A 144,179-nucleotide genomic window follows, 5' to 3' on the forward strand; every position below is an offset into this window, starting at 1 on the left:
ACTACCATAATGATACTTTTTTTTCTTTCATGAGCCACGTCTGCGTGTAAAATACCCTTTAGCATTTCAGTGCTTCTAAAGATAGCTCTCATAAACTTCACACTCCTGCAAAATGAGGTTGCTTTAGAAAGCAGCTGAGAGTCTGTGTCTCACAGGCCTCTATCCACAGGGCCTGATGCATTTTCTATGTCCATAAAAAGAGACCACAGAGTAATGACTGATTTTACTTGCAAACAGTTTTGCCTGTCAAAAATACTTTTAAAGGTTTGTATAATCAATGTGCCTGATTTTGAAAACATTGACAAAATAGTATGTATCAAATTTATTAGTCAGTTCCATCACACATGAGCCTCTGGGCTTACAAGATCCTAGGGCTGCAGGAAAAAGAGACAATCATTCACTGAGTTTTACCACGATAAGTGTCATGAAAGCAAGAGATATGCTCTTATCTCAGAGCCAGGAGCTGCTTGTAGAGCTAGAATTTTAAAATAAAGAACTGGGCATCACCGAAAAGAGGCAATGCTTTTGGAGGCCCGGGAGAGAAGGACCAGGCACCCCTCAAACATCACCACCTGATGGTTAAGGCCCCACGAGGACCCTCCAATCCTTGCCTGTCTCCCCTCCTATCCCCCTCTTTTTCTATGGGATCAATGAATTCATATCCCACTTGTTTTTTTAACCTTTTGCCAGTTTTTCCATTTTGAATATTTCTACTTGCCCTCTCTCCCAAAACATGACTCTACAGCTAAACACAGTCTGATTATTTTTCTTTGAGCCTTGTCTGATTTTAAAATACTTGTTAGCTTTTCAGTCATTTGATCTGGAGGCAAGTACAGTATGCATCCTAATTTAAGGCCAATTTGCCAATATCACTACAATGAAACCAATAAGGAATGATACATGAGCATATACACATTTAACAGTTGAGACAGACCCCACTCTGAAAGTTTCCATGACTTTTTCTCAAGGATTCTGGGAAGTATCTCCTTCCACCTGGAAAATATCCAGAAGGTGGAACAATGAGGCATTTCTTTAAAATCCACACCTTCTTCTTCCTCCAGCTAGTGGAAAAATTGTTGTAGAGTGTGAACTATAAAGCAATGTGAAATTGCTAATCTTTAGAAAATTTAATGTCCATGGAGGCTGACTATGCTAAAGAAGCAGATTTATCTACACCAATGTCATTGTCCTTATTTTTCCTCATGACCCAAAGGCAGAGGGTTTTTATTTACATGATCATGAGGCTACAAATGCTTTCCCTGTGTGGTGCTTAATAAAAGTGATATTCTTGGCATCAAGCAGCTGTGCTTCTAGACTTATAAAATGTAGATTAGATCATTCTAAGGCCTTTTCCAGCTGTAACATTTTATGTTGTATATCAATATACCTGTGCCCTTTTGGAAGAATTTCTCTTGTTCGTTTCATTTTTGAAGGGAAAAGCCTTATTTTGTGGAAAGACCTTTGTGAAGCCCCCATTTTATAGAATATGATAAGTCCCTCCCCTTCAAACCCTCCATTATACCTCTCTCCTTCTAGAGATAGTGAGAAGGTTAAGTTGACTAAACCCTATAGTTCTAAGTTTTCTTGGCTCAATATTTTTATATAGGGTTAAGAACTCTGAACAGCTACATGGACACTCTCTCATCTTGTTTTTCCAAAAGGATTTTATTCTTGACCTTCAAGAGTTGAAATAACTTCACAATAAAATGTTGAGGATTTTGTAGCAACTATTTCTCTATACCACAGATGGTTTTCCACAGCACAGAGCTTTCATCAAAAGAACTTCCAATGTAACCATGAACATCCTCACAGACAAACATTTTGACTTTCACTGTGGGATGGTGTATGGGGCGACATGAGCTGGATTTATGCTTTAATATTATTAGATAAGTTCCTGCCAGACTTTTTTTTTCTTGAGGTCAAAACCATTCCAACACAGGCACTTGAGATTTATTCATCTCTGAAATCGCTCTCATAACCAGATTATTGAGAAGAGAGCATAAACATGACCGGATGTGTTTTTCTTCCAATCACTACTTTCAGCCATGTGCCATCATATCTCCCTTTCCCAGCAAATAGCGAATCACTTAATGAATATCTTGAAAGATTCCATTACCTTCTGGTGGCTTTCAGTTACTTCAAGACCAACCCAGGTTAAAACTTCAATCTCAGTCTTGATTTATAGGTCATCTCCTCCATTGCCCCAACACAAGCTTAAGGTGGGACAATGATTGCAACTAATGGGCCGAAGTTTAATCACTCTGAGACATGGTTTTCCCCACTCCACTTCCAGAGCTAACTATAAAGAGAGGCAGGGAGGAGAGACAAGGAAAGAAACATGTGCCTATTGATTTAAAGTGGCTGTTGTCATCGTCTTTGGCTATCACAGTGTTACCAGCTACTAGTGTCTGATCATTGATACCCCTGCAGCAGACATTCAAAAGAGCTAAATACTGGCTCCCTGGTGGAGTGGGGGTTTGAGGGTATAAGCTCTTAGGGATGGAGGACTTCAGAGTGTCTCTCTGTTGCCCAGAACTCTAAAGAGACTGAGAGGTTCAGCTTTGGCTCCTTTCGACCTCTCCTCAGCTCCTGTAGCTTCTTGTTCCTGATGTTATTTCATGGTGAGGACAGCCATCTTGAATGGCATATCAACAGGGTGGAAAAAATCTAATTACTGTCTTAGTATGGGTCTCCAGAAGCATATTCTTAAACAAGAAATGCAGAAAAAGAGGAGGAAGTGAGACAGAGAAGGGAAGACAGCCAGTAATGAGTGTATTAGTAGCAAGTGAACCCTTAGGGAAGCTGGAACTCAGTTCTCTGGGAAACTCCAGGAGTCAGTACAGAATGTGAACGTTAGAGTTATCCTGCCTGAGGGGGAAAGGAGATAAGAGCTATGTAGCGATCCCTGTCAGTCATTGGTTGAGGGTTACTCTTAGGGATGTAAACTTCCCAGCATTTCTGGCCTGTGTAAGCATGGGCAGGGTGGACCCCAGTGGCCAGAGAAAGCTCTTGGGCAAAGAGACAGAGATGTTGGAGGTTAGCAGTCTTCTACATGGAGCCATGTCCAATGTCACACCCTCAATTCTACGACTGGTCAGGGCTGCACTGCTGCAGGATGCAGATCTGTGGTGTGGCTGGCACAACTCTATAAGACATGCCCCACTCCCTGACTTAGGCGAGAGGGGCAGCAGCTATATGAATACATTCTCTTCAAGGCAGGAGTTGCAGATTCCCAGAGGGGTGGGAGAAAGTACTCAAGACCTCTTAAGGCCTAGCATTTGAACTCACTCCCTGTCACTTCTGCCCTACTCTGTAGTGGTCAAGTCCAACAACCATAGGGGATGGGAAGCATACTATTTCTCCCATGGAAATAGAGCAGGGAGCAGGGGAGGTGAATATTTAGTAAGCAATAATGCCTTCTACCACACATGGTCTCCAAGCATAGGAACCATTGTAAGAATCCCAAAATGGACACTAACAAATGTCCAGAGAGAACAGAGAAGTGGCTATTGTACTTCGTAGTTAAAGATGCCATTGATTGCCTTCAAGTATTTATTTTCACCAGAACAGAGAAGACCAAAGTAAGATTTTAGGTAGTTATTAGGAAATTTTAAATAGTGTGAATTTAATAATAGTTAATAAATAATAAATACTTATAATATTACATGTATTATAATAATTAATTTATTAGTTGTAGTAAGACTCATTTCAGACTTCTGAGCTCCAGAGCTGTAAGATAATACATTTCTGTTGTGTTAAGCCACTAAGTTCGTGGTCATTTCTTCAAAGCAGCCCTAGGAAACTAATATAATAAGCAACATTTATTGGATGCTCCCTGTGTGCCAAGCATGATGCTAAGGGCTATGAAGTGCCCTGTCTTTTTATCCTATGTTACAATGAGGGAACTTGCTCCTAGCTACGCAGCTGCTATATGCTAGGAGTCAGGACTCAGATCTGGACCTCAGGCCACGTTGTTTCTATCATGTTAAGAGTCAGGGTTTTCACTAAAAGGCATCAGAGTTTCTAAGAAAAATTGCTGATTCTTGAATGGTAGCCAGGAAGACAAGGTAACACCAGATGAGCCTAGAGAATCTTGTAGTGCCACAAGGCAAGACAGGGGAATGTCCAAAAGGAACAGGAGCCAACCTGATATGCTCCCAATGGTCAAAGCTGGAACAATTTGAGCGACAATATATAATATTTGAATATAACCTAAAGTATAAAATACATAGCCCTTGCATCCATACTAATATGAATAAATAATTGAATAAATAAATAAATGGGGGAGAAAGGATATATCTTCCTTACAGAAGACTTCCAAATAATATATTTAGCTACCCATCCCCTCCAGGAGGTGGAGTTTAATCCCCCACCCCAGTGACGACTAGGTTTAGTGACTCATTCTAACGAATAGAGAATGGGGAGGAAACCTAGCAGACAGCACCTTATCCAAATGCTCAAGATTAATATCACCAGAGATAAGTCACGTGGACATCATGTATTCCCTGGTGTGAGATGAAGAGAGCTTTTCCACTCTGTGATTCTTTCCTTCAAAAATCTCTATCTTCAGTCCAAATCTTGAGAAAAGATCAGACAAACGCAAAATGAGGGAAATTCTACATAATTTCTGACCAGTGGTATTCAAAACTGTTAAGATCAAGGAAAGTCTGAGAAATTGTCACAGACCAGAGAGCCTAGGGAGACATGACAACTCAATGCAATGTGATATATTGCATGGAATCGTGGAACTCAAAAAGGACATTAGTGGAAAATCTGTGAAATCCAAATAAAGTAAAAAAGAGAGGGGGAATCTGAAGAAAAATGAACTGCAGATATAGAACACTGTGTTGTTGTGTGTTATTCTTCATTACAACAGCAACAACAATTTGATGGAGTATAGTACCCTTTCTCATATGTTACAGCACCCCAAGAAGTAAAGTAAGGCAGATTTTATTGTCCTCTATTTTACCATATCATTCAATGCTCGCAGTTTATTGGGTACAGTCCTAAACAGATTAGATAGCATATCATGTAATTCATTTAATTCTTACAACATCCCTAAATTTAGTAACTAAGAAACCTTAGGGTAGTTACTATTTATCTCCATATTCCAGAGGAGGATACTGACACACAGAGAAGTTAATTGACTTGCTCAAATTAACACAGCTAGTAAGTGGAGGAGTGTGACTATGAGCAGAGCTGGTTGGCTCCACCTCTTACTCGTCATCATCACTAATTACAGTGCCTTAGGTCTTTGGGCTCAGAAAGATGAAGGGATTAGCTCAAAGTCACAAGACCAGTTGGTTCAGGACTGAGACTAGAACTGAGGTCTGCTCTTTCTCAGTGCAGTGCTTTGCCTGCATTTCCAGGCACCACCACCCATACTTGTTTTTCTTTTTCCAAAGCACATTGAAATTCTTGGAATTTCAGAAGCCAATCTGAACGTGCTCTCAATGGCCAAAACAAGAACAATTTGAGCAATAAAATAAAGTAATATTGGATTTTAACTCAATGTATGAGATAAACAGGTATGCATCCACACTGGTATAAGTAAATGATTAAATAAATAAGTGGGGGAGAAAAGAATTCTTTGACTTTCATTCTTCCTAAACAACTCAAAAATACTTAAGAAGTCTCAATTACACGTATTTGTGGTCCCAGGCTGGAAGTTGTACAGAGAGAAACACTTTGTCACTGGTTTAGTTTTCTGACAGGATTCTGATATTTTCTCAGAGCTGATGACAATTTAAAATTTCTTAGACGTTTTGTATATTGTCTTGACAGTGTGTGACCTTTTTTAATCCTTGAGGGTTAACTTTGTTTACACTGACTTTATACTTAATATCTTTTGTCCCCCTTTGGAGTTTTACTTTAGCATATGTTCTCTGTAGTTGGAAAATAGTGTTGATTGTCACCAGTTGTCTTCAAAATACTTAATTCTAAAAGAGGAAAATTACTTTCAAGATTTATAGGCTTTGGGGGATGCTTTTGTGATTTTTTTTCAAATCTTGAAACTCTCTTTCCTGGTTTAGTATTCAGGCTGAATCTGAAGGAGAATGGTGAGTACTGTGATCATATTTTCTTTAAAATCATGTCAATATCTCAAGGTTTCTTTGGTTTCGATAGAAAGTGGGTTGAAAACTCTTTAATTAAAAAAAATCACCAGTTGGATTCGTGATTCAATTGTACTATGGTTTGAAAATAATAAAACCGAGGAAAAGCATTTCCAAATTTAGTAGCAATTGTGATAACACATAAAACTTGTAATGGGCATTTCCATTTCCAAAGTGCTCTTTCCCTAGAGTCTCACAAAACCCAGCAAGGTTGGTATTATTACCTATCTTTTATAAGTGAAGAAATTGAGGTTAGACCCAAGTTCACGCAGCTAGTTGTAGGAGAAGCTGAGATACCATCATTTCATAACTTGAGTCCTTAAAAATAAAGCATTATAGTAGGGCAAAATCTTGCCACTATGTCAATAATCATTACTTTGATAAATACTACATATTATCAATTCTTCTTAGATATACCACTTCCATCAAAATGACGACAAATAGAAGATGGTAATAGAAGATGAAACAAGATCAAGACCAGTAGTGGCTATTTATTATTATTTTATCCACATTTAGGAAGCAGGAAGTAAAAAAAAAATCATTGTGAGGGAAATGTCTACCATAACATAGTGAGATAATAGATCAAATCTCTCAAGGATAAGTTTTCAAAGGAAAAGATTGCAGTGCCTTAAAAGCACCTAACATAAAAATTGCTATTCAGTAATTATTTTTTAAAAGCAGGGCAGTAAGTAGTGCATGAGGGGTGAAGCTGGTCTTGACTCCAGACTCTGGCACTCATTAGTTGGAATGTTTAATGGGGATGATAAAATCTTCTTTGCAAGCTTGATATAAGTATTACAAATTAGAAAATTTGTGTCCCTTGCATAATATACTATCTGACACTCAATAATCATTATATTTTTGTTTATATTTTTATTAAACAAATGTCCAGCTGCCTGCTTTTAGGGAATCTATGGATAAAAGCCTTCTTTTCTCTGGTGTAGACAATATCAACCTTGAGAATTGTTCTTTCTTCACACTTCCTATCATCCAATGCTTTCAAAATTAATGTACCAAAGAACTACTTGTTTAATGCTCATAAAAACACTTCGTAGGCTATTTACTTGGAAATGAATTCCATGGAGGGGAAAACACCAGGCAATTGGACAGGAGGACAATTTCTTCTAAATATGATATCATGGAAGTGTTACAAGTATTAAACCAGCAGGTACTTCAGATGAAGAAGTACGTGCCTTTCAAATAATAACGAAAGCCATTTGAAGCAGAACAGTGGCGACAAGTCCAATTTGTTAAACAAGCTTAAGATGTAGAGTATGTGGAACACTTCAAACATATTCAGCCTCTGCCTTCACATATGAAGCAATTTTATTCCGGTAACCATGGTTACCGTATGTACTACTCAGGTACTCATAAACTGAAAGAGATGAGTGAAGAGTAAAGTTAAACCCTACTGAGATATACAAAGCAGAGACTCGTAATTTAATGGATTTTCCTTTTGCTTTGAAGATTTAGATCTGTATGGACACTGATCTAGTTGTTTCTGTATGTGCATTTTACCTGTATCTGGACTATACTTTGAGTAGGTATATAATGATGTTTTATAATCTAAAATAGCAAAACTTATCATAGAAAAAAGTATACTAACTGTGGTGGGATAACGGGAATAATTTGGAGGAGTAGGGATGTGAGAGTAAGGGGGGGAATCAATGAAGCACAGCATATAAATCTTAAAAAGCAATATAAATCACAGTCTTATGAGGACACTCGATTACAGTTAAGGATAAAAACAAAGACAGGAACTCCTCCCCAACAGAAAGTAATAAGTGAGTCCAAAGAACTCAATTGTATTACTGCATGGCTAATGAATCATTTGGTGCAAGCCTGTGTAGCTAGCAGATGGGGGGGAGGGGTTCCAGGAGTCTGGCTGTGGGAAACGAACATATTCTTGTCCTTGCTATGGTTTACATAACCTGTTGACCGTTATGTGCTTTGGCTTGCATATTGATGGGGATGATTGTGGGTTCTGTGGATGATTCTGAGAATTGTTCTGTTAATGGTGTGCATTTTGTTAACCCAATGTAGGAATGTTGATCCAAGAGAACACTCACGTCATGAGGTCATACCTTCCATCTCTGCTTCCTAAGGGGAGGTTCTCTCCCATTTTTCTTCTAGAAGACCAGAATTTTAGAAAGGCCCTTAATGTTGGCTGAAAGTTTCATTAATATTTCTTAGTCAGTTAACTCCCACTTTCTACAATGTTTAGTTTTCATTTAAAAAATGATTAATTAAAGCATCTGCATAGTAAAAAGGCAAAAAGTACAGGAAAGCTCAGGAAGAAAAAGAATGTACTCTTGCCTCACCCTGTAATACCATCCAGTGATACTCCCTGGTGAGACTCTAATTTTTTCTACTTTTAGTTCTTCTAGTGATGATTTCTATAATTCTAAATAAGATTCTTGACTTACCAAATTAAGACAATTTTTATTGACACTTTTTATGAAAGATGAGAATTAGTTCATTATACGCTATCCTCAACATGTTTCTCATATCCTACATCTAATGTTTGATAGTTATGTTGTTATTCTAAATTTTACTCTTGATTAGTGTTGTAATTTCAGATAATGTATTTAAATCTCTATTCTTATTCCATCAGAAATAAGAGACCCTTTAGTTAATATTTCAAACTTTATATAAGGTAGCACTATTGTGCTCCTTAAAAGGGGGAAAATAGCAACAGAAAACAAATGAAACAAATATAAAAATACAAAGATGATAAATTTAACCCCAAACATGAAAATAATCACATTAAATGTAAATGGTCTAAACACTCCAATTAAAAGACAGAATTTGTCAGATTAAATAAATAATTAAGACCCAACTATATACTGCCTGTAAGATACTTTAAGTATAAAAATACAAATAGGTTAAAATAGAAGGATGGAAAAAGATATATCATGATAACACTAATGAAAAGAAATCTGGAGTGGCTATATTAATATCAAACAGAGTTCAATTGACCCTTGAACCACACAGGTTTGAACTGTGTGGGTCCACCTATATGTGATATTTTTCAATAAATACTATAAATGTGTTTTCTCTTTCTTATGATTTTCTTAGTAAAATTTTCTTTTCTCTGGTTTACTTTATTGTAAGAATATAGTATATACTACATATAACCTACAAAATATGTGTTAATTGACTGTTTATGTTATCAGTAAGGCTTCTAGTCAAAAGCAGACTATTAGTAGTTAAGTTTTGGGGGAGTGAAAAGTTATACACAGATTTTCAACTGCACCAGAGGGTCGGTGGCCCTAACTCTGACATTGTTCAAGGGTCAACTGTATATTTCAAGACAAAGCATATTATCAACAATAAAGAGGCCAGTTTTGTAATGGTAAAGGGATAAATTAATCAAGAGGACATCACAGTTTTAAATGACCTTAGGCCTAAAACAGAGCTTCAAAATACATGAAGCAAAAATTGGTAGAACTCCATGGAGACATAAATACCCACAGTAATAGTCAGGGATTTCAACATATCTCTCCCAACAACTGGTAGAACAATCAGATAGGAAATCCGCAAGGATATGGCAGACACAGACATCATGATCGACCAACTTGACCTAACTGACAGTTATAGAACAACAAGTGAGCATGAAACATTTACCAAACTAGATTACATTTTGGGTCATAAAGCAACCGTCAATAAGTTTAAAAGGACTTCAATTGTACAAAGTGCATCATCTGGCCACAATGGAATTAAACGAGAAATAAAGATATCTTGAGAAATCTCCCAAATATTTAGAAAATAAATGCATTAGTTTACTAGGGCTGGTCTCACACAAAAAAGAAAAGAAAAGAAAAGAGAAGAGAAGAGAAGAGAAGAGAAGAGAAGAGAAAAGAAAAGAAAAGAAAAGAAAAGAAAAGAAAAGAAAAGAAAAGAAAAGAAAAGAAAAGAAAAGAAAAGAAAAGGAAACCCACAAACAACTGGGTGGGTAAAACAGGGCTGTTTCCTTCTGAGGGCTGTGAGAATCTGTTCCATGCCTCTCTTTTAGCTTCTGATAGTTTGCAAGTGGTCTTTGTCATAACTCCAGGCTTTATATGGCGTTCTCCCTGTGTGTGTATCTCTGTGTCCAAATTTCCCCTTTTTATAAGAATACCAGTCATATTGAATTAGGGCCTACCCTAGTAGCCTTAATTTGACCACCTGCAAAGACCCTATTTCCAAATAGATCACATTCACAGATACTAAGGGTTAGGAGTTGAATAGCATTGGAAAGGATAAAATTCAACCCATAACACCCATAAGTCAAAGAAGAAATCATAAGGAAAGTATTTGGAACTGAATTAAAGTGAAAACACAAAATACCCAAATTCATGGGAGTCTAATGAAGCAATATTTTGAAGGAAATTTTTAGCACTAAACACCTATATCAGGGAAAAAAATGTCTCAGCATCCACTTTAAGAAACTAGAAAATGAGGAGCAAATAAAACCCAAAGTAAACAGAAAAAAAATATGTAATAAAGATGAGCAGAAATCAGTGAAATCGATAACAACAACAAAAAAAGCTGGTTCCTTGAGAAGATCAATAAAATTGATAAACTGCTAACCAAACTAATCAGGAAAAAGAGAGAAGACATAAATATTCGTATCAGGAATGAAATTTATGCCAATAAAATCTATAACTTAAACGAAATAGACAAATCCCTTAAAAAAACACAAACTTACAAAGCCCACTCGAGAAGGAATAGGTAACCTTTATAGCCATATATTTATTAAAGAAAGTAAACTTTTAATTTTATGTCAACCTAATTTTCATTCCTTTGTAGTTATCCCATTAGTTCTCTCTCTCTCTCTCTCTCTCTCTCTCTCTCTCTCTCTCTCTCTCTCTCTCTCTCTCTCAGTAGAGATTGCCAGGGTCCTTTCTTTATTCTTTTGTAATACACATAATTTTCTTACCTTCTCACCATCTATTTTCATGCTTCACCTTCCAAACAGCCTCTATTTCCATTAAAGACCCATGGCACTTACTTTTCTCCCAGTCCCATGAGTCAAACCTATGAATTAAGACAAGTGAGTCAGCACGTTCCATCTTCTGGCCATCCAGTCACGGATGGGTTCATCACCTAGGTCTGTCCAATCTGAGAGAATATCTCTGAACACTTTTGGAAACTCTGAAACACAAATTCTCTCTCCTTATCAACTCTGAGGCAAGCAAATGTGAAGCCTGGAACTTCTGCCACCATTTTCCACCATGAGGAAAGCCTGTCTGGGCAGAATGCTGACTCCTGAAAGAAGGGAAGGGTTGAGAGGATGACAAAGAAATGGAGCCAGAGCTCTGCTGAAACCACACCTAAAGCACAACACTTAGGTGAGCTCTCTATCTCTACCACAAACTCAGCAGATAATTTTTCCTTTTTAAGAGGAAATAGAAAGTATTAGATAGCCCATCACCAAATTTGCAAACCAGATTTACAATGATAAAATGTCTTTTCCTGTCTAAACGTCAGGTCTCTCCTATCCTCTGGATCCCAGGTCTCTCTCTTTCTTTCTCTCTATTAGCATTCATACTCACTTAACCTTCTCCCAATTAAAAATCCCTCACTGTATCCAATTTTTGCATCAAATTGTTCCTGTATTTTTTCTCCCCTTTCACACCCAAACTTCTCAAAAGAATGCTTAATACTTGCCATTTCCATTTCTTCACTTTCTTCTCACACCTCACATTCTCATTTCACAACTTCCACATGGTCAAAACTGCTTTTATCAAGGGCATTGGTGACCTCCATGTTGCTAAATCCAATGTACAGTCTTCAGACTTCTGACCACATACCTTTGACACTACTGTCCCCTCTCTCTTTCTTAAAACACTCTCTTTCTTTGGTCTCGTAGACCATATTTTTCTGGTCACTCTAAGCCCCTTTCCTTCTGATCAACTCTTTTTTTTTTTTTTAAAGATTTTATTGGGGAAGGGGAACAGGACTTTATTGGGGAACAGTGTGTACTTCCAGTACTTTTTTCCAAGTCAAGATGTTGTCCTTTCAATCTTAGTTGTGGAGGGTGCCGTTCAGCTTCAAGTTGTTGTCTTTCAGTCTTAGTTGTGGAGGGCGCAGCTCAGCTCCAGGTCCAGTTGCCATTGCTAGTTGCAGGGGGCACAGCCCACCTTGCAGCAGTCAAACCGGCAACCTTGTGGTTGAAAGCACACGCTCCAACCAACTGAGCCATCTGGGAGCTCAGCGGCAGCTCAGCTCAAGGTGCCGTGTTCAATTTTAGTTGCAGGGGGTGCTGCCCACCATCCCGTGCGGGACCCAAGGAATCAAACCGGCAACCTTGTGGTTGAGAGCCCGCTGGCCCATGTGGGAATCGAACCGGCAGCCTTCGGAGTTAGGAGCACGGAGCTCCAACCACCTGAGCCACCAGGCCAGACCTGATCAGCTCTTAAGTGTTACAGTTTTTGAGAGACTGACCCTAAACCCTCTTCTTCTTAATCGTACTCTCTTCCTAGGTGATCTCGCCAATCACCATGGCACCATTATCATGTACGTGTCAATGGCTTCAAGCTGATCTTCTCTCCTGAACTCTAATACATTTGTATGAAGCGAATTGTAGCTAAACTTGAACTCATGATTTTCTCTTCCAAAATCTGCTTCTCCTTCAGTGTTTTCTATCTTAGTAGATGCTTCCCCACAACCTTCCCAAATGCTAAAGGCAGAAACCTGAGGGTCAAAATTTGATCACTGTGTCACCTTCCATCACACCCTGTCATGAGAGTAAGAGAATGAGAAGATTAGCACATCACAGAAGGTTGTGAACTGAGAGCAGTACTTCAGAGTCCAAGGTTTTAGAGGTGGAAGAGTTTTAGGGAATGTTATACTTGAAGGAGTGACTAGGAGTGCGGGAGGCTTAAATGTATGGGGAAGTGGAAGCCACTAGATTGAGAAGGTTAAGGCAGCTATGAGGGTAACATGCTGAAGGTTTCTACATCTTTCTAGAAAAAACGCTTAACTGTCTACATACATTTAATCAAAGAACAGGCCTTACCTTTTCTTAATTAACATTCCCTTGGTACAAAATGTTTTGCCAGGATTTCCAGCAACATACAAACGAATCTTGAGACAAATAGTGACATTCTATACTGTTAAACATTAAACCACATACCTCTTTTTCCCAATTAGGAGAAAATGCACTTTTCCTCCTAACATTTCCCTTTGAAGGTAGAACTAATTTAGAAGTTCTGGTCTCTTGGCAACCATAGCTGATTCGCACACTTAGTGTGGATAGTAGATGTGCTTTTCCGAAAAGATTTGAAGTTACTATCTAAGCTTCCCAGAGAATGTTTTTAAATGTGTTTCAACAGCATATAGCAGGTATTTTAACAGAGATAAGAGTACTTTCATCTCAGTAGTCATACACTATTCATAATCTTCATGACAATTAAATCTATCCCAAGTCTCTTGACTGCCCACTCTTGCCTGGCTACAGTGGTAGAACACATGCTTGCTTGCTTTAATTCAGGAATTTGCATTCAAATGCGGTCTTCTGTTCCACTCACAATATAATTTTAGTGCATTGTGATTCATTACATCACATTCTTCCAGCCACTGTACTGGCTGATGTACGAGTACGCTCTGACTCAATACCTACTTACTCCCTTGTTCAGGATTCAACTTCTTAAACCTCTTAACTCAAGAGTCGTGACCTTTGTTGAAAAATCTCTTGTCACACTCAAGGTTATAAATTACAGTAGTAGAGGAAACTGTCAAAAATGGCACGGTAAGCTGTTTGCAGGAAATTTAGTTGTGGCCAAGTGGTTTGGTTTTTTTTTTTAATTTTTTTCCAGGCCAGAAATACAAATTCATGTAATTGCTCTCAACATGCGTCAGTGAGAGGAAGGTCAGGAGTTCTCAAGTTTGATTTTTGTGTTTACCCCACAGGCTCTAACACTTAGTCAGGGGCTTTCACATGGATTGAATTTGATTTCCTGTATTTTTCTCCAAATAATGAATGTTATATGTGCTTGGTTAGTAGTTTAAGGAAATTAAAGAAAACATTCTCATAGGCAATGTGGAAAGAGCACCAAGAACTGGAGAGAGAAGTCAAGCAATTTTCAAACAAGCTTGAGGATAGAACTCAAATCTGAGAAAGAAATTCATTAGCAAATTAAGTTCCTCCCAGATATAAGAGGTTTCTGGGACCATTTAGTCTTTTGGCTCTACTCAGTCACCTACTCTTCTGTTCCTTTTATCTCTAAGTGGAGTGTTTTCCAATTATATTCCTGATGATAACTCTAAATAAAAGAAGTGAAATTCCCTTAGTCTTCCTTCTCTTTCAGCTCATCTCGTTTAAATTATGAGCTATCTCTAGCATAGGCCCAGCTACACTTAGGCATCCATTAAATATTTATGGCATAAAGAAACTAATCTTTTTGAAATACCAATGAAATAAATTCCTTTAATGTTTCATCTTGTGATACAATATACAAAATGTGCATAAAACACAAATATTTAGTTTAACAAATTACTGAAAAACAGAAATGTATCTTCCTGCAGATCCAAACATAGACAGCATCTGCCCCCTAAAAGGCCTCCACCTGTCTCTTCCTGATCAAGTAATCCCAATTTACCCCTGCCAGTGACCACTATCCTGAGTTTCATTGTATTGATGTTTTGCTTCCTTTGGAGTTGTAGTACGTGTGTGTGGTGTATTATAAATAACATATTGTTATATTGTTATCATACTGCATAATAATGGTTTAATTTGACTTTTTTTGGTGTGTGTGTGGGCGCAGCTCACAGTGGCCCATGTGGGAATCGAACTGGCAACCTTGGTGTTATTAGCACCATGCTCTAACAAACTGAGCTAACCGGCCACCCCAATTTGGCCTATTTTGGAAATATGTGTCAATGAGATCATATGGTCTGGCTTCTTTAACTCAGTCTTCTGTGCTTAAGATTTATGCATGCTGTTGTATGGAGAGGTAGTTCATGCATTTTCTTGCTATATAGTATGCTAAGATAGAGACTTACCTCCACTTGTTTTTCAGTTTTTCTATTGAATTGTTCTTGTTTGGAGTGTCGACTAATAATGCTGTGGGGAACATTCTAGGGCATGTTTTCTGATGCACGCGAGCATGCATTTCTGTGGCATTTAGACACCCAGAAATGGAATTACTATGTCACGGACATTGTGCATTTTCAGCCTTACTGTCAGACATTATTCAATAGTGATTTTACAATGTATACTCCCATCAACAGTGCATGAGAGTTCTCATTGCTCCACATCCTTGATAAGATTTGGCAATGACATATATTTTAAAATGTTTTAGCCATTCTGACACTTGTGTATTATTAGATGTTTTATTTTGCCACTCTGATGCATTTGTAGTGGCATCTCGTGGTTTCAACTCACATTTACCCAATAGTCAATGAGGTTGAACACCTTTCCATATGGTATGGACCATGTGGATTTCCTCTATCGCAATATGCCTATGCAGGTGGTTTTCCTGTGTTACTCTTGCGTTGTCTGTCTTTTACTTATTCATTTGTAAAAAAGTCTTTATATATTGATAGGAAAATTGATCTTAATCATCTAGTACACCCTCATCAAAAGCTTTAAGCTCTAATGTGTACATTTTATCCAGATGTATTTTATAGTATCAATTTCCTTGGTGGTTCATAGTGGCTACCTGTAAAATTTAAAAAGATTAGAATAATTAAGTGCAAGTCTATTTAATTTTTTAACACACCCGCTATTTTAATTTTTATGCAGTTCTATTGTCAATATTTTCCTTGTCTTTTTCATTACTTGTAATAAGTTTACTTAGCAACCATTTTATCACTTGGAAATCTCTATCATTCAGTCCATCTTATCTTTCCCAAGAACAAGGACAAATTAAAGTGTATTTTTTTCAATGGAACCATGTTTAACAATATATGTAGTATTAAATTAAAAGAGAGTATTATAAAGTGATTAGCACATAGCAAGAACTCAACACTAGTTATTAGATTATATTTAAGAATAAATAGCATTAACATTACCTTCCTGAATTCTGATTCCTTAAAAGTGGGTAATCTATGTCTTATTAAAGTTCTAGGACCAGAACGCCGATGAACCAGAATGTATTATTTCATCTAAAATATTGCATAACTGTACCCTCATTCAGAATCTAAAAGAGAAAAATCCTTAGTCTTTTACAACTGCCTTATAAAATCCCATTTTAATACACCTTCAAATATCCTTTTCCTTGCAAATACTCTCTACTGTTCCTCCTTCCCAGGTCTATCAAAAGAGGAAGCATTTCTCTGAGAACAATATCAGTGCTCTAGAGGGCTTGGTTAGATATGGAACCCTGCCTCCTGTGGTTATAAAACAAATTGCAAAAGGATATTCACATAAGTGAAAACGTAAGTCAAATTTCAATAAATTATGCATTTCTGATTATTCTGCAACTCATCAGGCTGACAACTTGGAAAACTAAATTAAAAAATTAATATTACCTGTAAAAGGCAATTTCTGGCAGATATCCCTGAGGATAAAGAATTATAATAAAGAATCATATTTCTTCTAATCCTTTCTGAAGAATTTCTGTTTGCTTTAGAACACACATCAGACTGACAGGCACAAAGGGTTCATTATTGATGTCTCAACGGGTTCATTATTGATGTCTAAAATCATTTTAAACTGTGCTGGAGAAAACCTATGAACTCCAGCACCCCCTTCTTTAGCAGTTACGCCCTTCGTTGCCCTCTTAGGTATTTTACAAAATGTAAATGCTTGGTGTTTTGATAGAAACCATCAGTCTGAGAGCAGTACAGGATCCTTTCATCATAAACGGGCTTTGAAAATCAAAGGTTCACCATCCTCCATGTGAAGACCCATAAGGCTAACGTCTGAAATGCTTTAGTAACTTTTTCTAACTTACTACTTTAGCTCTAGGGCACCAGAATTTTTATTTCTCTTTCTTTTCAGAGAACAGATTTATAATGGATTTAAATATTATGCCCTCATACAAATTTAGCATGACAGAAAATGTGTAGAGACTCTGAAAAGCTTAGAATTTGATGTGGTCCATTCATCAACCCTATGGATTCGGATATTAGCAGCATAATCTATATTTCCGCTTGAGTATTGTACTGGGCCAAACTCTAATGGGACACAGACAATCTATTAATAAATGACTGAACTGTGAGAACATATCTTTGCTGAATTTACATTACTATTCTAGATTTAGACATGATTTTTTCTTTTTTTTTTTTTTGGTCATGAAAAATAATGTAATGACTCAAATACTTTCTGCAAATAGTATCCATTAATTCCAAAATGCACATAGAAATGGAATATTAAGATTATTCATTTAAGCAGGGGTGCTTTAAAAACAAAACAAAAATGAAATATTTCTTGGTAAATTAACACACCTACATCGCTGACCATTAACAGCATGGTATACCAAGGTCTCTTTTACTAAAGAGCAGAGAAAAGCTACCTATAAAACCTGCCTAGATGAGTCCACATCTTTAAAAAGTGGGAGAGAAACTTTCCATGAGACACAAGTATAAAAGTTAACAGCACAGGCTCTAAGAGTTGAATTGCTTGGTTTGAATGTCACTTTCTCTGCTTGATAGGATATAGGTCCACAGGAAAATTATTGTCTTCTATTATTTATTTCAAAAATATGTTTGAAGGGGAAAGGTGAAGGGATTTGGAAGCAGCTGGTAACCACAAGACGGCCTCAGGGTTTTTCTTTTGAAAATTAATTTGGGGAAGGTATTCTATAATGTTGTAAAGATTTTGTTGGGTATCCGATGGACATGCGTCCTATTTGGGAGACCACCTCAGGGATACTGTGGATACCTGATCATGGCATTGTACACCAGAAGCTAAACATTAATGAATGCCAACTATAATTTTATATATATAATGTGATGGTTCAGTGTGAGGTCGGAGGGATAGTGGATGGGGGGAGGGGGGTTCACAGTATGAGGGATATAAATGATGAACGTCTAAGTATTACCTTGTTTTGTACACCTGAAACTAATAAATAAATTAATTAATTAAAAAAATATGTTTGAAATACAGTGGAGCTACCTAAAACAATATTAAAATGCCATATACTAATTTCTCAAAATAAACATATGTTAACATTTTTGCATGTTTTTTATTTAAATAAAGCTGTGGAGATAAACGTTGAAATCTCTATTCTCTTCCCCAGACCATCCTTTCCCTCCCTCTCCAGATGTAACCACTTAAATGATTTGGATGTATATTCTGTTCATGAGTCTATATTCTATAAATATATGTTTTTTGGGGGGGCTATACTTGAAACAATTGGATGTGTAAGTATTTGAGTTTGGCATCAGTGGGATTTTGAGCCAATGGGTCTCAGCTTGCTGCAAAGAAGTAAACAGTAGAAGGACTAATGAACAGGGGCCATATTTGGCTCATCTATGTAACAATGAGTCAAAATAAAAGTGTGTCCCTTTTCTTCTTTGTTCATATCTTCAAATGCTTTTTCCCAAGTGGTTATTTTCCACATGAAAACCTTTCATGGCTAAGAGCAGAGACTTTGGAGTCAATCAGCCTGATTGCAGTTCCAGCATTTCTATTGCAGCATTTTCTAGCCATGAGACCTTGAGTAAGGTATGTAAACAGTTTACATTTCAATTTCCTTATTGGGAAATGCAAATAATGAAATAATAATAGTGACCTTACAGGTTTGATGTAAAAAAAGTAAGTAAAAGAATACGTGCAAAATATTGGCCAAGAGTGTTATACGCACTCAGTTCAACCCAACCATTATTGTTTCTGCATGTGTGTGTGCGTGCATGTGTGTGTCAAATGACATGAAGCTGCCATTTTTTCTTGTCAATAATGATCAAATATCAGCACTTTCATATACTTCAACCTAAAACACACCATGAAAACCACTCTGATTTGGGGACCTGGTGGTTTACCTTCCAGGTCTTTGACTCACTGAGCTGGGAGCCAACACTTGCTTTTCTAACTCTTAGCTACATTTAGAGTTCTTTGAGCCTAAAAGCACTTACCACCTTGTACTATTTCTTCCATGATTGTGAGCAAGGCTTTTTGTGTCAAATTCTCCCTGTGAGAAATTGGGCTTTTGCTGCCCTCATCAAGGGGTGGGCAAAGTATAGCCATGGGCCAATTTGGCTGCCACCTGTTTTTGTAAATAAATTTTTATTGGAACACAGCTATGCTCATTCATTCATGTATGTATTACCTATGGCTGCTGCTGTGCTGTAACAGGAGAGTTGAGTAGTTGTAACATACAATGTGTGGTCCACAAAGCAGAAAATATTTACTCTCTGCCCCTTTACAGACAGTTTGCTGACCCCTGGTCTAGACTAGAGATCTGCAAAATAGAGTACACACCTCTCAGGGATGGACAAGATGTTCTATTGTAGTGCATGGGGAAAGGATTAAAACTCTGATTTATAGTTATTTTTCTTTTTAAAAAAGGGAGAATTAGATCTTCTAGTATGTCACATATAGGTTTACATTGGCACCCTCATTTCTTCTATCTGTCTTGTCCCTGAGACATCTGGAGAAAGCACGGCACCTCACAGTGGGGAGTAGTGGACAGTGATGCTGCTACCTTCATTTTCTAGCTTTCATTGTATACATGTAAAGTCCATTGTATCGGGAAACAAGGGACTTTACAAATGACCATTCCATGTGTCTTACAGATTGTATTGTCCAGTGGTGACTCATTCAAATACCCCAAATGGACAAGCGACTTTAAAAGATACCAGTAAACAATAATATTAATAAGATAATACTAATAATGCAAGCACCAGGGGAAAATGAGATCTGTACCACTCACGTTAGCAATGAAAACCAAGCCAATATAATAAAAAAAAAGTCAGCTAAGGGAAATTCAAAATTTTCAAGATTACTTGATATGAAAGTTCTCACACAGTGCAATTAAGAATAAAACACACCTTAAGTATCTGTTGTGTTTAAGATATTGGTAAATGAAAATAGGAAGCATCCTAATTAGCAAGATTTTTAAGATCGATTTTATTTCATCTGTATCATATTAAGTATGCATATTTGTTTTTTAATAATGTATGTACTGTACATTAGAACTATAATATATGCACATAATTTAAAAATAAATATATAGCCAAGCATATAACATTAGGTGGGTACTCAAATTTCCCTTTGTTTCCCCCTTAGAGCAGTGTACAGTAAATCAGACTGGGCACCATGAGTCCAGCCCTGGCTTCCATATGGCGGAGCTCCTTCTCTAATGCCTGTAATCATCAGCATTTCTGTGAGTGACCTTCTCTTCACTTCTCACGGCTGGGCTTGCACCTACAATCTCCCTGTTCATCTGCTAAGCTGTTGAAGTCTCCAGGCCCTGTTGGATGATTATCGGGTAACCTTTTTACATTGAATAAATTTCCTCCAGGCCCTATCAGGTGGAGCTATAACTGGTTGGGAAGCAATATGACAAGAGTACAAAAGTCATGCAAGTCCTAGGGATGTAATGTTAAAGTGAAACGGAGTTTCCCAACTAGCCCAGTTCTCCCATGTGCCAGCACACATATGCCCCTAGGCTCCAGGGTGGAGGGCAGAGTCTAGGACAGCCAGAGACCAAAGTTGGTGGCCTCTGGCCAGAAGTTGCCTCTTCCTCTGGTTATCCCAGTTACTCTTATAAATATCATTTTTTCTACTTGTGCCACAATGCAGAAAAAGGTTGAGAAGCAATTAAAAACCACAGGCAAACTCCTGACCTCATAGAATTTGTATCCTAGTAGAAAACTATACGTAAAACAATAATTTTTATAGTTATTTATAATTACTTCATTACCTTTGTAATAAATGCTAAGAAGAAGTACTAGATGATAAGAAAGCTATAATGGAGATCTAATGTATCTGGGAATCAGGGAAGGGTTTTTTTCATATATTTGAAAAATATACTTAAACTGAGAGTTACATAATGAGCAGGAAGTTGTCTACGAGGTCGGACAATTAAGTTCGCGAACTCATCCTAGAAAAAGTGCTACATACCTCATTGCTGAATATCACTATGGTCACCTTCGAAGGACTCCCCTTGGGAAGCTATGCACCAATGCCAGTGCCTAGTTCACCTTTCAAAGCAATTTTGGAACTCTCTTTCTGGAATGGCCATCAGAGCTGTCGTCGTATTACCCTTGATGTCCTGAATGTCATGAAAATGTCTTTCTTTCAATATTTCCTTTATCTTCAGGTAAAGAAAGAATCATTGGGGGCCAGATCAGGTGAGTAGGGAGGGTGTTCCAATACGGGTATTTGTTTACTGGCTAAAAACTCCCTCACAGACAGTGCCATGTGAGCTGGTGCATTGTCGTGATGCAAGAGCCATGAATTGTTGGTGAAACGTTAAGGTTGTTTTCATTTAACTTTTTCATGCAGCCTTTTCAGCACTTCCACATAGTAAACATGGTTAAGTGTTTGTCCAGTTGGTACAAATTCATAATGCATAATCTCTCTAATATCAAAAAAGGTTAGCAATATCATTGCAACAAGTTCGCGAACTTAATTGTCTGACCTCATATTCTTGTTGAGAAGACAGACTGTAATCAGATTAAAATGAATAATATATATTTTATATATTATATTCGTATATTATTTAAAATGCTATAATAATTTGTATATATTATCAAAAATAAGTAAATGTGACTTGAGGTAGGGTTAAGTGCTCTGAGGACAATAAAGTAGCGTGAAGTGTAGAAAGAAACTAAGATGACAGGGGAGGAAGAATTTGAGAAGGGGTAGTCTAGGAAGGCCTTCCTGTGAATCAATGTTTGTCAGAGACCTGAATTATAAGAAGGAAGGAGAAAGCCATGGAAAGAACTAGGAGGAGAGCATTCCAGGGAGAAGGACCATAAAACATGTCTGAGAAAAGTGAGGGAAGGCAGCAGGGTAAAACCTGGGTGGTGCCCTAAGTCATGATGTACTGTGTCAGGCATGATAAGGGGCTTTATTATACATGCTGTTGGAAGTCACTAGAAAGTTGTTGGCAGGAGAATGACATAATTTTACTTTGGTGTGAACCTTGCTCGGCTTTGCCAGTAATACCTTTCCACTCCAACTTTAATAGAGGATCATCTTTGTTCCAAGGGTCCGGATGTCTGTCCTAACAGATTTTCCATGAGATTAGAATCTTGCTTTGGTTATTTTTGGTGTACAAAGCAAGGTTATTATTGAGCGCAGCCTTGGAGAGAGGCATTATTATGTGTGATTGTATCTAGATTTCTGCCTATTTTCAATATCCACTGAAGTCAGTCAGTTGAAGGGTGACTGGAGCCACGGGGAACTGCCCACATGGCACTGTGCATCTGATCAAGGCAGCAGAAGCACACCTGATGGTGTCCAGATGTCCATCACCTTGGACATGTTAATTAACTAGATGGGGGAGTCCTTTCACAATGTATACATATATCAAGTCATCACCATGCACACTTTAAACATCTTACAATTTTATTTATCAATTATACTTCAGTAAAGCTGTAAAAAAATTAATATCTATTATCTGCTTGCTTGCTGACATGCAAAGGAAAGAAAGAAAGAGACCTCCAGGACAGGAGTTAATCACAACATTGAATTCAACTTGAGATTGTATCTAAAGACCTGTAAGGTCTCATCAACTCCAAAAGAAATCCCTCAGAATCCCAGGCCAGGTAGTAGGTGTTTCTTAAGGAGCTGATCTCTCACAGAAAGATACATAAACCAGCAGAGTAGAAATTAGACTTGTGTGCTTATGGCATTTGGAATATGTCAGAACATTTGCAATCATCCCCCCTTTCCAACCGGGTTTAGTTTTACTCACTTTGCATAAAAGTTTGCCTCTTACTTTGTATTTAAATCTATTGATGGTAAAGGATGCCTCAGAGCTGCCTTCTGGCATTATTGTGTGGCTTTTATAAGGCCAACCTCATTAGTTACTGCAGTGAAATTTCTCTAGGAAAATTACTGGACTCAGAAATTATGGAATGGCCCTAGAAATCAACAGAATGCTGAGGGGGCATGTGGTCTCAATAAGTTCAGCCTAAGTACCTTTTCTCTGATGAAAGAATGGGGTGATGGGTCTAGACATATTGATACCATAGAACTCTATATAGCAGAGGAAATGAATACACTACAGCTACATGTACCAAAGTGGGTAAACCTCAAATACATAACACTGATCAAAAAAATAGCAAGTCACAGAAGACCACATGTAGTATGATTCCACTCATATAGAGTTATATGATACCAATCATATTGGATTAAAGACTCACCCTGCTCCAGTATGACCTCATCTTAACTAATTATATCTACCATATCTCCAAATAAGGTCACCTTTGAGATATTGGGAGTTAGGAGTTCAATACATCTTTTTTTTTAAGGGAGGGTATAATTCAACTCATAACAGCATAGGACAGTACCCCACAATAAAAGATTATCTTATCCAAAATGTCAGTAGTGCTGCTGTTGAGAAACCCTGGAGTAAGAAAAAAAAAGCAAGAGAATGATTAACACATCATTCTGAACACCTTTTGGGGCTGGGAGAATAGAAAACTGTGAGACTGGCACAGATCCTGGAATGTTCTCTATCTTCAGCTTGGTTGTAGGTACACAGATGTGCATTTTATTATCCTGAAATATACTTATATATTGGAGTAGTCTTACCTGTATAATTAAATTTTTACAAGATAAAATTTAAAAATTATGAGGATACGGATAAGTTATAAGTGTAAGGAAACAGGCATAGAAGAAATCAAGCCTTTTCTGATTCATTCATTCATTCATTCAAAGTTCACAGGAGATAAATGTGTTACCTTGGCTCTTAGCCAGGTGCCGTGGTGAAAAATAGACGTCGCAGTTTGCCAGGTGTGAGCTGCCTGAGGGCTCCTTCTTAAAAACTATGCCAAATGTGTTGAGGGTTCCCAGTTGTTGGCGTTCCCTGATTCTGCCAGTCCCTGCTCTATTCAGCTGCCGTTTCATTCCTAAGAGACAGGAGAAACTACAGACACTTGCATACCTTTCAGTGGTGGTTGAGTCTCCTCTTCCAGACCCCGAAGTAGCACAGTACAACACACTGCCTGGGTTTGCAAATTGGCTCTGCCACCTGCGGACTGGTCAAGTTAATCTCTCTGGACCTCTGTTTTTGCCATTGAAAACTGAGGATATTAATAGTAGTTAATTATAAGGTTGTTCTGAAGAATAAATATTTCCTTCTTTGGTGAGGTTGTTTGGACAACGTGCGAATCTGTCTTTTCAACATTTTCATTCCTAAAACCAAGACAAGAAGCAGACGGAAGTGATTAGCTTCTTGCTCCTTCCTTGGCTCCTGCAGCTGTTCTCTAAGTGGAGGTACTCTCCCAAGCCCCATCGCAATTGTCAACAGCAGAGAGGCATAAAGAAAAGGATCCATGAAGAGGAAGAGAATCTCTGCAACTCCTCCAACAAACTCCAACAAACGCTCTCCAGGATGAGATGGGAGCCCAAGTGTGTGTCCTTAATGATTCCTGGTTCTCTCCACATATCCCCCAAGTTATGCTTCTGCATGGAGGGTGGAATCGTGATGGATGTAGGCATATTACTTAAAACATGGCTAGCTACCATCACAAATCACAAAATGGGGTATGACTCACACACAAAAGAAGTGTACTTCTCCGTAAAGTCAAAGGTGTTTCTAATTGGCAGGATGCTTCCCTTCCACCTTGTGGCTCTGCCATCTGCAACACATGGCTTCCAAGTTGCTAAGCTCATTTGTACCAAGTTGGCAGAGGGGAAAGTGCTTGAAAGACCACATGCGGAGAGATTTCTATGGGCCAGGGCCAGATCTACATGTGACACACATCAATTCTCCTTACATTCCATTGGGTAAAAGTCAATCATACGACCACACCTAACAGCTAGGAGCCTGGGATAGGAAGACTACTTAGGAAGAAGATGATCAGATTTGATGAACAGCTAGCATGGGAAGGAAGAGTGGGGATGTCATTGAATAGCACGTGCCCAATAGCAAATCACATTTTGCAGAATTTCCATGGTGGAGGCAAATGCCTGATTACTTGGAAATGATTTGCAAGGCTTAGCCCAATGCACATCATGTGGAAGACTAACCTGTCCTCTGAAAACTGGTTTCACTGAGCAATGTTAAACATAGGATTGTTGAGGGTTTATGGAATCCAACAGTCTATCCCGAGGGGCACAAGATGCTGTTCTAGGAAATCCTGGAGTATTTCATGTAGTGAGGCTAGGTATGAGAAATTGGAATTTCAGCTCATTCTGGGGCTTCCTTGCCTACTCAGCAGAGACAGGATATTAACACTCTCAATGGGACTGAATAGCAGATATGCTCCTCACATTGTCTCATACTTGCTAAGACTCTGAGCAAACAGGCGGGGCTTAGCAGTAGGAGATTTTTGCATTCTATACAGTATGGCTTTGCCAGTCATTTTAGGTGCTTTTTTTACACTTGAGATACAGGTCAACATCAGCATCATCTAGGAGCTAGTCAGAAATGCAAAATCTCAGGCCCCATTCCAGACCTACTGAGTCACAATCTGCAGTTTAGCCTGATGCTCAGGGAAATCCCATGCAATTTAAAATGTCAAAAGTGCTGCTTTTAGAGCACCGACTTAAAATTGGGATCACCTGGGAAGCTTCAGCAATGCCAATGCTTGGGTTTGTCCACCTGCAGAGATTCGGTTGTAATTGGTCTATGGCTTGAGCATCGGAAGGTATAAAGGCTCCCCAGGAGATGCTATTTTGCAGTTCAGTTTGAGAACAACGCTGTAAGTGGCCCACTCTTTCTCACCAGAGAATCCTCCTTGGTCAGTAAGGGCACTTGTTTAAAGGATTATTCCAGTATGTGTTTGATATTTAATCCAATGGTTCAGATCCATTCACCTTAAACTGAGAAAAACTAGGGGTATTGTGTGGACCTTGGTCAGCAGAGCGGCAGCTGACCATGATGTCACAGCTGGGGGCTGTGTTCTTGCAAACAGCTGGGGCTGGGAAGCAATACCTGTAACTTTTCCCTTCAAGGCCACTATAGATACCTACCACCATGACCTTCTCCCTGGTTGGCACAGGCTTGGATTGAAAAGAGTTTTGGATGAATGTTTTCTGTTCCCCTGTATCATTTTCTAAGAACACACAATTGGCATAACATTGTTTTAGAGACAACCCTATAGCTCAGTTTTGAAATCTGCACAGAAGGAGCTGATTTCACTGGCGTTTCCCCCCCCCCCATCACATGAAAGATCCTAACAATGCTGGAGGACATAATACCTTCTTTTAATTCCAAGCTCTGCCCCCATCCCATCATATGATTAATACACAGTGAGAAAGTAAACCTGAGTCGCTCATGCCTGCTTGGTAAAAATGAAAAAATGTGAAAGAAGATTGTCCTCGGTGTTTAAAACTTGGCCTTCATTTGTTCTTCCATTGTGTTGCCCTGTGTTCATTTTATTCGCTGTAAGCCAGCAAAGCCTAAAGCAGGGCTCACCTGTGCACTGAGCCAGCATCATCATTATCCCCTGAGAACTTGCTAGAAATGCAAATTGTAGGTCCCACCCCAGGTGTTTTAACAATCCCTCTGGGTGATTCTGATACACACAAGTGTGATAAATGCTGCCCTAGAGGTTAAAAGCTTCACCCAGGAAACAGACCAGTTTCTACCACCTTCTGTCTGGGTGACCTTCGGTAAGGTTTTCAACCTATGTGAGCCTCAGTTTCCTCATCTGTAAAATAACAGTAATTATAATGGTACCTAATCTGTGGAATTGCTGTGAGTTTTACATGTGATAATGCAAAGGAAAGTAATTGGTAGACATACAGCTAATGTCCTATGAATGTTAATTATCATTACTTGCTATCATTCATGTATGTACTTATGTATTGTGTATCATTATGTATTTATACACACTTTTCTATTGAGCACATCCCATATGCCCGTGGGATTGCTTAGGTAATGGAGGTTCAAAGTGGGACAAGGCCCCACACTCACCCCAAGGGGTTCTTGATCTAAAGGAAGGGTCAGACAAGAAAAGCAGAGTTCCTAACTGGAGTGAGTACTAGCTTGGATGACCTTCTCTTTTGGGGGAAAAGTATGTGCAGGGGAAGGATGGGAAGGGGAATAAAGTGTCGGGCTTTGTGGTACACATGGTGGCGAAGAACATTAAGGGGAACAGAATATGCAACCCCAAAATGCATCTCTTGGGCATAGGGATGATTGAGCAGATCTTTAGGAAACAGCAGACACAGGGGAATCTCTGAACACCAAGTAGAAGTTACCCTTTTGGAAGGGAAATACACGTTTATGAGGGAACTTTCCATTTGAGGGTGTCTCCCTCTCAGTAACAGAAAGGATGATGACTCTGAATCTATAAAAACTCTATCAATGCAGAAGGCAAGGACTTAAATCAGTATGACAACCTGACCTTTGTTCACTGCTTTTCCTGGTCACCTCTCATAATTGGCCCTCTCCCAAACTTTTTTTGTCTTTAGCTGGGGATGCTGTTTAAGGTGGTAGCTTGGGCCATTTTGAGGAGTTACTCAGTTTTTCTGGGTCTCCCCATGTATACAACAGGTTTACATGTTATAGAACTTCTGTTTGTTTTTCTCTTGCTAATCTTTTATTGACCTCTCCTTGGTTGAGGAGGTCTCAACCAAGAACCTAGAAATGTAGACGGAAAATTATTTTTCCTCTCCTACAAATACAACTTAGAGTCTGAGTCTGAAAACAGAAATTCTAATCCCAGGTCAGCCCCACCTGGCCCAAGAGCACTTATTACCTTTGGGCATTGAGTTCTTGACTACAAAATAAGGGGGTAGTCCAAGATCATTTCTGACAGTCCTCCTGCTGCAGATACCCAAGTTTTAAGACTCAAAACATAAGACCCCAGCAGATGTCATAACCGGTTAACAATCCAAAACCCAGGCATGTTTATAGATCATGAATATTAAAATGAATGTGCAAATGGGGACTGTCATAATAAAGAATTTGGCTGGCCTTCTCCCAGGAGTTCCTAGGAGAGAACTTTTAAATTCTTCTAATTGCCCAAGTGAGAGAACTGTCTGTTATTCTTGGTGGGCCCTTGGGCCACACATGGGTTTATGTTAAGGAGATGACTCAGGATGGGGCCAATGATGTGATTAGACCAACCCCTTGATTAGAAGGTTGGGGCTTTGAGCCAGGTGATACCAGCCTAAACTGTAGGGAGGGGAAGGGGCCTGGATGCTGAGTTTAATCATGTAGTCAGTGCTCCAGTCAGTCATGCTTATGTAATGAGAGCCCAGTGAAAACTCTGGGCACCAGGCTCTGGAGAGCTTCCTGGTTGGTGAACACATGTGTGTTGAGACGCTGACCTCCCCTGATTCCACAGGGAGAGAGCATGGTAGGTCTGCATTTGAAACCTTCCCAGACCCCACCCTAGGTGTTTCTTCATATGACTGGTCCTCATTTGTACCCTTTATAATAAAACTGTAATCATAAGTATAGAGGTTTCCTGAATTCTGTGATTCATTCTTGTGAATTATCGAACCTGAAGGGGTAGAGGGAATTCCTGAATTTGTAGCCAGTTTGTTACAGGAAAAGAGGGTTCTTGGCTTCACATAGGAAAGGATTCAAACGTGAGCCAAAATAGAGTTGAAAGGAAAAGTAACTTTGTTTAGCAGAGAGTGAGTAAGAAAAGAAGGGCCATTTCTCAGACAGAGTGGTCTCTAATCGCTAATAGAGACCCATCCCCTCTGGGGCTAGGGTTTATATGTGTTTTCTGCTTCCATGGAAAAGGATAGAAGAACAACAGTAAGCTTATCTTTAACTTCAGTAAGATGCAAGAATAGAGGCAGGTTGGTTTTTAACTCTTGTAAAGCACAACTTGTGTTTTATCTGCTTGGGCTCAACAGCAGGGATGGTCCTAATGGAATCTCTAGTTAGTCTGCCTGAGTTCTGTGTCTTGGAGCACAGAGGTAGCAGACTTGGAATCCAGCCTCCTAGTTCCTTCTTCTGCAAAAATAGTTCTCATGCCCCTCCCCTATATTAAGTTGATCAGAGGTGCAGGAGGCTTGAGGACCAGCAAACTTGTGGCTAGCATGGGAAGTGAGGGCAATTTTGGGGTCTCTGTCTTTAACCTGTGGAATCTATACTAACTGCAGGTGTTTAGGATCAGAATGGTATTGTAGAATCTAACATCAAACGAGCTTCTTGGGACCGGCCTGGTGGCTCAGGCGGTTGGAGCTCCATGCTCCTAACTCCGAAGGCTGCCGGTTCGAGTCCCACATGGGCCAGTGGGCTCTCAACCACAAGGTTGCCAGTTCAATTCCTCCAGACCTGCAAGGGATGGTGGGCTCCGCCCCCTGCAGCTATGATTGAACACGGCACCTTGAGCTGAGCTGCCGCTGAGCTCCCGGATGGCTCAGTTGCTTGGAGCGTGTCCTCTCAACCATAAGGTTGCTGGTTCGACTCCCACAAGGGATGGTGGGCTGCGCCTCCTGCAACTAACAACGGCAACTGGACCTGGAGCTGAGCTGCGCCCTCCACAACTAAGACTGAAAGGACAACAACTTGACTCGGAAAAAAGTCCTGGAAGTGCACATTGTTCCCCAATAAAGTCCTGTTCCCCTTTCCCAATAAAATCTTTTGGGGAAAAAAACCCCAGCTTCTTTCCTCCTCCCATGGGGGAGGGAGTTGATGGAACTGCCACATGACAGAATTTGCATGTGTGTAGGCAAGAATTGTTTTACTATCAGTTATCCACAGTTTACAGAGTTGTAAAATACCTTTCATAGACTTAGAATGAGTTTATGGGGAAGGGTGAGCTATATATAATGCATAGCTTCCCTATGAACCACCAGTTTTTCTTTACAAAGAAAAAATGGAACTTGAGATGCCATTAAATCCATTCTCCTGCACGTAGGAGCATCTACCTAAAACCAGCCCTGGCTGACCAATAAACAACGGTCCAGTCAGTCCCAAAGTGAAGTCATCAGAGAAGATGAGCCCCACCTCCACTGGCCCCCTATCCCAGCACCACAAACCTCCCAACTAGGAAATGCTTGCACAGCCCTGTGCACCCTTTGGACATTACTAATCGTGGAATTAGTAATAACCCAAACCCTCCTGCTTGGTCCCTCAAGGCGACTCTTTCCTCCATATAAAAGATGAGCTTCTCATTCACAAAATCACATTCCTTCATCTTCCCAGTCTCCCCTCCAACCCCACCCCTCCTCCCACACACGCTGCCTTCCGCTTCGAATTTTGCTGTTTCCCTTTATACTCCCAAAAGTTTCTCTACATTGTTTTTCTTCTTTTGCAGTCAGCTGCTGTTTTGTATGTGAAACCAGAAGTTCCTATTACGCAAGTCACATCATGGGCATCCAAAGTCAGCATCTGCCATGTGACTCCAAGTCCCGTGCTAACTTGACCTACTGGGGATCCAAATACCTACAAAGAAAGAGGTACTTGGCTGTAAGTCGTGAGAGTCATGTGTAAGCGATCCTTTAAGTTAAAACATTTCCAGTTACCCTCTGAACCGTGGCTCTCAGAACATGTTCCCTGACCCATCAGCATCTTTGGGAACTTGTTAGAGATGCCAGTTCTCAGACCCCACTCAACACCTGCAGAACCAGAGGGATTTTAAAACCTGGGGGTGTTTTAACATGCCCTCCAGGGGATTCTGCTACACACTGAAGTGTGAGAACCACTTTATAAATTTTTAATTTTACTGGAATTTGAAACATAATCCAGAAAGACTATTCTGCATAATGAAATGAAATTGCTTCTTGTCTCTGTTTCTGGCGGTGACCTGGATAGACAGCTTTGCAGGCAGACTCTCCGAAGCTTTTCGGCTGAACCTAACAGAGTCATTCTACTCCCTGGTTCAGTAATCTCTTCACCCCAGGACAGACCGCCCCTTGGGCAGGAAAAGGCCCATATAAACAATGGGAAGTTTAGAAATACCAATTTTCATTCTAACCTACATATAGGTTGCCTCCACATCTCCATCTGCATGTGGAAAGAGCTTCCAGTGGGCTAAGCTGGGCACAACCACCACAGTGTCTCCCAGATGTTTGCAATGTTTGCTTCCAAATCGCTGGCTCCAAGAAAACCTGGGGAAACGAGCTTTCATCCCACTTGCTTGCGTGCCTTTAGCCACAGTTCAGAGGGCCCCTGTGACACACTGGTCCCTGCTGTGAACATTCCACTGCCCTCGTTAGTGTGACTCATCTTCTGGCACTTGTCCCTTTTAACAAGAGGATGGACTTTTAATCATAGTACAGAGCATATGATTCTCTCTTATGACCTTTATTTAAACTTCTTTTCCAAATCTCCCTGAAGATTGCTGTCAAGGGTAGCAACTTCTCTCAGATGCTCATCTTGAAACTGAAAGTGCCTTCTGAGGGGGTGGAGAGCATATTTTAACTTGAGAAAATGTCTTCCACTGCCGTGGAATCTGGAAATAAATGCAGGAGGGTATCTTTAAAATGAGGCTGTGTAATTAGGAACTTCTGATGAAATGACAGTCCACAGGGGGCACACGCTTTGGAGATGTGATCACTACACCAGCCCCCTCAGGAGATAAGGTAGAGGCCTTTAGTCTTAAATTAGTTTATCTTTAATTTGCATTTGCTGTTGGGTGTAAATTTGCCCACCAGGAGGTAGAAAGTTGATGAGTTGAGAGTCACTGTTTTGCATAAGAGCTACTTTGCCTTCAGCACATCTGTAGAACTGGCATGCCCACCCATGAACTCCGCATAGTTCACATTGGGGACTGACACACTGTAGGGGTCTTAGCTGTGAGAGGGGGCGATTTGGATTGGGAATACTGGTGTTCACGGTAATTCGTCCACAAACATTCTCCCTTGCACTTGCAAACATTTCCTGGTATAGAGATTACATTTGGAGATTTTCCTTATAAATGTAACTCTTACAAAAGGGTAATTTCTACTGTTTTCAGAGCTTCTCCTGTGTCTATTGTTTTTCAATATAATCGGCTCAAAATTATCTTTATGCCAGAGAGGCACATTTTGGGGTGGCAAATTCTGTTCCCCTTCACTGTATATTAGAATCTCCTGGAGAGATTTTTAAAAATCCCAGTGGCCAGACTGTACTCCACACCAATGAAATAAGAATCTCCAGGAACTGGATCCAGGTACCAACATTTGAAAACGAGTGCCTAAAACATTGAAAGGGAAGTTAATGGGGGAAGGAGAGAGAACATAGGAAAGCATCGCAATTTCATCCACTTGGTCAATTTGCCCAAGTCCTGTTTTTGCCAGTAAATAGAAATTGCTGAATCTCTGGCTAGACATTACACTGGGACATAAAACATCCTGAGAACAAGTTGCATTCTTTCTTGGAGACTGAGTGTGAAGATAACCCTCCATCAGAAAGCCCAAAGTAAGCACCTTCTCTCACCTGCCTTCAGGCTCTATTTTATAAGTTCCTATTAAGGTATACTCTTTATCCTGGAAGAATTGTTCTTAACCTTGGGTGCTCATTAAAATCATGGGGTGGGGGGGGAGTGTAGATTTTAAACTCAACTCTCAATGCCCAGGCCACACCCCAGTCCATTTAAATCAGAATCTGGAGGAGTGGGGGAATGGGAGGGAGGGGGGTGGTGGTGGTACTTTTGTAAATTGAAATTTGTATTGAAATCATTGTGGATTCACCTGCAGTGGTTTCAATTCGCATTTCCCTAATGGTCAAGGATGTCGAACATCTTTTCATGTGCTTATTCACCATCTATATAGCTTCCTCATGAAATATCTGTTCATGTATTTTGTCCCTATTCTAGTCAGATTATTTGTATTTTTACTCTTGAGTTTGAGCATTCTCTAGATAGTCTACTTTGTTAGATATAAAGTTTGTCAATATTTTCTGCCAGTCTGTAGTTTGTCTCATCCACTTCACAAGGGCTTCCAGAAAGCAAAAGCTTTTCATTTTAATCAAGTCCAATTTACCCATTTTCCCTTTCTTGGATTGTGCTTTTTGGTAAAAAGTCTAAGAACCTGCTGCCTAGCCCTTGATCCTGAAGATTTTCCCCTATGTTTTGTTCTAAAAATTTATAGTTTCACATTTTACAGTTAAATCTATGATCCATTTGGAGTTAATTTTTGTATAAGATGTGAGATTTTAGGTCTAGGGTTTTGTTTTGTTCTTGCCTGTGAATGTCCAGGAATCAGTATTTTTAACAGCTCTCAAGGTTATTTCAATGTGCAGTCAAGGTTGAGAACCAGTGGTCTGATGATTGAAGGACACGCCTGTTAGACATCTGAACTCTAAGGTTTTTTCATGAACATTACAACAAGATTAAGAAAAGAAAGACAGAAATGTGTGCTTTTAGAATAGCACTGTCTAATAAAAATACATAATATATATAATAGTGTATATTATATATACATAATTTGAATTTTTCTAATAGCCTCATTAAACATTAGGTAAAATTGATTTTAATAATATATTTAACCAAATGTATTCAAAATATTATCATTTCAACTTGTAATCAAAATACAAATTGAGACATTTTGCTTGTTTGCTTCTGGATTAAGTCTTTAAACTCCCATGTTTATTTTACATTAATGGCACATCTTAATTGGACTCACCACATTTCAAGTACTCAGCAGCCACATGTGGTTATGGCTACCAAATTGAAATATACACTTTTAGATAAAGATAGTCTTGCCCCCCACCCCTTGTTCTTTCCATGTTTGCTGACTGAATATTAAATTCCTGTACCATTTCTACCTGGCACAAATGTAGGACTACTCATTCCAAATAATAGAGGTTGTGTTTAGAAAACCTGCTTCTGCTTACAACAGGATGAAACAATTCTTTTCTTGACAAATGCACTCATGGTGGAATATTCTATCATAAATATTTATGCTGGACTGACAGTGATGGGCCCACAGCCTCGGAGCCATGATGTCCCCCCCCGACCCCTGGCTTTGATTCTTATTTTATTTTCCCTCAACTAAAGTTATTAAATTTACATGAGTGTGCACAGTGTTCTAAACTCATGAGGGCCTTGTTTATAGATAGAACTATGCAGCAGTGAGGGTGGGTCAAGGTAAATCTTATGTGTCATCATTTAAACTGTCTATGGAACAAAGAGCTGAGCAGGACTGATTTCCATTCCACAAATGAAAGCACGCCTGTTTAAATAAATGGATCCTTAGCCATATAACATGGGCTAGAACAGAGTTTCTCATACTTAGCATTGTTGACATTCTTCCTTGGGGGTGGGGGGTGGGTTGTCCTGTGTGCTGTAGATTGTTCAGCATCATCTCTGGTCTCCAGGATCCACACATTTCACACGTGTGACAACACAAAGTGTCTCCAGACATTGCCAGATGTTCCCTAGGGGTCAAAATTGTCATACTTGAGAAGCACTGGGCTCGAATAAAATACATTTCTGATTCATGTATTTTGCGGGAGGTGGGGGGGGGTGGAGATATTGGCCTAATTTGAAATTTTACATGACTAACTGCATTTGAACTGTTAAAAGATAAACTGTGAGGCATATTACAAAGTTTTAAGAGTTTATTTGAGCAAAAATCAATTCAAATTGAGCATTACCCAATCTAGCAGAAAGGAACTCAAGGGGCTGTACGAAATGAAAGACTTTTATAGGCAGATGGGAGCAGGAATAAGTAAGTTATAATAGGCAAACAAACAAACAAAAATCCTGGTTGGTTGTGACAAGATCACTTTCTTTTAGGGAATGATGGGTTTATCAGACTGATTAGCTAGTGCTGATTGGCTGGTTTAAGATTCCATTTTTGAGGGAGCTGAAACTGTAATTAAGTCTTGGTTTGGCGCTGTGGGGCTTAGCATAAGTGACTCCATTTAGGGCCCGTTGTCTTGTTTTTTAACACTTCAATATTATGGAATATTTTACTCTCCAAATTGTTACCCTCTTTGGGAGGAAGTTGTTTCTAAAAGTGCCTGTGACAGTCTAATCATTGAGAAAATGGCATCCTTAGTTTCAGGCATGGTACTATGGACTCCTTGAAACATAGAAATAGGACACAGAAATTCTCATCTTTGATATAAGATTTGTCTTCGAAATAGACCTCTATTCTCTGCTTGATGAATTCCCACAGATCCTGTAACACTAGCTCAGATGCCTTCTTACTTGTGAAGTCTTTCCTAATTTCCCAAGAAAAACGATACCTTTGTCAGAACTCTCCTTGCTTTTTGCTGAAGCTCTGCTAAAAGTGTCTATTCATTATGTCTGTCATCCCTGCATAGTGAGTGAATGAATGATTACAAGTGACATTATAGGTAGAAGCTGGAGTTTGAGGTACAGCCAACTTTTATTAAACAGAGAAGCATGTTTCATGTATGCCCAGCCAACAGACAGACCAAAAGTAACCAGTAAATGGATACGTGCTTGGAATGTGGCCAAAAAACTCTCCAACTTTTTTTTTAAATAAACAGGATTGACAGCATTCACGAGGAGAACATTAAAGACCAGAGTAGTTATGAAAAACATTCATCAGTGCTGCTCATGCCCTTTAGTCAACTGGAACAATTGCAAACTCATCTGATCCTGTGATCAGTGGCTTTCAAGATGTATGAATCGTCATTCACAGTAAAGTCCTTTACAGTCAAGAATCTGAATAAAAAGTTATTATGTAGATGCTGAAATATTCATTTACACCAAACATGACACTACTCTCACTGGATTGAAACTTTATAGGTTTACTTTATCTCACTGCACATCGGGGAGATGTCTAAAATCTCCAAGGACCTGTCTGGCTAAGCTGGAATCTTTGGAAGAACCCTAATCACTTCATTTCTACCTGTAAAAAAGAACAGGATCCCAAACAAGTCAAATTTTGCTTCCCTAAGCACCAAAGTCAAATTCAATCTACCTTTAAGAAGAAATACTGAATTCAGTCGTTCTCAAATTTTAAGGTACTTAAGATTTTCAGATGCTAACAAGCTTCCCGATTTCCCAGAGAATTCTGATTCAGGCATCCTGAGTGGGGCTTACTAACTGCCTTTAAAAAAAAAAAGGAACCCTACAGATGATTCTAATGTGGGCTGGCCTGTAAACATTCTTGGAGAGAGAATGATGAACCAATCATGGATGATTTTGCCCCTGTCCACTCCAGATATTTGGCAATGTCTGGAGACAGTTTATGCCTATGTCTTACCCCCAGAAAGTCTAATTAGTCTAGCATGTAGCCTAGACTTTGGAACTCTTAAAACACCCAATGTGATTTTTAATATGCAATAATGGTTGAGAATCATAAATATAGGCCAGTGGTTCTCAAACTTGCATCAGAATCACCAGAAGAATTTTTTAAAACATAGATTGCAGACATGACGATGTGAGGGGTTGGATGTCAGGAGCAGATGATGTTGATGGTTGGGGACATTTAATATTTTTGGACCAGGGTTAACAATGAGTAACTGAAAAAGTGGAAAGTGAAACCGTGGATAATGGGGGACTACTGTAGTAAGGAATTATTATCTTTATATTTCTTATATTTTCAACTTTTTGTCACCTTTAAATTACATAATTTAGGTTAGATTTAGTGGTTTTGTTGGTAAGTTCTATTTAATTTTTAAAAGGAGTAAATGCCTTTGGAAAAGCATGATCATTTACAGCTGTTATCCACGCGAAAGCTGGCCATCAAGACTCCAGCTGAGATACAGCATTTGGCTTTTAGATAGTGCATCATTTCTTTGATTCACTAATTCAACATGTATTTGTTCAACAATCCACACTCTTAGAATGTCTGATTCAGTAGGTCTGGGGTGGAATCTTAGAATTTACATTTCTACAAGATCCCAGGTAATGTTCATGCTATGAGTTTAGTGACTACACTTTGAGGCTGTCTTGTGAGGCATTGAGAAGTAACTCTGACTCTGGTCTCATTCTGATCTGCCATTTTAATTTTGGGTCTGCTAGGCTACAAATAGCACTGATGGCATGAAGAAAGGAAGGAACTTTAGATACCTTTACTTGAAGGAAAAGAATGAAATGCTCAGTATGACAGAGGGGAGGCAATCCTAACCATTGTTCAGCTTTCCTCCCCTCTTCTTCCCAAAGGGGAGCCTAAGTTCTCCCATCCCAGGGCTGACCAGCAAAGCTGCTCTAGATTGTCATTTAATTACTTTGAACTTCAGCTCCCACTTTCCTTGTCAAAGATTCACTAGCAGCTAGAGACTGAGACCACGGCACAGATGTGTGAATGGCTCACGGGATATCATCAAAGGCTGCCAAAGGAGAGAATGCATGGTTTTGCAGCTATTGTTTCTGGACCAGAGTTATGAATCAGAGAGGGGTGAATGTGGGGTGATGAGTGGGAGAACAAATATGTGGGTTGGCATCTTCTAGTGTGGCATCTTCTAAATACCAAGTAACCACTGATTCTGTGAGTGCATGGTAGTGATACACTCCATGCCTGGGGAGAATCAAGGATAGGTAAGATGCAGTTCCTAAAGATACGGAACTTATTTATGTTAGTTTCCACGAAGAGTTTCTTGTGACCAACCTGATCCCTCAAGGACCATCGCCTTCTATTTCCTGGTGTACTTGCGTTTCTTGTTTACATGACTCAACTTGCAAGAGAGGGAGGATGGGTAGGATCACAGTTTCTGGATCCAGCTAGTTTGGGTTTCGATCTTAGCCCTGCTGCTCATTACTTTTATAACTTTGGCCAAGTCACATTACCTCTATGTACCTCAGTTTCCTCATCTATAAAGAGGGAACAACAACAGTACCTATTGTGTAGGTTTGTCATGAAGATTAAAGTGATTAAAACAGTCGCTGGCACTCAACGGGTATTAATTCTTATTGTATCATAACAATCACAACTTTTATTGTGAAATAAACACATTTTAGTAAACACAATAAAGACAATCATTTTCTTTATAAAAAATAATAACCAGACAACAGCAGAAGGAAGATCATTTTTAAGAATGACTTCGATAGACTGTAAAGACCTTATTTACAAGAAGTTCAGGAAATATGTTGGGTTCAGGTTCATTGTTCACATGCAGATAGTAGCCCAGTTGCCAATGAACACGTTTATCTGCAAAGAGCCAGTTGACCCTGCCAACATGAAGAAAAAGGATCAGGTCATTGAATGAAAACTAACTGAAATTAAATGATTTCTAGTAGCTATGCAAATAAGCAAAAACAATGATAGATACATCACTTCATATTTTTCTTCAGCAAAACTTATTAGAGCCTGTTTACATGGCATTGACAAGTTATTTTCAAGGAGCTTGAAAAGCAACTTCAAGTCCAATAAGGAAAGAGTTTTAATTTAGTCCTGTTAGAGGTGGTTGCCAGAAGGGTCAGCAGAGAAGGTCTTTGTAATATGAACATCTCTGCATTGCTTTCAAATTAGTGCTAGCAGGTTCTGAACACAAGATTGAGAAATCAAAGAACTAGCTGTCAGAAAAACTGGTGATAGGGGAAAAGAGTCATGAGACCCTCTCGCAGCAAAATAATCATAGCGTTACTTCTTTTTTTGTTTTACATGAAGGAAACAAGGGTTGTTAGGAGGAAGAGGGAAGAATGACCCAAAGAAGAGCAGAGTGTGCTTATCAAGTCTAACTGTGTAAGCAAGTGAGCATGTGACTTTCCTGTTTGTGGTTCTGATGAGAAAAAGCGACTCATCAGCTGAAAAGAAGCAAAAGGAAAAAAAGTCCTTGTTTCTAAAATGGCTTCACATTTTGAGTTTCAATCTTTAGATCAGGGTTTCTCAAACTCAGCACTCTTGCCGTTTGCGGCTGGATCATTCTTTGTTGTAGGGCCCCGTCCTGTGCATTGTGGGATGTTGACCAGCATCCTTGGCCTCCACCCACTAGATACCCGTAGGACCTGCCCTGAATCTCCAGTTGTGAGGATCAAACATGTCACCATTGACAAATGTCCCCTGGGGGGCAAAACCAGAGCCCGTTGAAAAACACTGTTTTAAAAGGTCTGACTGAGATTAGAAAATTTAGAGCAGTGCTTCTCAAATTATCTATAGGGAAACACAGTTTTGAAAAAACTTCCAATCCATGGTGAACAGATACATTTTGAAACACAATAAAAATGAATTACTTAAAAAAGAAAGTAACAAAAAGACATAAAATACAAACCAACTTTTATGGTTAGATTCAAATGCAATAAAATTACTCTGTAAAGTTGGCAGAAAGGTTTCTAAATGCTTACTCTCCATTTCTGTGCTTATGTGGACCAATAACGTACAGTAGGCCAGTCAAGTCCTTAGTAGCACTAATTTGGAGGAAACTGGACTTAGAAAAAAAATGCATTAAATCAAGTAATACTTGCAGCATGCAGTAGTTTCCCCTTATTCTCAGAATACATTCCAAGACCCCCAATGGATGCCAGAAAATGCAGGTAGTATGGAACTCTATATATACTGTTTTTTCTTATGCATACATACCTATGATAAAGTTGAATTTATAAATTAGGCACAGTAAGAGATTAACAACGACAGAACAATTATGTCAATATACTGTAATGAAAGTTATGTGAATGTTGCCTCAAAATATCTTATTTTACTGTCCTTACTCTCCTTTTTGTGATTTGAGATGATTCAATGCCTACGTGATAAGATGGAGTGAGGAGAATGACTTCGGCATTGTGACACAGCTTTAGGCTACTATTGACCTTCTGACCGCACATCAGGAGGATCCTCAAGTCATGACAGTGTCAGCACTGTCAGGATGTCAGGAGCAGATGATGTTGATGGTTGGGGACATTTAATATTTTTGGACCGGGGTTAACAATGAGTAACTGAAAAAGTTGAAAGTGAAACCGCGGATAATGGGGGACTACTGTAGTAAGGAATTATTTTTATATTTCTTACATTTTGTTCAACTTTTTGTCACCTTTAAATTACATAATTTAGGTTAGCTTTAATTGTTTTGTTGGTGACTTCTATTTAATTTTTAAAAGGAATTCTAAAAATGCCTTTGGAAAAGCATGATCATTTACAGCTGTTATCCATGCGAAGGCCGGCCATCAAGACTCCAGCTGAGAAACAGCATTTGGCTTTTAGATAGTGCATCATTTCTCTGATTCATTAATTCAACATGTATTTGTTCAATAATCCACACTCTACCAGGCATTGGTCTGGGTCCTGAGATCCAAAGATGAGTGAAGGAGAAATTTCACCTATGAGGGAGGGTAGTGGCATCCAGAGAACCTTCCTGGAGGAAGTGACAATCCACAGAGCAAAGTAGAGGAGGTTGAGAGTGTGTTTCTGGCAGTGGGTACTGCGTGGGAGACAGTCAGTAGTGAGTCATGACCCTTCCTAGGAACTGAAAGTAACACATAGCTGTAGCTGAGAATGGAAGTGGAGGAGGCAAAAGATGAAGCTGTGGAAATAACACAGGGGTCAAATCGTGAAACCTGGGTCAGCCCTTGCTGTGCCAGGTATGGTTCCAAGTACCAGTAGCAGTAGCAAACCTGGGAACTTTGGGGAAATGCATACTCTCAGGCTTTACTCCACATCTGCTGAATCAGATTCTGCGTTTTAACCAGAACCTCGTGGAATCCATATGCTCTGCAGAGACAGAGAAGCACTGCTCTGAGACTTATGAAGGTTAGAATTTTGGTTGGAGACTTTATCCTGAGGGATGTGGGCAGCATAAGGCTTTTAGGCACTGAAGGTTGGCTAAACCAATATCCATAGGTACTCTTGCCTGTCTTTGCCATAGGTACCAGGTAGATGAGTATGTAGCTTAATATTGACTTTCCTAGACTCCTTTGCAGCTGGGGAAACGGCAGAGTGCCTCAGTGGAAATCTACTGGGGTGAATTTTGAGAAAACTACTGCTTTCCCAGTTAAAATAACAGGTATGACTGGCAGGTCCCTTTGCCATTTCTTTCTGCCTTTAATGGGGATGTGATTCCTGGAGCTGTGGTAGCCATCTTGATTATGGGAGAAAGACCAGTGCTAGCTTTGACTTATTGGACTACAGAACCTAAGCCAGGAGACACTCCCTCCAGACACTATTTATTAGGTTGTTTGTTACTTGCAACTGAAAGCACTCATTTGACTAGCCCAGAATGACAAATCATTAATATATCAGTTAGTATTATATTATGTTTTTACATACACAGAAAACAAAGCAATATTTTTTAAAACAAGATATATATTTATGGTCCTCTCACAGAGAGAACAATTTAGTGATAATGCAGTCTAGGCAAGAATGACAGTTACAGAAAAACACCAGGAAGTCTGTTTGCTATCTCTGCCATTCTCACTGCATGACTTCTCATGATAGTTGCTGAGATTCCACCCACCACTTCTGCACTCCAGCTCCATGGGCTGTGGGGGAGAAAGAAACTTTACCTTCAAGGTTCTTTCAGCTGGTCTAATAAATCTACATGGGACAGATTAACAAGAGAAAATAACCAAATTTAAATACATATGTATGTATGGGAACCCCACATACATGAGAGAGTCAGACATCCTACATACATGAGAGGTTGAAAAAAAGGGGAAATAGGTATATATGGCATTCTGAGCTAAGGATGTAAGGTGATTTGAAGCCTCAGAGAGGAGGAAGGTCATTGAGGATGTTAAGAAGAGCAGATAAAAAAAAAAAGAATAACAGATGTTCAGTAATTAGAAGTTTGCCTTGCCCTATAGATAGGTAATAAAAAGTTATTTCTGATGATAACTTAAATTATGGGCCAGGGCCCTAGTTTAAATTCTTAGACAGGTGAAAGTTCCCCATGAAACTGCAGGGTCTCGGTTGCCTTCAGCTCAAAAGAATCCACGTGCTGCAGAGGCATATCTTGGGATGACTCATTCTGAACCCTTACAGGGCCACTCCCTAATTTTTAAGGAGCCTTCCTTGAGACCCCCATCAACACTTTTTTTAAATTAGCATTTTTTATTAGTTTCAGGTGTACAAAACAATGTACTAGTTAAACATTTATCATGTATATCCCTCACACAGTGATAACTCCCCTCCCCGCATCTACTACTGCTCTGACATCACACACAGCCATTACATTTCCACTGCTTCTATTCCTGATGCTGTACTCCACTTCTTGTAAATATATATATGACTGTAGTTGACATTCATTATAGTTCAGTTTCATCTTCAGGTGTACAGTGCAGTGATCAGGCATTTACATAATCCCTGAGGTGGTCTCCCTAATGAGACAAGTGTCCATCGGATACCCTACAAAATCTTTACAACGTTGTTGATTACATTCCCCAAATTGACTTTCGTATCCCCATGGCAATCTTGTGGTTACCGACTGTGCTTTCTAATCCTCTCACCTTCTCCCTCATCCCCACACCCCCATCTAACAACCCTCAGTTTTTCCTCTTTGTCTCCAAAACTGTTTCTGATTAGTTCATTCACTTATTCTTTTCTTTAGATTCCACATATAAGTCAGATCATATGTTGTTTGTCTTTCTCTGTCTGACTTATTTCACTTAACATAATGTTCTCTAGGTCCATCCATGTTGTTGCAAATGGTAAGATTTCCTTCTTCTTTATGGCAGTGTAATACTCCATTGTATAAATGTACCACAGCTTCTTAATCCAGTCATCTACCGATGGGCATTTCGGTTGTTTCCATGTCTTGGCTACAGTGTATAGTACTGCAATAAACACAGGGGTGCATAAATTTTTTTGAGTTAGAGTTTTGCATTTCTCTGGATAGATACCTAAGAGTGGAATTACTGGATCATAGGGCAGCATATAATCTAGCAGATAGAAAGGAGCTCCAAGGAAAAGTCTTCCTATGAAAGACTTTTATAGGCAGAAGGAAGCAGGAACAAGGAAGTTATACTAGGCAAAAAAGCAGATTGATTATTGCAAGGTCACTTTCCTTTAGGGGATGGCAGGAGTCTATCAGGCAGATGACCTAACTAGTTCCGATAAGGCCATTCCTGATTGACTGGTTTAAGATTCCATTTCTGGGAGAACCTAAAGTATAATTAGACCTCCATTTGGGGACATGGGCTTAGCCTAAGGAACTCCATTTTGGGACTATTGTCTTGTTTTTAACAGTTCAAAACCATTGTGAGGATTTATGGGAAGTGTCTAGATTTGAATAGACACCTGTGAATTTCAAAAGTTTTATATTTCCTAACCACGAGATAAATCCCTGACATAATATCCTGAACATCGTGTCATCTACCTAAAGGGCTTTTTAAACCATGAGTCCTTTCCAGTACAACTCAGCACTTTCCTCATTTTGGAAGAGGGAATCTTTGTGTTGGCAGCAAAGCCCGAGAGTTGCTGCTTTTGTTCAGTGGCTCTTTGTAGAGTCTATTTATAGGTGCAAATTTGACCTTTTACTCTTGTTTTACAAGTGTCAGGCAGGGTTGCTATTCTACACAAAATAATTCTTCTTTCCTCTTCTGCCTTTCAATGACATTTCTTTGGGCTTAATCATAATCTATAAGACCTAACTTTCTCTCCCATCCTGGGAATACTTGGTAGCTAGCCCTAGTTTTAGGGATCCTTTTTTAATAGATAGAAAATAAAATGAGACTAGTCAGTAGAGCTATGGTTTACCTAAAGGAACTGAACAAGAAACAGTGATTTCACAGATCCAGCAAAGCAAACTCCTTTTAATTAGCACCCAAATGAAGCATACTCGCTTAAAAGGAGTAAGTGCCAGGAGGGTGTTTGGGTAGTATTTTCTGCTTCCAAGGACCAGCATAGGTGGTAGAAAGTTGCAAAGGGCACCTTTTATATGTGCTCCGGAAAGCCTCAGAATGTTGAATAATTGGTCGCCAGAATAAGCTCTGTTTTGCTAATAGGTTTCCAACATTAAATGAATCCATTAATACTCAGTGGCATGTTAAACATCTGAATTCATTTTGCAAAGCTGAATGTCAAAATGATTTTTGAAATGAGAATAAACATAGAGCCATTTATTAGTAGTGATCACACTAGTGGTTCTAACCACTGGACCCTGCCAACTAGAGGTCAGGGCACACCCTGCACTTTTTTTTTTACTGTGGAAGAGGAACTCTGCACAGGGATATGCTCTCACCAGTGTGGAAGCGGGTTAATCATTAAAGTCCTTAAGACAAATGCAGGGATGTGGTGGGGTTGGTGTTCTGTTTGCCCTAAGACATTTTTGTATTTTCATCCATTCAACAAATATTTGAGGGCCTCCCCTGCTTCAGATACTACATTTTCAGGATGAGTTTCGTTAGACTAGGGTCAGCTATTTTCCACATAAGCCTCTTAGAAATTTCTCTCTCCTCTCCTCCCGCCTCTGAAAAACGCAACTCTAAACAATACACTTCATCAGCTAACTCCCAGCATGAGACATCTATGCAAGTGGGAAGGAAAGGGTTAACAGCCGATCTGCAATGCAGCTTTTCCCATCATGGAGACACACCAGGGAGAAATGACCTGAGTAAATCTTGTAGATGTGGTAGTAGCACTACTTGATGGTATTTGCTAATGGGAAGTCCTTATGGATGGAATGTGTTTGTCAGGATATACCAGGTCTGTATAGGACTACTTACGGTTGAATGCACCTGGAATCTATGCATTTCTGGGCCATGGCCAGCTGGAAAATGTCAGTGTCATCCATTTTTGTTTTTTTTTGGGGGGGGGGATCTGGAGGGCAGGCCAGTGTCATCCATTTAATTATCAGTATAAAGTAAAGAAGTTTTAAGACAAAAATATTCCTTTTTGTGAAATTGACATCGCATATGTTAAATCTGGGTCAAGGCCACCCTCCCACCCAAAGGCTATTATTCCCTGAGGATAATCCTCTCTGTAACACTGTGTCCAGCACAGTACACAGCACCCACATTACACTCAACAAACGTTTAATTCATTTTAAAGTCTATACATACATAGCATAACCCACTTATAAAGGACCACAAACTATTTAGCTAGCAAAACCCACAAAAGATCATAACGGTTTCTAACCACAACTGTTGCAGCCACGGAGATGAAAGGAGTTTGGATCAGTGATTTGCAAACTTTAACGTGCATGTGAATCAACTGGGGACCTGAGATGTTGTCGATATGCAGCTTCCGATGCAGCATGTCTGGGGTGGGCCCCAAGATGGTCTTTCTAACATTTGTAAAGCCTTGTTAGTCGAAGTATGGTCAGGTACTGCAACATCAGCACAACCTAGGTGCTTGTTAGAAATGCCGCCCCACCCCAGCTTTTCTTAATAAAATTCTGGCTCCTTTTTCGTTGATGCTTGATTCATTGAAACACACTCTGAAAAGGTCCAAGGACTCCTTATTGATTTCTCTCTAAGGTTACCAGGCCCTACTTTAGAAGTGGTATTTTCTTCGGTGCCTATATCGCCATCGTAATTGATTGATTTTTCCAAGCTTATTGCTAAGGGGCAACAAAGCAGATTTCTATCCTTCGTGCCTTTCTGAAACTATAAAACTTTGAACTTTCAATCATTTGATTCAAGTCATGTTTGTTTAGAGAGTGCCTGGAAAATGGTTTAATACTGTTATGCCTGCTGTTTACTGGAGGGTGGGAAAATACAATATTGAATAATGAGTCCTGTGGGCAAGAACAGGAATGTGGAAATTTCACCTATAATTGAGTCAAAGAATATTAGATTCAATAGGTATAGAAAGATGGGCCTGGGGTAAATAAAATGCATTTATATGTAGGTACTAGTTCAGAGTCACTTTTTTCTCCTCTCCCCTGAATCTTTAGCAAAAATGTATATTAAGTTTAAGCCATGAAATTGAAGGGCTGGTAGGTACAAGTACTCAAAAATCAGTGCCAGAGCCACTGAAATTCAAAGATGTAAGTGAAGGAGAAAATACAGATGGTCCCTGACTTTATAATGGTTCTACTTAAGAGTATTTGACTGTACAATGGCATGAAAGCAACCATTCAAACCATACTTTGAATTCTGATCTCTTCCTGGGTTAGCAACATGTGGGTGTGATAGTCTCTCACGATGCTAGGCAGTGGCAGCCGTAGCTCCTACCATGTGATCAGGAGGGTCAGCAACTGATTTCTACAGTCTACTGGGCTGCCAGTGTTTTTTTGGATATTGTCTGAGCACGTTTAAGGTAGGCTAGACTAAGCTATGATGTTCAGTAGGTTAGGTGTATTAAAAGCATTTTTGAATTAGGATATTTTCAACTTATGATGGGTTTATTGGGTAGTAATCCCATTGTAAGTAGAGCAGCATCTGTACTTTTGATATGAAGAGAAGTCTTCATCAGAAGTTCTGTCTTCAGAGAAACATCCAGATGGAAAAGAAGACTCAAAAGGAAATGCCATTAGCACACAGGCTCAGATGAAAGGATTATGTGTAGTTATATTCAAGTCTGCCAATACTTAGAAGATGCCATTAACTATAAACATGCTTGCTTTTAGTGTCTGTAATCAAGTCCTCTAGGTTAGGATTCTCGGTGCCCTTGAGGTCTACTTGGATTTGCTCTTCATGAAGGAAAACCAACAAAGGTGGGTGTGTTTCCTGGAGGTAATAACTACCTATGGACCATGAACTCAGGCCCAAACTGTGTGTGTGGGGGTTGGGGGAGCTGAAATCCTGCCCAGCACAGAGCAATAATGGCTGGCTGTCATGGTGAGCTTCCATCTCACTGAGTGGCGAACATGTTTCGCAAATTTAACCAATCCACAGAAAGTTAAGAGACAAACATTGGTCCAGAGAGGGATAAAAAGGAAGGGAGAGTCAGACATATGCAATCTGGTCATGACTAAAATTATCTAGCTGTAGTGGATAAAATAAGATGTGGAAATGCAAATCCATAGAAAAGTCTTTGAGACTGCAGGCAGCTTTTAGTTAAAATACACAATCTGCCATCTTCAATTAGTTTTACAAATGGAATTTAGAAAAGGAAAATATGGAGGTCTATATGGGCTTCATCAGTAAACCTCCCTTCCTTTACTTACAAGGGTCATGGCATTCACTTTGAAACATGACCTTTGGATCTTACTTAAATTTCCATTGCAGGCTGGGCTTGTAGGTATATAGGATTCCTTCAATGCGTGGTAAAACTCTCAACACAGTGTTTTCCAAAATGTGTTCTCAGGGTACTTAGTCTCCAAATATATTGCTTAGAAAAGGGATTCTATGGTTTTAGAAATTTGGGTATTTGTCATGCACATTAGTACACTAAAGATGCTGAGAACTTCTCTGAGGAAAATCTCTAATTTTGTTTAAGACAGTGTTTCTCAGAATTATTTGACAATGGAAACCTTTTGTCCCAGAGTGAGCTGGAATTAGTGTTGTAAGGGATCTCCTTGGGGAGATGCTTGCCTATAGATAGAGAAAACATCACTTGAGAAACCACTATGGCATGACATTCAGGAAGCCATAGTCATCTCTGCTGTAAGGTGAGTAGGGTAAGAAAAGCTGGGGAAGCTCCCTGCCCATTGGACATTTGGGTGAGGCCAAACATTATCCTCCTCTAGTGTCCATGACAAATGACAGAAGAAATGTCTTTGCGAGGCTTAGAGAAACAATAGCCCTACTGACCTGTAATCCCAGCAGGGCTGCAGACCAGGTATTCTGGGTTCTTTGAGAACAGCCACTGTCTTTTTTACTTGCTATTTTCCCTACAGCACCAAGTTATACGCTTTGCCTAAAGCTGTGCTTTGTTAATGCTAATTGATTGATGTACAGGAAAAAAAAACTGTAAGGGAGGAAGTGGAAGGCCAGCTTGGAACTTCAAAATAGTCTGTTTTTTAAATCCCAAAAATGAATTTCTTCATCAGGTAGGCTCCACCCCTTTGGCAGGTTTCATCATGCTAAGTGCTGGGGACTTGATGGTGGCCACCATCCCTTCCCTTGCGGAGTTTACAGTCTAATGAGGAGAAAGACATTAATAAAATCCACACAAATACCTCAATATAAGCTGTAATAAGTGCTATGAAGAAAACAAGGTGGCATCATGGGAACATCTAATAGCGGGACCTGACCACTTCTTGGAATGAAGGATGCCTTTTCTTTTTTTTTAAATGGAGGTATAATTGACATATAGCATTATATTAGTTTCAGGTGTACAACATAATGATTCAATATTTGTATATATTGCAAAATGATCACCACAATAAGTCAGGTTAACATCTGTCACCATACATGTAGTTACAAATTTTTTCTTATGATGAGAATTTTTAAGCTTTCCTCTCTTAGCCACTTTCAAATATGCAATACAGTATTAACTATAGTCACCACGCTGCATATTACATCCCATGACTTAAATTTTTTATAACTGGAAATTTGTATCTTTTGACCCCTTCACCAATTTGGCCTACACCCCACCCTCTGCCAACCATCAATCTGTTCTCTGTATCTATGAACTTATTTCTTTGCTGTAGATTCAACATGTGTGATCACATAGTATTTGTCTTTGTCTGAATGCTCTCAAGACCCATTCGTGTTGTCACAAATGACAAGCCATTTTTTATGACTGAATAATATTCCTGTGTGTATTATATATATATATTTTACATATTGTATATTGTATATTATACATTATATAATATGTTACATATATATTACATATATACATAAATATACAAAATACACACCACATTTTCTTTATAAATTCATCCATCACTGGACATTTAGGTTGTTTCCATGTCTTGGCTATGATAAATAAATGCTGCAATGAACATGGGGGTGCAGATACCTTTTTGAATTAGTGTTTTCATTTTCTTTGGATAAATACCCAGAAGGGGAATTGATGGATCATATAGTAGTTATACTTTTAATTTTTTGAGGAAACTCCATATTGTTTTCCATAGTGACTGCACCAATTTACATCCCCACCAACAGTGCACGAGGGTTCCCTCTTCTCCATATCCTTGCCAACGTTTGTTATCGCTTCTCTCTTTGATAATAGCCATTTTAACAGGTGATCTCATTGTGGTTTTGATTTGCATTTCCCTGATGATTAGTAACGTTGAGCATCTTTTCATGTATCTATTGGCCATTTGTATGTCAGTCTTTGGAAAACTGTCTATTCAGATCTTCTGTCCATTTTTAAATCATATTGTTTGGTTTTTTGCAATTGAGTTGTATGAGGTTTTTTATGTGTCTTGGATATCAGCACCATATCAGATATGATTTGCAAATATTTTCTCCCATTCCATAGGTTGTCTTTTCATTTTGTTGATGGTTTGCTTTGTTGTTCAGAAGCTCTTTAGTTTGATATAGTTCCACTTGTTGATTTTTACTTTTATTGCCTTTGCTTTTGGTGTCAAATTCATAAAATCATTGCCAAGGTCGATATCAAGGAGCTTACTGCCTATGTTTTCTTCTAGGAGTTTTAGGGTTTCAGGTCTTATATTTCAGTCTTTAATCCACTTTGAGTTAAGTTTTGTGTATGGTGTAAGATAGTGGTCCAGTTTTATTCTTTGCTTGTAACTGTCCAGTTTTCCAAACACCATTTATTGAAGGACTATTTTTCCCTATTGTGTAATCTTGGCTCTTTTGTTGTAAATTAATTGATGATGTATGTGTGGGTTTATTTCTGGGTTATCTATCGTTTCATTGATCTATGTGTCTGTTTTTATGCCAGTACCATACTGTTTTGATTACTGTAGCTTTGTAGTATAATTTGAAATCAGGAGCACAGTGCTTCCAGCTTTGTTCTTTGTCAAGTTTGCTTTGGCTATTCAGGGTCTTTTGTGGTTCCATATAAATTTTAGGATTTATTTTCCCTATTTCTGTGAAAAATGCCATTGGAATTTTGATAGGGATTGCATTGAACCTGTAAATTGTTTTCAATAGTGTAGACGTTTTAACAATATTAATTCTTCCAATTGATAATCTCAGAATATCTTTCCATTTATTTGCATCTTTTTCAGTTTCTTTCATGAATGTTATAATTTTCAGTGTACAGGCATTTTACCTCATTGGTTAAATTTATTCCCAGGTATTTTATTCTTTTTGATGCAATTGTAAATGGGACTGTTTTCTCAATTTCTCTTTCTGGTAGTTCATTATTAATGTATAGAAACACAACATTTTACATATTGATTTTGTATCCTGCAACTTTACTGAATATGTTGATTAGTTCCAATTGTTTTTGGAGGAGTCTTTAGGGTTTTCTATATATAATATAATGTTACCTGCAAATAGTGACACTTTTACTTCTTCCTTTACAATATAGATACCTTTTATTTCTCTTTCTTGCCTACTTACTCTGGCTAGGACTTCCAGTACTATGGTAAATAAAAATGCTGAGAGTTGGAAGAGAGTGACATTTTCTGTGCAAATGATGAGCTAAGGTCCACTGTGAGGAGGTGAAGGTAGGAGGTTGGGATGGAGGACAATTTCAGAAAAAGAGATGGGACCAAACCATAAAGAAGGAGAGAAGGGGGAGGTGAATGAGGCAGAAAAAGTAGGCAAGGGCCAGATAGTTCAGGAGCTTGTAGGCCAAGTTAGGAAATTTAATCATGGGCTAACAGCCATAGAAGCTACTTGAAGGCTTTAGTCTGAGGAGTGATGTGATTGGGTGTGCATTTTCAATGGGTCCTGAATATCCCTGAATGCAATATGTAGAAAGTACTGCAGAGAGTCAAAGGGATGTCCAGACATTTCTTGAGATTGTTGCAGAAGTCCAGGTGAGAGACGCTGTGGATTGAAGAACAAGGTGCTGGCAGTGGAGAGGGAGAGAAGTAGAGAGGGGAAGGGCCTTGTGGGGTCAAGGATAAAGGTCAGGTTTCTAGCTGGTGTAAATGGACAGAGCGTGATGCCATCCATTGAGGTGGGGACAGGAAGACCATGTCTGGGGAAAGAGTATGAGTCCGTTTTGACATTTTGTGATGGATTCCTGGAACTGCTGAGTTGATGGTAGATACATATGTCTAGACTTAGAACAGGGAGGTCTGATTAGAATATCCAAGGGTTAATGGCTTACCAATGCTAACTGTAGTCCTATACATGGAGGAGATTGCTAATGGAAGGAAAGGAAAGAGTACACATTCCCAACTTTTAACATCTTAAAGACTTGGTGGGGGAAGATGAGCCAGTAAATGATACTGAAGAATGTCAGTTGGAGAAGAAAAGCAGGAATTCATTGTCTCAGAAACTTAGTGGTTGGTATAGCCAAATGCTGCTGCAATAAATCACTTCAAAGCCAGGCTGAAACAGGTCCACTGATGAAGTGCCGAGGAGGTCATTGCTGGACCTTAGCGAGTACCGTTTTGTTAGAGTGATGGAAATAGGCATTAGGATGGATGAGACAACAGGGAGCAAGATGGAGTGGAAATGTGGTGAGGACCCTTCCTAAAGAGGTTTGTCTAAGGGAAAGACCAGATTTCAGTTCTGATTTTGGCCCTATATGAGCAACCTCACTTATATCTGGCTCTCAATGTTGGAATCAAGTGGGTCTACTCCACTCAATATATGTAGAATGGTAAATATGAATGTTTTTCTTCCATTTATTATCAATTTTTTATGTGTCTCTTAAGAGAATCTTGCTGAGGGGGATTCTACTTTCAAAGATACTATACACACACACAGTGCTACATGACCCTCCCCCACCAAATATGAATCAAATACTTTATCTGGTGTTAAAATTAAGGTTTAGATTCACCAAGATATGGGTTACTATGCCCATCTTTTTTGCAGTACCTTCCTAATGAGTTTTTCTGACTATATTCAATTCTACCCTAAGCACTGACTTTTAATGACTAAGGTCTTAAGCGGTTTAAAAGATCCCAGAGTAGTAAATACTGGAATTTCAAGGAAGGTTTGCTTTTTACATCAGTTTTCTTTTACCTTTCCTTTTTAACAACTTATCAGTCAGCCACATTAACAAAAAATTAAAATTAGTAGTTTGTCATACTATTGTTATTGTTCCTAGTCATAACCCCCTCCCTCTCTACCTCTCTAAAAGGAAGTGGCTGGAGTCAGAGAGTTAGAATATTGGAAAAGTACCCAAAACACATTTTTGACATTTAGTTTCTGACTGAGAAGAGTGATTTGGTATTTGACTCAAGTGGCTCAAGTCCATTTCCCTCTTAGTGGGCAAAAGCCATTCAGGGCAAATTTAACTGCACACAGCAAGTTCTACTGAATGAACCTATGTGATAGTATTAGAGTGAAGACTTGATGCAAAAAAGATGATTATTGGAGTGGAAAGACAAATGATGCACTTCTTTGTTATAGTTTCGGGTCCAGCAACGGGAGAGGCATAATACTAGGAGGTTTGAAGTTTCTTGCATTCAGAAACACAACTATATACATAGAAGGGGAAATCAAGTCTAAATTTGTGGGTCAATAGCAAGTGTGTGCAGAAGAACACTTTGAGATGACTTTGAAGAACTAGTGAGATCTTTCAACACATGCATGTGGGTGCAGAGCTCTAGAATGACCTGAAAATTTGCAGGGGATTTTCTAGAGTTTGATCCAAAGTAAACTGGACAGTATAATGCTGGGAATCATGGCAAATCTCCGTAAAAAAAGGACTTTTTCCCTTTCTTACAGTTTTAACTTTTTTTGTATAGCTACCTTCACAGAGCATATTTATGTCCAAGAAAACTAATTTAAATAAGTTAACTGAAATGAATGGATTATTCTGAAAGAAAAGGGAAAGTTTAAAATAACTTATTGTTTTTCACTAGAGCTTTGTTTACAAAAGCACACAATTACTGGAAGTCCCCTTTGCCCTAGCACATTAACTTATCGTGAGAATGCTTCTCAAAGATTTTTATGATTAAATAAATGTTTAAAATAGTGGTGACATACTTTCCCTTAATTTATTTATAAAAGTTTGAATACTTATGTGCACTGAAGCTATGAGACTGGAAACAGCCAAGTGGGATAGACACATACTATTCCCCATACCTGTCATTTGGTGCTTAGCACAAGTTCTAGTCTATTTCCTTTCATGTGGAGGACATCTGTGAATTCAAAGCAATCAATGAGACTGGGTAAGGTTGGATTAAGCTCTCTGACCCCTCGGTTTCCTGGTCTGTAAAATGGACGGACTCGGTTGGATTGTCCCATCCAACACACTATATAACCCTCTCCCCTTGAATGGGGTCCAAGGCTAGTGAATGCGATGGGATAGTACTCCCATGATTTAGGTTAGCTTGTACGAAGTCTGACAATTAAGTTTGCGAACTCATCCCAGAAAAAGTGCTACACACCTCATTGCTGAAATCACTACGGTCACCTTCGAAGTACTCCCCTTGGGAAGCTATGCACTGATGCCAGCGCCTAGCCCACCCTTAAAGCAATTTTGGAACTCTTTTTCTGGAATGGCCATCAGAGCTGTCGTCAAATTACCCTTGGTGTCCTGAATGTCATCAAAATATCTTCCTTTCACTGTTTCCTTTATCTTCAGGTAAAGAAAGAAGTCATTGGGGGCCAGATCAAGTGAGTAGGGAGGGTGTTCCAATACAGTTATTTGTTTATGGGCTAAAAACTCCCTCACAGACAGGGCCCTGTGAGCTGGTGCATTGCCGTGATGCAAGAGCCATGAATTGTTGGCAAAAAGTTCAGGTCGTCTAACGTTTTCACGCAGCCTTTTCAGCCCCTCCAAATAGTAAACTTGGTTAACTGTCTGTCCTGTTGGTACAAATTCTTAATGAATAATTCCTGTGATATCAAAAAAGGTTAGGAACATCATTGCAACAAGTTCGTGAACTTAATTGTCCAAACTTGTATGATGTATTCCCAGACTGTTCAGGACAAAGGAGCATGCACTTGTAACTTCAAGGACCACTCAAACTGTCCCTCTAGAAAGACATGAAAGTGTGCACATATCTTGTCCCTATGGGTGAGGGAGATGCTCTTCTGTATTCTTGCCAGTTGAACCAATTGTCTCAAATACTTCAACATGTCTTACTTTGCATGGCAGTGGACATGATGGGTGGGGTAGAGAAGGGAAGACAAACTTCATACATTACAGGGAGGTAATTCTATTCAATGTAAGGGTAACATTTTTATGAAGATGCAAAAAGTCCTATGTGATATCTTTATTGAATTGTTACAAATTTGAGGGGAAACGGTTACAGGTGGAATACTGCAAGACCAGTTCCGTGGGTGTGGTGTTTTGAAGAGGCTGAGGGTGCAATGGTGGAGGAAAACATCTGACAAAGTCTTCCTCAGTCTGGAAGGGATACTCCTTCACAGGAGAGTCAAGGCCGTTGAGCATCACTGGCCTTGCAGGTGTGTCCCTTGACCTGGGCAGCAGAATGAAGAGGTGCCAAGAAGGCAAGGGTACAAGTAAAATGCAGGGAGAAGTTTGCAGAACTGATGTTTGTCTTTGAATGAGGTGGGCTATTCAGTGGGAAAAGTTCCCGGGAGCTGGGATGGAAGGCAGTGGAGGCAACATGAGTAAAGCAGGGCCAGCCTCTCCAGGGCTGCGTTAAATGCATTATTTCCTTTCAGTCTCCCATCAGTCCTGCAAAGTACTACTGTGACTGTCAGACTCACATAGGATGAGGAAACTGAGGCTGAAATAGCTCAACTAACATGCCCAAGTCACATCGGGAGCAAGTGGCAGGCAGTCTTACTTCGGAGCCCTAGCTCCTAACCACCATTGCTTCAGCCAGAACAAATGGGATTTTCAGTGTCCTCTTGGACCAGGAAGAGAAGGGCGGCCCTGTGCCTCTGGGGCCCAAGTTCTAACGTCAGGACACCTCAAGTTGCTGGTGAACATTTAGGGGAGAACGAGATGAAGATTGTTGTAAAGTAACGTGCTCTCCTACTTGGAGCTTTCCCCACAGCACTTGTTTCCTAGAAAACTGTCTTTTAGGAAAGGAGACCACATACATCCTCCCAGTCTGGGCAGGTGTGGTGCTTCTTGGTACATTACCCTCTGTCTTTGTAGCTCTATTTGGATTTTCTCTTTGGGTGTGTGTTTCTTACTTCTTTTTCAGTGTAGAAGATGGACCTGTCCTATTCGTTCTATTTTTACGGAGCAGTAGCTGCCATTTGGGTGTCGTGTCTTCTAGTGGCAAGGGGACCACACCAGTAATCCCCAGGGCCTCTTCCCTCTGGTCGCCCCTTCCTAACAACGCTGATGCCCATGCTCCAGTGCTTACTAGCAAGGACTGCCTTCCATCCGCCCAGCAGCTAGGTAGGACTTGTCAGGCAGGAAGGTGTGTGGGTATGAATTTGGGGGGACGTGGGGTAGTTCTGGCAATAGATTTCACGATGGAGCTCCCAGCCATGACAGTGAGTCCAATGCTAAGTTGGAGGAAAACAGCTCTGCTGAAGAGCAGCCAGACCCTGACTAGGGGCGAGGAGAAAAGGGACACTAAGGAGAGGTCACCTGATAACACCATCGCATCTGGAAGCTTGCAGGGCTGTCCTTATAAAAATGCAAAGCAGGTTTAAAAGAAATTAATGTGATCTTTAAAAGGTCAGAGTGAGTCTGAACATTGACTTTAAGATGCTTTAGCAATTAGAGACCAGAGATTTTTCCTAATGATATTTATTTCATAAATGTAATTATTTTTCTAAAACATATTAAAATAGAAAACATATTCTTTTGATCAATTTATACAAAGAAAATACCAATATAGTAATAAAAATACTGAAAATATATGAAAAGCACCAGAACATTAGAGAAATTACACTGGTAACAACTCTAGGAATATATTTTTTTGCAATTGTACAATAAAGTGCTATTAAATCCAGTCAAAGTTAGTGGCAAGATATAAAAAGTTGTGGTATTCTTATGAAATTTGAGGCTAGGTTTACCAGCAATTGCATTTTTAGGCTGCTTGCAGATCAAACTAATGATATTCCATTAATGTTTTCATGCATAATCTATTAATTTCCATCTTCAAGTGAAAACAATCGAAATCTAAATGTTGATTCTTGGTAATCTGTCATAAACAGGTAATGACATGATTCAAAATAAAATTATTAATTTCAGAGTACCAAAAATAATCAAATGTGATTAAATAAAATCAAGACAGAATAAAATCAAATGTAAATATATGTGATTAATCAAGACAAGTACCAAAGTTTAGATGCTTTGATTTTATAGTTAATTTTCATTAGTGACATTAAATAGACACACAAACATTAACAAGATATGTTATTAAATTCAACTGGCCAAACATCAGGGCAGAGCATTTTAGTGAATCAATGTAATTTTCATATGAAACATTAAAGGGACACTGTTAGGACAATACATTTCCAATTTTGACTAATTATTTCCTCATTTATTTGCCGAGGAACATAAAACATACACTTTGGGATTAGATTGTATTAAAGGCAAGAATCTAACATGTAAGGGGAAACCGCTGTGCACACACACAGGGAGATACTAGGGATAGTACTTAAGGTGGACTGCCGTCACTTTCACGTCTGGAGTTGGCAAACTGAAACAGAAAAACCCAAATTAAGACAACGTATCAGACCAGTGTCCTTTTAAGGTTTGATATCCTAGGCCAGTTTTGAAGGGACTTTATTATATTGTTCTTCATAACTCTATTTTGGAACCATCAACTTCTCCAGATGAAAGCTGCCAACACTACACTTCAGAATAATAACAACAACAATAATAATAAATCTCCAAACGTGGCTTAATCAAAACTCACAATTTATTTTACAGTCAGACTATGCTTTCTTTCATATAAAATAGATTTACACATAAACTAACATGGACTGAACTGGACATATTAATGAGGAGAACAAACTAATTTCATTAGGCTCTGCTCCTGCAAGATGGTTTTTTTTTGGAATTTAGGAACCGTCCTTGGTATTACTGTGACAAAGGCAAAGTATCAGGCATGTCCCTTAGCCCTGGTCTGAAGGTTTTATATACTTGGTCATGAGTTTGTTTTTCACTTAAACGGAGAACTGACACTTGAGTTTCGTTTTTTCTTTTTTTCATCCTTACACTCTTTTGTCAAGTTCCCCTTTCATGGCTGATTTTAAGAAGGAACTGAAATGTAAACGAATTGTACTGCTATATAGCTCAAAAACAAACTTTCCAAAAAATTTTATATAACTCGTTTCATTTAGAAAAGGGGGTGGAGATGGGCAGGAGACGATCAAGCCTTTATAATAAATGAAGCAAAAGGCTCAGGTCGGGGTCCAGCCATAGCAAGCAACATGAAACTGCATAAGGAAGACTGGAAAGTGGGACTGAAGAGAGATTCCCTCTGGACATCACTAACAGAATTCAAGGAAAATCCAACCCAACCCAGTTTTCCAAATTCTACCTAAATGAGAGTGTTCATAAAAAAGTCTGAGATTAATAAAAGGCGAGGGAGGACTGATAAGAAACAAAGGCAAAAGGTGGTTTGGCATTAAATAGTTTTACATTCCAAAAGAATATTGACTAGCGTCTGGAAGTAATTCTCAAAATTACAAAGTCATGATTACAGAAATTACTCTATGTTTTTTTCCAATATACATGTTTTATATACACATAGAAAAGCTAGTAAGTTGGCTCAGCTATAATAATTATGTCATAAAAAAGCAGATTACGTTTTTTGGCTGCAACAAAGCATGTTATACTTTTCAGTTCAGCTCATATATGTACATGATAAAACTTAAGCTTTAAAAGTATTCAAATCCAAAGGAAAAAAATAAGTTACATCTAAACTTAATTTACACAACGGATATGTCTTTCCTTGCTTTAATAACTAATTATATGCTCTTATCATCCATTTCTTCAGTGTTTCCTTATTCTAAGTTTATTTTCAAGACTTGTATCTGTTCCCCTCTGCGCTGCACATGTTCTTTTAGGAGGCACAGATGGGTGACACTATTAGTAGCATGATGGAGAAGTTCTGGATCTTACTTTTTCCAACTAATGGACAAAAGAGCCATGTTTCCTACTGTGGAGCACTTCTTTAATTGAACAACAAACAGAACAAAGAGATGACAAAAGCAAGCGAGAGCACTGTTAAGGAAAGCAGCAGCTGCTGGAACCAGATACAACGCTGAACTTGGTCTTCAAGCTTTTTATTGCTTTCTAGTAAACGATTGAGCTAAAGAGGGAAAAAAGGATGGAAGATTTGTATCAATAAAAGTTTATTAATCATGTGAATGACAAACAGGAATATTAGAAATCCAAACATTTACAAGATGTGGTCCATCTACTCTGAAAAGCTGGGAGCTGGAAATGCAAAGAGGAATTAGATTTGTTTGGTGAACAGACCTGTACCTGCTTACTCTCGTTTTGAAAAGGTCTAATTTTCTAGCTGAGAAAGGAGCAAAGCAATCACTTCCTGGAAATTCGGAAAGAAAGAGAGCCCCTCCCCCAATCTTTTTCAAATTTAAATGCACTACGTGGTAAAGTTCCCTGAGATCAAATTCTTTGATTACTCCCCAAAGCATCATGCACTTTGCTATATGGTCCCTAGTTCAAATCAAAATGTCCAGAGCTTTTAAAAAGTTAGTAGATCTCCAGAAGTAACTTGCTGCTTACCATTTCTGATTTGGCTTCCCTTCACAAAGAAGAGAGCATTTCTGCCGTATCTATGCCAAAGGTTCTCCTTACATCAGTGGGAAAAAAACAGATTTCTAATGTAATAATTAGCAGTAACAATTTTGTTTTAGGCAGAACAAACACTTACTTGTAGACACATATCTTCACTCGTTTTATCTGACATGTTAAAAGCACTGTCTTTTAACGTAAGAGTGGTTGGTTTACTGCTCTCAACAATATGACATCTTAACCTATGAAAATCCAAAGGAAAAATAACTTCTTAAAATTATTAATAATTTTTTATAAAAGTAAAACATAAAATGAGAAAAACACAAGTATATGTAACACAGGTGAAAGTACTCATTCTTCTCCCCAGATACACCTAAGGTAGCAGTTCAGTGTATATTCATCTTTGAAGGGGACAGAATCTGCCACCCCCAAAATATGCCGCTTTGGCATAGGGATTATCTTGAGCTGGTTATTTTTTGAGAAACAGCAGACACTGGAAAAGTTTTGAAAACTGAGTAGAAGTTACCCTTTTGTAAGAAAGTTACATTTATAAGGGAACTCTACATTTGTAAGGTGTCTCCCTCTCTGTACCAGGAAGAGGAGGATGAATAAATTTCTAGAAACTCATCACTGGAGAAGGCGAGGACTTAAATCTGCATACAGCCTGACCCTGGTTTACTGAGCTTTGCCTGATAAACTCCCCCAAATAGCTCCCCCCTCCACCCACACATCTGCTTTGGTCTTTAGCTGGAGATGGTATGGAAGGTGGTGGCTTGGGCCATTTCAAGGAGTTACTAGGTTTCCCTGGGTCTCTCCCATGTATGAAAGAGATACTCATGTTATTAAACTCATGTTTTTCTCTTGTTACTCTGTCTTTGATTTGGGGTGGGGGAGTCTTAGCCAAGAACCTAGAAGAGTAAAGGACAATTATTTTTCCTGCCCTACAGTCTGGTGACTTACTATGGGACCTGTTCAGAAACCATACTTGCTTGGGGGCCTGCAGATTGGATCCTGGAAAACTGGCAGAAGCAGGCAAAGGACAAGAATTCTCACCAATGTCAGCTCTCCTGAATCTCATTGTAGTGCCAGGCTAAGAGGGGAAGGGAAAAATTTTTATCTGTCCCTTCCTTTCCAAATTTAGATTAGAAGGAGAAATAATTGTGGGAACTACTTCCTTGGGTGTAGGGACTTTGGCAGAGATTTTTGTTATGAGTAATCTTGTTTTCTATTGATCCTTTGTCCTCTCAGAGATGGTCACTATTTTCTTTTGTCTCTTTGGTGTCATTTGTCACGAGGAGACTCATAGGCCCAAATGAGTTTTTCATTACGTCTTGATCTATCTTGAGAGAATGGCTTTGTGACCAGTGAGAAGATTCCCTCTGGTCTCTGCCAGCTGGAGTCTGCCTGTGCCCAGTGTGAGATACTAAGTGACAAGCAGCATTTTCTTTGACTGTGACAGCACCCATGGGAGTTTGTCAGAAGGGGTCCCGGTCCATAGTGGGCCTTTGTTGTCTTAACCTTCATTGTCCCTTTCCAGTGGCATGTGTCTGGTGTCACAGATGAGTGGGTCTGTGACTGGAGGCATCTCACATTCTTGTGGGAAACCTGAGACATGTTTGCACTATACCATTCTTACTGCCTGAGATAATGAAGGTTTTGCTTTCTTATGCTATCTCTGGGAATGAATGTTCTGACTTTGTGAGGACTGTGTTTTTTTGAATCCTTTTATAGGATATCTCTTGCGTCCATGGTTAAGCTACAAAAAGTCTTATTGGCCTGAGTCACGACTGAGATTAATATAAGATCCTACTTGTCAATGGCCAGATGATAGGTACTTTGAAATGGAAAACCTTCTATGTTTGAAAAACAAATATAGAGAGTTCTCATCCTAAAAATTTCTTATTGGTATTTTCGGAAAGACCAAATTGAAAGGAGGACACGAAGGATTATGGCGGCTAGCCTTACGGACTTCCTTAGCAAGATGAAATTACAAGGCTCTTTTTACCTCCACTTTCAGAAGATATCTACCAAATTTAGAGAAGAGTTAAAAAGATCAGTGGTCATTCAGGGACCACTGGTCAATCACAGGGACCTTGATTGACTCTAAGGGGTATTCTTCCCACCCATGATTATACTGCAGTTACCAGATTAAGATCTGCGTTTTGACACATCCAGACTCTTGCATTGGCCTGTAAGCAGGAGTCTGCTATTAGCAACCATCTTGAGAAACCCCAGGTCTCATTCATCTGGGCATCCCACAGCCTCGCAGAACTCAGGACCCACACTAGATGACTCAATGTCTGCCAAACTCTAGAAGGAAGGTATGCCTGCCATGTAGGCATGTTTCTCTTTCTGATCCTGCCCACCACACTGGAATGCCCGTGAGTAAAAAGCATACCTGTGCTCCATGACTTTGTTTCTGAGAACTTCTTTCCAGAACTGATTTAATTCTGCTGGGCCTGTGCCAGGTGACTGCTCCATTTCAGCTGCCATTATCAGAAAACGGTCTTGGGCAGAGACGGTTAAACCTGCATTTCAAAAGAGCAGCTTATTATATAAACAGAAATCTTTATAAAGGGTTAGAGATGTGGTTTAAGGCATTATTCTGGGGGAAAAAATGTTAAGGGAAAATAAGAATATGAAACTATCATAAAAAGGAAAAAGTCCTTCTAAAAATGAGGACTTCTTTTTCAACTGGCATCAGTTTAAACAATTTTACTCGTTAAAAACAGTGAAAATTTTTGTAATGCTGGAAAGGACTTTAGAGACCCATTTGCCCATCTCATTTTACACGTGGGAAAGCAGACACCTACAGTGCAGTGAGGAGACTTGCTGACACTATAGGTATAGATTCTAGTCCAGTTCTGCTGACTCATGGCGCAGCCCCAGATCCCCCCGCCCCAGCACACCCCACCATGGCCATCATGGGACAACCTACCCCCATGGGGAGACACGACTATATCAACTGATGCGCCAGGGTCACAGCTGCTGTTACTGGGCTTGACTCGGTATTTTTCTGGTGCAGTTGTTCTCACCTATTTATAAACGAAGTAGTCACATAATAATCTTTCTGCTTTTATTTGGGAAATGGCTTAAAAAGGACTTTTAACAAAACCAGCAGTTAATTACTAACCAAAATTTACAAAATAAGCTTTGTGGTTATGCATAAAATGTATCTTTAGCCACCAATAGGAAAAAAGCATCTCGAGTATTAAAAAAAATATTCACTCATTTTTTAAGTCCAATTGTCACTTAGCCTTCGTCTTAAATACAAAAATTACTCCATCTGTTAAATATTTATCCTGTCTGCTAATCATGTGAATTTAATACATATTCAAAGAAGTGAATGCACATTACAACACGTTACAATAGTGTTCAGAACTGATAGAAAGAGTAGATAATCAAAGGATATCCACACATTCTAGCGGTTAAATTTAAATATATGATTTAAGGAAGTAATACCTACAACTCAGTCTTGTTACATTTAATGCTGAGCATCAGGTTAGTATCCAGTATAAACTACATTCCTAAATATACTACACTGGGGGAAATGCACATTTGATTTTATAGTTTTATTTTTCACTGTTATTATGAATTATTCATGTGATGGAGAGTGATTATACTTGGGATTTTTATTTACAAGAAATATTAAATTCTGGGATCAATTGGGGCATTAGCCTATTACTGCAAATAAAAGACTGAAATATAGAACCCAGGAAAAATTTCGTGCCACATGGTTAAAGCCAGAAGGTAGTATAGCATACTTAAAAATATAAATAAAAACATTGTGCATGTTCAAAATTACCAATCTTATAATTAAAATGTGTCTAAAATCACTGCCATGTCAAATTTTCACACATAATTTATTCTCTTTCAGAAATTTACCTTAAATGCCACTATGTTTTTAGTTACATTTGTCAACACAATTAAAGCTTTCTTCTCTCCAGATTCTGCACTTCCAAAATATAGCTCTTCTGCTGGGCTAAGTGATGATAAAAACATAAGGCATTTGTATTACTCAGAATAAATGACAATGTAATCATTAGCTTGAAGAAAAACATTTGGTTAGTATTTTATGCTTGTTTGTACAGAGATTTCATCAAAAAGACAAGATTACAAAATAATTGCCCAATATATTTTGTATTTTAATCTTACTGATTCAATGTATGCTATTTAAAAAGTCCTATGGTTTCCCCAAGATCAAAAGCAGAAGGAACAGAGAGCGAACTAGGAAGATTCTGAATTAGCCCTATAATCAGCACCACCTCAAAGTGCATTTTCTTAAACTCTTGGGAAGGTTACAGATAATAAAGAAAGTAAAGATGGAGTTGCTGCTTCAACTTCACCTAATTACAGATTAGAATGGGGCATATTTTTATACACCAGCAGAGAAGATCATACCTTAAAAAGAATGATCATTAGGGATGTATTCAAGTAATAGAATCATTTCTTACTATATGAAGGCTTTTTTTCTATGTAATAGGGAAGAAGAAAAATAAACACAAAAATAAAATCTGGGCTGGGAACTGCAGGAAGAACTTGTCAAACAGTAAAATCAGTGAACCCCCAAATGCAAATTTTACTATTCTTGGCCACTGTAATGCCCGTGTCCTAAAATGAAAACAAAAAGATTCCAGCAAAGTTTGTGTAGTTTAATTACATTAGCCAAATTGTGTCAGGTGCCTCCAAACAATGGGAAGAACCGTGTTTTTGTTTTAGATAAAAATATATATTGGTCAGCTAGACCTTGACTTTGAGATATATCTTTAAATAGATTCATGTTCTACCAGGAATGTCTTCCTATCAGAGATGTTTATTAATCTAGAGAGCACACATTTTTAAGGAAGTGTTCTCCCAGGAGGGCTTTGCCCAGCTTTGGACAAGATGGTAAATGAGCACGGTTGCTGGCTTCCTTTTAGGACTCAATCTGAAATATGCCACAGAAAAGACAGGCAGGTTTTGGATCCCAGACCTGCTCTTAGTAAGCAGCATAAAAACTGCGAGAAGCTCTTTCCTAAGAGCTCTTTTCCCCATAAAAACCTGCTCTTAGTAACCAGCATAAAAACTGCAAGAAGTCCCTATGTGGGACTGCCATAGGTTGGGTCCTTGGGCGTGTGCAGAAGTGCTGTGACTTTCCTGGGGCGGAGGCAGGGAGTGGCAGAGCCCGAAGTTCTACTTTGGCTTTCTCCCTAGCTAGCTCTTCTGGCCATACCGTGACATTTATAAGCCAGAAACCACGGTTTGGACAGGCCTCCAGTGAAAAAACAGTGTGTAACTTCCAAACCAATAGAGGAGAAAATGGGAAACAAACTCCAAAGAGGGAAAATAGCAAAGAAAAACCATGGAAAACAACATAATGCGCATGTATTTCTCTCTGTCACGCACAGACACAACAAATCCAGATAATAATGGTAATCAAAATATATTAAACAAACTCATCTCGTTAGTTAGAGAATCTCAGATTCTAGTTTTAAAAACTCTGGCTGTCATGCTTATAACAGACATATACCTAAAACAGTTACATAGAAAGGTTTCAAGTAAAGGGACAGAAAAATGACATATCAGGTCATCAATAAAGAAAGATGGTATAGCAATATTAACATATGGCTCAATATTTACCAACCAAAAGCATCATTAGTGAGAAAGAGGTCTTTATATAATGATAAAGAATACAATCCTGAATCTTTTGGGTTGCATAACCTAGAAATAAAAATAGAGATGGGCTGAAATTTAGCTTTAGTAAAAAAACCTATTTTTCTGGTTCAGCTTCAGCTTTTGGAAGGTCAAACTGATAAATGCCTACATTTCAATGTTGTTTCTAGCATCTCTGAATTTGTGCAAGTCTAACAGTATCAGTATAATGAGAAAAATGCATGTCATTAAGATTTACTGTTAATATATATATGAATATTCAAGTTTATTATCTGTTGTGATAATGAGGGCCTTTTAAACACACTCAACAGAATAACAAAAAGGTAGCTAAAAATATCCACTATGTCTGGAAACCAAGGTGAGTCTTCACATAATCCATAATTTTGTATTTCCACAGTTTCAAAAATACTATAGAAGTTTTCTTACTTTGCAGATCCCTCAAGATGATCAAAATATGTTATAAAAGCATAGGTAATAAAATCTTCCATTATTACCTAATGTGTAATAAGGGCCCCTTAAATACACTCAATGGTTTCTTGAAACCTTTCATCTTGGAATCAATCTTTTCATTTTCTTCTGCTTTGGAAACAGCTTCGGTTAGGTTAATCTAAAGACAAAAAAATATATATGAAGAAAAAAGAAATTTAGTTTCATACTGACTGTTGGGTAGGTCATTAGATCAAAAAGTAAACATTACATTGATTCAATCCAAATTATAATCTTTAACATAGGTTTATTATATCTGCATTGTATATTTAGTATATATTAACATTATATTAACATATATTTGAGTGCCTACTATAAATGTCACTAGAAAATACAACATGGTCCTTCCCTTAAGACTCTTTAAATTTGTTCTAAATTATAATGTATTTATCTATGAAGCCCCTGATTACAGATAGCAAGATGACAACAAAGTGCTTTTTAAAATGTGAAATAGAGGAAGCAGATCAAAGTAAAGTTTTCAATTACTTTTATTTCAGACAAATAAAAAATAGCTACCGTTCCTTCCAGTTGCATTTTACCAATTTTTATGCAACAGTATGGAATTGGCCCATCCCCTCCTTCTTCTTTCTTTTTTACATACAAAGATGAGAAGGACAGAAACTTCTAAGTGGATTACACACAATCACATAGTGAGCTAATAGTAGAATTGGGGATAGGCCACAGCTTTTGACTCAGTTTTATTTTTAGAATTACCTTTTTCAGAAGAGCCGTTTGTTCTTCATTAGAAACTGTTTCCAAGGTTTCTTTGCCATCACTTTCTATGTCTTCCTTACTGGAAGCTTCATCCTCACTGGCAATAGGACCATTTTCACACAGTGGTGTCTGGAAGTCGTCATCTACTAGTGGTGGGTAGGTATACTTGAAAGGATCCTAAAATAAAACAATTTTGGATCAGTCTGCTAAGAGGTGGATAGAAAAATAATTCTCTTAGTAAAGTTAAAATCCATTACTTTAGCCAAGAAAACAAACTGTAGTGAAATTTAAAACCAGAAAGGGAAAGAGTAGTAAGTGGTATGGGACAACTGGCCAGCCATCTGTAAAACAACCAAGTTGGATCTTTAGCTCACTCTTTACACCAAAAGAATTTCAGATGGGTGAAAGCTTTAACTATATGTGCAAGTGTCTGTGTATGTATGCATGTGTGTGTTTAGTTTTTAAAAACCATGCAAGCTTCAGAACAACACATGGGAGTATTAAAAAAAAACCCTAAGTAGAGGTAGCCTTTCTAAGCATAGCACAAAACCTAGAAGGCATACAAATATTGATTAAAAATTGAGCACACTAAAATGAAATTTGTTTTTTAAGAAAAAGGCCACAACTGGAAAAATATGCACCATACATATCAGAAACAAAAGACAGCTTTTGTTAATACCGTGTTTCCCCGAAAATAAGACCTAGCTGGACAATCAGCTGTATTGTGTCTTTTGGAGCAAAAATTCATGTAAGACCCGGTCTTACATAAGACCCGGTGTTGTGTTGTGTTGTGTTGTGTTGTGATGGGATGGGATGGGATGTGATGTGATGTGATGTACCTGGTCTTATACAAGACCCAGTCTTATAGTAAAATAAGACCGGGTCTCATATTAATTTTTGCTCCAAAAGACGCATTAGAGCTGATTGTCTGACTAGGTCTTATTTTCAGGGAAACACGGTATATACAAATCAACAAGAAAATAATAACCCAACAGAACAAGGAATAAAGGAATGATGTAGTTTATAGAAAAAGAATGAAGACTGCCTTTTAAATCATTAAAACATGCCCAACATCACTTACAATAAAATAAATGCAAATTAAAACTATAATATTTTTCACCTGAGACTGGCAAAAATGAGACTACCGTGTTTCCCCCAAAATAAGACCTAACCAGAAAACAAGCCCTAGCATGATTTTTCAGGATGACATTCCCTGAACATAAGCCCTAATGTGTCTTTTGAAGCAAAAATTAATATAAGACCTGGCCTTATTTTCGGAGAAATACGGTATATGGTGTTGGCGAGACTGTGGTTCAAGCGTTCTCACACATCATTGATAAATGGGGAGAATCTCTTTAGAGGGAAATTGGCAACAACTATTAAAATTAAAAACTAAATATACCCACTGACCTAATGATTTTATGTCTATGAGTTTACCTTCTACATATACTGCTGCACGTGTGTACCCAGAGTTATTTACAAGGACAGTCACTGCAGCATTATTAGTAATGGAAAAAAGATTAGAAAATAAGGTACCTTCAAAAGAGAACTGATTAAATAAGTTATGTTATATCGACATAATGGAATATTCTGCAGTAGTTTAAAGAATCATAGACCTCTATGAATCAATATGGTATAACCTAAAAATAAATGATGTGAAAAAAGCCCCACAATATGTGTGATATGTGACCATTACGTAAAAAAACACTGGATAGAATATCTCCGGAAGGAGAGAAAACTTGGAAACAGTGACTGCCTCTGGGGAGTAGCAATGGGCAGTGACCTTGGGAGGAACATGTACTTTTCACTGTACTCTTATACTTTTCAGTCTTTAGTATTTTAGTATTGTTTGCTGTTTCTAAAAACATCATGTGTTTGTATTGTTTTTTGAAAACAAAAAGTTATGTTAGAAAATATCAGTCCTAACTACAACTTGACTATAATCCTGAAGAAATACATCACTAACAACAAAGAAGGGAAATAAAATAACCTTTTCTATCCCTAAAAAAGGTAAATTTTACTAAGTACTATTAATTTTAAGATACAACAATTCTATGGGCAAACTATAAAAAAATGACAAATGAATCAAATCACTATTTTAACTAAGGGTAGTACTTGAAATGAACCATACTGTTTTTCTAGGTAAAAATGTGAAATAAGTCTCAGAATAGGAAAGCAGCAAAGTTTAAAAATATTAGTTCAAGGTTTTTTAATCAAAGAAAACAAACAAAAGGCCATACCAAAACTTTTCATCTTGCTATCCCCTTGGTTCTGGTTGAATACAATTATGCCAGAAAGGCAGTATACAAAGTAGATTATAAAAATAAAATAATAGAAATGTTATCAATCAAGTTAACCCAAAGCATACCAATTCCATAGGTTTCACAGTTTATTAAAAAAGTCATTATCAATATGTTTCATTGTTAAACAGTATTAAGAATTTAACACATACCTACTAATCCTGGTCTCTTACTTGTAAGTAGTAAAATCATTTCCAAAAAATCTTGATAGTATATATTATCTTTTAAATTAAAAAGATTGTTCAACAGTAAACAATTGGAAGCAAAGTAAAGACACATCCAAATAATTACCTGATGGTTATTAAAATAAGTATGGTTCATCTCTAGACACTGGAATACTATGCAGCCATACATAAAGATTAAGTCAGTTGTCACATTGATTAGGAATGATCTCTACTAAGATATATTGTAAAGAAAAAAGCAGGATGCTCAATAGTGTATAAATGTACTACTTGTTTAAAAGAGATGGGAAGGAGGCAGAATTACATATATACTACTTTTGCTTACACATATATTACATATATAATACAGTTGCTTATATAGGCAATAGAGATCCCTGGAAATAAATGTAAGAAATGAAACTGGGAAGGAGGACAGGGTGGTTGGGATAGCAGTAGAAAGACTTTTTACTGAATACTTGTTTCTGAATACTAAATACTATTTTACTGAATACTTTCCAGTTTAAAACCATTCAAAAGTAGCACGGGAACAACTTGAAAATTTTACAAATGTCTGTAACACTGCTTTCTACTTTGGGGTATCTGTGATCTTTCTTTGGATGTTATGACATTGATTTTCCTTTTTCCTTGAGGAAAGAATACAGCCCAAAGTGCTGTGACACAGTCTTATTTTAGAAACGAATTTCCAGTACTATACTTACAGTTCCACCCATGTGGGGAGGCAGGTATTCTACACTGACATAGTCTTGGACTTCATTTTTACTTGTAAACTTCAACAAACTCACTGCTTCTGGACCAAGCCAGGATTTCACAATTTTGAAAGCAGCTGAAGAAAAAACAGTCACTTCATTAAATTCTTTTCATTCTCTTTCTCAAATTTACTGTATGTGCTAACACAGGTCTTCTGGAATTAGTTTGGGCTAAAATCTGTTAATATGTATCTTTCCATGGCATGATACTTAATAGTCTCTAATTCCTATAGGCCCTTATGGATTTCAAATGTTCCATGAAGATTCAGGAAGATTAAATTACCCTGATATTCTCTAATAAACTTATCAGGGTTCTGGCCTCTGCACAAATCCATCAATGATCCCCACTACTAAGATTTCCAGACGCTGAATCAAACAGCAATGTAATTCGGGGAATAACTGCACAATAGTATGGGGAGAGTCATTTGCCTTACGCTTCTGATAAACCCCCAATCTGAAAAACATCCTCAAATGGGAAGTCAGGAAGAGAAGGAAGTAGCTCTCCTCATTGTGGGTGTCAGCTAGACCCAGACTTCTTCCATCCTAACCCCAAACTTCTTTGCCTTTCTCCCAAGCCCTGCAGTTTATGCAACTGTGAAGAATTTACGGAGCCTGCAGGTATCAATTCTTATCAAACCCAGCTGTGTAGTATTACAATCTGTTCTGTCATGCCATTCTGATTTATACTTAATTTTAAAAATCTCATTTCCATCGTGACATTCTAAGCACATTTTAAAGAAACGAATAGAGGAATCCTGCATTAAATTTGCAAAAGCGTCAATAAAAAAATCAGGAAATACAACAGCATAATAAACATTAAATAGTAGTTCAGAAAATTACGTTTTTACTTTGGCTAATTATGCTTAAATTTTTTTACATAACATTTACATTTTCATTAATTTCCATTTTGAAAGTGTGAGTTGACATATTTAAAGTTATGCTACTTGAATTAACTAAAGTGTGAAATCTGATTTTTTAAGAACAGATTAATTGAGATGTAATTTACATACCATAAAATTTACCCTTTTAAAGTATACACATCAATGGTTTTTAGTACATTCACAGAGTTGCACAACCATCACCACTATCTAATTTCACAACATTTTCATCACACCAAAAAGAAACCCTTATCCATTAGCAGTCTCTCTTCATCCTCTTCCATTCCCTGGCAAACGCTAATCGACTTTGTTTTTATGGATTTGCCTATTTAGGACATTTCATATAAATGGAATCATACAATGTGTTTTTTTTTCCTACTGGCTTTGTTCATTCAGTGTGTTTTTAAGGTTCAACCATGATGTAGCATGTATCAGTATTTGATTCCTTTTTATTGCTGAATCATTTTCCCTTTCATGGATATATAACATTTGTTTATCCACTCATCAAGTGATGAACATTTGGGTTGTTCCCACTTTTTACTATTATGAATAATGCTGCTGTGAACATTTGTATACAAGTTTTTGTGCAGACATGTACTTTCAATTCTCTTTGGGATATACTTAGGAGTGGAATTGCTGGGTCATATGGTAACTCTTATATTTAACTTTTTGAGGAACTGCCAGGCTGTTTTCCACTGTGGCTGCACCATTTTATATTCCCACCAGCAATGTATGAGGGTCCCAATTTCTCCACATCTTCACCAATGCTTGTTACTGTCTGTCTCTTTGATTACAGCCATCCTAGTCGGTGTGAAGTATCTCATTTGGTTTTGACTTGAACTTCTCTAATGACTAATGATGTTGAACATCTTTTTATGTGTTCATTGACCATTTGCATATCTTCTTTGGAAAAATGTCTATTCAACTCTTTGGCCCTTTTTAATTGGGCCATGTGTCTTTTTATTGTTGCATTGTAAAATTTCTTTATATATTCTCGACATAAGTACCTTATCAGATGTAAATATTGACTTGTAAATCTTTTATTCCATTCTGAGAGCTGTCTTTTCAACTTTTTGATGGTGTCTTTTGGAGCACAAAAATTTTACATTTTAATGAAGTCCAATGTATTTTTCTTTTGTCACTTGTACTTTTTTGGTGTTATATCTAAGAAATCACTGCCTAATCCAAGGTCACAAAGATTTACTCCTAAGAGTTCTTATAAGAATTTTATAGTTTTACATTTAGGTCTCTGATCCATTTTGAGTTAAATTTTGTGTATAATGGGAGGTAGAGGTCCAACTTCATTCTTTTGAATGTGGATGGATATTCAGTTCTAGTACTATTTATTAAAAAGACTATTCTTTCTCCACTGAATTGTCTTTGCACAATTGTCAAAAAATCAACCATCAATGTTAGGGTTTATTTTTGGACTCTCAATTCTATTTTATTCATCTATATGTCTATGCTTATATCTACCAGTGTCTTAATTACTATAGCTTTGTAGTAAGTTTAGAAATCAAGAAGTGTGGAAGTATGAATCCTTCAATTGCGTTGTTCTTTTTCAAAATTATTTTTACTACTCTAGGTCTCTTGCATTTCCATATCAATTTAAAGACAAGCTTGTCAATTTCTGTAAAAAAGGCAGCTGGGATTTTTATAGGGGTTGCACTGAATCTAGATCAATTCAGGAAGTACTGCTATGTTAACAATATCAGGTTTTCTAATCCTTGAATAAGAGATGTCTGTATAACTAGGTCTTGAATATCCTTCAGTGGTGTTTTACAGTTTTCAGTGTGTAAGTCTTAAACTTATTAATTAAATTTCTAAGTACTTTATTATTTGTGATGCTATTATAAATGGAATTGTTTTCTTAATTTCATTTATGGATTATTCATTGCTAGTATATAGAAATACTATTGATTTTGTGTATTAACTATGTACTCTGCCACCTTGCTGAACTTGTTTATTAGTTCTAATAGGTTATTTTTGTGTTTGTATTCCTTAAAATTTTCCATATAGACGATTATGTCACCTGCAAATAGACAGTATTACTTCTTTTCCAGTCTGGATGCCCTTTCTTTCTTTTTCTTGCCTCAATGCCCTGGCAATGTAAGTGGTGAAAGCAGACAACCTTGTCTTGTCCCTGATCTAAGAGAGAAGGCATTCACTTGTTCACCACTAAATATGATGTTAGCTGCGGGTTTTCACAGACGCCCTTCATCAGGCCGAGGAAGTTCTCTTCTGTGTAGTGAAGAATTAACCTTTACTCAAAGAAAGGTCTGGCCTTTGCCCTCAGTTTCTGGGAGGTAATCTTCACACCCGATAGGAGTGTCTTTGTTTGGGGGCCCTGGGTTACACTGGAACAATGAATGGGGGGGGGCTTTGCGTCACACAGTATCAGACCTCTGGAGAGACTGGAGACAGAGATAAACCATGTGGTAAGTCAGTCAGACCTATGCAACGGAACCCCAATAAAAACTCTGAACACCACAGTATGGGCAAGCTTCCCTGGTTGGCAGTACTCCACGGGTACTGCCACATGTCGATGCTGGGAAATTAACTTGCTTCACATTTCGCACTTTCCTGGATTCCGCCCTATGTCTTTCTTCTCTTGGCTAATTTTAATCTGAATCCTTTCCTGTAATAAACCGTAACTGAGTATAATAACTTAGAGTGAGTTCTGTGTGTCATTCTAGTGAACCTGAGAGTGGTTCTGGGAACCCCTTGAACTTACAGTTGGTGTCAGAAGTGAGGGTAGTCTTGTGTGGACTACTGTGGTCCCCCAAACTTCACAGTTGTTCCACTCTTTGCACCTACGATTCCTAGTTTCTTGAGAGCTTTTATGATGAGACTGTACTGGATTTTGTTAAATGCTTTTTCTGTTGTCTATTGAGATGATCATGTTTTTTTTTTCCTTTAGCCTATTAATATATTGGATAACACTGATTGATTTTCATATGTTAACTGACTTTGCATTCCTGAGATAAATCCCTCTTGGTCATGGTATATAATCCTTTTTATATGCTACTAGATTCGGTTTGTTAGTACTTTATTGAAGTTGGTCCATCTATATTCATAAGGCATACTGGTCTGTAGTTTTCTTTTCCTGTGATGTTTGTTATTAGGGATAGTGCCTCATAAAATGAGTTGGGACGTGTTCCCTCTTATTGTTTGGAAGACTTTGAGAAGGATTGGTGTTGATTCTTCTTTATATGTTTGGTAGATTTACCAGTCAAGCCATTTAGGCCTGGGCTTTTCTTTGTGATACATTTTTTTATTACTAGTGTTTTCAATAGTTAAAAAAATTTTTTTAAATCAAAAAATGTATCATGACTCATAAAGGCTATGTGACTCAGAGATTTGGAGTAAATTTCAGATTCATTCTAATTTCTTCCTCAGTATCTGAAGCCCGTAAGAAAACTTAGCCAAGGCCTGTGTATGAAATACCCCATCTGTGGGTGACAAAGTAAGACTTCTGACTATAGTTTTGCCTGAATGGTTGAACATCTTGAGGCTGTTTTTAGAGAAGACAAATGGGTGTCCCCAGGGCCTGGAGGCAGAAAGCTAGCCCAGTTTGCTTTGGAACAGCCTTTGAGTGTTTTAGCTCTAGCCTCTTAAGAGTACATATACACCAAGCTCAATATAAACAGTTTTTTAAAACAACCATAGAAATATGGCTAAATTGGCAAAGAAAAAAGGAAATCAGACATTTTGTTTTAGAAAGTATCAGTAATATACTCACCGTTCATTATCCAAGGCATATCAAAGATCACTATTTTTGCTGAAAGATTAAAAAAAATTCATTGAATGTGACTTAGTACCACTATAGCAATATCATTTCTACCTGACCTAGAAAAAAGGGTGATCTAAATGTAACTAAAAAGTGAGCTGGTTGACTCAGTTCTAAGTCAGTGAAGTATGAGTGGTGCTCGAACTAAACTAGCTTCTCACTGTGGTGAGGGGCCCACCCACAAGGATGGCTTCTGGGAAATGAATAATGCACTATCACTGTTCCTTTGCCAAGTAGCCTGTTCTTTTGTTTATTTATTGCTTTTGCTGTTTGCAGAAAGGTACAGAAGAAAACAGTTAAGTGGGTAAGTGGAATCTTTGGATGTGGCATGTCATATTAGTGTTGAAGTCCATTGACTTTTAAAATAATTTCAACATCTAATTTATGGTTTCAATTATTAATATAATTTTCTAGAGATTATATTGCTAAACCATTCTCACAGTTGTCCCCACTATTTTAATAAGTCATTATATTTGAAGAAACAAAAATTGTTTCTACTTTTCTTAAAATTATGAGCTCCAGGAAACCAATAATGCCAAAGTATACATAAGTATTATTTGCATACTTAGATGAAGATATTAAACAGCCCTATTAACAATTGTGAGAAAGAACCAGAAACCACAAAAGGGATTTTTGATATCTAATTTAGTCTTCATTCCAGAAGAATTAAAATGTAATTTCATTCTTCTCTGAGCAAAGAACCTCCTAGAATGATTATATTAATGTAGGATAGTGAAGTACATGTTAAGAACATGGTATCTGCAAAGAGGTACCCTGATACTTAACACTATTAAGAAATAATCATATTTCATGACAGATTCTGAAGCATAATCAATTTAAGATTCTATAAAATTCAATGTCTGCAAAACTATATTAGGTAGGTAGAATATATACATTATCTCTAGTTATTATAATGAATAGTATTTCAATTCATCTTTGAGCCATGAATTTATTGATAGTTCTTTCAAAAAATCTTGGATGTGTTTTATAAGGTAAGAATGATAATACTATTTATAAATGACTCTTCATAAACTCCATCCGCTATTTCGATAAACAAGTGGATATTTTATTTTCAGTTTGTACATTGGAGAAACAAGCTAATAATGTGGGGCAGTGGAAGAATTCAGAAGGAACAGCAGATCCTACAGGGTCCCCAAACCAGACATTCTCTTTAACTAAAAACGTTCACGAGTACTCTCTCTGAAGACATAAAAGCAAACGGCTTGGAGTGGCCCTGAGCCTTGATATCCATAATGCTGTTTGTCTGTTCCTCATTTCACATTCATAATGATGCAAAAGCATGCCAAAGTAAGATGATTTAGGGATTTTATGTTTCAGTGTCACCTGAGTCACAAGTCCCCAAAGACTCTAATTGTGATATTTGCCAGGGGTGTGCCCAGGCAGACCTGTGAGTTTATTTTCTGATTTCCCTGTTGCCTCTTTTCTGTCTTTTCACTTTCAACCCACTTAGGTTAAACATATTTCTGTTTATGAGGGATGGCAACTTCATTTCTCCAGGGGGAAACCATCACATAGATCCAATAAGTAAAAAATGAGTAAGACTTAGGAGTTCTTCATTCAGGTAATTAATGGAATAATCACAATTAAAAAAAACTCCAAATGCCACATTCAAATGTCGTACAGGACAGTCAAATGTTTTCTCAATGACAATTGTTAAACAGCAATTAGTAACACAGTGTACTTTATGTATGAGTTTGCTTATCAGAGTACACTTTATCAATACTGTTTATCTGTTTCTTGTATGTAAGAAGTTCCATATAATAAATATTATTTTAAAGAAATTTCTCAATTGAAAGATTAGTAAAAATGAGATAGTCCCTATGTGTATGTGTATGTTACAGGATGTCATATATACAGTTTAGAACTTAAACTCTTAAAACTAACTGTAAATGACAATGATTACTTATGAAAATTTCCCCCGTACCTACTAGAAAATGCACTTAAATGTCTATGAACACGTTTAAGGTCTGCATCAGAAAACAATGTTTCAGCTATTAAAGTCCATAATAATATAAAGCTCTACAATTCTCAGACATTATCTACAGTTTCTGCATATTATATTTTTATAAAGAAATAAGTTACTTACAGAGGTATTTAGGGTAATAAACCTTAAAGCAGTTGATGATAAAGCGTACAAAATCCATGTCCTAAAATAAAGATTTTATATTGAAATCTTTAAGAATGTCCACATTTAAGGCGATAAATTATTAAGTACAAACGAGACAATTATTAATATCTTAAAAAAATAAGCAATTATATAAATATGTATATTCCTAAGAATTAACGTTTTACGTCATTAAGCCACTTTTTAAATTAGTTTCAGGTGTACAAAACAATGTAATAGTTAGACATTTACAACCCTCACAAAGTGATAAGCCCCTCTCCCAATTTTCTACCCCCTGATATCATATATTACTGTTATAATACCACTGACTCTATTCTTCATGCTGTACTGTTTCACTGCACTGAAGCCAGCAACATGAAATTGGGTTATTAGGGTTACTATTCACATGGATCATTTCAGTCCATGTTATTCCATGGCCACAAGCTGTCTTACTAATCCTGATCAGCCATTTTGTAAGGACTGTACGGTGAAAGATACACACACACGGTGCCAAAAAATGTATGCGCATTTTAAGAAAGGTAAAAACTGTATTAAAATTGTAATAATATATACTGATAACAAAAGATGAATAAAAGTCATATGTATACATTTTTAGCACCCTCGGTACATCCATACACACACACACACACACATACATATATAAAACCAGGCAAACTTAAATCCGTCAATTACCGAAAGGTGGGTTGTCCTAGAAATGAAGTCTTTTCTGGCATGTGAGCTGCAGCATCTTTAACTCGAGTAAACTGAAAGTAAGCATCCTTAACTATCTTAAGTATTTATCATGGGATAAATCCTAGTATGTAATAATACCTTTATAACTAATTTTCATAGCCACTGTGCATAGAGCTTAATAATTTGTAGTTAAATAAGAGTCAAAGAAATATCTCAAAATAACTAGTTATATATAAATTTGGTTACCTAGTATATGATCTGCGGCCCCAAGAAACTGCCTAAAAAGTCTCTAATATTCTTGTTTTCATCTTTTATGTAGTTGAATGTCCTTGCTTATAAAATCCCAAGTTACTGCTAACTGAAGTAGATTTGATAGGATGCCACTGGTGTATGCATAGTAGTGGGCTCTACATAAGAAAACTCCATGAAACTATTGGTCTGCATTTTGTGGGGATCGCTATTCATCATCTTGTAAAATGTCCTCCCTTTGAGGACTCATGAAAGACTTTTCTCTTTAGTTCAAGTATCAGGAATGAATACACTTCTCCTAAGACCCTGGTTTGAAAGTATGGTCTCTGAAATAGTTTGAAATGATTCCATTTCTTTTAGGTAGGCAGCTGAGAGCTTAGAGCCAAATTAGTGGCCCAACTCTTTAACAAGTAATTTTAAAATGTCTTGCCTTGTAATTCTGTATACATCTTTATGAGCCAACTTAAATCCTTTGTGATTCATGAGGGTGATATATAAAAATAATTCGATAAGGTTCAAGTATTTAAAAACATTAACAATGAATTACATACTCAGTAATGCAAATAAACTTTATAAATTAAAGATAATGATGTAACACATAAGTAGTTTGAAAAAAATCAGACAGTTCAAGCTAATTCTTTGCCCCTATATTTGGCAATAAAAAATATTAACAATTATTTTTCATGATTCTGGGTTAATAATTAGAAAATTATACATAAAGGATAACAGAATCATGATTTATTTTTATTATATATGTAGGCATTTAGATTTTGGGCATAAAACGACTTACTCTATCATCTAAAACCCATTGACACAGAAACTAGATTGAAAAAATCCAGTGCAATGAGTTCTTAAAATATAAATAGAAATACAGAAAGATGAAAAACTCTACCACCCAAAACAACTCATCTCTAGTTCCCTCTAGTCTGTTTTTTGTTTATTTGTTTTTGCAATATATAAGGTTTTCTTTTTCTGGCTAGGTATCATTGTGATACAATCCTGTTACCTTTTTCATTAAAAAAGGTCATTTTCCAATATTACTAAAAATTCTTTATAAATACCATTAAACATACTCCATCAATTAGATACACCATAATTTACTATTTCACCATGCTGACATATGCGTTTTTCTAATTTTTCACTATTTTAAATAACACTCTGAAAAAAACATTTTGGTGCACAATGCTTTTTCTGTATTCGGAATTCTTTCTTTAGAATACAAATAGATTCCAGAAATTAGTTACCAGGCAGAGTATGAATGTGAACACTTTAAGATTCTTAACATACCGTGTTTCCCTAAAAATAAGACCTAGCCGTGCCATCAGCTCTAATGCATCTTTTGTAGCAAAAATTAATATAAGACCTGGAATCGTATGGTATCGTATCGTACCCAGTCTTATAATAAAATAAGACCGGGTCTTACATTAACTTTTGCTACAAAAAACACAGTAAAGCTGATTGTCTGGCTAGATCTTATTTTCGGGGAAACATGGTATATTATACAAGACCCAGTCTTATGTTAAAATAAGACTGGGTCTTATATAATTTTTGCTCCAAAAGACACATTAGAGCTGATGGTCCGGCTAGGTCTTATTTTCAGAGAAACATGGTATTTTGCCAAGTGGATTTTCAAACAGTTTTAACACTGCCCCAGGAAGGTGTGTGAATGCCACTTTACTGCTACCAGAATTAGCCAGGGTTTGAATGTAAGAGACAACAACTCTAATAAATGTGCTTATGGATGGATCCTCATCGCTGCTGAAGGGTTTGTAGTTACCACTCAGGTCACAAGCGCCCAAATTAGACTGGTAGGTTTGATTTATTTTTTTAAACTTGGCAAAATCACTTGGGGAAAATTGGTTTCCAGTTTTCTGGAATCCAAACAAGCAAACAAAACCCCAACAAAATCACACAGTGCTGTATGTGCAAAACTCAGGTGAACATCTCACAGCTGCAAAACACTGTATGAATGTAATGGTACAATAGAGAGCAGACATTCCTTAGTATTTACTGAGTGCTTTACAGGGATAGGTGCTGTAGGACATGAGCTTTGGCAGAAAAGTTCAGTGACCACGTGTGCTCAGTAGCCTGTCAGCCTCCACACCCTACCTCTACATCATGGGTGTCAGACAAGGAACATTTCTAGGAAATCTACAGTTTCAGTGCCAAATACCGAAGCAAATTTATCTTTGCAAATCTTACTCCATGTTTGACTTCACTCACAACATGGGTGAGCGGAGAATAAATCTGAAACATAACTTGGTTAGCTCAATTTTATAGCAATATTTGGTTAGGGAGGAGTGGCAGGGAGGACAGGAAGGATGGAAGATAAACAATGATTTAGAATTAAAGAAAAATGCTTACTATGCTGTTTAGTCCAGTTTCTGACAGATCAAACATCACTGTTATAGGTTTCCCACTTTCTCTTTTAGCGTAACGTTCCAACCAGAATGCGATAAGCTTCTTTTTGTCCAGTATGGTTTTATGATCTTTTATATGATACTTCACCCTGATCCAGACTTTTAGCAGAACATAAGATAAAAGTAAGAAAAATGTTTATGGCATCATAATGTTATTTTATACGTATATCAATTCTTTCCCTTTTCATTTTTCTTCATTTATAATTCATTTTGTTTCTCAGATTAAAATATCTCTTCCTTTTTCTAAATGAGTAGTGTGCACTTGAGAACCTTAAAGAGTAGCAGAAAGTTAGGAAATATCCTTCACTAGTAAGTAAGGGGGAAAAGAAAATACAAGAGAACAAACCATATTTGGTAATAAGATAAGAGTACCCTTCACTGTGCTTAACGAAAAAGAAAGTCGTCATTGCTTCTGTTGCGCAATAGAAAAAATGTTCCTTGCAGAGGAAGAGGCTGGACAGAGACACCGTGGAGGTGTGAGTGGGTGTTGTGCACGTGGGTGGAGTGTGGCAAACATTCCAAGTGGTGGCAGCTAAGACAAAACATGATGAGAGGTGAAGCTAAGCAGAGACAGGGCTGGGATTCGAGGACTCTGCATGCAATGCTAAGGTGTTTTGATTTCCTGTTTACATCTCTCAGGCAGCAGCATAAAGCTGAGACTGGAAGAGACAGAGAGGAAACCCAACAGCTGCTGCTGTGGGAAGGTGCTGCGGGAAGGAGCTAGTGAGGGACTGACTGAGGAAGTGCTGGTGAAACCAGACGGGCGAAGTGAAGCTATGTCAGAGGGAAGAGCCAGTGGTTTCTGGCCTGAGCTGGGCAGTACAGGGGCAGAGCAGATGGTGGGACTCGGGTGTTCAGCTGTGTGTTGTGTTGAAGGCAGCTGGCTGGTAATCAATCTGGTGGCACCCGTCAGTGGGTAGCTGGGCATGTATGTGCACGTGGCCTGGGGACGGTGTGGGCTCAGCGCCGCCATTCAGGGGAGGCAGGTGAGATCACTCAAAGACACTGTATCAGCTAGAAAGGAAAAGAGGCCAAAAAAGGAATGATTCCAGGGAAGCACTTTTAAGGGACAAGTGGAAGGAGAAATGCGCAAAGAAGACTGAGGAGGAGCCAGTGATAGGAGGAGAATGCATAGAGTACTGTTAACACAGGAACAGACCACATGCCGCAGAAGGCGAGCAAGGCATGCACTGACGTGCGCGAAGCTGCCTGGGCAGGATGTCTGCTCGAAATGGTGCTCTGACACGCCTGCTGGGCGTCAGCCTTGGTACAAACCAAGCTGGATTTTGGGCAATGGGGAGAGAAGAGAGTTGTCGGGATGGCAGGGATGAGTGTCAGTGTTCCTCCTGCTATCACACAGATTGAGGAGAAAGAAAGGGGACAAGACTGGGAAACTTGAAAAGAAAAACGTCCATGTACCAACCCTCAGGGACTGTCAAAAAGATTTCCATAAAAGTACTGGGTTGAAGTTTAATGTCACAGTCAAATTAGAAAGATGATAGTGACTCTGAATTACAGTACTTTGGCTGTGTTAGGGCAGCATTTGCCTTTGCTGCCTGTTTGATTAGGTATAATGTAAACAGTAGTATAACTACTGAGTATGAGATTCTCAGTCAAGATGGCCCTAACCGTCCCCAGCTGGAGGGAACCTGCCTTGTGCTATCCATGGAGGAAGTGCTGCCTATTACTAATTCTGTTGAGCTAGACAAGTACATCTCAAAATCTTGAAAAGTCAGTCCATAAATTCAATATACTTACGTAACTTGTTGCCTTCTTTGTCATAACCGTGGAGATAAATACCTCCAATTTCCAGTAACCATCTGGGAATGGAGGATTCAGTCAGATCTAAAAAGTGATACACTTTGATGAGTAATTGTAACTTAGGGACCTTTTTAAAAAGAAAACTCACAATGTAAAAGGTACTGTTATATAGTAGCTCTGATATAAAAAAGATAAAGTTTATTCAAACATCTGGATAGAACATCTGGCAATAAAACAGTATTTCTTATTAAGTAAACAAACGACATACAGATGAGAGAAATGAAAAAAAAATCCATTGCCCTTTGACACGTCAGCCTTTATTTATGTAGACACATTTCTGTGGTCTGGTTGTGTTTCATATAATGATTTGCAAACAAATATTGTCACTGTTGGACAATTTCAAGAGAACACACCCATAAATATCTACAGTATAGATCCAGATTAATGGGGAAAAAAATCACTATGGTTTCTTTTGCAAAATAATGTTTTTTCACAAAACCTGATATCCAGTAGAATCTAATACATTTTATAATCTTGGGGCAAGTGGAAAATGGGAAAATTGCTAGCTCCTTTAGCAGGAGGAACAAAGAGGGCCTATCCTGTCTCTCGTGAGGCCGAGATCCAACAGAGCAAGACAGCAAGTGCTTTTGTTACATTTGCCAGTAGTTCCCCAAGAACTTCCAAAGATTTCTTTATCTTTCCTCACCCCCTTTACCTTATATCTGGCGTCTGCCACTAGACACAAGCAATTCTATATAAGAAAAAACTACTGTTAAACGTTTATTCTGTCCTTAAGTAATTTAGAAATATCAGATTTGTATTTATTTGCTTGATTAATAAACGTGTCACTGTTTATTGCAATTACCTATAGTTTTTACATTTCCAATTGAATTATTAAATACACCCCTTCTGATGGATTCCTTCTACAAGTGTGAGGACTGGGGCGAGTGTCTGCTCGATTTATTTGTTGACTATTTTGTATTAAGTCTCCAGACTCAGTCACTCTAGAGTTTATATTCCTCAAAGTCAGGAAATTTTTTATACCTCATCAAAACCAGTAGTTATGCCAGTTTCTTGTTAAATTTTTAGGAGGAGAGAGATAATGAGTAACCTTTGATGACTATTATAAAACCTCCCTCTAAGATTTCAAACTCCCATTTTTGGAGAAAATTTCAGTCCTGAAGTAGGCCTTGAAACTAAGCCACTAAAAGAAGGCTGCCAAGGCATCCTTGGGGATAAGCTTGCTTTTGGGGGACCTTCATTCAATTATTCTATATGGAACACCTATCAGCACAAGGAACTCTGAGGATGGAGAAAGACATAAGGCAACAACTAAGAAAAACAGGCAAAGAGTATCTCTAGGCCTAAGGGCGAAGATGTTGTCTTGCTATTGTTTAATGGTACCGAACTAACAAGCACACATTAGGAGTTTCTGCTGTGAGTGAACAGTCTGAGTGTGATTCTGCTTCCTGGTGATCTGATTTCCTCATGAATGATCTGACTTTTAAGACTTACTCATATGACACTCTTTTCAAAGTGTTATTGGGTCTGTATAATACATTATATTCTGGTGTTTATGATGATTGCAAAGGATATTTGCAAATACACTATTAGATGAATGTAAAACAGTAACATTTATGCAGGGAATAGTATACTGTCAAGGTTAAATTGAACAGCTTACCGTTGACACACATTTCTTTCCTCCACTGAAAACTCTCATCGATCATCTTCAGTGTTTCATCTACAGCATCATGTCTCCAGAATAAGTAACTTTCAACCCAGTTATCATCTTGTTGTAGCCTTTCAACATCACGTGGATCATATTTATCTGGCTTATCTAGGGGAAAAACAGTAATAAACATCCAAGTCAGATAAATTCTACAGTGAATAATAACAAACACTAACGCCAAAGGAGAAGAAAGACCCGGAAAACAAAGCTAAGCTATTTGAAGATAGACACAGGGATGAAGTTCGGATGAAAATGCAATTTAAAGGACTGACGGAATTTCTGAGTGTGAGGAGAATAAAGTTATCTAAAGACTGCAGGTTTACTTTAAATACCATGTTTCTCCCAAAATAAGACCTGATCTTATATTAATTTTTGCTCCAAAATACTATTAGGGCTCGTGTTCAGGGGATGTCATCCTGAAAAATCATGCTGGGATTAATTATCTGGTTAGGTCTTATTTTCGGGGAAACACGATAAACCACTGTAGATTTTAAAAAATAAGACCATAGTAAGATATTTTGCATGACCCTCTCTAGAACTATAAACCAACATCTGGGAACATCAATTGTGTTATCTGAACTTGAAATCCTTACCCTAGTCAATGCAAAATGAAATTTTATATGTAAAGAACTAAGTTGTACTTCAAAAGACATTTGTTTGGCAAGTATCATTTAAAAAAATGAACTGAATACAAAATGGAAACTGACCATGTATGTAGCAGATAACATTTTCTATAACTTATTGGAATAATTGTTTTCAACAATAATTTCTCATTGTCAGCCTACATACACGCTATGTTCCTACCAATCTCTGTATCTGATAGTCTTCTTTCCACACCCTGCTCTCACTATTTTTCTATAACTGAATTTTCCTCGTCTCCTCACAGCCAGGTCTGCACACCCAAATTCTACCATCCTGCAAAATTCCTTTCAAGTGCTTCCTCTTCCATAACATTTCCCGAGCCCAGAAGTCATTCCTTCCTACCTATGAACAGCTATAGGACTTGAACTAAGCAGTTCTCATGGCACTTAGCACTTTCCCCTGTGAATCCAAGTCACTAGCATGCTGTCTCCCACATGGAGACAGTAACGGCACTGTCCATCCCGTCTAAGAACCCCCCAAAGCCCATTATACCAGTTCCATGAAAAGGCCTTCAGGAAACATTTGTTGAATGACTGCATTACTTCTCACTTTTTATTTTCTCGCTTAATAGTACCCTCCCAGGGGACCTAGCAAGAAACTTCTGAAAATTTTCTGGCTCCTTCATCTCCAGTGTTTTTTTTCATCTAATTAGTTGCGAAGTTTTATAGATTCTATCTTCTCCATTTGCTCAGCCTTATTTCAGACCCTCCGAGGTAATAGCTTAAAGGGCAAGAAAACATAAAGTGCATTCAGAGAACTATCTTCTTTGAGTCTCAGTTTGCTTATCTTTAAGCTGCTTTAGACACTCACAGGGTTGTGCAAGGATCAGATGAACATGTATATATGAAAGTAGTTGGAAGTTTAAAGCACTATAAAATATAAGAGTAGGCCCTAAAACATGCACGTGTAGAGTATTACCTTGGAAATGCCTTTTAATATCTGGGTTCTGTTTTTCTCGTCTATACAATGAGTGGTTCTGTAGTAGGTAAACCTTGGAAAATGTTTTTTAGCTCTGCTATTGAAAAATTCATCATTATTCAAAACAACTTTAATTATAAAGTTTAAACATGACTTGGAGTTAAGAGTTTACACTGTTTAGCATCAAGAGAGCCCCTGGGAGCACCTGTCCCCTAAGGAAGCACCATCTAGTTTGGCTACTGGGCAGCCGTCTCCACTGGACCAGCATGGTGTTTTCCTTGAAATAACAGGCTGACCTCATTCATTTTCAAGAAAATTTCTGCCAAATACCCACATCTGAATAACCACAGTTTATTTTCCAGTTGTTCTTTCAAATAAAAGAGGTGGTCTATATAAAAGATGACTAATTTAGCTGGCAACTCAAACAGGTAGAAGTGTTTAATGCATACTTCCGATTTTGTCAGGGGTAGAGGGTGTGCACACGTGTGTTTTGGTATCTTCAGATACATATCGAGTGTCCATCTTTAGCTTCTTCCTGTAACATCTGGACTTACCAAAAGATTAATTTTCTGAAAATTTCCTAACATTTGAGGGTTCCGTTGCCTGGGTGCTGTATTGGAATGCAACAAATTGTTCTGTCATAAGCACAATTACACTTGGCCTTGTGGTCCCAGGCCAAGTTTTCCTCACCTTGAATGCTCAGTTTACTTTGTTTCTCTGTCTCACTCTCTCTCCCCTTAGGCCTCATCTGTCCCCACTTTTCTCCTGCCCCCTCTTCTTCCACCCTCACAAGACCCCCTCCCGAATCCTCTCCTTCCCTGTATTTTCCACCCCCATAAGCCTACTAGGGACATCATTTTGAAAGATTTTACCTCTTCATGATTAAAGCATACAGATTAGGAAGAGATTAGTTTTGAGGAATAGAATGAAGAAATAAAATGGAGTCACTAAGTCAAGCGGCTAAATTACTAAAATTGAGTAGGCTGAGGCATGAAGAAATGATTAGATTCTTGTTCTAACTAGCCTGGGAACTTAAAACTATTGAACTTTCCAGTCCTGTGTCAATGCCTGGACTTCTAGATAAACCCTGATTATCCTTTAAGGGACTCACGTATCCAGACCATGAGACATGACCAGACGTCCTGGTACTCATCTTCTGTACCACCTGGCATCCATCATCCAGACTTCCTGACATCTGACTGATAACTGTCTGGGACCAATCCTAGGGCTAAGAATGCAGGATTGATTCTTCTCAAGGATGGGACTTTTAAGAACTCTTTATCTTTTCTTTCTTCTTTGGAACACTTTCAGGTTTTTGCCTAGCTGTATTCCCAGTTTGCAAACTCTAAGACCCTTGAATAAATCTCTATCACTAATTTCTAGCGAAAGCCTCTAGACTCTTTGAGTTCATTCGACAGTATTATGCACAGATATGAATGCATATGTATATACTCTCATAATATGGTGTCCTTATTACTTTAATCTTGCTGTGGACCAATGAAAACTTCATCACAAACCAACATCAATCTTAAGTGGTGAATTTTTAAACCTCATCCTTGCCTTTCTTCAAAATAGCTCAAAGCTCATTTCAGCCACTTTGTTAAGAAATTTTAAGCACTTCTGTGGTTCATTGTTTCTTTCTATTCTATATGAATTTTGCTCTGTAAATTGATCTTATACCGTTTCCCCCAAAATAAGACCTAGCTGAACAATCAGCCTTAATGCGTCTTTTGGAGCAAAAATTTATATAAGACCCGGTCTTATATTATAGGAAAATAAGACCCGGTCTTATAATAAAATAAGACCGGGTCTTATATTTTGCTCCCAAAGACGCATTAGAGCTGATTGTCCGGGTAGGTCTAATTTTCGGGGAAACACGGTATTTATACAGTATACTACCACCAGACAAATTGTAAAATTCATAATTTGACAGAGAAAGAACTAAAGTTAAATGAGTGGTAATGGTGATTCACCTCTGCAACAGACAGTACTAAATGTTCCAGGGTAAAGAGAACTCTCAGCTTTTCATCTCTTTGTCTGCTGTGCATGCGTGCACACTGACATCCCCCCCCCACACACACACAGATATTGTTTCTCACATATACACCTTCGGAAAATTTTAATTTTTCAAATTTAATTTCTCAAAAATTTTAATATTTCAAAAGCCTGATTAATATAACCTACCATACTAACAGATTAAAAGAAAAACACCAAGTGAACATCTCATTAGATATAATAAATGTGTTCAGTAGATGAAGAAAATGCATCTACCCTGTTTCCCCAAAATTAAGACCTAGCCTGGACCATCAGCTCTAATGCGTTTTTGCTCCAAAAGACGCATTAGAGCTGATGGGCCAGGCTAGGTCTTATTTTTTGGGAAACAGTAGTAAAATTCAACCATCACTCATAATGGGAACAAAACAGCAACAACCAAAATGGCAAACCGGGAATAGAAGGAAATGTCTTCATTTTGGTAAAGCTTCTCTACAGAGATCATAGTACTTAACAGTACTTAACATAGTACTTAACAGACATGTTCGGGGTTATCGTTCAAAGATCAGGAATAAAACAAGCAAGCTTTTATCACTGCTTCTACTCAACACTGTTCTAAAGGTTCCAGCCCATGTAAAGTAAAAGCACTGAGAGATGTAAGAATTGGAAAGTTAGAAAATTGTCATTATTTCAAGGTGATATTACTGTCTATGCAGAAAGCCCAAACTAATCTAGAGATATTATCAAAATTAATAAGAGTTAGCAAGGTTTCTGAATTCAATATTAATGTAAAAAGTTAAATGCACTTTCTATAAACCAGCAGTCATTTAGAAAATAAATTCTTAAAGGACACCATTTAAACAAAAATTTAAGTAATAAAAATAAAATTTTAATTAAAAAAATGTCAAGTATTTGGGAATAAACTTAACAAAAATAGGTTAACCTTTATGGAGAAAGTTATAAACCTTTCTACAAGAAAGACTTTAGCAGGTAGAACTATATACCAGGTTTTTGGATAGGCCAAAGTTGATTTTCTGATTTTACCCAATTCCACTCAAAATCCCAACAAAAGATTTTAATTTTTTTCATAAACATGATAAGCTGATTCTATTATTTATATGGAGGAACAAAGGGCCAGGAAGAGCCTGAAGAAGTGATTTTCATAGAAGTGGAAACCAAATGGCCCATAGAGATATGAAGAAATGCTTAATCTTGCCGGTACTCAAAGAAAGGCAAATTAAAACCACAATGAGATATTCCAACAGCCCTATCACATGGGGAAAAAACTAACAAAACCAAAAAAAGTAACAATGCCAAATTATAGGGTCTGGAAAAACAAGGACATTCAGATACTGCTGGTTAAAATGAAAACTGGTAGTCACTTTGGAAAATCGTTTGGTATTACCTAGTAGAATATTTGCTTATTGTGTGACCCACCTGTTTCACTGTTGGGTACAAACCTACAACAGCAGTTCTCAAACTTTTTGATCTTAGAACCTATTTTACACTCTTAAAAAGAACTGAGTACCCTAAAGAGCTTGTTTTTTTTTTATATTGGTTACCTTTATCAGTAGGTATTAAAACTGATTTAACAAAATTGACACGAGAACATACCAGCGCATATTCTATCAGCTGTCAGAGCCACGATACCACACTAGCGTAACCTCTGGAAAAACAACGACTGCATGCTTGTGAGAGAATGACAATGAAAAAGGAAAAGGATGTTTTAGTGTTATTATGAAAATAGTTTTGACCTCTCAAACCCCTTGAAATGGTCTCAAGGAACTACAGTTCCTGCACAAACATTGAGAATCACTGACTTAGAGAAACTGTAGATACCAGATATGCATAAGAATGTTCACAGCAGCATTGTACATAATAGCAACACGTAGAAATAACTCCACATCCGTCAACTGGTATATTCATTCTGTGCACTATTATACAGCTATAAAAAGGAATCCATGACAGTACGGTTATAGTTGACAATATGAATGACCGAGCAACAAGCAAGTCATGAAAAAATGTATTCAGCTTTTATTTAAAGTTTAAATGTGGTAAACTTAATAAAGTACTGGTGAGGAATACATCACAGGTGGTGCAGCTAATGAAAAGCAAGGGAATGCGTAACACCAAATGCAGGACAAGCAGCTGCCTGGGGGAGCACAGGACGGATGAAGGACAAATGCAGGACAAGCAGGGATGGGGTACCCACCCAGGAGGTTCCATTTGTTTGGCTGAATGCTGAGTACATGGGTGTTTATTTTATTCATGTTTTACACATTCTGTACATAAAAGATATTTTTAAATTTAAAAATAATACGACAACAAAAATTAAAAGACTAGAAAAAGTCAATGAAGAAGAAATTATTTAACTTCACAGCAATGGAAGAAACCACAAATGAATGGGAAATTGCGAATACATTCAGAGAATGAACAAAGTGAGTAACATAAACAAGAAAAGCCCAAACCAATTATAAAGTCATACTAGTGAAAAAAAATTAAACTATAAGTGGATGTAAACATGAAAAGTTTACTCTCACTAGTCATCAAACGCAAAATCTAAAACCACCATCAGTTAAGAAACGAGGACACTAAATATAGGTAAGGCTGTCATGAGACTAACACATACATATGTGCTGGTGGGAATGAATCTTGGTGCAACTTCTATAGAGGAAATTTTAACACATACGAAACAAAGTGTCTTAAAAATACACTACTAAAACCAGTAATTCTACATTTAGACATGAATCTGAAGGAAATAATCTGCACAAAACGTTGTATTAACAAAAAGCTGGGAAGAATATAAATGTCCACAAAGGGACTATTTGAAAGATAAAACTATCTTTTATTTATAGAGCAGACTATTAAATGGTAACGTAAAGTGTTGCTTACTTCATAAATATGGGGAAATAACATGTCAGTAAACAAATGCAACACAAAATTACATACAGGATGGTCTTTTAACTACGTTTTTAAAAATGTATAGAAAAAAAGACTGGACAAAAAGCATCCTCTGTTAGGAGAGCTATCTGTGGATGGTGAGCTTATGGGGAGTTCTCAGATGTTTTTGGTATCATCCAAATTCATTTAAATGAATTCATATACATACTTGCAAAGTCAGAAAACAAATCTAAAATAACACCCCACAAACCTCTCAATAGCTCTCCAAACTGACTACATAAAGCACAAAGGCATCGCTTAGGTGTCCAAGGCGCTGGACACTCCAGGGCCCCGTTCTTAGCCACGTGTGCTCCCCCTCCCTCCCTAGGCTCCTCGGAGTGGACTTCTGAGGGCTTCCTGAAGGTGCCCCCCCCCAACCCTCTCACTGCAGGGCCTTAGGTCACACTATTGGATCTGCCTGGTTCACGTTTTCCACCTCGCCGAGCTCCACCATCTTCCAAAGTCCATGAGAAACACCACTTTTTCTGTGATTTTTTTTCTAACTCTGTGCTAACCCAGCCACCCCAATCATGTGATTTTCCTTATCTTTGACTCTTACAGAAATGATGGTAGCACTCTTACTACTCTTGATATAATTTGCCTTAACTTGAACAGCTCTGTTTTAACGCCTCTAACTAGATTCTAGTGGTTCAGGAAGGGGCTCTATCCTTCTTCAGCACTTTCTCTAATATTGACACAGTTTCCCAGAATTAAGCACATACTGAGTATTTGAGGAACTGAATAAATTATTGTCACAAGGGATTAGTCTCTGGCCTTGGCCACAAGAAGGAGGAAGAGAGAACAGGAAGTGTTGCTCATTTGAAACTCAGCATGGAATTTCTCACAGAAACAATGAAGAAAAAAGGACCATTAATGATGCATCAAGCAATAATGGACTTGTATTTTATTCTTTTGCCAGCTATCCATAATCGGTAACTTAATTTCTATGGAAACAGAAATGTGCTTGGGATTCCCAAGAATCTACCTCCAAAGAGTTTTTTGGAGTACAGCCAGTGCTTAAAGTGATATACTTGCAGATAGTAAATATTTTCCTTTAGGAAAAACATTACGATTGCTTAAGTCTGCCTTAAGCTATTCTGAAACAAAATATTGTAAATGACAATAGAAAGGGTGACATGAAAGAGGAATAAGGAAAGTGGATGTTCTAAATATCTGAGTTAATTTCTAAAAAGTAAACTTGAAAGGCAGAACACAGGTAAATCAAAACCCCTTTCTGTCACCTTCCTACTTTACCTTTACTTGATGCTCTCTTTCAGGAAACAACTGAAAGTTTAAGGGTAGAAAGTATTTAGAGGTTTTTATTTCCCTTTCTCTTGCAAGTCTTTAAATTAAATTTCTATTTACAACGGTTGTGCAGATAACCCACCCACGTGCATTCACACATACCCAAGTGTGTATATTTAAGGACAAAACCCTCCCTATACTTAATGCCATACTGTGCTCTACTGTGCTCTACTTAGAAATAACACTTGTCTTTATGAGACATATTGTGAGGGCTGTTCTTTGCCAGATTTTGGTGGTGGAGGGAAGCCAGTTAGGAGAGCTCTTAGTACTACAGACTTGGACTAATCTCCCTATGTATATATTTAAGCACTGCTATATTCATTCAAAGAGTATGTATCGAGAACTGTGCTAGGTATACAGAGGTGAGTCCAACCTTGACCTTAATGTCCACAGGTTGCCCAGACCTACATACGTTCTACCGTAGGAAATGAACAATAAGTAAACAGATGAACAAGATAACTACGGGCCTATGGTAAGACCTGCAAAGAAGACAAAAATAAACAAGACAGGTAGGCTATTTAATAATCAGCAAAGGCTTCTCAGACACATTTAAACCAAGATGGGAAAGAAAAGAAGGTCCCAGCCATGCACACTATCTGGGTAAGAGCCTTCCGGACAGAGAGAAGTAAAAAGGTCCTGAGATGGAAACAGACTCAGTCTTTGAAGAACATAAAAGAGGCAGTGTGGCTGGTCGTGTTTTTCAAACTGTGGGTCACGTTAGTAGGTTGTGATAACAATTTAGTGGGTCACTGCATCAGGAAGTCATAGATTTTCAGAATAAGTATTCTTTAACAAACTCTTGCTTCAGTTTTGTGTGTGCACGTGTACTGGATTGCAATGTATAATACCTTTCTTACTGTGGGCAGTGGTGAAATCTGTACTAAACAAGTAGGAACAGGTGAGGATGGAGGAGTGGGGAAAGAACGAGTCTATGCATGGCCTTGCATTGTAGGTCACTATAAAGAACTGGGATTTTAAAATTCTAAACAAATTAGGGAGAAAATGAAGAGCTTCAAGATGGGGAATGACGTGACAATTTGACAAGATGGTGTCAAAAGATTACTATAGTAAAATTCAGAAGACCTGAGCACCAGCCGTTGGCCTAGCCGCTAATACCAGGGATTTTAGGCAAATCATTTAATCTCTCTAACCTTACTTCATTTTAAAAATAAGAAGATTGGGGCAAGATGATTTAAGACCTCGTCTACTACATTTCTATGACTATATTCTTCTTCCTCGCTTGGGTGTAAGTAGAAGAGTATTGGGGAGACACTAGCTCATTATATCAAGTTCTGGGGTCCTAAAATATTATAAACTGTGTAGCTATTAAAGTCAGGTTTCTATAGAAAGCAATTTTGAAATTATTTCTTTACTGGAACCAGTTGTATTATTACAAGTGAGATCTCGGAGCTAAAAGTGAATCAAGTGCTTTTGCAACTCTCTGACGCAAAGTTTGGGATGTGAAGAAAATTGACAGGGAGGGATGAAAAGGTTACTGACCGTGCTATTTGGAACAGATTTCCTTATTTGTTCTAGGTCATCAACTGACATATAATCTAAGGGCAACCTAAAATTGCAGGGAATCTCTCTGCTTAGCACTAAAGTCAACCCTAACTCCTTTCACAGTAACCAAATGACTATGAGGCAAAAGAGTCATTTTGGTTACTATGTAACCCCATGCTGGACAGTTCAATGTCCTCCTAATTATTAATTAAGCCTCCTAATTATTCACATTTTATAGCTATGTAAAAACAGAGGCTCAGAAAAGAAAAGTAAGCTAATAAGTGGCAGGGTCAGGATTAGAATAGTTATACCATATTTATATCAAATTATCCTGCATGTTTTAAAAAAATTACTGTACATGGATTAAATCAACAGTTAAATACTGGACAACTCAAGTATCTGTGACATCTGGACACACAATGTTCAAGAAATACGTCAGTTCTGGACTCACAGGTAGTTTGCTGGAGGGCCTACTCCGTGGGTAGCATGCTGGGTTGTCTGATGTAGAATTAGGCAAAATATCCAAGGAATCTGGAGCCCCAATTAAGTACACATGAGTGAATACTGTTATGGCAGTGTCCAGGTTCATTTTCGTGATTGCTGCTGGTGACAGGTCAGCTGAGGAACAGTGAATTGGACAGTGCCACCAGTACTGTGCGCTTAGCAAGTGTCCTGCAAGTTCCATAAACTCGAGATGCTACGTAGAAACTCACCGATTTCCAACTTACATTAGCCCTTTAGCAAGCAATGGACGCATCACCTGCCCGATTGGAGCAGCGTGCATGGCACGTTACGGAAAGGAAAATCTTGGAATCATGCAGGACACCGCCCCTGTGAGGGTCGAAATGGTCCCTAACGCTTCCCACAGAAACACTAGCAAACACTCCAGCAAAGTTGGGGACGCTCATTGCACACCGAGGACGTGACACCCACCTGTCAAATACTCAACTTCGAACCTCCGTCGGGTCTCAGAGATGAGCTTGGCTTTATTCTGGGCTTGACACTGGAAGGAAGACAAGACACGCTTAGACACCAAGCGCACCGTCCCGCTTCCCCTCGGCCCAGCCCACCTGCACCTGGGAGCGCGGCCACCGGCCTCAGAGGAGGATAGGGCTCTGAGGTGGGAGCCGGCAACGGTGCGGTGCGATCGGCTCCTCACCTCGGCCATGGTCGCGGGCGCGGACGTGACTGCAGTCGCTATCGCCACTTCCACAGCTGCCGTCCCAATATCACATCACCCACCAGGCCAGCCCAGAGGTAAAGAGCGAAGGGCGGGAGGTGGAGGCGGTCGCGTGACACCGGAAGGCGGGCGGAGGCGTCGCAGAGCTGCCCAATCCAATACGGCCGCCTGAGTCTCGAGGCGGGACTAGGCTCTCAGCCTGGCTTCCCATTCGCTTCTTGTCCGCACCCCTTGCTGTTCCCTGCACTGCGGACCCCACCCCCGCCAGCCGCGGGATCGCGAGCGCTTCCCCCGCGAACCCCACCCCAGCCAGCTCCACCTGCCATTCGCTTTTACAACGTTCTCGGAGGCCCCGCCTCCTCAGCCTCCCTTGGCAACCTTTTCCTGGCTGGCTTCGCGGGCTCCGCCTCCTCTGAGCTCAACGTAGCCTCTGGACCGGCCTTCCCAGGATGCTGCGCGCCGGCGGGAGGTTCGGAGCATCCGGACCCTGCTCCCGCGTGGGGCCTCTGAAAAGTGGCGACAACGGGACTCATGGCCCCGCGCGCTGAGGTAGGGCCGGCGTATGTTCTCTAACCCGACCTTGGCGGAGGAGTCAGTGGGGCTGGGGTTTCCTCCCCTGTCCTGTCATTGCGGGAGAGCGGGAAGGAAGCCGGCGTCTTGTGACCTGTATCCATCATCCTATGGATGTCTGTCATTCTGTGGAATGATAATTAGATTTAAGTGCTTGCTATATTCAGGAATATTTCTCTTGAAACTTTCTTCACCCCTGGGAACACTGGGACTATGAGATACTTAACAGGGAATATATCTTTGAAGTCTTTAAACTGAAACAGTTGTGTAAAATTGAGATGCAAAGCGTCTTCCATTATTTATTAAGGTAATTGTTCTCAAAGCAAGGGGCAATTTTGCCTTCCAGGGGACATTTGGCAATGTCTGGAGACATTTTTGTTGTCACAACTGGGGGGGCGTCCTGTTACTGGCATCTGGTGGGTAGAAGCCAAGCATACTACTAAATCTTACAGTACACGGGAGAGCCCCCACAAGTTATTCAGGACAAAATGTCAGTAAGTGCCAAAATTGAGAAAGATTGATTCATAACTTGCTGGAGCAATATTTAAAGTTGTTGGTTAAAAAATTGAAAGCAATCATCTCGCATTCAATATAACTGCCTTTTTTAAAAATTGAAAGATAAAGCTACAAAGACATTGTAAGAACAGCCCCCATGTTTCCACCATCCATAGTCAACCACGATTGACACTTTAGCATCTTTCACCCCAGACTATTTTTGTTTACATTTTTATAGAGAAAAAAAATGAATACTGTTTAAAAATTATTTGGATACATTCTTAATAACATTTCAGGTAAGGCATACCTTGTTTTATTGCACTTTGCTTTATTGTGCTTCATTGGTGTTGCATTTTTTACAGATTGAATGCAAGACTCCCCACCAGCAAAAAGATTATGACTCACTTAATTGCGATACTATGTTACTGTGGTCTGCAACCAAATGTGCAATGTCTCCGAGGTATGCCTGTATAGCTAAAGTTTTCCTCTGGTTCCACTTCCCTACCCTGATGTCCATCCCCTTCTCCAGAATAAATAGTAGCTGTTCGGAATGTGGCATGAATCTTTACAGCTTTGCTTTTTTTTATTTCGGACAAGACTGCCTGGGTTTGAATCCTGGGTTTGAATCCTGGCTCTATCACTTCCTAGCTGTACGCCTTTGAGAAGATCCCTGAACTCCATGCCTCAGTTTCTACATCTATAAAGTGGGATAATAGTGCCTATGGCACAAGGATGTCGTAAGGAATAAATGAGTGAGTACAAATTCCAACAGTACCTGGTACAGAGAAAGCACTCGGAATATAGCCATTGTAGGTAAACAGAAAATACATAATGCTGTTTTATGTGTTTTGATTTAGATAAATAATGTACTGCAGCATACATTTTTCTGCAACTTAATTTTTCTCATTTTATTTTTGCAATCTAGCCATGATGATATGCATAGATCTAATTCATTTTAACTATGGTATGATATTCCATCTGTATTTATTCATTCCTCTATTGGTGTTCATTGAAGTTTTCACAATTTTTTTTGTAGTACACATAACAGCACAGTGCACATTCTAGAACAATGTCTTTATGCATTATTATGTAGAATTATTTCTCTCAGTTCGTATTTAGAAATGAAACTACTGGATATATGCATTTTCATTTACTGCCAAATTGCCTTCCAAAGTCACCTCTCCCTTTAATTAAGTGCTTATAATTATCTCCTAATTGATGGCTCTGCCTCTAGTCTTACCTTACTCCCATCTTCAACACTGTCACCAGGATCTCTATAATTCGGAAGTATTATCCCATGATTTCTTTTTTTTGAAATCTTTCAGTGGTTTATCATTGCTACCTAAGTTTAGAAGTCCTTAGTATGACACAGAAAACCTTTAACTTAATCTTTCCTAACTCTCTTAGTGGATCACCACTCCCCCACATTCCCCTGCATTTCAGGTGCACTAGGTATTATTGGGAAAGGGATAAGGGAGATGGATTCTGGGTAGGCCCCAGCAAATAACTTCTAGTTATATAGGTAGAAAAAAGTTTTAACAGTGGACCTGCTCTGTAGCCAAGTTAATTTACTTAGGTAACTATGCCCTATATGTTGAAAAAAACACATCTATCAGTATTATGCTCATAGGATTATGTTTAATATTATTAGATGAGACTTTTAGCTAGGTGTTTTATTTTTTTTCCAAAGATACTTTGTATTGGTCGCAATTGATACAGTTTGTTAGAGACTATTTTAGATTTCATCTGCAGATAATATAGTGCTCTTTTCGGATCTTCCTGAACCAGACCTGTAGTAATTTAAAGAGTTCTGAAATTCACAGTGCCCAAATGAATTTAGTAATGTTTAAAGGGAACATTGTTTATTTGATTGGGAGGCCAGTGGAGAACATCAGATGAGGATGATAATTTGCCAACCTACTATGTTATCATATATTATTATTTTTCTAGTGTACTCACACATCTGTTTTCATTTTATGTATAAATAGTAATACAGAACATAGAAAAGTTCAAATTAATTACACAGCATTTTATAAATACTCTGCTTCCAAATCTCCCCTCCACCCCCGCCCCCATAACTACAACAGGAGGTAAAATTTAACTGGTTTGAGTTACCTGTTTTTTCTGCAGCCACTGTTGTAAGGGTACTAAATAAACAGTCAAATGACTAGTAGGTTGGAATAGTATGCCTGATGCCCTGATGATCAGGGTTTGATTAATCAGGGCTTGTTTATATTGCTTTAAGAACCTTTCAATTGAACCTTAGTTTCACTTGTTTCCAGGTTACTTCTATCTAAAAAGTAAAATTACCACTTATTCCATAGGTTTAAATGTTTGTTTTATGAACATATGCTAAGATCTTTACTCTTAAAACAGATGTTGTATTACTATAAAATAAAACAGATAAAAATGTGAAATTAATAAGCCTTGAGCTTACAGAAAATTTGAGGAAAAAATTATCTTCATAAATACATTAATAGTAGCTTCTAATTTTTAACTTTAAAGGTAGCCCATTTAAATAGCATATTGAAAATACAGATGTCTTGGCAATAGTATTTAAAAAGAAAAAACAATCATCTTTCATTTAATGGTCATTTATGTTTTTAAATCTATTTAAGTCTAAGTTCATGAGCATAAGTTTGGTGTTTGCTTGGAGCTCATGCTAAAAGCATGTTGGATTAGAATTTTAGCAGGGCTTTGAATACCATGCTAAACTTTATAGCAGTGGTTTGCAATATTTTATTTGTATATCATTCATATGTTCAATATACAATGTTTAGCATCTATCTTTTCAGGTAGTAATTCATGGATCATATCTGTTGAGAAAGGGGTAGTGTGTGCACGCAATGTTTTTGAATTAGGAGGCAGTTACCGGATCGAGTTTGTGTTTTAGAACAAAAACTGAGGTAGTCTAGATAAACTGATATATTGCAGGGGAGAGAGACTAGAGTAAGGAAAACCAATTAAGGAGCTTTTTACCTCAGCCTAAGTGAGAGATGAAAGCTTGAACTTTGGTAATTGGAACAGAAAATTGGAAGATAGAGATTTCTAAATTGAGGAACTTGGTGATTACATTAAAAGAACAGAATGTAAGGGGCCTGATTTTTCTAAGTCGTAACTGTCAGGGTGCAACAATATATACTCTAAAGTTTAGTAAAGGGGAGATTCTACTGACCTTTTAGCAATCAGATTCTCCTTACTTCTATCACATTTAGATATTGGTGAGCATTGTGTTGATTAAACTTTAGTTGTGACATTTAATATTAAAATAACAAAATCCTTTTTGATACAGAAGTTATTTTTGGTTGTTTTTTAGTATGATTAAGAAATCTGAAAAACTTTTTGAGTAGGTAGTAACAAACAATGTGTTCTCAGATTTTTGTCTCAGAATATGTCATTTTATGCTTTTCCTTTTTTTAAATGAATCTTCTGAAAGACCTGACATGGCTGTGGGAAATTTGAAATACAGAAATTATTATTCATATATTTTGATGTAATATAACATGTTCATTTCCTTTAAAGTAAAAGATAGGTTCATAAATAGAAGCCACACCTTTGATTTGCCTATCTTCTTTACTGTGGAAGCTGAAACTACTTTGTGTGTCTCAGATCTTTGATATTAATTGTCTAACAACAAACCAGTAAGCCAGTGACTTCTGCTAGTTCATATTATGATACAATATCTCCCATTACTTCAGGTCATAGGTTTCATCAAATTCTCAAAAACGGTATCATCAATTTAATGTAAAAAAACACACAAAAAAACAAATGCCATAGAGGAATGTACTTATCTGTTCCTGCATAATGAATTACTGCCAAATTTAGCTTAAAGCAACAAACATTTATGATCTCAAAATTTCTGAGGATCAGGAATTTGGGAGCAGCTTAGCTGGGTGGTTCTGGATCAAGATCTCTCCAAGAGACTGAGTTATCTAAAGGCTTGAGTAGGAGTATAGGATCTGTCCCCAGGAAGGCTCACCCACATGGCTGTTGGCAAAAGACCTCAGTCCCTTGCTGTCTTTTGGCAGGAAGCCATAATTACCTGCTGTGTGCACTTCTCCAGGTGCTGCCTGAGTGTCTTGACATGGCAGGTGGCTTTCCCCAGTGTAAGTGATCAAAGGTAGAGGTCAATAATGAAGTCATATACTTGATGATCCAGTCATGGAAGTCATACACTGTCACTGCTACCACAGTCTATTGGCTAGACAAGTCATAATGACCAGACCTCACTCAAGGAGAGAATTAAATGTCACTTCTTGATGGAAGGAGTTTCAAAGAATTTGTGAACATATTTTAAAACCATAAGTGATGTATTTGGAAATTAGATAATAAGGTGTCGCATCTGCAATTTGAAAGTAGATGCTGACTAGTCTGCTCCTAAATAGAATTGCCTCCAAATCGAAGTCATTTCTCTAAAATGCAGGCTACATTAAGTTAAACTTGTAGATAACGGTTCAGTGATGCTTTTTTTCTAATTGGACTATTGGTAGATTTTTATAATAAAAGAACAAAACCTAAGCCTTTGGAGTTTGCTTCTTATTCAACAGAGGAGAACAATATTATTTACTTGTAAATGAGATAGTTTTCATTTATTTCTGAAATAGTTGGATTTCCTGGTGTAAATGATCCACAGGATAAAAGAGAATATGAATTAGAATTATTTATAGTGGAGAGGGACCTTTCAGCATTCACAAACCGTTAAGTATGCAACTGTTCTTCTGATGTTTATAAGGTTAGGTAGTATATTAACCAGAGCCAGCCATGATGATGATGACGATAATAATAATGGTAACCTAGTAACCAAATAACCTTTACTGAGGACTTTCTGTGTGCCAGATCCTATTTCAAGTGGGTTATGTTAGTTAATTACAATACCTTGTGAAGTAGATACTGTTACTATACCCCATTATATAGATGTGGATGTGGAGCACAAAGTAACAAGAAAAGGCAGACCAGCATTCCTGTGTCTGGCTAAGCATTCAGTAACTGTTAAAGGGAGTGACTCAACAAATGTAGCCACTGAATAAAGAGAGATCCACATCTTTTTCTTATATGTATGTTAATTGTTTGTGTGGGGTGTTCCTTTGTTCTTTGTTCTTTACTAATTCAAGTTGCCTTTCTTATAACCAGTGGCACAGTAAGGGAATGCATGTCAGTAGAGTGTGGTGGTTACACATGTGGGGTCAGCAGTCAGAGGGCCAGCTGCTCCTCCAAATTTAGTGCCATTGCCGATTAGTAGTGTTGTAACCTTGGAAATTTTTCTGACGTTTAAAATAAGGTTTCTCATTTAAAAGATGGGATAATAAGAATACTTGAATAGTAATAAGTTTAAAGGAAACAATTCATGTATTGTACTTGGCACATAATAAGTATGAATAATTGATAGCTATTATTTAATTCTTGTGTTCATTATAATATTACTAATACTCTATTTTTCTACTTTGAATAAGAATAGTGACTTACTTAGGTCATAAAACTACATTGTTTTTGCAAAGTAAGATTTAAGATTTATTTCTCTTACTCCTACAGAGATTTTTTTCAAGCCATATTATAGCATCTCCTGTTTTTCTTTCTGGGCTTTCATTTTGGTCATAGAGTCTGTATGAGCTCCTTTCTCAGGGAAGCAGGGACCCAAATGCCTGGGCTATGGGAGCAGTTTAATTTAAATCACTGACTGAGTTGTCATTGTAATAAAAGTAGGGAAACCAGATTAGGTCAGTAAGTTTGAGAGACAGAAGTGGAACCCTCAAGAAATTCTCTGAGCCAGACAGAATGTTTACAGTCACTTTACTAGAGCACCTACAGCTTTCCATAGTTACTGCCAACACATTCAGTTATCGGTTTTGATGTGGTTATTTGTATTCTTTGTAAACTGTGTTTTTTAAGGGCTGTACAGAAATAATACTTGGGATGTATTCTTTGATAAGTGTGTCATTAAGATAACATAAAAAACTTAAAAATGTTACCTTAATAAAATTTATAGTTACCTATATAATAGTTGTCTAACAAAAACGTGTTTTCTTTTAGCTCTGCCTAATTGATGGCAGTCTTTCTCGTTTCATTTTTAGGTTTAAAAGTATCAAATGGAATCAATTTGCATTCAAAAATTGGACCAATACAAAGACTTGATACTGTGGAATGACGAACAATGTCCATCTAATGAAGAAGAAAGGCTCTTGTGTTATAATGGGGAAGTGCTTATTTTTAAATTGTCTAAAGGAAATTTTGCAGATAAAGGGCCTGCAGAAATGCCCATATTGCATGTCAGAAGAATGGTGTTTGACAGAGGAACAGGAGCATTTGTTCAGAAGTCCACTGGATTCTTCAGCATAAAGGAAGAAAATTCTTATTTAAAAATTATGTGTTGCAATTGTGTGTCAGATTTCAGAACTGGAATGAACCTCCCTTATATCCTGATACAATGCAATGAAAAGAATAATGTTTTCAAATATTTTCTACTATTTCTTCATAGTTCCAATAAGTTTGAAAAGCGTTTGAGTTTCAAACTAGGCCATGAGTTGAAGGACGGCATAAGGGTCTTTAACGGCCCTTTAATTTTATGGAAACATGTTGAAACGTTCTTCTATATCTCTCCCCAAACTGGCAGAATTATTACTGTGTCTGTTAACTTTTCCTGTATTGAGTGGGCAGGAGAGATTGAAAATCTAGGTATGGTTTTATTAGGACAAAAGAAATGCCATTCGTTGGAGGAAGAATGCACCCCAAAGCCTTCAAAATCAGATTATGCATTTTGTAATACCAAGTTTTGTGTATACGCCCTTGAAAGTGAAGAAGTTATAAGTGACACGTACATTATCCCTCCGGCTTACACCAGTGTGATAACGTGTGTGCATGTCTGTGCAACTGAGATTGTCAACAACCAGCTAAGAATGTCTCTGATTGCCCTTACTCGAAAGGATCAGCTGATTTCATTCCAAAATGGGACTCCTAAAAGTGTGTGCCAGCTTCCATTTGGAGATCCTTGTGCAATTCAACTTATGGATTCAGGCGGAGACCTCCTTTTCCTTGTGTCCTTTAGGTCCAGTGATGTTTGTGCTGTTTGGGGAAAGAACTTTCAGGTATAGTAGTTATAATCATTCAGTTGGTGTAGTCTTCAACCTATTAAACATTCCTATACTTTATAGAGTTCATTTGGAATTCATTAGAGTTCATTACTATATCCAAATTAATTTTTAGTGCTGCACTTATAAGAAAGTCGTATATATTATTATTTTTTCTTAAAGTTATCTGAATACTACCTGATAAGGATTTTGCCCTGCCATTTTGAGTCATAAAACCTTCGAGTTGGTTGGGAATATGTAAATACATAACTACAATTATTATATATTTGTCTTGTAATATAACTCAATTTTTATTAATGTGATAATTAGATGCATATTTTTATTTAGAATAATAAGATTATTAGTGACGACTTCATAAACCTTCTTAGAAAACTCAAATCAGTTCAACTTTTTAAAGTTGGTAATTATCTATTTAAACTTAAAATGAAATCTAGAGGAATTTCTTGAAATATATCATTGTCCCTTAAGAGTCAAATAATTGTTCTGCAGAGACAAGTGATAAGTGTTAATGTTTCTAAAACCTGTTGCTTGTAGAATTTTGGTATGTTATATTTTGAAACTCAGAGTTGTCCTTAGCAAACATTCACATTTTATCCACATATACAGTAGTCATATTTTTTAATGTAAGGTTTGAAAATTACTTTAGAATACTCACTGGTATTGAGTATTCAGTAACAGGTAAAAGGTGCGGAATGTAAATAGGAAATTGGAGGTTTGTAACTGGGTGTCTCCACCAATAATATTTCTGACCCCGCTTTTTGGTAACACTGCATCCTCCTGGCTTAAGATATATATCAACTCATTCAGTTATGTGATATCGGTGTTTGTAATTCAAGATAAATAATCATTATCTGTCAGAAATGTGTCTTCCAAAAGTATTTCTTTAGTTCATTATACAGTTTTTTAAGTTCTTGCGCTACTTTGGTAAAAAGCAGATACTGCCTTATTTTGTGTGCCCTATCTGTTTAATGAGAAGCTCAATTAAAATTTCTATCACTGTATTATCACCATGATATGGAACATTGATAAATATTTTAGAAGGTTTGAGAGGCATTTTTTATTGTTACTTTGTGTATGTGTGTGTGGAAATGTCAGGTTGAAATTGTGTTTTATCAGGCTTTGCCTTGTAAATTACCTTTATGTTAATAGGGATTATATAACGGTATTCAACCTCTGTAACACATAGAGGAAAATAATTTGAGGGGGGTGGCCCGTTAGCTCAGGTGGTTAGAACGCGGTGCTAATAACACCAAGCTTGCCAGTTCGATCCCTGCATGGGCCACTGTGAGCTGTGCCCTCCTTAAAAAAGAAAGAAAAAATAATAATTTGAAAGCTATCCTATTTTATTTTAAAAGCTGTCTTTTAAAAGCACATTCTACTTTTATTTGAAGGTTATTTGGAAGGTAACAGTTTCTGTCTTTTTAAACTTATTTTCCTTTCAAGAAATGGTGGAGGGAAACATCTGGTATAACCTATAATCTTTATTGGGATCAGTGTAGTGGAAACAACACAACCTGAGTTTGAATCCCAGTTGAGCCACTTAATGGTGTTACCTTAAGGAAAGCATTTCATTTTCGTGAACTCGTTTTCCGTCTTTATGAAATTGAAATCATCCTGCCTCTGAGAGGGAAGAATGAAATAAAATGACATGGGGAAGTGTCTAGCACAGTGGTTGGCACATAGAAGATGCTTGGTGAAAGGTAACTATTATTAGGCAAGGGCCAGGGCTGCCATCAGTGACAGGGACCGAACAAAAGTCTCGTACTCACCTGGATAAAGAAAAACAATTCCCTTCTGCCTCATTGATTCAGTGGAACATAGTCCTCACTCCCTTGAAGCCGGCCCCTGTTTGGATACTGCAGAATTCTGCCACTTGACACGTTATCCCAAGCTGTAGACTGTGTCACTCCCTGTAAGTGGATCTGTAACTGTTGGCCGCCCCACCTTGAAGTTGTGTTCTGTGGTTCTTTCTCTACAATGGACCACAGTCCTTTCCATAAGTTACCTGAGTCTCTACTGCTATACCCCTTAAACGACCTCTTCAGGGATTCTGTACTTCTGAACTGTTCTCAAATGCCCTGTATTGAGAGCTCTGGAGTTACGCCCTGATGTCTGCCAAGTAAAGTGCTTCTAAAATGCCTGAGTAACCTTGCCACTCCGGGAGTTGTGCAGCTCCTGCCTCAGTGTTGGTGTTACATTTATACTAACCTAGTTAAAAAAAAAATTGGACATGGCTTAGAGTAAAATATTTCATTACTTTTAAAATGGGAATAAAAGTGAACAATCTACAAGTAAAGGGGGAGGAGAGGTAAGGGAATTATTTGCATTTGAGCAAATATACTTAGTTTAGCAGTTAAGACAAAAGAAGTAAATACAGCAGGTTTTACGATTGAATGGAACATACACTATTAAGGAAAAAAAATATATTCTAACACTTGAGTTCTGAGAGGAATTTACTGTTTGTGGTATTATGTAAGAGGTTTTGAATAATAAAATAAATACATTATTGAGAAATAAAATAGTGTCTATGGTAGCAAATGGGAGAAAACAACAGAAGAGTCTTCCTTTGGTTTGGCTATGGATTTATCCATCTATCCTTTACCTACCTCATTCCGTAAAGGAATTAAGGCAGCTTACAAAGATAGGTTAAATACAAATAAGCATAAATTAAAATAAGTAATGAAAATCAAGGTTAGTGTGTTCTCAATCAACCTTCCCAGGTATAATGTTTTATCCAGTGACGGGACTTGAAACAGAGCTGAGTCTAGAGAAATACATGAGTAGATTTTATCTTCTGAGGCTTTCTCTCGAGTGGAAATTGTCTCTGCAAGTTTTGGCAAGAATCCAATATATCATTCTTTGGATATATTTGGCAAGAATCTGTATTACTTCAAAATTGAAGTCATTGTCAAGTATACCTGAAACTGATATTGGTATGTTGTAGATAGAAAGAGGTTAATATGTTCTAGAGATGTTCTGTTTGATAGCCACATGTGGTTATTGAACATGTGGCTAGTCTGAAGTAGAATGTTCTGGAAATGTCAAATGCACAGATTTCAAAGACTGAATACTGTAGGCAATTGTAACACCACGGTAATTATTTGTGTGTCTAAACATATCTAACCCCATAGAAAAGGTACAGTAAAAAGTTAAACTATCTAAACACTTATTGGTTATATTGAATTGAAATGCTATTATTTTGGATATATTGGATTAAATAAAACATAATAAAGTTACTTTTACTTTTTTTCACTGCTGCTAGAGAATTTTCTTTCATAGGCTACTTGACAATTTAAAATTATATATATGCCTTGCATTTGTGGCTTGCCTGTGTTTCTTTTGGACAGCACGGTTCTAGAGCTGTAGATTGCGAATGTGTGTGTGGATTCACGAGTGCAAAGCTTTATGGTGTTTGCATACTGAGCACATTCTTATTACTGTCTCTTCGTATAGTTCATTATACTCCATGATACCTGTGAGGGTTTGGGAGGAAGAAGGATATGGTTTTACAAATCACCTTCTTCCTGCATAAATGAAAGAAATCACTGCTTTGGAAATTAGCCTTATAGGAGAAAGGTTGATATTTGGTTACATAGATTGAAGAGTCTTATATTCTTGCTCTAATGCAGGCCACCCTCCTGAATCACCTATTCGATGTATCTGTGCTCCTGGGAGTCTCAGTGGGAGTTTTATCTTTTCTGCCTGAGAGAGAAGGTGTATCTGATCCCCGTGGTGTTAGTTTTTCAGAGGATTTATGGACCTTTAAAAAGTTACCTTCTATTTTAATCTTGGGGTCTCACATTCTTATATAAACTGGTCAAATCATTCCGTTAGGCTAGGATGGTTCTAGGTGCCCCAATATTAGGATCCCTCCTCTTTTGTGGCCCTGATGATGGCTATGTTCTCCCCAACAAGGATTTAGGGTATTATGTTCTTCTTGACTCTCCCATCCAAGTACTAACCAGGCCCGACCCTGCTTAGCTTCTGAGGTCAGACGAGATCGGGCACGTGCAGGATGGTAGGGCCATAGACCATCTTGACTCTTAAAGGCTATTCTGCTTTGAGAGCTCTTAAAGTGTACACTGGCACCTTGTATTGACCTAGTATAACTGAATTTCTTGTTCAATCATAAATACATATACACCAGGGCTTATGGGAGTGAGGGTCACCTTTAAATTAACTGTTAGAGACAGAAACTGCACTAGAGTTACTTGTGAGAAATGCTAGAATTTCCAAAATATTTAGTCATGAGAAGTATTATAATTTATAATTTATAATAAAATTTTAATATGGAAACCAGCAACATTACAGTCCCTGGACAAATGTTGATAAAATATTAAATTTAAGTACCTTGCTATTTATAAAGTTATAACTCCTTATGATAAGTTTTCTGATCCCTCAATATATTTATTTTAGTTTTTAGTGTTTCTTTTTCTTTTTTGTTGTTGATTTATTTATTATTATTATTTTTTAATTTATTGGGGTGACAATTGTTAATGAAATTACATAAGTTCAGGTGTATAATTCTGTATTATATCATCTACAAATCCCACTGTGTGTTCACCACCCAGAGTCAGTTTTCCTTCCATCACCATATATTTGATCCCCTTACCCTCATCTCTCTCCCTCCTCCCCCCTTACCCTCTGGTAACCACTAAACTATTGTCTGTGTCTATGAGTTTTTGTTTCTCATGTGTTTGCCTTGTTCTTTTCTTGTTTTTGGTTTATTTTAGTGTTTATTTTTCATTACTTGTATATAAGGTTGACGATAACACATTACAACTGCATGCAACAAGTTTTCACAACTGATTTTTTTCCCTTCTCTACAACTCTTTTTTTTCAGATTGCTGCTAAATGGGAAAAAATTAGCTCAGTACTGATAGATGACTTTCTTGGAACTGGAACTGAACAAGTACTGCTACTTTTTAAGGACTCCTTAAATTCAGATTGCCTGAGTTCATTTAGAATAACAGATCTTGACAACATAAACTATTCAGTAAGTTCTATTTACTTTTTATACAATACTTTAAGCACCATTTTAGGAAATTTGAGTGCTTTAAAGTTTTTGACCCACTATTTAAATATTTGTGATTTCATACTTTAAAGTAAACTTTGAACTTTAAAAATACATGCATTGAATCTTTTAAAAATGCATCTTTTAAACGAATGCCTTTTAACAGTGGGGGTACTTTCTGAGAAATGCATCGTTAGGCGATTTCATCACTGCGTGAACATCATAGAAGCGCTTACACACGCCTAGACGGCCTAGCCTACCGCACACCTGGGCTGCGTGGGGTAGCCCATTGCTCCTGGGCTACAAGCCTGTACAGCATGTACTGTACTGAATACTGTAGGCAACTGTAACACCGTGGTAAGTGTTTCTGTGTCTAGACATATGTAAACATAGAAAAGGTACAGTAAAAATACAGTAAAAAAGATACAGAATCGCACACCTGAGTAGGGCACTCACCGTGAATGGAGCTTGCAGGACTGGAAGCTGCTTTGGGTGAGTCAGTGAGTGAGAGAGTGTGAGTGAGTGTGAGGGCCTAGGACATTACTGTCCACTGCTATACACTTTATAGACACTGTACAGTTAGGCTACACTAAATTTATTTTTGAAAAATGGTTGGGGGTGGCCGGATGGCTCAGTTGGTTAGAGCACAAGCTCTGAACAACAGGGTTGCAGGTTCGATTCCCACATGGGCCAGTGAGCTGCGCCCTCCACAACTAGATTGAAGGGACAACGACTTGGAGCTGATGAGCCCTGGAGAAATGTACTGTTCCCCAATATTCCCTGACAAAAATTTAAAAAAATAAATTAACTAATTAAAAAATGAGGTTAAATCGTGCACAAAAGAAAATGCAATCAAGAGATGAGGTAAACATGAGATTTATGAGGCTGCTGCCATAATACAACATACTGTTTACAGCAAACTTTATAAGTGGAAAGAGTAGACTATAAAATAGTGATTAAAAAGTCTACAGTCAATACATAAATCAGTAACAGTCATTTATCACGATGACAAGTATAATGCACTATACATAATTGTACATGCTATACTTTCATACGACTGGCAGTGCAGTAGGTTTGTTTACACCCAAATCACCACAACACATGAGTAATGCCTTGTGGTGCAATGTTATGATGGGTCCAACGTCACTAGGTGATGGAAAACTTTCAGCTCTGTTATAATCTTATGGGACCACTGTTGTATATGTGGTCCGTGGTTGACCGAAATGTCATGTGGCACATGACTGTATACACTGAATCGCCTTTCAACAGATGTTACACAAATTGACTATGCCTTTGAAAATAGTATACATGGTGGTAACTCAAGTGCTAAATTAACTTATTGTTGCTTCTGAAAATCATATCAATAAACATGATATTGGATTAATTAAGGAATAAAGTCAAGTGAAACTGCTTTATTAAAACAAGCAGTAGTTCATAATATCTGAAGATCTTAATCTTAGGAATTTTCAATTTGTTTCAAAATTTCAATTTTAGTTATTTTTTTTTATTAGAGTGAAACATTGGATTGCAATGAAGATGACGTATTTGAAGATAAAGAAGATAATCGTGTTTTAGTGATTCCAGCTCTGGAAAGAAGAATGAAAGTTAGTGTCTGTTTGCTTTTTGCTTTTGCTTTTTTGGATTAGTGCTATTTTAAATGAAGGATAGGACATTGAAAGAAAGGTTCTTAAAGTATAAGCAATTCAGTGATTGGGAAAAATGGTATTTAAAGGATCATTACCTTTCTGCTACCTCTGTAAAAAATATTATGACATTACTTATAAATGTATCATCTAAAAATGATCCTTTTTTCTAGTAAGATTATGTAAATTTAATAAGCCTCATAAGGTAACATATAGGAAGCTTTTGAAAACACGTTCTTTCTGGTCTGGGAGATCGGTATCCCACAGTATCTCTTTTAAAGGAATAGCAAATATGATGAATCATAACGTATTCCAAACATGAAGAGTTTACCCTCAAGTTTTCCATACAAAGCTCTCTAAAAGAGAGGTTTTTTCCCTAATGTGCAAAGGTAATCCACATTCCTTATAAAATATTAGACTAAGCAAGAGAATCTTAAAAAGAAATTAATGATTACCTTTGATTCCACTACTGAGATATAACCAATTTTAACACTTTGGCATGTATATTCTTACAGATTTTTTTAAATGAGTATATGCAAATTTACATGAAAATGTGATTATAAGATGCATGTTCTTTTGTAACCTGCTCTTTTTCATTCATAAAACATGTCAAATATACAGAAAAACTCACAGAATAGTACAGTGATGATCTCTAGTCCCCACATGGAATCAACTATAGTTACTTTTTAAAAAATCACGTTTGCCTCATCTGTTTGTGCTTGGTGTACGTATATCAGTATGTGCACATTTCTGCAGCATCATTTGAAAGTTGCAGATATTATAATACCTCACTCTTATGTATTTTAGCAAGAATTTTCTAAAAATAGACATTATCCTATGTAATCACAATATTATTATTGCACTTAGAAAATTAATAAGAATCCCTTAATCTTATTTACTATTCAGTCTATGTTCAGATGTCTTTAACTGCCACACAGAATTTTTTTATAGCTGTTTTTCTCAGGGTCCCATCAAAGTTTACACTTCCACTTGATTATTATATCTCTCATTGTTTTATTTAGAATAAAGCCACCTCCCTTATTTTTCAGATGACACCAATGAGGAGGCCAGGCCAATAGTCCCTCCTTTTGGCTTTGTCTATTTCCTTGTGGTGTCATTTAATTTTTTTCTTTATCCTTGGCAAACGTTTTCTGTAAAAGCCAGATAGTAAATATTTATACTTTTCAGGCCTTTTAAACTTATTTTACAACTAGTTTAATTATTAAAGTGAATTCACTAAATGTGTATTGAACATGAATGTGAGCAATAGATAAATAAAATATCATAGTGGACATAGACCCATAAAGGAAAAGATTGATTACATTTAAAATGTTCATATTCTGAACAAAGTAAAATAAATAAAAAGACAAATTATGTAAAAAGAAATTGTAACACTTGACAAAGGATTAATATCCTTAGTATAAATATGCATTCTGAAATAATATTTTTGGGAATGTAAAGTGGTCCACCCTCCTCAGAGGGAAACTTGCTGTAACTACTAAAATATGAATTGCACATGTACATCTTTTTACTCTTGTGGTTTCACTTCTAGAAATCTGTTCTGAGGTTATACTTGCACATGTAAGCAATGATGATTTTATAGGAACATTTATGAAGTATTTATAAATAACAAAATCAGTCAAAATTGCAATATCCATCATTAGTAGTATAGTAAATAAATTATGATATACCTGAACCATGGAATACTATGTCGCTGTCAAAAGGAATAAGGTAGATCTTTATACCTATTTAGAAATAATACCGAAATAATTTAATTTATGAAAGCATGACTTTCAGAAATTCCACTTCTGGTAATATGTTACCTAATTTATTTGGAAGGAGAACTGACTCTGGGTGGTGAACACACAATGGGCTTTATAGATGATGTAATACAGAATTGTACACCTGAAATCTATGTAATTTCACTAACAATTGTCACCCCAATAAATTAAAAAAAACAATAGAATAAAAATAATTTTTCAAAATTAAAAAAAAGAAATATGTTTTTAAAACCTTAAAAGCTTCAAAAAGCTGAAGATATAAGCATAAATTATCAGGCCAAAGTCTAAAGGGTAGAACCTAGAGAGCTAAGTAGAACACCGATGCTACTTTTGCCTCAGGAACATTTGCATTTAACCTAAAGCAGTAGTACCCTGGGTACCTGGCAGAAACAAATATGTGAGGTATGATCACCAAATACAGTGAATGTTTATATTTAAAAAAAAATTGAGTACAGTAAAAGACACATTGCCATGAATCCCTCTCAAAATATTCTCCCTCACTTCAAACACACTTATCCCATCGTTCTTGCCACTTTCTGAAGCAGTTCTGGAAGTCCTCTTTCATAGACTGTTTGAAAAATTGTCCAGAAAGCAGCACAGAGACAAAGAAGTAAAATACGAAAGGAAGATAGACGGAAGGCAGGGACGTACGGAAGTGTGGAATAAGAGGTAGTTGAGTGTCTATTTTGTGTCAGGTATCCACGTGTTATCACTAGCTCTCAATATGGATAAAAACATTTCCAAGTGTTGGAAGGACTTTTAGAGATTAACAAATCTACCCTCGCCCCCATTTTACATATGAGAAAACAAATGGAGAGGCAGAAAGGGTCAGTGAGTTGCCCAGCAAGGACTAGAGTCCATTTAACTGTTCTTTCTCCTGCAAAATTTGTTTTCCAACCAGCTGTTGGAGGGGAAAGTGGGGAGGACCTTGGAGAAACCTGTGCGCATGGCCAGGAATGTTCACAGCAGCATTGTTTGTGATATTCCACATCTAGACGTAACCCAGGTGTCCATGCAGTGCAGACTGCAGAAGTAAACTGTGGTATAGTTACTTATATGATGGAATACTATAGGTCAGTGAAAGGCCTGAACTATAGCTACTCATGACAAATGGATGACTCTAAAACCTGACACATACAGAATGATTCCATTTATAAAAAGTTCAGAAGCAAAACACACACACAACTAAAAACAATCTTTAGAAATTCATATAATGATGGTAAATTATGAAGCCAGACAAGGAAGTTATCTTAAAGGTCAGGGTAGTGTTGCAACTCCAGTGGAGAAAGAGGTTTGTGACTGGGGAAAGCCCAGGGGCAACTAACTCCTGGATTGCTACTTTTTGACTTGGGTGTGGTTGCATGGGTAGTGAGTTCATTATTAGTCTGTAAACCATTCTTCGTTTTATGCACTCTTCTGCATGTATGAGAGAGGTCACAATAAAGAAGGAAAAATGCAAGTTTTGGTGCCATGCAGTGTAGTATACTCCTGTATGTGGTTTTGGGTGAGTTTTGTTTGTATGTTTGTTGGAAGGAGGAGGAACGTATTCCTTAACATACACTTGGCAAAATTCTGGAAAGATAAGCAATCTGTTGGCTGTGCAAATGGGATTGAGGGTCTAGGAAGGGAAGATGAGATGTACTTTTCTGTTAATTAAATTTCTTACCATGTGCCCATTTTCATAGTTTTGTAACAAAACTTCGTAACGAATATTTAAGAGTTTTGGTAATTCACCATTTAGTCCTGGAGTAGGGGGCATGTTGAGGGGAGTAGGGAAGAGAGAGCATGGATTGTTTCTGAGGGGGCCCTCATTGTCAATCTGCTCACATAGTCCTCTCTTCACTCCCTACCGCTCCAGCAGTCTCAGGTTTGCTCCCCCTCTGAGGGTACAACTCGCCTCCCGTAAATTAGAAATTACTCAGTAGGTGAGTGATGAGGGCATGTGAATGATGTGGAGCCCACAGAACTAGGTCAACGTACAAAGTTTTAAAATATTAGCTAGACACTTACCATACTTTGTCCAATGGGGTAAAATATAATTCAGTTTTCACTCTCCAACTTCTATTCATTGATAGAAAGAAAAACGTACCTGCCTTATAATATCATTTAAAAGAAAGGAATTCAAAAACAGGATGCATTTTGGTTTTTTCAATCTAGAAAAACATTTATATTAAAACCTGGATTAATACTTAAACAGTCTCAGATACCCATCTGAAATGAAACAGTTTCTATGAGCACAATGACATGACTTAAAATTTTCAGTGGCAAAATGTATTTCATGAGTGTTTTGTCCTTAGTGCTAAAATCTATTTATCTGCTACAATAAAAGGAATGGATTGTTCTATGCCCAGTTCAGACCCATTGTTTTTCCTCCAGTAGTTAAGAGTCAATCCTAGCACTGAGTTTATTAGCACAAAAATAAACTTGTGACAGTTTGGAGGCTGTTACATGTTATTTTTGAAATTTTGCTATAAAGGTTATAGGAACAGTATTTCAAATAGTATCAAATTAAAAGTGACCATTTCTATTTATAATGATGTCTTTTGCTTTCTAAAGCAGAAATTATTTCAGCAACAAGAAAAACAGTTTCCTTGTGGGGGTGGAAGTGTTGATAAGCTTTGGTTTTTATTCATATTGATTGGATATTCATATTCATATTGATTACTTACGTCAGTGGTGAAACAGGTGCATTGGCATTCTCTCAATATGATATGTAAAATCTGTTGCAGTTACTTGCTGTGTTATTTTCTTTTGTAATTAGACTTAAATTTCATAAATATAATAGTTTTGCTCTGAGAAGTTTTCTCTGCTTTTCTGTAGAAAAATGAATGAAGCAGAAAGTCCTTCCTGAATTAATGGTATGTCAGGTTTCATTTGAAATTTTGTCTCTGACAATGATTGTTCTTCCTACTTTACAGGCTGGATTGGCTTCTATTCAGGAAGCACAACAGCATCTCTTGCTTAAGGAAAAAATTATTTTAAAATCTTGCAAAGCTTTAATGAACCTGGTTCAAGGGAAAGAAGATAGTATATCAAGTGCAGAGGAGGTAAAGTTGATCATGTGACTATTTTATCATTTTATGAGTTGAAAGCTATTGAAGAGTTATTTAAATTGGAGTATGGGAATATGTTAGAAAATGCTGCTCAATAGATCAATTAGCAAAGTGGCAGGGATTATAATGGTGGGCTTTTATAACATTGAAAAGTATTTGATTAAGAAGCCAATATTTTACCAATTTGCAAATTATTCTTATTCTGTAGGATATTAAAATCTCAGTTATCAGGAACCTTGAGGAATAAGTCCTTTTGTCTAACAAATATTTAACTAAACTTTTGTATAGTTTGAATAGAAATTACTCCTAAGTGACTTATATTTTCTGACTTTTTAAACTGAGTATTATTTAACCTTGCATTGATGATGATATAATTTAATCATTAGTATAATAGTTGTTCTTTTAATATCTTGTACAGTTCATTTTAAAGGATATTTATTCCTCTAGTGAATATCTCTAAATTGCTCTGATTTTTTAGTCCTTATATCTACTTTTATAAATTTACTCTCATTTTCCTTGTGGTTGACCATCAAAAGAACCTGTTTAGGTGCCTTACAGTTCTTCATGCCAGTACAGTAATGTAGAAAGTTAGCAAAAGTTGCTTTGCCTTTATAAAACATAGTACTTATGCACATTAGTTCCACGAAGAGAAAGACAGCACAGCAAAATTACAAATAAATCAGCTGGATGGAGAGAACCTTGATGCTGCATTTTATTCCCTCAAGTCACTATAGTGCTTAGCTCTGACTTCCTTCTAGATTGACCATTCTTATAATGGTCTATGTCTCATGTTTGTATTTCGGTCTTAGCTATATGAAAATTTTGGCCCAAAACATGATTCTGTTAGTATAACAAACGTAGAAACACATCATGTTACGTTTCTGTACTACTGTTCTAGTTTTCTGGGAAACCTCATGAAAGTCACTGTTAAAAGTCTCCCCATTTCCCTTCCTTACCTCACCCCAACAATTTTACCAGTATTAGAAAAGGGGAAGACATGTTTAGAAATTAATGCATTGAAACCACTGTGTGCAAGACACCATTTTGGCCCTTTGCATGGTTAATTTTAAAAGCAGTCCTGGCAAGCAGTAAAAATTTCTGCAGGTTTTGGATGAATAGCCTGCCTCACATCTCACAGCTACTATAACAATTGTCAAATTCTTAGTTCACTCTAGAGTAAGTGCCATATCTTTTTTCAGTAATTACCACATAGAGGGGCAGTACAGAGTAATGGTTAAGACAAGAATATGGGCTCTGGAACCAGTCTGCTTCTGTTCAAATCCCAGCTGTGTCCCTTGCTAGCTGTGTGACCTGGGGCAAGGTACTCAACTTCCCTGTGCCTGGTTTTCCTTATCTGGAAAATGTAGATAATAATACTACAGACCTAGGGTATTAGGGTTATTGTGAAGTTTAAACAAATTGATACATGAATGGCATTTAGAACAGCGCCTGGTATACAGTAAGCATTCAATAAGTGTTAAATGTTGTTATTATCATTACTACTCCTGTTCTTCCTCCTCCTACTCTTATTTCTATTTTATTATAAATCCATATGTGTGTGGAAATTAGTGAGTATGGCATGGACCTTAAGAATAAAATTTTAACAATAATCGATCAGCAGTCCTAAATGATCAGCAGATAGTTTAGTCAGTTTTATTCATACAAAACTTTACAGTTACAGGTTTAGTGTAAGTCACGGATAAGATCGGGTTGTTTTCAGCATGCCTGGAGTATATGTTGTCAGATTATTTTTCAAAATGGACTGCAGGTATACACCCCTGCTGTGTTGAATAATCTTTCTTGTTTCCAGTCAGGTCATGCTTCTTGATCTGAGTAAATAGTTAATTATATATGTTTTATAAGTTTATTTTAGTGGATTATGTATAATCTATAATATAAGGAATTATAAATTATAATTTATTTAAAAATGTGTAAGCCTTAAGGCCTGGCCAAAAGCTGATTTATTTTTTTAGTTTTGCTACAGTTGATAATTTTTTTGTAATTAGTATTTAAACATGTTTTTCTATAAGGAATGTTTTGTTACTCTTTGTGGTAAAGAAGAAAATCTTGTCCACACTTCTGATGAAAAGTTATTAGACAAATCTCAAGATTCAGAACAGCTAGTAGAGAAGATATGGTATCGTATAATAGATGATAGCTTGGTTGTTGGAGTGAAAACCACGTCTTCTTTGAAGCTGTAAGTAAATTCTAACATGATACCTTTATCTTGATGCTCTAGAACAGCACTGTCCAACAGCAATGTAATGTAAGCCACGTATGTAATTTTAAATGTTTAATAGCCATATTAAAAATGTAGATAGAAACAGATGAAATTAACTTTAATACTCTTCCATCCAAAATTTTATCATTGCTGAGGTATAAATAATATTCTGTATTAATAAGCAGATTGTATTCAAGTTATTTAGGAGAGTATAAAATGCAATTTTTAATTTAGAGATTTGCATTCTAAATTATGAAAATAGACTCTTAAAAACGAGTAGTTTTTTTCCTTGTGTAAAAGAAGGGGGGGACCTACTTCAAAAATAAAATGCAAGCATTAATTTACCATTTCTTTCTGGTAAAAAATTTCTTTCCTAGTCCAGCATATTTATACAATGTTTTTGCTTTCCTATTTTATGAAAAGTGTTATTACAGGATCTTTAAAAATGTGTTTGGCTTTTACACTTCATTTTCTGATACATTTTATGTTTGAAATGATGTTTACTAGGAAAAGAGAATAAAATTTTTTGTTGCTGTTTGTATACCATTTAAGCATCTATTTGATTTTAAAGAATGAACTTTTAGACTAAATCAAACTCTGGATGTTTTACAGGTCCCAGAACCAGGTGACTTTATCGGTGTCAATGGATCAACCCCATAGCTCCAGCTTTCAGCTTATTAAGTGTCAAAATAGGGTGATCAAGTTGAGTAGGAACTCTTTTCCAGCACAATGCTCAGTGCCATATGAAACAGGACCAGAGGCAAAAAGGATCAAGTTGACTCTTGATCATGAGGAAGAGGAAGAGGAGAGCTTTGTCTGTGAACAGCCAGCTGAGAAAGAGTGTGTACAGATAATTACTGCGGTGACACCTCTTTGGCCGCTTTTAACATTCAGTCATTTTTGTTGCATTGTGCTGTTACAAATTAGGAAGAGAGAAAATGATAACTGTTCTCAGCATCGTTATATTCCATGTGGCAGAATTTCTTTAAGTCTAGAAGATTTTTCAAGTGGGAAATACCTAGTGATATTTCCAAAGAATCCCATAGGTAATTTTTGTTGGTACTTTTTAATCATATACCTAATTGAATCAGAAATTTTTAAGAACTCTCTTTATTTGATAATAGAGTTTAATGACAGAGCCTATGACATGTTTTTCTTGTAGAACACATGGAAGATCTCTTTGCACTTCTCGCAGTATTGCACAAAACTTGTTTTCAAATCACATCACCCAGCTATGCCCTGACTTCAATGAAGGCATGGCTCTTAGAACACATGAAATGTGAAGTAATCAAAGGATTTCCAGAAATTTGCCTTTGTAAAGGGCCAGAAAGTTTGTATGGGACACTCTTCAACTGGAAACAAAGGACCCCATTCGAAGGGATTTTAACAGTCTATTCCAGGTAATGCACATTGAATGGGAATTGGTCCAGTAGAGTTAGGGTAGATGTGTGTGGTGAATGTGCTGTCCAACAGTGATCCCACACGGCAGAGGTCTGTGCCAGCCGTGGTGGGGCATGTCCGGGTCATTGCCTGCTGTAGCAACAATGGACCGGTGGCCTCATTTAAAAACTGAAGCTGCTTTAATTTTATATTTGTATTTGGCTTTTTAAAAATATTTTGGGTTGATTAGGGCCTAATTATTTTAACATTTTCCCTTATCCCTCCCCACAATGAAATTTTAAAAAATAAATATTAGTCTTATTACTCAGAGAAAAAACATTAATCAGGAAACAACCTCATCAGTAGTAAGTGACTTGGCGTAGGATATGTATTTTTGATTGCTGCGGTCTGAATTACATCAGTGGTCACATGCATGCATAATTGGTTCTATGCATTGCTAGAGTGTTTATAAACGAATAGTAATTGATTACTACAGTATGTTGTACACAATTGCTTTGTGCTATCCCCTGTTTTGTAATATACTGTGTGTGTTGTTTTTTTTCCAGGAATCAAACAGTTTTCTTTCAGTGCCTTCATAATCTCATCAAAGTTCTCCCTACAAATTGTTCCTTCAAAAATCTAAAATTAGAAAATGAGGATTTCCTAATTGATCATTTGGCATTAGCTTTGGAGAAAGAATTGGTTATCCTGGGTTCTGTTTCTTCTGCCTTAGTTAAGGTTGAAAACAACTTGATGCAGAGGTGTGAAGCAAGGGAAGAAAAGAGTAGTGTCATTCAGGCTGCTTTATCAGACAGAAAAGAAAACATCCACTCCTACAGAGAAGAATTTCAGAGAGAAAAGCAAACGTTGGGGACGGACCTAAAAGTGAGTGGTACCCTTTATAGAGAAATGACTCTGAAATTAGCTGAGGTTCAGCTGACATCAGACATTGCTGCACAGAAACTGACTGGTTTATCATTATCATCTCAATTTGGTTAGATTTTAAAGTACGTTTTCCCTGCCAGAACCTTTTGGTTCCACTTGTTTTCATTTTACATCATATGCATCCTTTGTAAAAATAAAAATTGAGGCATTTTGCAGAATCTTAGGTTTTGATGATGGACAAAATAAATAGCATGCCTTAGGGCAGCAGTTCTCAACAGGGGATCTTTTTCCTCTTTCCAGCCTCCCCCCCCACCACTTCCCAGGGGGCATTTGGCTTGTCAGGGGACATGTTTTGATTGTCACAAGTAGTGAGGAGTGGGAGGGTGAGGCAGCGGTGCTATTTGCATGTGGTGGTTGGAGCCCAGGGACGCTGCTAAACCTCCTGATCTGCACAGGATGCCCCCAAAGAATGACCCTGATAAAAATCCTGAGGTTGAGAGATCCTGCCTTAGACTTACCGCTGAAGTGAAGACAGAGGTGATCTAACAGTCTTTGGGTCGAAATCTTCAAAAAACTTAAGTAGTCCTTTGACTGGATTCTGCTTAGTAAAACAGCTTATAAAAATCAACTTCAAACAGATACATAAGGTTGTCTGGATTCACAACTCCCTGTAAACAGCAAGATCCTGTGGAACCTTAAATGGCGGAGTGTCTGGGTGGGATCATTAAAATGAAAGTGTTTGGAACCCTTGTTTAAATTTTATTAGAAAGCATCTCTGAAAGTGTAAATCTATAGGAATGTGGAAATTTTAGGGCATTTCTCTGAGAAGCACCTCTCTTTCAAAGGTTAAGCGTACCTCACAGGCCACTATTTAAATAACAAATTGAAAATGCCTTTAAGGCTATCATCAATAAATCAACAAACAACAAGTGCTGGCGCGGATGTGGAGAAAAGGGAACGCTTGTGCACTGTTGGTGGGATTGCAGATTGGTGCAGCCACTATGGAAAACAGTATGGAGGTATCTCAGGAATCTGAAAATGGAACTACCCTATGATCCAGTAATTCCACTCCTAGGCATCTACCCGGAGAAATCCAAAACTCCAATTCAAAAATCTGTATGCACTCCTATGTTTATTGCAGCACTTTACACAATAGCCAAGATATGGAAACAACCGAAATGCCCATTGGTAGATGACTGGATTAAGAAACTGTGGTACATTTATACAATGGAGTATTACGCAGCCATAAAGAAGAAAGAAATCTTACCATTTGCAACAACATGGATGGATCTAGAGAACATCATGTTAAGTGAAATAAGTCAGAAAGAGAAAGACAAGTACCATATGATCTCACTTATATGCGGAATCTAAAGAAAAGAATAAGTGAATGAACTAATCAGAAACAGTTTTGGGGACAAAGAGGAAAAACTGAAGGTTGTTAGATGGGCGGGGGGATGGGGATAAGGGGCAAGGTGAGGGGATTAGAAAATAGTTAGTAACCACAAAATGGTCTCAGGGTTTTTGAAAATTAATTTGGGGAACGTAATGAATAATGTAAAGATTTTGTAGGGTATCTGATGGACATGTGTCCCATTTGGGAGACCACCTCAGGGATACTGTAGATGCCTGATCATGGCATTGTACACCAGAAGCTAAACAATAATGAATGCCAACTATAATTTTATATGTATAATGTGATGGCTCGGTGCGAGGTCGGAGGGATAGTGGATGGGGGGGTGAGGGGAGGGGGGTCCACAGTGTGAGGGATATAAATGATGAACGTCTAAGTATTACCTTGTCTTGTGCACCTGAAAATAATTTAAAAAAAAAGAAGAAGAAAATGCCTTTAAGCCAACTGAAACTCCACTCTAGGGAAACCTAAAATATAAAACTCTAACTAAAATAATTTAAAGAAATGCTCTGAAAATATCGATTAAAGAATATGGTGTATGGTGTTTCTCAGGAACTGAGAAATTTAAAAATAAGTGAAAATTCAGTTCAGTTAAGTAATTTTTAAGGGGTCCAATGAGACATTTCAAGGGGTAAAAATTCAACCTATTTCCTTTTTGGTGGGGGGATAAAAATTTTGGAGTAATGTCACATCAGGAGAGGTAAAAAAAAAACATAAAAGGATATGGGCCAAAAGGATTGTTTCTGATCCTTTTTGCTCTTAAGTGAGATGGAAGTTAGCAGCTCAATTGAAAGAAATAAAGATGGTTATAGAAAGTGGCATTTCATGCTTGCAGCTATCAAGTGCTAATTCCCCCCGTGCCTTAGAAGTGCTCAATCTGGTGATGCAAATGGGTTTTAGAGACTGTCAGTTGTTTTCTTGTCTCAATTTTTATGATTGTCCGTATAATATGCTAGCTTTTTTTTTAGTAATCCATTGCAAATTGAGACAGCTCTATTTCTATGAAATGTCAACGAAAAATATGTCAGACCTTCTGGAAGTGGAAATAGAATAATTTCAGGATTAATTGTGGAAATCTGGAAACAGTACGCGTCTATATACTCGTGTATTTAAACTGTCCATGACGTGTTCTGAAAGAACAACCAAGTATAAAATACAAGAACTGCATTGGAAGATGGAGGCTGTCACAAAACTAAACAGAATTTAATTGTCATAGTTTTTCTGTAGGAAAGGTGGGGTAATAAAAATAGCATGATGCTTATTTTTTATTTATAAGAGCAGCCAAAAAGTATTAATCTAGATACATCAAATGACCTCTATAAGTGAGTCTGGTACTTCCATGTATTTTTCTACTTAATACAAATTAGAAAAGCCAGAGTTTGAGGAAATATGCCCTTGCCGTTCTTTCATGATTCAGTTATCTGTTTGCTTCTTTGAGTATATTCATCTGATTGCTGACCTTGTCAACACGTGAGGCTCCCTTTAAAACTATAGTCCTTCCCAAATCCACACTGCTGAAGTGAAAACAAGTTTTGTTTTGGAATAGCACTCCACAATTTTCAGACACAAAATATTCTGTCAGCCTCTTGATCTCTTAACTAAGGAATGTGCGTAAGCCAGCTTAGGTGTGACATTATTTAATGTGGTGGCCAGGTTGGGGAAGAAATGTAACATTTATTGGCTGTCAACTATATGCCAAACAGTAAGCTTGAAACACACACACATACACATTCATATCCGTATCAATACATACATATTTTTAAATCCTTCACAGCAACCCATCAAGTGTAATTATTAGTATTGTCCCCAGTATGAAAAAAAAAAGTTAAACCAAATTAAACAGGTACATGCAAGCAACTTGATCCCATACCCTTGTTACAAATTTTTTGAAATCAGTAGACATTTTAAGAATTCTAATAATATACAAGTGAATCTTTTATTGTCCTGATAAAGCTTTCTTTTCTTTTCTTTCTTTCTTTCTTTCTTTCTTTCTTTCTTTCTTTCTTTCTTTCTTTCTTTCTTTCTTTCTTTCTTTCTTTCTTTCTTTCTCTCTCTCTCTCTCTCTCTCTCTCTCTCTCTCTCTCTCTCTCTCTCTCTCTCCCTCCCTCCCTCCCTCCCTCCCTCCCTCCCTCCCTCCCTCCCTCCCTCCCTCCCTCCTTTCCTTCCTGTCTCTTATTTCTCTCTCTTTCTCCCTCCCTTTCTCCACCTCTCCCTCTCCCTCCCTTTCTCTCTCCTTCCCTCCCTCCCTTTCTTTTTGCCTAAAACTTGGACAATATCAGATATTGAGAGATATCCTTTTTTATTCAAACTTTCAAAAACATCAGTTTCCATTTTAATGGAGTGAATGGATGCTCTTGGGTAACCCCATCTAGAGAACTTTAGGTTTTACTGTTATAGACAGTATGGTGCAATTGAAAGAGTGCTAATCCATAAACAGCGTACCTGATTGAATTCTTCCGGGGTTTGTTCTGTTTTCCCTTTTTGAGTTTCCTTGATATGTTACTTGAATTGTTTACTGCTTCAACCAAATGGCCCTATCCTATAAAATCCTACTGTGTTAAGTATCTTCACAGTGCTAATAGTCTGGTTGCTTTCTAGGACCTTATTTTGATAATCCTCTCTTGCATTTTTATTCAGTAGGGTACCAGGAACTACTCAGGGAGTGAGTGATCATAAGGCCAGAAAATCAGACACCTGCTGGACCCACACTATTCAGATTTTTCCTGTGCTACACTTGTGAGCAGCTGCACTGGACAAAGTACCTGTATGCACAACTGTAGGTCAAAATAATGATCCTGAGTTCCGCTAGGAAATTCTTTTAGCATCTTTGACTTCATCTGTAATTGTCCATTTTCCCGCTGCAGTAGTCACTTACCCCAAAAGTATAAGTGGTGTTACAGGCCACTAAAGCGTGCGGTTGGTAATCAACCAAAGCATCTAGCACTAGGTACCCAGGCAGGAGTGGGAGAGAAGTGGAGTGCTCTGTTCATTGATTACCTGTTGAACATCAATTTCTTTCCTTTTCTTGTACTAGAACTCTCATTTTGTTCAAGAAACTTCCTTTCCCGCAATTCATATGGCTGGGGAAGTGGACTCCATGCCCAGTTACAGAAGTTAGTCCTAACTAGTCTAATTCAGTTAGTGCAAGACATTTCCCTGGCAGCTGTTACTGGTCTAGGATGGGCACAAGACCTAAATTGGGCCTAATCGGACTGAAGGGAAGGAGTTGGTTCTTTGGTGAGGAAGAGGAGGCTCTTTTCCTGTCCTGCTGGAAGTCGGTGGCCTGAATTTAAAAAGTTGAGAGTTATAATCGCAGGAAATTAGGCATTAGAATGAATCTGACATTGTAGACTGCATAATTGTTTTATTGTGTGCTGATCAAACCTAAATCCCACCCTTTCTATTACTTGGAGCTGAAATTATTTTTCACTGCAAGAAACAGGAAAAAGAATCCCAGAGAACAAAGCTGACTGCCAGTCACATGGAGTCCCAGGACAGGAAGAGTTTACTACAGAGACAGGATGCTTGTTTCTGCTAAAGCAGAGCAGGAAAGAGCCACCCAGCCTCTGCCCCCACACCACCTTTCTGTGGCTTGCTAGGCTTCTATCCTGGGTCTTTGTTTCATTTTGTTTAGTTTACAACTCAGATTATATCTGATAGTTCATATCTGATAGTATTTTGGGTTTTTTTCCCCAGTTCTTTTTTTGGTTCTTTATCTTCTTTTCTCTATTCCTTAGCTTCCCTTTAGTATTACCAGGCCACTTGTTCATTATGCCTTCCTCATTGGGTTAGAGATACAAGTGAGATTATTTAACCAATTTCTCCATATTTCCTGTTTTAGAATATAAAATTATAAATGTCAGGACCATATGTATCGTGTTTCTTAGATATGAGAAGAATTCAGGCTTGCAGTTCTCTCCTGATAACTGTTCTCATATCGTCAGCTATATCTGTCCAATAGGAAGAGAAATCTTTATCAATTTTGATTATTCTGGGAGTGTTTGTGCTAAGAAAAGCTGATTTGATATTATGGATCTGTTTTGGAAATAGAGTAGGGTTCCTCTATCAAGAGATGCGCAGTAGTATTAATTCAGAGCTTGCAGCCCTTTCAAAGGTAAGAAATATGTGCTAGAATATGAGTGGTTGCCTTTTAATATATACTAGGGAAGCAAAACATAACCCTTTCTAACTTCATTCTAACCTCATTAAAACAACAACAAGGTTATGGGAAATTTCAGTGTAGGTTTTGTAAGCCTGATGAGATGTTTTAAGGTTTACAAAGACCGAGTAGTTTGCTTATGTCAAGTGCAATAATATAATCCTCTTATAAGTTATCCAAACAGGATATGAATATGTTCTAACATTTGAAAGATTCTGGTAAAAACATTAGGAGTGGGGGTAGGGAGTAGCATCTGAAGGGAGCGAGGGCCAAATGTGTTCTTGATGGTCTGCAAAATCTTCAGAGACAGTGAACATGAAGTACATGTGTTGGGCCCAAGAAGGGCAGATGGGACTTGGCGTGAAGACTGGCCTGGGATTTCCCAAGTCGGTGCCACCGGGAAGGGGAAGGAATTGACCTGGAACTGTAACCAGTAGAAAAAATAATTATCCACAGAACTGAGGGAAAGAGTTGAAGAAAGTTGCAGCCCACACTTGCAAACCAGTTTTTTTTATGATGTGGCATGCTGAGAAATAGCAATAGCTAACATTTATTGATTATTGTATGCCAGACATTGATTTCACTGCCTAGCCCATATAATCCTTACAACCATATAAAACTGTGCTTTCAAGGACAATAACCACTAGACACTGGCTATTTAAACTTATATTTAAATCAATTAAAATTAAATTACAATTTTAGTTTCTTAGTTGCACTAGCCACATTTCAGATCATCAATAGCCACATGTTGCTAGTGGCTACCATTTGGACAACACAGAATAGAATATTTCCATAGCCACAGAGAGTCCTATTAGGCAATGCCCCTATAAGATGTATACTATTAACAATCTCTTGTTTATAGATCAGGAAATTGAGACCCACACAGATTAAATAACATAGCCAAGGTCACATAGCTACTAAGGAACAGAGCCAAGATTTCAATGCAGTGGAGCTCCAGAACCTTTGCTCTTTCACTGTGATGCTATTCAGCTTAGAGTCAGTTTGTAATAAAATAGTGCATGTCCTCTGGCTGTTAACAAAATGCACTTATTGCAAAACAATGAGATTATAAGAAATGTACAATCAAAATATAAATTTGTTAATGTACTTGAAGTATCGTGGCCATGTTATCTTTAATCCTATAACGAGCAGGTTCTTAGAGTTGATTGATATCCCCAGCCAAGTTTTATCTCTTGACTACTTCCCTCCAACTATATCTAATAACCGAGTCTCTCTTCTTTATTTCCTTTTAGTTGTCTTTGTTAGAACCTCCGCTCTCCAGAATTATTGCATTCATATTTTGGGGATTCTGAAATGAAGTGTCAGTTAACCCTTAAGTAGCTTCTCTTTGAGACATCTCTAGGAGGTCTAGAGATTCTCTGAAGTGTTTGTCATTGCCCGGGAATCACTGAGTAGAGCTTGGAATTTCAGGAAAAGTTGTGAGCTGCCTAGCCTAGAAAACTTACATCTTTATTCCATATAAGTACTGCATCACTTGAGTAGGAAAGGAGTGGAATTCTTGTTTTTCACCCTTTGCGTGCTCTAATCCTTCCAAATGATGTCCCTATAGAAAACATTTCATCTCTTTCAAGATGTCAGCAGTGTGTGAAGTGGTGTCCTTAAAAGAAGATGTGAAGACAGACAAGGAGATCGCAGTGTGACAGTGTAGGCAGAGATTGGAGATATGTAGCTGCAAGCTGAGGACTGCCAGCAAACCACCAGAAGCTAGGAAGAGACAAGGAAGGATTCCCCTTCAGATTTCAGACCCTATATCTTGATTTCAGACTTCTAAACTCCAGAACTGAAACAATAAATTTCTGTTGTTTTAAGCCACGCAATTTGTGGCATTTCAGCAGCTCTAGGAAACGAATACAAACACTTATTATTCATTACATTAGTTTTACAAATTAAAAAGTCAAGGATATTAAGGCAATGAAAAATAAAACAGCATGATGTTTGCCTATGACTATAAAGCAGATGATTTTGAGTACTAAAGTATAAGATTCTGTCAACCCATCCTCCTATCTTAATTTTATCAAGCTTTCTTCAATTTTTATTGCCAGCTCCTTATTCCATGCTACCGGTATTTCTTACCTGGACTATTTCAGCAGCTTTCCAACTTGTCCCCATGTTTTTTACTTTTGCTTTCTTCTAGTCCTGTTTTCCAGACAGCAGCCACAGTTGTCGAAGCACAAGTCTGATGTGCATTCATCATCTTTCCACTGTTTCAGTGTCCATTCAGTGACTTCCTCTTACTTTTAGAATAAAGATCAAAATCCATATGTGGTGTGTAAGGCACGGTGTCATCTGGTCTCCCCCATGAGCCTAGCTAGGATTCCAATCCTGTCCCCGTAGGTCCTGCTCGTCATCATCCCATCAGTTCTTCAAGCACAGCATTTGGCTTATCACCTCACACACTGCACATGCTGTCCCATTACCTATGCTGTTTTCTCTTCAGCCCTCCTCTCCCATTTACTTAGTTTCATGCCCGTGCATCCTTCATATCTCAGTTCTTAACTTACTTCTTTATGGAGACTTCTGACCCTCCAAGACCAGGTCAAGTTCCCCAGTATACACTTTTATAGTATACCGTACTTCTTTCCAGTGAGTATAATTGTAATTTAATAGCTAACTAATTATAGACAGGTACTTGAGTTAACTTCAATTTGAAATCAGGGCTTTTAACTCCAAACTGTAAAACTTTAAATTCCTTTTTTTTTAATTAAAGTTTATTGGGTTGGCAATTGTTAGTAAAATTACACAGGTTTCAGGTGTACAATTCTGTAATACATCATCTATATATTACAGTGTGTATTCACCACCCAGAGTCAGTTCTCCTTCTATCACCTTATATTTGATCCCGTTTCCCTTTATGGACAGGGCCCATTTTCTGTCTTGATTACTTTTGTATCTCATCTAGCATAGTACTTTGCACATAATTGCTGCTTAAGTAATACTAGTGTAATATTTGTAAAAGAAGAAACTAATGAAGGAAATGTAGTTTTAAGAAATTTAAGTAAAGAGCTAGTCTTGATGTGTATGTGTGTGGAGGGGCAGAATTTCCAAATTATGTATCACATTTAGGAGCTTGTACTTACTTCTTCATTCAGTGATTCCCAGATTTATTTTTTTTTTTAAATCTTTTACTTATTTTTAAGTGTGTTTTTCCAGGACCCATCAGCTTCAAGTCAAGTAGTTGTTCCAGTTTAGTTGTGGAGGGCACAACAGCCCATGTGGGGATTGAACTGGTAACTCTGATGTTATGAGTACCGCGCTCTAACCAATTGAGCTAACCAGCCGCCCCCGATTCCCAGACTTTGATCATGCGGGCAGGTGTATTATTTTTTAATTTATTAGTTTCAGATGTACAAGACAAGGTAATACTTAGACATTCATCATTTATATCCCTCACACTGTGAACCCCCCGCCCCCATCCATTATCCCTCCGACCTCACACCGAGCCATCACATTATATATATAAAATTATAGTTGGCATTCATTAATGTTTAGCTTCTGGTGTACAATGCCATGATCAGGCATCCACAGTATCCCTGAGGTGGTCTCCCAAATAGGACACATGTCCATCGGATACCCAACAAAATCTTTACAACATTATTGAATACGTTCCCCAAATTAATTTTCAAAAAACCCTGAGGCCATCTTGTGGTTACCAACTGCTTCCTAATCCCTTCGGCAGGTATATTTTTAAAAATTGGTTAGGACAGCATAGATTTGACAACTTTTTGTTTTACCACGTAAGGATGTGTAAAAGTGACACCCATGCCACTATCATTCCATAAAAGAATATATTGATTCTAAATATATAATCATAGAATACAGATAATTTAAGCTGAATAAATTTGGTTTTTTGAAAAAGAAAATCATCACTTTGGCTTTATTTTTCTCAGTCGCATGGTGCCACACCAGTGGCAATGTATGGACTGGCACTAGTCAGTGGATCAATGTTTAAGAATCATAGATAAGAAGTTTTGAAAGAATTTATGTTGGCAAGTGACATGATCTGATTTTCATTTTATGTGGATGACCTTGTTAGCTGTTTGGAGGCTGGATTGTAAAGGACAAAGAGTAGATTAAGGAATAGCAATGAGCGCTTGCTAGAGTGGTCTAGGTGAGAGATGATGAGGTACTGATGTAGATTGGCAAAGGTAAAAATGAAGAAGGTACTGGAGAAGGTAGTATGAAGAAAATGAAGAAGGTACATTTAGGATGTATGGTCAGCAGGATTTAGTTTGTAATTTATTAATCATTCTTAAAAGGTGGAGAATCAGATTCACTGGAGTTGAATGAGTGTGTGTGTCTTTGTGTGTGTGTGTGCATGCGCACATGCACACACGTGCCTAGACTTGCCCTGGACCTGAACCAGAATGGTCAAGGGTAGAATTTGATTTTATGTATTTTTAAAAGCCACAAATGTGATTTTGATGCTCACCAATTGTTAAAAACTGGATAGATGGTCTGCGGAAGGTAAAGGAGTAGTCAAGGAAGACTCCTAGGTTTTTTATTTTGGGTTAACAATAGAATTGTGGGACAAGAGTACTTTGAACTCCTTCATTGATCTATCCCATTTTATAAAAACAGTTTTTTAAAAATTCAGTGAAAGCAATCTTCTTTTCCTACTGTCAAATAGTCTTTCTAGCACATCCCTATAGCTTCTCTAGGTACTTCTAGGTACTGAAGAGCAATCTCATTTTCAAGTATTGTAAAGTTCAGTTTAATCTCTTATCTTCAAAATTAGACTACATAAAAAAATCATAATTATAGTAACAGCAAAAAAATACCCATAACAAGAAATGTGCAAGATCTGAATGAAGAAAACATTTAAATGCTACTAAAGGATCCAAAAAAGACTCTAAAAAAATAGTAATACGTTATCATAGTCCTAGATAGAAAGACTCAGTATCATTAGGTTGTCAGTTGTCTCTATGTTAATTTACAGATTTAACCCAATCCCAATAAAAATACCAATAGATTTTGTTTGGAAAAAGTCAAGCTGATTGTAAAGTTCTTGTGGAAACATCTGTATGCCAGAAAAGCCATGAAAACTCTGAGAAAGAAAAGCATGGTGGGGAATGGAGATTCACCCTACTGGATATTAAGATATGTAATTAAATATCAATAAGTAAAAGTGTGTTTCTAGTGCACAAATAGACATACACCACGATAAAATAGAAAATTCAGAAATAAGACCAAATACATATGAGAATTTAGTACATTATAATGATGACATTTCACTTCAGTGAAGAAAAGATGGTCTTAGGAAATCCAAGCAGCCATTTGGGGGAGAAAAGGTAGAATGTACCTATTACCAGGATCATTTTGATATGGATCAAAATATCAAGTATAAAAAAGGAAACAAAAATATTAGATGAAAATAAGGGATAACTTCTATGTTGACTTTGAGTGGGGAAGACATCAATCTATTTAACAAAATCCAGAAGCCCTAAATTTTAGTTACATTAAAAGAAAAAAAAAAAGTCAAAATGTCTTCATTAAAAAAGGAAAAAAATCAAAAGACAAAATAACACTGGAAGAACGTTTGTGACATATCTCAAAAATACGGACTAATCTCTGTAATACAGAAAATGTCTTGAAAACGATAAGAGGAAAGAAAAAAAGCAAACAAAAAATTAATGGAAAAGGAAACGCAAATAAACATTTAACAACCTGCAACTTCAAACAATAAGCAAAATAAAATTGCATTGAAAAAACTGGACTTTCCTATAACAGTGAAATGAAATAGGAAGTAAGAGAAAAAATAAACATGTGGCATTACATGAAACTAAAAAGTTTTTTCACAGCAAAGGAAGCTATCAATAAAACAAAAACGGATCCTACTGAATGGGGAAAGATATTTGCCAATGATATATCTGATAAGGGGTTAATATCACAAATCTATAAAAAAACTCACTCAACTCCAAAAAGACAAACAACCCAGTTAAAAAATGGGCAGAGAACTTGAAGAGACATTTTTCTAAAAAGGACATACAGATGGCAAACAGACATATGAAGAAATGCTCAACCTCACTAAACATCAGAGAAATGCAAATAAAAACCACAATGAGATACCACTTCACCCTAGTCAAAATGGCTATCATCAATAAATCAACAAACAACAAGTGCTGGCGCGGATGTGGAGAAAAGGGAACGCTTGTGCACTGTTGGTGGGATTGCAGATTGGTGCAGCCACTATGGAAAACAGTATGGAGGTATCTCAGGAATCTGAAAATGGAACTACCCTATGATCCAGTAATTCCACTCCTAGGTATCTATCCGGAGAAACCCAAAACTCCAATTCAGAAATCTTTATGCACTCCTATGTTTATTGCAGCACTATTCACAATAGCCAAGACATGGAAACAACCGAAATGCCCATTGGTAGATGACTGGATTAAGAAACTGGGACATTTATACAATGGAGTATTACGCAGCCATAAAGAAAAAAGAAATCTTACCATTTGCAACAACATGGATAGACCTAGAGAACATTATGTTAAGTGAAATAAGTCAGACAGAGAAAGACAAGTACCATATGATCTCATTTATATGAGGAATCTAAAGAAAAGAATAAATGAATGAACTAATCAGAAACAGTTTTGGAGACAAAGAGGAAAAACTGAGGCTGTTAGATGGGCGGAGGGTGGGGATAAGGGGGAAGGTGAGGGGATTAGAAAACAGTCGGTAACCACAAGATGGCCACGGGGATTTGAAAATTAATTTGGGGAACGTAATCAATAATGTTGTAAAGATTTTGTAGAGTATCCGATGGACACGTGTCCCATTTGGGAGACCACCTCAGGGAAGATGTAGATGCCTGATCACTGCACTGTACACCTGAAGCTGAACAATAATGAATGCCAACTATAATTTTATATATATACGTATATACTTACAAGAAGTGGAGTATAGCATTAGGAATAGAGACAGTGGAAATATGATGGCTCGGTGCGATGTCAGAGAGATAGTGGATGGGGGGAGGGGAGTCCACAGTGTGAGGGATATAAATGTTAAACGTCTAAGTATTACTTTGTCTTGTGCATCTGAAACCAATAAAAAAAATGTTTAGGAATAAAAAAAAAAACCTGAAAAAATCAATTAGGAAATCATTGGATCCTTCATACTTCTTTTGTCGCCTCTAATCATTTAATTGATTCAATGGTGCTCTCCAGACTTAGCAATTCATTATAGTTTCAGATCAATAAAAGCTTAAATGTTTAAATCAAAAAATAAAGAAATACAGAGGTTGAGTGGATGTTTTTTAAAAAAATTCAACTATATGCTGCCTACAGGAGACTCACTTTAGCTAAGGACACACCTGGACTGAAAGTAAAGGGATGGAAAAGATATTTTATGCAAATGGAAAGCAAAAGAAAACAGGAATAGGTATACTTATATCAGACAAAATAGAATTTAAGTAAAAAAAATGAAATAAAAGACAAAGAAGGTCATTATGTAATGATTAAAGGGCTCAATTCATCAGGAGGAAATAATAGTAAATATATATGCATCCAACATCAGAGCACCTAAATATATAAGCATTATTAACAGATACAAAGGGAGAAATAGACAACAATACAATAATAGTAGAGAACTTCAGTACCCCACTTTCAATGATAAATAGATCATTCAGGCAGAAAATCAGAAAGCATTGAGCCTGAACTATAGTCCAAATGACCCTAACATACATACACAGAGCATTCCATCTAACAAGAGCAGAATACACATTCTTCTCTAGGGCTCATGGAACATTCTCCAGGATAGATCATATGTTAGGCTACAAAACAAGTCTTAACAAAATTAAGAAGACTAATATCAACTTTTTTTCTGACCACAGTGGTATGAGACTAGAAATCAATAAGAGAAGGGAATGTGGAAAATTCACAAATATGTGGAGATTGAACAACAAAACTCCTGAACAACCAAGGGGTCAAAGAAGAAATCAAAAGGGAAATCAGAATATAACTTGAGATGAAAATGGAAACACAACATGTCAAAATTTATGGGATGCAGTAAAAGTAGTGCTAAGAGGGAAGCTTATAGCAATGAATGCCTACATTAAGAAAAAACAAAGATCTTCAAATAACACCTCAAGGAACTAGAGTCGGCATCAAAGGTTTGGCAGACAACTTTCAATAGATCTGGTCGCAGTGTCTTGGGAAAGCTGTCTCATCAGATGTCTGCTTCAGTTTCGAGGGAATATTTACATTCAGGTTACCAGATGACACGCAAGTCCAATGAGGGTTTGGTATTTTTCCTTAGGGTGTCCCATGAACCTAAGTGTCTATTCCCTGGAGTTTGATGGCACAAGTGTTGGCTATCAGTGACTAATAGGGGCCTTTCCAATAAGGTTGAAGAGAGTCTTTCTGGGGGTGTCTTTTCCATAGATGAAATCTCCAGGTTGCAAAGTGTGTTGCCTAAGGTCTTCATCTCCCTGGAACATATTGTGAAAAGATTGCTCTACCAGAACATGATTAATTTGGTAGAAGCAATTAGACCTTTACAATTTTGAAGTATATCTCCTTTTATCAGCTGTGGATTGAATGAGGTATGGACTAGGTGCATTGGTTATTCTATGAGTATTTCAAAGGTGACAGTTTATGAGTTCCAAAGGTGGTAGATCTGAGATTTATAAAGATCAATGCTTTTGGCCATAGTATTTAGAGAGCCTCTACAGATTTTGCTAGTCAAGGCTTAATAATGCCATTAGTGCATTTGACTAATGCACTGAGGATTGAGGGTGGTGAGCACAGTGAGTGTTGTGAAACGGCCCAAATGGCACAGACTTGTCAAAGCACCTGACCAATAAAATGGGTTCCCTGATTACTATGGCATTCCATAGGGGTCCCCCAGGTAAGGATGATCTTCTCCAAAAGGACTTTAACTACAAAAGAGGCAGTAGCCTGTCTACAAAGGGAAAGCTTCAGCCCAGTGAGAAAATATACAGACCATGACTAAAACATGTGTATCCATGAGACGAGGGAAACTATGAAATCTATTTGCCAGACCTTGAATGTTCCATTAGACAATTTAAAATGTCCAGGAGCAGTGCGAACAGGCTTTCCTGGGTTGTACTTTGGACAGGTAGGACAAGTAAGGCAGGCACTTTTCACTGCCTTATTATCTCCCCACCAATACTGATTCATAAATGCTATCATTTTTTGGTGGACCAATGGTTTCATGTACATATGAGTATAGTAGTTAGGAGTGAGAATTTTAGAGTCTGGTAGGACTGGATTGTTTTTGACCCAAACTAGAGTTTTCTCTGTATATCAAACCAACAGTTGTTGGAGTTCCAATCTTGTCTTTCCTTCTCTGAGGCAAATTGTTGGGCTTCTCTAGCCAGTTTTTCTAAGTTGTCATTTGAAGAAATATCCCTTTGGACTGTGTCATTGACTTGACTGCTGTTGTTTCCTGTAAGGGCAGCATTCCTTGCAAAAATGTCAGCTAAGGTGATTTCCCTTAGCTTCTAGAGAGTCAAGTTTAGAATGCCCTGGGAACTTAATAATAGTTAAAGCAGCAGGTAAAAGTATAGCATCTAATAATTCCTGAACATACGGGCCATTTTAAATTTTATTTCTGCTGCAAGTAAGGAAGCTATGCTTCCACAACATTCCAAAATCATGAGCTACTCTGAAAGCATATCTGCTATCAATATAAATGTTGGCAGTTTTGTCCTTGGCTAGGGTGCAGGCCCGTATGAGCACTTATAATTTGGTTTGTTGGGCCATAGTAGCCAAAGGCAAAGGTGCCACTTCGGTTATATCAGGGGGTGTTGATATTGCATATCCAGAACAGAATTTTCTGTTTCCACCTTTTAAATAAGAATGATTAGTGAACCATGAGAAGTTGGCATTATAGGAGTTTCTCGCGGATGATCATGAGGGGTCAGGAGGTGATCCGTTGGTATCAGGCAGTCAAGAAGGGCTTCATGGGTCTCAGAAGGGTGAAGAGTAGCTGGATTGAGGTTATCAGAATGTGAAAGAGTTATATGGGAATCGGTTAACAAAAGGATTTCGTAGAAGGTGGAGGCAGCTAACTGAAAAATATTGAGTGTGTTGAGAATTCAGAAGGGGTTCTACTGCATGGGGCACAAAGATGGTTAGAGGGAATCCTACAGCAATTTCCTCTGTGGCCTTAACCAGGCGGGCAGTGGCAGTAATGGCTCTAAGTCAAGGGGGGGAATCCCCATGCCACAGGGTCCAGTTGCTGACTACAATATCCTAGGGGTCTATGGTGGTCCCCATGTTTTGTGGGTGAATACCCCAAGGGCATTCCTTTCCTTTTCGTATACAAGAAGGAAAAAGGGGATCTGATCATTGGGATGTCCAAAAGCAGGGGTCGGGGGGTCATAAAGTCTCCTTTAAGGCTTTAAAGGCCATTTCCTATTTCCCCCATCAATTTGGGTTCTTGTTCTTTAGTAAAACATCTAGAAGTTTGGCCATAAGGGAGAGATTTGGGGTCCAATTTTGGCAATAACCAATCAGCCTGAGAACAACCTGCAGTTGATGTTCAGTTTTAGGTTTTGGGAATAGGAACTTAGGACAGCATGAAGCCTATCTGGACATACGTGCAGCCCTTGTTTTGATCTCAGCTGCCCTAAATATCAAACCTGGGTTTGGGAAAACTGCAGTTTTTTTCTTGGTGACCTCATGTCCTTTTAAAGGACAAAAACTTTAGCAAGTGGAGGCTGTCTTTCTGTGTGGAGACTTAAGGGGAAGAGCGAAGAAGCAGTCATCCACATACTGCAACAAAGTAGAACCCCCAACGAACATTATATAATCCAGGTCAGCCTTCAGGATTTCTGAGAAATGACGACTCTCCATAAAACCCACAGACATTGCACTCCAGGTGAATTGGTTTCCCCCCACAAGTGAAGGCAAAAATGTATTGGCTAGCTTTGTCCACTGGAATACTAAAAGATGAACTGCATGAATCATAGACAGTTGACGAATGTGCTTTCAGTTGGGATGGATGTAGTAGTGGATGAGAGGAACAGGGTGTTGAGTGACAATGTTGGTTATTGCTTGGAGGTCCTGGACAAACCTCTACCCTCAGCTCTTGGGTTTTCTCAGAGGTGAAACACGAGTATTACAGGAACTCGTGCAAAGGATAACGAGGCCCCGAGTCTTAGAATCTTCTATTATGGGCCTTATCCCTTGAAGGGCTCTTTACTTATGGGGTGTTGATTGATTCTGGGATTTTGAGGAATCTATCTGAATCTTGATAGGAGGTGCACTGTGGATTCTGTCAATATCAATGGAAGATTTTGCCCATAAAGAAGATGGCAGCAGATCCAATAGAGACAAATGATCAGAGCTCCCAGATTCAGCTATAGTGCCATTGGAAATGGAGCAAATGAAAGATGTCAAAGGGTCATTTCATTTACCTGATTGGCTATTTTGATGGCTGCAATAAAATTCTAGAGTTATTTCCCCCTTTTGGGAGAAAGAAATTCCGGCATGCAACTTTTCTAAGAAGTCTCACCTTAATGATTGGGGGAGAAGGGGGGTAACTAAGGAGAAAAGGGTGAGTACCTCCCAAGGGCGCAAATAAAAAAGGATCAGTTCAGAGACAGGAACCTGATGAGGTTTATTAGCGGTCCCCACTATTTGAACTGTTTTACAGCTCTGAGGCAGGGGCTGCTTTATAGCAGTGGGGCTGAGCACCGAGAGTGTGGCTGCGGTGTCAGTAAGGACAGAGAGAGATTCGTTCCCAACCTGGTGAGTGGCTTCTTCGAGCCCATTAAGAGGGCAGATTGGGAAGAGCCCCTGTAGTTCCTCAGAGTCCTGTCATTGGGGATTAGGAAGACACTGGAAGGGCTGATTAGAAGGCTGGAGGTACCTGGAGCACTTAAATTTGTGACACTCTCTTTTCCAATGTCCGGGCTGTTTTCAATGACAGCAGAAACTAGGAAGGTTTTGGTTTTGTACAGGGTCATTTATTTTGCCAGAGTTGAAAATTAAGAATTTTAGCTGTTTTCCTTTTAGGGGTTTTTTTCACCTGGGGTGTGAGCAAGCTGATTTGCCAAATTGACCAAATCTAGAGTGGACAGGGTGTTTCATTCCATCCTGATCCTTTTCACAAAAACAGAAAGGTTTCAGTTCAGCTCATTAATAATTATAGACTTAAAAGCCACCTGAGTAGAATCAGCCTCTGAAAGAAGACAAGAATTTATTGTGAAAACAGTCTGAAGTCGATTATAATATTCATGAACAGGTTTATCAGACTTTTGTGAGCAAGCCTGAATTTTATTCCAATCAACAGGCTTTGGGAAAGCCCTGCAAATTGCCTGCTGCAGGCATTTAGCAATAGCCTGATGATATAAAAAGCTGGTGGAGTCATCTCCTGGTTGTAACTCTAGAGACCTTTCAGGATTTTCCCAGTTAGCAGTTTTCATTCAATGTTGAGCCTGGCCTTCAGTGACAAGTATATAAACTGACAGAAGTCAGAGAAACCAGAGTGATAAGTTTGAGTGACTATTAAATTCCTCAGTAAATCTGTGGGGATCCTCCGTTATTTTGGGGACATCTTTGGATATGGATCGCAGTTCAGCTTTTGTCCAGGGAACATAAGAAATTAGAGCTTTATTAGGATCCTCAGAAGACTTAACTTTAAAGAGATAGGTACTGATAGGTTTAGAGGAGAAAGGAAATGCCATCAGAAGTGGATCCTGAGATAAAGAAGCCAGGAAAGAGGAATATGATAGCATCCAGGTAGAGCCAGAGACGAAGAAGCCAAGGGATGGGAGCACCTTCTCTGTAATTTGATTTTTCCCCCAAAATAATAATAAAATAAATCTATATGCTAACATTGAGAATCTACTTCTAGATAATTCTTCTAAGGAAATAATAGACAGCAGATAGGCAAATATGTTTACAGATGGTATACAAAAAATATGTGTACAGATGGCCATAGTTTCTTTGTTTCGGCTAAGAAAATGGTTTTAAGATTTGCTTCATTCATGTGATGGAATATTCTGTAACTTTAAAAAATCGTGTTCACACACACACAAGCTATTCACTGGTATAACATTTTTCATCGATTGAATTGACACAGATCCAAATGTTCTTTTGGATTCATGCCAATATCTTCAGTCACAAGTGCATGGAAAAACAGGAATGTCATATTTTATGGGTGGGAGTGCCATGGATGTATCTCCTAACCAGGCAATCGGGCGATACCCAAACAAAATTACAAATTAATTATGCCCTTTGGCAAACCCTACTTCCAAAAATGTACCCTAAAATAGATTTGCATGCATGGATGTATGTGTATTGTATGTATATGTGCACATACATACCATGTTGTTTACTTTGCCATTGTTTATAATAGCAAAAAAACACTGAAAGGAGCTGGTTAAATAAATTGCATTCATCTGTTCAATGGTATTCTATGCACCTGTAAAAAAGGAGGATGCTCTCTATGCAGTAATATGGAAAGATCTCAACATATATTATTGTTCAATCAGTATAGTAGGGTATGGAACAGTACGTGGTAAATTACCTTTTGTGTTAGAAAGTGAAAAAAAAGGTCGTATATTTTCCTATGGGCTTGCATTTGCTTGTATCTGGAGACATGCATAAGAAAGTGATCTCTGGAACCTGTGACTATTACCTATATGGCAGAAGTTATAAATTAAGGTGATTATCCTGGATTATACAGGTGGGCTCTAAATGCCATCACAAGTATCCTTATAAGAGAAAGGCAGGGAGTGATAACAGACACAGAAGAGGACAGGGACAAGTGACCATGAAGGCAGAGAATGGAGTGATGCAGCCACAAGTCAAGGGCTGCCAGCAGCCGCCAGAAGCTGGAAGAGGTGAGGAACAGTCTCCCCTAGAGCCTGTGGAGGTAGCGTGGACCTTGATTTCCTCTCAGTGACACTGAGTGCAGACTTCTGGCATCCAGAAGTTTGAGAGAAGAAATTTCTATTGTTTTAAGCCACCAAGTTTGTAGTAATTTGTTATAGTAGCCATAAGAAACTAATTCAGAAACTAATAAAAATAATTACCTCATAGGGAGAATTAGGTGACTGAAACAGAAGTGGAAGCAATTTTTTTCACTGATGATCTTTTTATAATGTTTATTTTTTGGAACAAGATGAATACATTTACATTTTAAAATGGAAACTGTTAAAAGTTAGTCTCCCATTTAATTAAAAACTTTTCTCTTCTTCTGTGCTCAGGCCCGGCCCCCAGTTCTGCAGAGCAGCAGTGAGGAAAGGGACCAGACTGTATTCTCACATCCACTTGCTCTGCTACCCTGGCTGCCTCGTGACGTGGAGCCTGGAAGCAAAGAGCAATCCTTCTGGATTGGCTGTGTCGCATTCTAGCTGTTTGTACCTCTGTCAAAGCAGCAAGTGCCCCACTGCAGGCTCTTTCTCTCACGGTTGGTTTGGACGTGTTTTTCGGAGATACGCGTGAAGGCCTTGACCTGGCCTCATTCCATGACCACGGTGAGAAATGACTTCTTATGACTCCCTTTAACTCCTGCCCTTTGAATCTTGGGAAGCAGGTATGGAATTCCAGTATCTTTTTCCATACTGAGTAATGGCTGCCTTCTCCTCTTATTTTTACATAACCAAAATAATTCAGTAGATTTTACAGGACAATGAAGATAAGCTTCAAGGACACCACCTGCCACATGCACTCCGTTCGATACCTGCCTTGACAGGCATCCAATACACAAGCACTCACAAAGTTCTGGTGTTTCGAGGGCTAGAATATTTCTCACGCCCATTCATTTGCTTTGCCACTACCTTGCTCAGGCCACACATCTTTCATCTGGATTGTTGTGGCAGCTTCCCAACGCTGCCTGCTGTCTATTGCTCCCCTCCAATGCACTCTCCAAACGGTAGTCAAGAGTACTGCTTCCAAACGCAAATCAGATCATGTCATCTCCCTGTTTAAAACAAGTCAGATGCTTCCTCTTGTCCTCCTGGTGACCCCCTTACCATGATTGTACAAGATCTTCATGATCTGGCCCCTACTCACTTCTCCAGCTTTCCGTGTCACCTTCCCTGCCTCCCCCAGGCCCTTTCCTTTTTTCCTAGTTCTATCTTCCTGATTTGTTTTACCTTTCTAGCAAATCCTAATCAATCAGTCTCTCCCTTTTCCCTCTCCCGACCTCTGTCTCTCACTCCACAGCTGTTTCCCATCTTGTTCCCCAGCCTGAAATAATCTTCCCTCCATTGCTGGTGTGCTTCCTACTTCTCCATCATTTCACAATTTAAAGCCACTACATTGAAAAAGTCTTTGCTGGTCCCCCAAGACTAGGTTAGAGTTATGTCTTATATGCTCGCACAACTATTGAACTAGCTTTATTGTACTGAAACATGCTGGTATTGTAATTGTCTGTCTGGTTTGTTCAGTCTTTTTGTGTTTCCCAATGGGAAGGGAAGCTCACTGAGAGTAGGGTCTTTACAAGGGTTTAGTCCACAGGAGGTACAGAATAAAAATGTGTCACATAAATAAATGAAACCTAATAAAATGTAATATCCAGAGTAAGTGAACTATTAAATGCAAAGCAGTTGTAATAAATAGACTTTGTTAGGGTACGGAATCCAAATCCAGTGTGACCTGGATTTTACCTTCTTGAAGTTTAAATCTAAAAAAGGTAACTGAGAAAGATAGGTGGCAATAATCTCAGCTGTCCCAGTCTTTATATGAAAAGGGTATTTTTATTTTTTTAAAATTCATTTTGTTATAGTTGTACAAGATTAACATAAGGAGAAGTTGGGGGAATAGTATACAGGAACTCTGAGGTCTGACAATTAAGTTCACGAACTCATCCTAGAAAAAGTGCTACCTACCTCATTGCTAAATATCACTATGGTCACCTTCGAAGTACTCCCCTTGGGAAGCTATGCACCGACACCAGCACCTAGTCCATCCTTTAAAGCAATTTTGGAACTCTTTTTCTCGAATGGTCATCAGAGCTATTGTCGGATTACCTTTGGTGACCTGAAGGTCATGAAAATGTCTTCCTTTCAATATTTCCTTTATCTTCAGGTAAAGAAAGAAGTCATTGGGGGCCAGATCAGATGAGTAGGTAGAGTATTCCAATACAGTTATTTGTTTCCTGACTAAAAACTCCCTCACAGACAGTGCCGTGTGAACTGGTGCATTGTCATGATGCAAGAGCCATGAATTGTTGGTGAAAAGTTCAGGTTGTCCAAGCTTTTCACGCAGTCCTTTCAGCACTTCCAAATAGCAAACTTGGTTAACTGTCTGTACAGTTGGTACAAATTCATCATGAATAATCCCTCTGATAGCAAAAAAGGTTAGCAGCATTGTTGCAACAAAGTTCGTGAACTTAATTGTCACACCTCGTATACTATTTTTGCAGTCTTTCGGAAGTCTAAAATGAGCTAAAATGTAAAAGTTTTTAAAAATGCTTTTTTCTATGCCTTCTGTGCTTCTTAGCTATGTAATCCCCTTCAAGAAAGGAATTCCATAAATTTGTCAAGCCAAAAGACATGAGAGTCTGAACATTTCCCAAAATTAATATTGATCAGGGTGTTCAGAGTGCCTAGAACAGTCTATTCATTGTATTACTACAAGTATCATCATGTATTTGCCCTATTTCGTCTTTCTTTTCTTGCTATAAAGATAAAAACAGATATCAAAAATTAAGGTATTTTTACCACAAATAGCTTTGATTCTCAAAATTACATGATGCCTACAATGGCTAAAATCTTATTTTTAGGTAAGAAACTGCCACATCAATTTAGCTGAAATACACTACAATTGTACCACAGTTCAATAATAGGTTACATGTCTCAATTACGGAAAGTCCTTACGAGACAGAAAAAAATCAGGAAAAGTAAAGCTCCATGCTGAGGATATAAGCTTGATAAAAGCCAGTAAAGTGGGGCAAAAAGTGTCTATCTAATTTCATGTTTTCACTATATTTTAAAATATAGATTCAGAAAATGCTGCCCTCTAACAAATTACCCTTCTGTCATACAACTGATGAATAGTTATGACTTATGACATGATATAGAACATAACATAGAATAAGACAATACATTTAATGTAACTGATGATATGTATGACCTAATTATTTAAATACATGCTTATTCCAGTTCTCTTTTAGACTGCCATAAATAATCACATAACTAGGCTATGTTACAATAATGTAAATGGGTATTAAATGGGGCTTTTCTTATTGTCTGGGGGGTCCCATAAAGCCCCAAAGCTGAGGTCAATGGGTATCAAGCGTGAAGTCATTCTAAAGACAGGCGATGACTTCGTCACCTAAGTGACTGGTTCGGTGACCACCACCTACCTCCAGATTATTTAGGAGAAACCCAGAGAGACTTATTAGACAAATTAGAAGAGAGGTTATATCTCAAAGTGAGAACAAATGAGAGCATCCTGGCATTTTCGTTTTCTTCCTCGTGGGGACATTCTTTCCTCCTTCAAACTAGGTCAAGGTGGCCAAGGGGGCAGCAAGAAACTCCTATAGAGGAGATGGAAGGATAGGACTAAGAAAGAAGGGAAAGAGCCTGGGGAGTGGTGAGGGAGGCAGGGAAGGTGACACGGGAAGCTGGAGAAGTGAGTAGGGGCCAGATCATGAAGATCTTGTACAATCATGGTAAGGGGGTCACCAGGAGGACAAGAGGAAGCATCTGACTTGTTTTAAACAGGGAGATGACATGATCTGATTTGCGTTTGGAAGCAGTACTCTTGACTACCGTTTGGAGAGTGCATTGGAGGGGAGCAATAGACAGCAGGCAGCGTTGGGAAGCTGCCACAACAATCCAGATGAAAGATGTGTGGCCTGAGCAAGGTAGTGGCAAAGCAAATGAATGGGCGTGAGAAATATTCTAGCCCTCGAAACACCAGAACTTTGTGAGTGCTTGTGTATTGGATGCCTGTCAAGGCAGGTATCGAACGGAGTGCATGTGGCAGGTGGTGTCCTTGAAGCTCATCTTCATTGTCCTGTAAAATCTACGGAATTATTTTGGTTATGTAAAAATAAGAGGAGAAGGCAGCCATTACTCAGTATGGAAAAAGATACTGGAATTCCATACCTGCTTCCCAAGATTCAAAATTAGGGAGACCTCTTCTGAGAACTGGTGGTAGAGATGAGAAATGAGGTCCTGTAAATACAATGACTGAGGAGAAGGTGCTGCTGAACAGGGGCTGAGATCAGCGCTTGCGAATTTATGGAGACGAGTTCTCATGGAGAAGGGATTGGGTACAACATGTGGCTGGTGTTAGAGGCTCCTCCAGACTTACCCTCCTGGACTGCTGTGGCACATGCTGTGGCACACCTCAGCCCGAGGTAGGCTTTCCAGACCAGTCAACTGTGCAGGACTGGTTTACAACAGCAGAATGGTGTGAGAATTGTCAGATAGCTATTCTCTAGTTGGTTCTCCACTTGATGTTTGTATGAAGAACCAGGACCATCCTTCCCACCCTGATCCCACCCCTTGGATCAAGTAGTCCCTGTAGGTCATGGTGAATTATGGGGAGATGTGGTACATGGACTTACTGCTACCAGGAAGGGTGGAGGCTGGGATGTATAATTGTTCATGTTTGTATGGTCCTCAGGGGTGGTGAAACAGGTGACACTTGTTCTAATTGGGTGTTTCTCAGGATTTTGTTTGGGGATCTGGGTTAACAATGACACTTCCCAGATGTGTGGAATTAGTTTCCTATCCCTGTGCTACACTTGGCTAGGCTTTTATGTCTCTAGCCAGACACCAGACAATAACGAACATTTGCATAGTACTTTACCATTTATCAGGAGCATTCACACATATTACCATATATGTTGCTTTCCAAAGCCCTGAGAATTCTACTAGGCAGTTCACTATTTGTCTTTTTTATGAGAAGGATATTGAAGCTCAGAGGTGAAGTGAGTTTCTCATGGTAATACACCTAATAAGATTTGCAGTTCTGAATCCAGTCATTTGCTTGTTCATTTATATATGCATTCTTTTTATTTATTTCTTTTTTCTTTTTATTAGTTTCAGGTGCACAAGACAAGGTAATACTGAGACGTTCATCATTTATATCCTTCACACTGTGGACCCCCCTCCCCCCTCCCCCCATCCACTATCCCTCTGACCTCGCACCGAGCCATCACATTATATATATATAAAATTATAGTTGACATTCATTATTGTTTAGCTTCCGGTGTACAGTGCCGTGATCAGTATATATGCATTCTTTATTTCTTACACATATCATATGTTTATTGGGTACTTCCTAGATCAGTTACTGGGCTAATCTCCAGAATAAAATTCAGATGCATGGTATTGTTCCTTCCCTGAAACGACTGCACAGACAGATGTGTTCACACGTAAGAAAAATGCCAGCAGATTTCTCTAAGAGTGTAGAAGTATTGCAAGGGCACAGAGAAGTCCCTATGGACCAGCTCCATTTTCCTAGAGGTGATGTGTCAGCTGGCTCACGGATGATGTGTAGGATATGTCAGGTGGAGGGGGCAAGAAAGACACTCCAGGAAACTGCTTTTTCTTGTCGCATGTTCCATGGTTCTCTGACTTTAGAATCTTGAATGTCACTGAGAGAAGTGTCAAGTTAATGACACTGAATTCTACCTTTTATGAGAAATTTGGGAAGAAAAAAATAAGGATCGAATTGAGGGAGAGCATTGTTTTATGCAAATGGTTAGATTTAATGAGTAAATTCTTCCTTTAAAGGTCTTTTTTTTTTAAGTGAACTATTCAATGAAAGGAATTATGCTTCTAAGATGGGTAATTTTCTTTTTTGTATTGCATAGATTGAACACAGAATATTAAACATTCATCCAAATTACAAAGCAGGGGAAACAGAAGTTTCATAACTAACAAATGTAAAATCATAATTGTTCACCAGGGTAGCATAAAAATTTGTCATCAGAGCAGGTGAAAATATGATGGTCCCTTTGATCTCTAATGGAAAATATTGTGACATCTCTATGGTAATAGAAGTAACAAAGTTAGACCTTTCTATCCTAATTCAATTTGAGCACCACTTTCAAAATTTAAATGGTACAGTGTGTCATCAGTCTTAATGAACTGAATGTCCTTTGAAACAAACAACCCAATTGAAAAATGGGCAGAGGAGCTGAAGAGACATTTCTCCAAAGAGGACATACAAATGGCCCAAAGACATACGAAAAGATGCTCAACCTCACTAATCATCAGAGAAATGCAAATAAAAACCACAATGAGATATCACCTCACCCCAGTCAGAATGGCTATCATCAACAAGACAAATAGTAACAAGTGTTGGAGAGGCTGTGGAGAAAAAGGAACTCTCATACACTGTTGGTGGGAATGCAGACTGGTGCAGCTGCTATGGAAGGTAGTGTGGAGATTCCTCAAAAAATTAAGGATAAAATGTATTTTTAAGTGAAAGTAATTTGTTGCTTTGCTTTTTAAAATGGGGCTACTAGAAAATTTTAAATTTTAAATTGCATGTGTAACACACATTATATTTCTACCATACGGTGCTATTCTAGAACAATCAAGCCATTTTCTTTATTTTCTCCCCACTTCAACTTAGATTTTTTTCCAGGGCAGGCTAAATTTTTAACACTACCCCTAACCACCCCCCCCCATTTTCATAAATAGCTCATACTTGTTAGATAACCTGTTCTCATGAATGACTTAGAAAATGGGGTCCAGGATTCCACCCCCTTTTAGTGTTTTCTAATGCTGTTTACTTTGAGAACATCCTTGCTTTCTTTTTCAAAGTCTACATATACTCTGGGTTCTACTCAGGCTTCTACCTCATCCCTGTGACATTGTTGACCACTTGCCATGGGTTGATGTTTCCTATCTCTCATTCCCACAATACCCAGAGTTAGTTTCCACACACTCAGACTTATTGCAAAACTCTACACCATTTTGCATTGCTCTGACTTCATACATACAAATTCTCCTTTCCCTTTTAAAGAGCTCAGTCACTTGAGTCAAGTGTCATGCTTTCTCCCTCCTTTGACACATTTACCAGATTTAAACTAGTACTTTATTTGAGTAACACAAAGGCTCAATAAGGACCAGTTGATTAATAGCTCAGTGCGGGAAAGTTCCAGATAGTTGAAGTGTACTGTTTTTGAGTTGCCAAATATTAAATTTGGCAATGTTAGTTAAAGGAATATATTTATGTTTTGGAAGATGTGCTACAGTGGAAAAAAAAAACTTCCTATGGAGTCAGCAAAGTGTGGTGTTAATTCCAATAATGCCTCTCTGGTCACCTGACCTTGGTGAAGTGCACTTCACCTTTCTGGGACTGGCTTTCCACATTTAGAAAACAGATTAGGTAGTCTCTAAAGTGCTCATATATTGCAAATCACACATTTTATAAGTCTGTGATGAGAAAACCTTTATCAAATGCCTTACACACTACTCTGAATTTTTTAAAATAGAACATGCTGAGTAGAAATTAGCATTTTTTAAAAATGTCAGAGTCATAATAGGGATGTAAGTTATTATGCACTGACAGTGTAATGCAACTAAAGGGTTATTGTGATGTTATTGTGATGTCCGTGGATGTTTCTTCTCCGAAGTATGTGGCTTTATATTTTAATTAATGTCTATGCTTTAATTTCCTCTTTTAATGTCAGAGTGTCATCTGTCACTGTCGCCGACGCCAGTCCTGCCTATATTAATACCTTCCTTGTGTTCATCTCACCTAATTTGGGATTTCTCACCTAAGGTGATGTGGGAAAGTGCGGTAATGATAAGCTTCTTTGACTCATGTCTGAAATTGGTCATTTAGTCCCTCAGCAACCATTTATTGGGTGCCTGTACCTGTGTGTGAGGCACAAGTGTTACAGGGGTTGAATAAGAAATAATTTATAAGCCATCTT

General features: G+C 37.9%; 2 protein-coding genes across 4 annotated transcripts; one reads left to right on the forward strand and one right to left on the reverse strand.

The window, feature by feature from the left end:
* Positions 1–53,987: 53,987 nt before the first annotated feature.
* Positions 53,988–92,943, reverse strand: MOSPD2 (motile sperm domain containing 2). 2 transcript variants are annotated; one of them, XM_081042961.1, is made up of 15 exons: positions 92,616–92,943; positions 92,390–92,459; positions 82,109–82,264; positions 80,425–80,511; positions 78,611–78,765; positions 75,287–75,347; positions 73,132–73,170; positions 68,464–68,588; positions 65,284–65,460; positions 64,578–64,690; positions 62,317–62,413; positions 61,370–61,466; positions 60,830–60,959; positions 58,571–58,673; positions 53,988–56,362 (listed from the first exon to the last, which is right to left on the reverse strand). In XM_081042961.1, the coding sequence occupies exons 1-15, from the start codon at positions 92,622–92,624 to the stop codon at positions 56,321–56,323; spliced, it is 1,461 nt and encodes a 486-aa protein (XP_080899087.1). In that variant the 5' UTR covers positions 92,625–92,943; the 3' UTR covers positions 53,988–56,320. The 2 variants fall into 2 exon arrangements, with proteins under 2 accessions (XP_080899087.1, XP_080899086.1); XM_081042960.1 differs by having other exon boundaries at positions 55,454–57,982; positions 92,616–92,754.
* A 1,120-nt stretch (positions 92,944–94,063) lies between these two features.
* FANCB (FA complementation group B) lies at positions 94,064–118,158 on the forward strand. 2 transcript variants are annotated; one of them, XM_081042672.1, is made up of 9 exons: positions 94,064–94,161; positions 99,770–100,780; positions 105,627–105,779; positions 107,309–107,401; positions 112,140–112,268; positions 114,305–114,471; positions 115,108–115,541; positions 115,658–115,895; positions 116,442–118,158. In XM_081042672.1, the coding sequence occupies exons 2-9, from the start codon at positions 99,785–99,787 to the stop codon at positions 116,872–116,874; spliced, it is 2,643 nt and encodes an 880-aa protein (XP_080898798.1). In that variant the 5' UTR covers positions 94,064–94,161; positions 99,770–99,784; the 3' UTR covers positions 116,875–118,158. The 2 variants fall into 2 exon arrangements, with proteins under 2 accessions (XP_080898798.1, XP_080898797.1); XM_081042671.1 differs by lacking the exon at positions 94,064–94,161 and adding an exon at positions 94,299–94,453.
* Positions 118,159–144,179: the final 26,021 nt, after the last annotated feature.

This window comes from Rhinolophus hipposideros (genome assembly GCF_964194185.1).
Source record: "Rhinolophus hipposideros genome assembly, chromosome: X".
NCBI classification, from domain to species: Eukaryota; Metazoa; Chordata; class Mammalia; order Chiroptera; family Rhinolophidae; genus Rhinolophus; species Rhinolophus hipposideros.

Coding starts and splice junctions, on each gene's coding strand:
- MOSPD2 (XM_081042960.1), bottom strand. Junction 75,348..78,610: donor AAACTGGACTAAACAGCATA/GTAAGCATTTTT, acceptor TCTTTATTTTAG/GACATGGATTTTGTACGCTT. Junction 73,171..75,286: donor TTATTACCCTAAATACCTCT/GTAAGTAACTTA, acceptor TTAATCTTTCAG/CAAAAATAGTGATCTTTGAT.
- FANCB (XM_081042672.1), top strand. CDS start 99,785: ATGGAATCAATTTGCATTCAAAAATTGGACCAATACAAAGACTTGATA. Junction 107,402..112,139: donor CTCTGGAAAGAAGAATGAAA/GTTAGTGTCTGT, acceptor CCTACTTTACAG/GCTGGATTGGCTTCTATTCA. Junction 112,269..114,304: donor GTATATCAAGTGCAGAGGAG/GTAAAGTTGATC, acceptor TTTTTCTATAAG/GAATGTTTTGTTACTCTTTG.